The sequence below is a fragment of the Marmota monax genome, unplaced genomic scaffold, assembly GCF_021218885.2.
Source record: "Marmota monax isolate L192 unplaced genomic scaffold, Marmota_monax_Labrador192_F-V1.1 WCK01_AAM20220418_F8-fsc00076, whole genome shotgun sequence".
Taxonomy (NCBI): Eukaryota; Metazoa; Chordata; class Mammalia; order Rodentia; family Sciuridae; genus Marmota; species Marmota monax.
Window position 1 is genome coordinate 1,740,474 of NW_026692843.1, and position 142,157 is coordinate 1,882,630.

The 142,157-nt window shown below is 52.5% G+C and overlaps 1 protein-coding gene and 1 long non-coding RNA gene across 5 annotated transcripts; both read right to left on the minus strand.

The window, feature by feature from the left end:
• Positions 1-16,546: 16,546 nt before the first annotated feature.
• Chst15 (carbohydrate sulfotransferase 15) lies at positions 16,547-94,709 on the minus strand. 3 transcript variants are annotated; one of them, XM_046448724.1, is made up of 8 exons: positions 94,542-94,709; positions 45,662-46,674; positions 44,605-44,944; positions 42,646-42,792; positions 39,046-39,202; positions 25,513-25,669; positions 20,735-20,882; positions 16,547-19,015 (listed from the first exon to the last, which is right to left on the minus strand). In XM_046448724.1, the coding sequence occupies exons 2-8, from the start codon at positions 46,205-46,207 to the stop codon at positions 18,825-18,827; spliced, it is 1,686 nt and encodes a 561-aa protein (XP_046304680.1). In that variant the 5' UTR covers positions 46,208-46,674; positions 94,542-94,709; the 3' UTR covers positions 16,547-18,824. The 3 variants fall into 3 exon arrangements, with proteins under 3 accessions (XP_046304680.1, XP_046304681.1, XP_058436709.1); XM_046448725.2 differs by lacking the exon at positions 94,542-94,709 and adding an exon at positions 93,784-94,256; XM_058580726.1 differs by lacking the exon at positions 94,542-94,709 and adding an exon at positions 92,835-93,404.
• A 13,415-nt stretch (positions 94,710-108,124) lies between these two features.
• On the minus strand, positions 108,125-142,033 carry LOC124095617 (uncharacterized). Of its 2 annotated transcripts, XR_009227134.1 has the most exons (4): positions 141,575-142,033; positions 135,173-135,420; positions 112,686-112,808; positions 108,125-112,011 (listed from the first exon to the last, which is right to left on the minus strand). It is a non-coding gene; the product is annotated as an uncharacterized LOC124095617 (long non-coding RNA). The 2 variants fall into 2 exon arrangements; XR_006852535.2 differs by lacking the exons at positions 108,125-112,011; positions 112,686-112,808 and adding an exon at positions 131,541-135,074 and having other exon boundaries at positions 141,575-142,019.
• Between the last annotated feature and the right edge of the window lie 124 nt (positions 142,034-142,157).

Genomic DNA, 142,157 nt, shown 5'->3' on the forward strand with positions numbered 1-142,157 from the left:
AGGGAAAGCTTATTTTGGTTCACGGTTTCCGAGGTTCAGTCCGTGGTGGGTTGACTTCGCTGCTCTGGGCCCAAGATGAGGCAGAACATCATGGTGGAAGGGGGTGGAGGAGGAGCACTGCGCCACTCTGGGCATCCGGAAGCAGCAGCAGAAGGGGCCGCAGGGAGGATGAACCCTTTTAGGGCACACACCTAGTGACCTACCTCCTCCAGCCGTGCTCCAGCTGCCTAGAGTTACCTCCCAGCCCATTCAAATTAAGATGGGCTGATCAGGTGACAGCGTCATAGTCCAGTCATTTCACCTCCGAACATCCCTGCATTAACACGGGAGTTTTGGGGGAAAACCTCATATTCCAACCGGAACACGGGGACAAGCCATGTGCTACCCATTAACCAGGGCAGTTAACCAGGCTATCTGTTAATTGTGAACAACTGAGTCCAATCTATATCATCCAGCCTGTGGCTATCAGCAGACATGTGCACAATCCCAGACAAGACCAGGAGAACTTCCTGACAAAGCAGCTTGAGTCTGTGACCCACCTACTTGTGGTTCAGGGTCGTATTGCAATGCTGAGGTTTTACAGCTGTCTGATAGACAGCCTTACTGTGGCAACTGATCACCACCCAGCTGTCAGAGGGAGCTTCAGGTTCTCTTTTGTCCCAGGACCCAGCCCGGTGCTGGGTGCAGCTGGAAGCAAAAGATGCCAATGGAAAGAACCTGGTGTCAGATGGACCCAAATGGACCACGTCTGCTGCCCATAGCAATGTGTCCTTGGGCAAGCTGGCTAACTCCTCTTACCTCTGACATGGGTTTACAGAAACTTATTACTATAAGTGTAATAGTTGCCATTTATTGAGCAAGTGTGTCTAGAACAATGTTAAGAAAGTATATATCAATTATTAGATTGATACATACATAGCCCTGCAGAACCCGCATCTGTTTTATAGAGAAAACTGAGGTTCAGAGAGGTTAATAAAACACACAGTACATACTAAATTATTTTATTTTGTGTATGCTTTTCTTTGAATAGCGTATGGAACTGACCATATGACATGATCTCAATGAAGCCAAATTAGAAATGTAGAAACGAAACTGGGAAAAAAAGGATGATGTATGAATAGCACTTTCCTCTATGTACTGGATGTTGGAATTTTTTCTTTATTTTTATATTAACTTAAGTTTTTATAAATATGTATCATCTTTGCAATAAGATGCAGCTCTGTGGTGGAGATCTTGCCTAAAGGTCCAATGCCTTGGGTTCAATCTCCAGCATGGCAAAAAAAAAAAAAAAAGCAATAATGTTTTTTAAAATTCCTCTTGACCCGGAATCTGATGGAGCCCCTTGTCTGTGGGTGATGACAACGTCCTGCCTCCACCTTTGTAACTGTGGTCAGTGTAAGGCCTCCACAGCCTGGAGGGCTGGTCACAGTGTCCCTCCTAGAGGGACACTGAAGTGCTATGTGACAGTCAGTGAGGCCCCGCCAGGTTGAGGCAACAGACAGACCTGAAACCTATGTGGCTCAAACACAGAAAGGGGCTGCGTCTCCCAGGGCTTGCTGAGGACCACTCCTCTGACCCAGAACAGCCCCAAAGCATGTGTTTGACAGCACCAGAGAGCAGCTGAGGCCCCTGGCTGGGAAGACCAGGATTCCCAAGAGGGCTGAGGCAGGAGAAGTGCTCCTTTCCCCCAGGGAATCCTGGACGGGGCCCCTGAGCTGCCTGAGGGAGCAGGGAAACCAGCCAAGGCCTCGGGGGGCTTCTAGGTCTGGAAACACCAGATTCTTGGGAGTGGGGGAGCCAGAATCCTATAAGATGGGACCGAGACCGAGCCTCAACTCTCAGCCAGTTTTCAAGTTATTCAAAGATTTCTAGAGTTGCGCAAAAGGGAAGGTAGGAAGGTTAACACTGACCCCGAGTGAGGTTTTCTAGAGTTGTGCTGAGGGCACAAGAACCAGAGGTCAGAACGCATCATGGGACGAAGGCCCTCATGAACACCCCAGCCTCTCTCCCAGGGAACCCCTAAGCTATGTTCCTGGAGCAGTGTGAGTGGGGAGCAGAGACACCAGGGTGAGGTCTCACAGTCCTGACTGACCCCACAGCATGTCCATCTACCAGAGCAAAGGATGAACACCGTCCAGCAGGCAACGGGCATCTGCAGGCCTCCAGGAGACGGGACGAAACAGTCAAACACAGGGATGTCAGACAGCAGAAAGGGCCCCAGGCGCTTCCCACAGCTGACAAGGGCCTGGGAGAAGCAGACCACAGAGGAGGGCTGGTCACTGTGGACCCTCCTAGAGGGGGAAGAAACAGAGATTCATCTGAGACTGAAGAACTATGAAAGGAATTAAGTGGAAAATCTGAAAGCTAAAAAGTGAAAAAAAAACAGATCAAGAATTCAGTAGATTGAACGCTAATATGTTCTTATCAATGATCTACTATTGATAGATTGAAACTAGCAACAAAGAGGATTCGTGAAGAGGAAGTAAATCAATACAAAAAATGCAGACTGAAACACAGAGAAAAATAGGAAATCAGGAAGAGCATAAAGGACATGGTGAGGAACAAGGTGCAAAGACCTGATCTACATGTGACTCAGCCCAGAGAAGGGGAGATAGCAGGTAAAAAGATTCTCAAAGAACGAAGAGCTGACAGTTTTCCAAAACCAAGGAAAGACATCAATCCACAGATCAAAATCACTACATGCTTCCAGCAAGATAAATACAGAGTGAATCGTACCTCACTGTAGACGAACTGCCGAAAAACCAAAGACAAAAAGAAAATCTTGAAAACAGCCAGAGAGAAAAGAAGCATTTCCTTCCACAGAGCGAACAGACTAAATTTGGCTTTCTAATGGAAACGGCATGTATTAAGTGCTGGAGGAAGGGATGCCACTCTGGAACTCTGCACCCAGTGGAAACAGCCTTCAAAGATGAAGCCAAAATGCTGATATTTAAAAAAGGCAAAACAGACTTTGTCACTAGCAGACCCTGTCTAAAACAAAACAGAGGAAAGGAACCCAGAGGAAAACCTGAACCACATGAAGCAATTAAGAGCTGCAGAAAGAGGGAGTATGTAATTATAAATGAATATGTTGATACCATACACCAAGAATTACATCTTGGGACTGCGATTATGGCTCAGTGGTAGAGCACCTGCTTAGCACATGTGAGGCACAGGGTTTAATCCTCAGCACCACACAAAAATAAATAAATAGTTATTTTTAAATTATGTCTTGTGAGATTTAAAAATATGTGTAGAATTAAAATGCATGACAACCGTAAAAAGAAAAGAGTAGGGGCGATAAAGTGTTTTAAAACTTTGTATGGAAGAAATAATAACAGCCCTAAGTTATATTAGACAGTAGTAATCACGGTGCAGTAATATTCAAGGTAATTACAAAAATAAAAATAAAAGAATATACAAGTGCCAACTTTGCACAGGGAAACAGAAGAATAAAGCTGTCAGGAGGCTAAGAACCAAGTCACAGAAAAGCAACATGAAACAGGCGCAGCCTGTGGTAAAATGTCAGCTGTGAATCTAAATAGATTGATAATTATTCTAAGAAAATTGGACTGAATACTCCAAGACCCAGATTGTCAGACAGACTCTGGTTTCTTTTGTTTCTTTGTTGTTGTTGTTGCCAGGGCTCAAAACCAGGGCCTCATGATGAGTGCCAGGTGCTCTACCACTGGGCTGCACCCCAGCCCACACAGACTTTTTAAAAACCTAAATGATATGTAGGTTACAAGAGGCCTGCATTAAAAACAAGTTAAAAAAAAAGATGGAAGTAAAAGTTGGGGAAAAGAACTATCCCAGATAAAAGAAAACTAGATATGCTAGTATCAAAGTAGACTTTGGGCAAAAAAGCGTTTTTAGAGATAAAGGAGATGCTTTATCGTGAGAGCAGTGTCCATCCACCCAGGCTACAAAACAGAGTCAGTGACAGGTCCGCAGCAGTAGGAGCAGCATTCACGCTGCCTGTCCTCTCAAGGACGAGGAAGCAGGAAGGGCGCAGGTAGGCCAGGAATCAGCCTGACCTGCTGGGCACCCAATCCAGCCACGAGGGAACACACATTCTTCTCTTTTTATTATTATTATTCAAATTTATTTTTCAGTGTTGGGGATGGAATTCGGGGGCCCGGCGCCTTCCAGGCAAGCGCCCTACAAGGGAACTCACGTTCCTAACCACACACATAACAGGGAGTCAAAGGAGCCAGATGCTGACCATAAAGCAAGCCTTACATTCCAAGGGATTTAAATCATTCAGAGGTAAATCCTTGGGCCACCGTGAAATTAATCTAGGAATTAATAATGAGAAGTTAATTAGAAAATCTCCTTCCCACCCTTGCCAGCCAGCTCTGCCCCAAACACCTGCCGATCTCTCCGTGCTTTATGGGAGAGTTTGAAGGAAGGAAAGGTACAGGGACTGCAGCCAGGGGGGGAAGTAGGAAGCGGAGCCGGGGGTCACCAGCCAGCAACAGCCCGGGGGACAGGGAGCTGGGCCTTAGTGCCCAGAGGAGAAAGAAAACGGCTTTGGCCCACAGGGGGCAGAAGTGAGGGCTGGAGAAGGCTGGCCTCCTAGAGGAGCACCCCTGCTTAGAAGAAAGACCAGAGGAGCAAAGAGAAGTAGCCAGAACAAAGCCTGACCCAGAAAGTACAGGGAAAGTCTCCCATTAGAAACGGAGCCCCCAAATTCACCCCACCCTAACAGGAGGTAAGGTTTTAATTTTTACCCACAGCAAAGTAAGGAAATTCCAGACCCCCCCCCCAAAAAAAAAATTGTCTTTTATAGTAAAATCTTATTTTGTCAGGGAAAATCCTTAGCTGCATGGCTACAGCAAAGACGAGTCCTCTTTGAGGGATGCCACTGTCCTGGCCCCGTGGGACTCCTATGGCAAAATTGGCAAAACCACCAAAAGACATAAAGGAGTTTTACAGTCGTGTTTAAAGCCCCTCACCCCTAAGTGTGAGAAACTGAAGGGCAGAATCCTATGGAAGGCAATCTTACCTTAGTCCATCTCGTCACCCTTTGGGCCTCATCGTCGTTGACACATGTCATCCACTTTTGGGGAGACAGTAGAGCTCTAGCCTCCCCATCCTGCCCAGAATGGGCTGGCACCTCCCTTCCCGAATCCAGAGCTTATCATGGGTTAAGCCAATTTTGAGAGAGGAACCCTTGGCTGGACCAGTGGCGGGAATCCTGCTTCATGTTCTGAACATTAACGGAGCCCGTGCTCTGTTCAGGGCAAAGCAGCTGGGCACAGAAGAACAGGCCACAGCTGGGCAAGCATGTGACAGCAGTGACCCGCACCAACCTCCATCTACCCCACAGCACCCCTTCCCCTTAGGATCTTGTCCACTGTCCTCATGCCTCTCCCAGAGTGGAACCGTTTGCTGGAAAGATCCAGAGCCGGGGGAAAGCAGCGGTTTCCTGTGGATGCAGATTGTTTGAGACATGTTTCTTGGGACTAAAGGACTCCTGTGACAGCCTCGGCCTTAGCCTCATCAGGGGTCTTTAGAAAATAAGGTGTGTGGGGGCCAGGACCGTGGGCCAGGGCAAAGAGAGCTTGGGACTTGAGACCCACTGGCACCGGGAGGTGAAGAGGACCCAATGTGGACTGCCATGATTTCTATGACACCCTACATTCTGTCCAGCAGGACCTCAAACAACTCGGAGTGACCCAGGAGCACCAGAGGTGTGTCCTGGTTCAGCTGGTGTAGACTCCTGGGACTGAGGGCCAGACGTGGCACCTCCTGCCCTCCGTGCCACAAACTGAGGTGCCTGAATGTCCCGTGGGCTGTCGGCTGTGGCCAGTAACCCTGTGCTCACCTGGATTCACATCGTCTCATCCACTGGCCCCAAATGTCTTACCATATAAGAGGAAAAGGATGAAACAACCCTCTCCCCTCCCACAGCACCACCCAGCAGCAGCTGGAAGATCCAGGTGTGGTCTTCTTTTGCTCAGGATAGAGCAGGACCTTTAGCTAAGCTGCTAAGCTTCATAATAATCCCTCTGCATTATTGAGTCCTTTTATGTTTTATGCATTAGAGAGGATGTGCATTCTCTATTTTCATCAACATAACAACATATCAAGTGTCCCAAACATCATTAGTGCTAAATATCCTTTGGTTTTACGTGGTGAGAGATGAGTTTAGAAAATGCTAATAGTCTAAACAGTGATGTAAATGATAATTCTCCAAGAAAGGAATCCACGTGGTAGAATTTTCCAACCTTACTTAGTCATAAAGCAACTTGAGGGAGCTGGATATTTTAAGGATGGCAAAATTGAAGCTTGAGTGGATGGCATAGGATTGAATCAAGAGAAATATGGTGTCCTGTGAGGAGTGGTCTAAGAGGCATTTAGAAACAGGTCGAGTTTAAGCCATCATGGGGGTACTCGTGCCACTGTCCTTGAAAGCAGACACTCGTCATGTACTCAGGATGGCCACTGACTCCTTGGGGAAGCTCTGGTTTATCCTTAGAAGAGAGTCATCTCCTTTACCACTCTCCAGAGAAGGCTGCGATGATTTCCCAGGAGCATGGAGCTTCACCTGCATCTCACTCCAGGCACATGTGCAAGGTAAAAAGATGCTTTTCCCCAGGTTTAAGGCTTAGCTTTGTAACGCAAGGGGGCAGGTTTTATGCAGAATGCATTTGCATTTGGTTCTCTGCCCAAACCACACACACATGAAACAATGTGTATATTTTTTTCTATCTGAGTAAAACAGTATTTCATGGATAGGATTAAAATAGGTCAAATGAGTGGAAATATTTAGACACAGATGTTTCAGTATATAATAATAAGGTACTTATATGCTGTCAGACAACAGAAATATACGGTTACAATTTATTATGTTTCAGGCACTGCGCTAGGCACTTTAGATCCAGAAAGGAAACCTAAAATCTAGTGGCTGCTGAAATGGGGACACTTGCTGCTTCTCTTCTCTGCTGAGGCCTCTGTGGTTCTCTTTTGATAAAAGGGCTCAGAGGCCAGTGTTCCAGAGGGAGAAGGCAGGCAGAGGAGACTAGGGCTGCCCTGAGGGCAGGCGATGGGTCCTCAGCCTGGGGGGCTGGGACAGGGGGCTAAGAAACTGAGGGTCATACACAGCACTTTCCAAAAACGTCTTTCAGGAGTGACCAGTCTATTGGGGATTTTCTCTGACTGTGGGACAGTGTTTCTTTGAGACTGTTTTCGGTGCCTGGCACGGGGATTTATCTGGGGCAGCTCAGGGAGTCTGCAGACACTCCCGGGCCTCACTGTAAGCAGCGTCTCCAGGTCCTCTGTCCCTCATGGCTAGAGGGGAGAGCAGGCGGATGGGAGGGAAAAGGAGACACAGGTGAGCAAAGCAGCTCAAAGCTGCAGGGGACAGGGACATTGGGTCTGCCCTGTTAGACTAGCACCAAGCAGGCTGACTCCCAGGTGCGCAGGTGGCAGTCCTGCAGCAGGTCTGAAATAGGCTGGACGGGCGCTCAGGTGACACAGGCAGTATGGCAAAGGGTAGGCGTGGAGTCCCGCAGCCCTGGTGCCTGCTGAGTTCCTCCCTCCCACCAGGAGCAGCTGCATCTGGGCACTGAGGTAGACAGAGCCTGCCTCCACTGGACGAAGAGGCTGCACAAATAAGTCAAGGAAGTGGCCTGGAGACCACGGCCATTCTGCAGGAGGGAAAAGGAGAGGCCAGGGCAGAGAGGATGCTGGGAAGGCGCCTAGAGGGCGGAGCTTGGGCGGGAGGGAGAGGTAGATGCCTTTCTGGGCGGCAGTGGAACCAGGCCCTGGCCCAGGCCCTCCCGTCCTACCCACACAGGGTGGGTGACAGTTCCTTCAGCAACCCTCCTCAGCCATCCACAGTCCTGGGAGGGTGCCTGAAGCCACAGCATGACTGACCCAAGACTCAGTGTGCGGGGAGAGAGCGGGAAGGGGAGGGCCCGAGGGAGAGAAGGGGAGGCTGGAGGTCGGACCATTGCCAAGGACACCAAAGGGTCTCGCTCAGTCCATTTGTAGCTGTGCTTTGGGGCCTGAGATGGACAGTGCTGGACCTCAGAGTCACGCCAGTCTCCTGAAGACCCTCTCCCAGCCTCCCTTTGCTATGGGCACTGTGGTCGGTTTGCCTGGCCCATAGGCTGCTGGGCACTTCTGCTAAGAGGTCATGTGGAGCGGCTCAAGACCAAGATCCATGTGGGGCCGCGGCTGTGGGGTAGTCACAATAGCCCCTTCCCCTTCCCACATCTGGGCAGCTCAGAACCACACCCCTCATGAATGGAGACCTTAGTCCTTGCACCCTCAGACACCTTCTCGCTGAGGTTATTCTTAGCCCAGGTCAGAGGTGACTCAGAAATCAGTGGTGGCTCCTATGTGCAGTCCAGATGCCCGAAGAGCCTTGGTGCCCCATCCTGGCCCCAAACCAAGTACCAAAGGCTTCCTGTGTGCAGTTTCTGAATCTACCACAAGAGGACAGCACAGGGCTGCCTTTCCGTGCCTCCTAGTCACTGGGAGGTAGTTTGCAGAAGCCCAGATGGCAGGAGGGGGCTGCCACTGTAGACCCTCATGCTCCTTTCCACACTCTCTCTCTGAAAAACATGCTAGGAATTTAAGTGAACTGGGGAAATGGCTAGTTTTCAAAAGGCAGTAAAGAGGCAGGTCTGAAGGGGCCTCTTGAATACCTCCATATTTTCACTCCATCAGAAACTGGGGAAACTGAAGCTCAGAGAGGTTAAATCCCTTGCCTGAGGTCGTTCAGCCCTTTCCCTGGCCCCCAGCTTAGTTCTCGCTCTGAGCACCTGCTGTTCCCTCTTAGGAACAGTGTGCACTGCAGGGTGTCAGGGTGGGCATGGGGCAAACCCACACAGCCCACACAGAAGGCGGTGGCCTCGACCTTGGCCTTGGGGTGCAGCAGGAAGCTGACTCCCTTGAACAGGGTGGGGTGGGCGCTCCTGTGGAGTAACAGCTTGGGCACAGGCAGAGGCAGAGAGGGTGAGGGTGGATGAGACGTCTGGGTGTGCCGGATCCCTGCAGGCTGCCTGCTCTCTGCCTTCAGAACCATACTGGCTCACTTGCGAATTTTCCTGAATTCCATTTTATTGAAAGTGCAGAATATGGCAGGAGTCTCTGGATTATCTCATGTGGAGGTGGAAGTAAGCAAGTGGTCACCATGGCCACCGCGCAGGCCAACTGCCCCTTTGCAGGCTGGAGGCCAACTCTGGGGAGGAAAGCAGCCTCACCCCATTCCTGTGGCAGCCAGAGCCACTGACCTCAGGGACTAGTGCTGACCTCAGGACTGTCTGTCCTCTGGCCGCCTGGGATTCCTCCAAGATGGCCTCATCTGGAGGTATGGGGACCACAGAGCAGCCAGTCCCACACACTCAGGGGCTCCTACCCGGGTCAGCAGCACACAGCTCAGCCTCCTGATGTCTGGGTGGAAGTGGGACATGGGAGGGACTTGAAAGAGATGGTTGAGGACAGGGTGGACTTTCCCTGGCACACAGTGGGGCCAGGGATGAGCGAGGCCCCGCTGCTGCAGTCAGTTCTGAAGATGCCACCCAGCCTGACCTCAGTGTCCACTGCCTGCAAGGGCCTCGCTCACTCTGGCCAGCTCAGTCTGGAAGCCTCCACCTGTCTCCTTGAGAACTTTCCATAGACTCAGATCTGAGAAGCCAAGGTCGGGACTCCAGCCCTGGAGAACAACAAACCTACGCTCAAGGCCCAGCTCAGCCTCTCCCTAGCTCCGGCCTGGGCCACGGAGTCTCAGTTCTCCCACCTTTAACCTCATTCTGGGACCACAGTGAAGGTCAATGAAAGATGTACAAGTGTCCTTTGACGGCCACTTGGTTGACAATAGCTGGCACCGTAGTGACCATCTTCCTCCCTTTTATGGTAGACAGCCCCAGATCTGGCCTCCCAGAGTGACAGACACTTTCATGTCCCCTAAAAATTCTGGCTGATGCTTGGAGCATCCTCAGCTATCCTGGTTTGGGGCCATTCTGCAAAATGCCCTCCAGTTGATTTTGCATTTCCTGAAGTCAATTATGTCTGTCCCCAAGGCTTTCTTAATGCCCCTTGTTCTTAATATTACAAATGCACGATTTAATTAAACACCTCATAAATCAGCAGTTTTCAAACCGTTTAGCCCCAAGGCTCCTTTACACCCTGAGCCACACTGAAGATGCCAAGGAGTTTTTGTATACCAGTTCACATCTGTGGATAGTCACCGAATCAGGGCTGAAGCAGAGAGATTGTCAAGCAGAGCTGGACAATGCCCAGTAGTCATCAGAGCAGACCGGGGCTTCTGAAACACTTCGCTTGAACATTCATGGGAAATGTAAGGGCAATGACATCTTAGAACGATCTTGAAAATAATCTGAACTTGCAGATTCTCCTCAAGGGTCTCAAGGGTCCCCAGGACCTAGGAGAACCACTGGAGAACTCTCAGTGCAGAAGCTCGGGGAAGCCCCCGCACAGCTGGGGAGACAGCCACACAAACCAGGAAGGGCTCTGCCTCCAGATTTCTGAGCTGGGGCTTCCGGTTCAGATGCTCCTTTAGAGAAATGGAAACCGGAAACCAGTGCTGAGTCAATGTGATGTGGTTTCTGACAAAGTTCACCCAAAAATCCTGTCTGTAGACCCACGCTCAGAGAAAAGGCTTTGGCAATATACCAACAGACAGACAAAACAAATGTACTTTAAAGATTTTAAGTAAAAACGGAACAGGAAACGTGGCTGTGGTTAAGCAGGGTAGGCCCCCCGTTCAGTGCACTCGACTCAGGGCATCCCCAGATGCTGCAGGGTGACAGTCCATTCCACCCTGAGACTGGACACCAGCCGAATCCCTGTGTTTCATCATTTTAACTTTGACCTTGCCTTTGGCCTCCTTCGAGGCTTGCTGTATTCTTCACTTACTCGCGAGCATGGAACTGGAAGTTGGACTTGCTGGGTTCCCACACCGGTTTCTAGCTGTGTAATCTTAAAGGAGTCCCCCAACCTCTCTGAGCCCCAGCTTCTTTCCCTGTAAGATGGGAAACTACAGATAGGCACTCATGCGTCTTGGCTCTAAGGCCAGCCACCTGTGCAGTTGTGGCCAGTGATGAGGGTCTTTGCATTCTATCCTAAGTGAGTGGGAGTTTGGTCAGGGTTTCAGAGGAAAGAGTGACATGGTTGGGAGGATCCCAGGGGGAGAATGGCATTGGGGGCACGAGGGAGGCCCGGGGGGCTCTGGACCTGCGGCTGGGAGGGGTGTCGGGATATTCTGCGGGTGAGTGAGGCCAGCAGGGGGGGACTCTTGGCTCTGAGCAGCAGGTCTGTTACCCCCAATCCACCACAGCATGGGGCCTACTGCAGCACACGGGGCCACACAGGAAGCTCAGGGAGGGCCAGAGGCAGAGGCGGCGGTGGCCCCCAACAGGCTCCCGTTGTCATTCTGGGAGAAGCAACGGGCGAGCCCGGGGAGTCACTGAGGGTGGAGGACGGGCTGGTGCTCCATTTTACCAAGCTCCAGGGTTCAGGACCCAGTGGTCTGGCACCAGGCCCTGAGGGGCGAGGGAGGGCCCCACGAGCTACACAGAGATGGTGGGACCTGGCTTCATTCTGGCCGCCTTGTATGTGACCCGTTCACTGGGGTCCCAGCCAGCTCTGGGAGGGACATCCGTCAGGGGCCCACAGATCCCCAAGACATCAAAGTTCATCAATATGAACAAGAACCAGGGTTAACTTGGGGCGATGGTCGGGATCAGGGGGCAGAGCCAGCAGAATGGGGGTCTCTCAGGTGGGAGGAGAGGAGCCTGGGAGAGGGGTGGGGATAGTGTGGTCAGGCTGGGTGGACACTGGAGCACGAGGTGGGAGGGAGCCGGGTGGGCTGCGGCTCAGAGTGGGGGAGCAGTGCTGGGTGCAGCTCAGGACTTGGGCCGCACCTGTTGCCTGTGGGGGCTGAGGTGGGGCCGCGGGTGGCCAGGGGACAGGGACAGACACTGGTTCTGTCACTCCAGCTGGAGAAGCTGCCCCTCACTGCAGGGGGGGACAGCGTGGGGTCCCCAGCCAGAGGCAGCAGAGGCTTGGGAGTGCAGGAGACCCTCCATGGACAGGCGTTCCTGCAAGAAGGCCGGGGCCTGGACCACGGGCACCTTGACCTTGCAGATGCGGAAAGAAGAGGAGGCCACCACGGAGGCTGGAGGACAAGTCACGTCCTGAGAGGCTCAGATGTGGCGGGGGTGTCCACTGGAGTCCCCAGGGACAAGAGGCTGTGCTAGGCATGGCATCTGCAGTGACACTGCCATCTGACCCGGTGCACTACTGACCGAAGTGAAACCCCCTCAGGGGAATCCCTGTCTTCTTGGGAGCAGACCTGTAACCAACGACTGTGCTCCATTATCATACTTTGAATTTTCTCAGTGACTCTGAGGACATTTCTTGTCCCTGCTGTTAAATTAGTACCTAAGAGCTTCTAGTCTGACCCACCGTCTGGCCCTTCAGGGGAAACCCTTGACCATCTCAAGCCAGGAGAGGGTGATGGAGGCTGAGGGTGGATGAGGGGCCCTGAGGTCCAAGGACACAAAACAACAGTATGGTGACTTCCCTGAGGACCACAGCGTGGGGGACCCGGGGGGGCCTAAAGCTGGGGTCAGCCTTGCCCTGCCTGGGGATGGTTGGGCCACAAGCTGCAGCCCTGCCCCTCCTTGGCCTTGGTCCCTGAGGCAGACGGACAGGCAGACTCCAGTGCCTCGTGCGCAGTAGGTGTTCAGGAAATGTTTGATGAGAAAATAAACATTAGTTGTTCGTATGACTCCCAGCTGGTCTGTGTGCCCCGGTGCCTTTGAGGCTGCTGGGCAGGGCTGAGCCCAGAGGGTGGGGCAGTCTGCTTCTGCTGCGACTCCTCAGGTCTCAGGGGACTCAGAAGCAGCCTGCCTGCACAGGAGGCTGAGGCCACTTGCAGGCAGCCCAGGGAAGGGATGGCACCTCTGCCACCTGGATCCAGCGGGGAGCCTTGGAAGAGCAGAGTCATGTTCATTTCCACCTCGGCTGCCTCTAGAAGCCCTGGTCACACCTGGACCCCTGAACGGGCAGAAAGCTTTGGCCCAGTAGAGCACTGGGCGCTGCCTGGGGCAAGTCACATTGGGCATTGAAATGGGGGCTGGGGGGTGGGGAGGGAGTCTTGACATTCAAGATGCTGACAGGCTGCTGAGGATGGGGCCCCAGGGTGCAGAGGGAGCAAGGTGTATGGAACACCAAGGTTTAAAGCGTTGACTTTGAAATTATAAGTAAAAAGGTCTGAGCTGACATTCTGCTCTTTTATTCTGGACACTTGTGCTGTGGACCTCAGGGAGGTGTGCAACCTCTCTGACCCTCAGTGTTTACCTGTTACCTCTGACACCCCCTCATGAGCACTGTAGACCCATGGGTACAGAAAGGGCCAGTGGTGTGCCCTAGGTTATGGGAAGGCCATACCAGGCCCTGCACTGGGGAACCTGACTCAGCTCACCTGGTGCCAGACCCAGGTCTCCCCTTTCCCATGCCATCCTTCTCAGGGCAGAGTTCAGTGGGTACAAATTGCCTGGCCTTTTAGATGGAAGGGGAGGTGGTGGACACAGCCTACCTCTGCTCTGAGCTGCTGGGGGGTCTCCTTCCTCTGGTTGCCATCTCACCGCGCTGCCTGGGGCAAGTCACGTGTCTGGGGAGGCCCAGGTTCAGCGTTGACACCCACTTCTAAAACTGATGGGGACCTGCGTCTCAAGGGACCTTCTGGAGCACAAACAGCTGGGGGTGCATCCCAGAAGGTCCCCCAGAGCCCCAGAGCCTCTGCACTCACCAAGGGCCCTGTGGGAGCCTGGGGTCCTGGATGCTGCCCCAGCAAAGGGCTTTCTAACTGGGGAGAGCAGGCCCCTTTCACAGCCTTCTCTGTACCTCAGACACAGCACTGGGCACTCGGGGGCAGCTGGCACGTGCTGCCAGCATGAAATGGAGTCCTCCTCTGCTTCACAGGACCAGCAGCGAGGAGGAGCACAGGGGCAGCTCAGGGCAGGCCAGGCCAGTGGAGGACAGGGGGCACCACTGCTCTGCCACACTCAACTCCCTGGGTGCAGGAGTGCCTGCGGGTCTCTGCCTCTGCTCTCCTGCCCAGTCTACACCATGCAGACTCCCCAAGGATGGCGACTCACAGACCCAAGGGCCCAGGCTGCACATAGCTCCCACCCTGGTCTCTGCCAGGGACCTGCCCAACAGCAAGTCTGCTCAGGGAAGGACAGGGAGGAGCAAGGTGCTGGCCAGGCCAGCCTGGGACCATCAGCAGAACCGACGCCAATGAGCTTGGAGGTCAGCCTCGCAAAGCATGAGGCTGGGCCCAGGCGGTCGCAGGCCCCTGAAGTTCCTCTGGGGACAGGAGAACATTCTAACTATTCTTGTGACTTTCACAACTCAACAGCAGCTTGAGAAACTAGAGACCTCCTGGGAACTGTTGGAACTTCGCAGAAAGTGAGGAACAAGACTGAGCTGCAAGCGCTGGAAATCCTCCTTCCAGAGCTGGGGAGAGTGCCGGGCAGCGCGGGCATCTTGCTCACCGTGCAAACCAGGCAATCTTCTGGGGAGTGGCGTACACCGAAGGCTTATGATGTGAACTTGAGGCTCTCTGATGCCAGTCACGGGACAGAAGGACACACACCCAGGAGCACACCCCTCCAACCTCAGCCACGGCCCCTGGGCACCCCTCCCCACTTGCCCTGCGGCTCACTGTGCTGCCTCCTGCCGTGGGCTGCATGGTGGCCTCCGCAGACGTCTAAGCTCAACCCCCAGGGCCCCTAAACACCTCCCCTCACTTGGCAAAAGGGAGTCTGCAGGTTGGATCCTGAGGAGGGGGATGAGCCCAGATTATCCAGGTCCCAGTGTCATCAGCAGCGTCCTCTCAAGAAGCAGAGGGTGAGTCAGGGAGGACCGTGTGGTCCCGAAAGCAGAGGGAGGCAGAGGCGGAGGTGGAGACGGAGGGGGACACAGCAGGAAGACAGGGAAGGGGCAAGAGCCAGGCTGTGGCCTCCAGCGGCTTGGAGAGGCCAGGACACAGAGTCTTCTCAGAGAGGAAGCCCGACTGAGCCCAGGGAGGCTGAGCAGGGACTGTGGCCTCCAGAACCTCAGGTAAGAACCTGCGTGGCTTTAAGCCACTGAGATGGGGGTGACCTGTTACCACAGCCGCGGGCAGCTCTCCAGTTCCAGGCGCTGCTCTCCTGTCCGTGCAGGCAGTACCCACACACTGGCCCCCTGGTGCCCAGCAGGGGAGCTGGCTGAGGAGTTCTGGGAACTCCTCAGAGCCACGTTTTCCTGCCTGTCCACAGAAGTGCCAGCCACACAGCATCTCTCTCCACAGGAGGCCTGCAGCCCATTGCAGGGGAGGTGCATGGTCCTCCTGGGAGTCTTTCCTGAGCTGGTTGGGGGGAGGGGGAGGGGTGACCTCTGAGCACAGAGAGTTTCAGAAGAGCTCCAGTCGAGGAGTCACACACCAGCCCTCAGCCACACACCTGGCCTGCCCTGCTCCCGATTCCCACCGCCCTCCGTCTCATGCAGGTATACAGCAAGCAAAGCCTTCCTGGCCCATGTGGGGGCAGAGCGGGGGGCTTTTCCAGGCCCAACTGCCATTGGCACCCACCTTTAATGTACCACCATGGGATCAGTGCTGGAAACAGGTGACAATCCTGTTGTCTTCCCAGAACTGGAGAATCACCCAGAGTCCTTTTCGTGCCATGCATGGCCCAGGCTACTGGAGCCCCAAGTGTGGGGCACATTTGTGTCCCCTCCCCACATTCATGTGTTGAAGTCCCAACTGATAGCACCTCAGAATATGGCTGTTTGGAGATAAAGCCTTTGAAAAGGTGATTTAGTTAAAATGAGGACACTGAGGTGGCTCTTGATCCGATCTGTGTCCTGCCAAGAGGAGGAGGCCATGCACGGAGGGAGGACCATGTCCCGAGGCAGCAGGAGAGCAGCCTCACAACTACGGAGAGAAGCCCCCGGAAAAGCCACCTGCTGGCGTCTCCATCTTGAACTTCAGCCTCAGAATGCTGCTCAGGCCACCCAGCTGGCGGTACCTGTCACGCCAGCCCCAGTACACCCTGCCCTCCCTCAGGCCTGCCCACATCTCAGCAGAACACCAAGTGTCTAGTGATAATGACGTGCACCCAGAGACACCAAGGCTCTCAAATGCACAGCCCTCAAGGGCAAGGAGGGCTAAGGAGTGAGGCCTGTTGTCACCTAACGCAGATTCCAAAGTAGGAAGACAATGGGGGCCCACCCTGGATAGGGCCCACCTCTACCCTGACTTACCCACAGCTGGACCCTGGCAGGAGGACCTGGAAACACCCGAGTCCTGGTCTCTGCCCCTGAGCGTTCTTCTGATCCTGGGTGTGGCCATGGCCACCTCTCACCAGCCACCCTCCATAAGCCCCTTCACACAGTGAGCAGGCACCTCCGGCCAGTGAGATGCCAACCTTGTCCACCACTTGCTCACCCACACAGGACACTGTGGAAAGAACAGACGGTGTGCTGGAGACGGGGAGGACACGCACCCTGTAAGCACCAGTCATATGGGTCCATCTTTAATTATGTTAAATATTAATAGAAGCACAACACCACCGTGATTCACACGACACCTCACACAACTAGGGGCTGCGGTGGGCACACCCGTGTGCAGTGTCTTCAGTACCAGGTCGTGAAGAACCTTCCATTTCGCTTTGGTCTGGGGTGATGGGCTAGAAAGCCACTGCCCAAGGATGGCATCTGTGCTGTCAACAGGAGCCAGGCCTCGACGGAGAGAGCAAAGGCAACAGTGTGGCCCCTGGAGAAAGGCCTGGAGGGAAAAACCATGTCTGGATGGCACTGGGCGGCACAGAGAGGGGGTCTGCATATACAAAAGAGATCAGTAATGAACCAAATAATATTGGAAATAATACCTTCGTAATACTTCTGTAAGAAGCAGAGTTACACGACATGTTATTCACATGCATAGGAGTGCATAAGAAAAACCCCTTGTTGAAATCATGGCTGATGTTGAATAGCAAAATATGTATTGGAAATGACAAGTTAATTGGCAGAGAAATTAATCTGTAAAGGCATTGTGTCCAGAGAGGAGGCCTCGTCAGCAACAGGACTGAAGGGAACCCACTCAGCAAATGCGCCCACACACACGCGCACACACACTCTGTATTCCAAATAAATACACACACACACTCCGAAGTGATATCTCCCTAAAGCATCCTGTGCTCAGGCCAGACTTCCCCTCTGGCGGCTGCTGTGAGGGCCTTCTGCAAGAGAAAGGTGGGGATTGTCCCTGCAAGTGGTGATCAGGACACACAGCGCCTTCAGTAGCAGAAACAGCCCCGGCCGCAGCAGTGCTCAGAGCAAGCCGCACCCCAGGCAATGGGCGCAGGACAATGAGCTCAGCATCCCTTTTGCAGTGGCAGGAAGACGATAGCAATAGGGTCAGATAGCTGAGCACATCCTGGTGCCACCAAAGCCCAGCTATTTCACACACGAGCGCCAGTTGGGTATGTAGTGTTTGCACTTTCTGACTCAGAAGATGGGACCTCAATCCGAGAACACGGGTTCACAGGAAGCTTCCCTTGACCACAGGAGTGCAAAGCTTCCTTGTCCCACCTCGGGCTGAATGCCAAGCAGGCCCAAGCATTCTTTTCCCCGTGACTTCCAAGAAGTGACAAGACCTTCAGCCCATCCATTGTAAACCAAAGCTGCCTAGAGTACTGGAAAATTCCATTAAGAACATTGCTCCTGGCAATCTCATTCCAAATTCCAGCATACTACATTAAGCCCAAGTTTAGCCTGTGCATTGTTTCTGAATCAGGATACCAGAATCTTGCAGCTCCTTAATGAGAGAGGAGCTGGAGAACTTGGATAACGAACTCGTTCCAGAGAGGTTCCCCGAGGGGCAGAGCCTGCAGCCAGCAAGGACCCAGCACTTGAGCCCCTTGAGTTCTCTGAGGACCTGCATGCCTCAGGACTTCAGTCACTGAGACTCCACAAAGGGTTCAGCTCCTTGAGGATGCAGGATTCCGGCATTCAGCAAAAATTCCCCTTCCAAATATAAACAGAATTTCTTGAGAAAACATCTAAAGAGGCAGGCGGGAGAGCTAGGGCTAGTCCAATGCAGGAAGTGGTTTGTTAACGCATTCATTTTCTAGTTAAACATGAAGTCTACAAGGGCAGAACGCGAGGCTGGAGATGAACAGCTGCCAAAAACAATTTTTTTCTCTTGGAAACTGTGAACAGGGTTTATTTCTGATGTCACTGGAGAGCTGACTTGGGAGTAAGAAGAAAAGAAAAAGAGATTCCATTCTCAAAAGAGGTTCCATACTCCACCCAGATGGGGTGAGTGATCCAATCAAGAGTGTTGCAAAACTGCTCGTGAGCATGAGACGTGTACATTCCGGCCAGTCCAGCGCTGGTACTTCACAGGACCCCAGGACTGTCAAACCCTGGACTCAGGCTGTCCTGGAGGTGGCTGAGCAGAGTTGGGCTGTGGCCTCCCCAGGCCTCCTCTCTGCACTGCAAGCCCGTCCCTCCCCAGGGCTCCGGGTGCTCACAGAGCAGAACTCAATTCCTGCCCACCTGCAGCTTCCAGTGGCCTCTGGAGGGGCTCTGTGGGGTCAAGGGCTAAGCTATTGAACTTCACAAAGGAAATTCTGGAATGGTTCTAATTAACAGGTGCCTGGGGAGGAAAAGAAGATGGAGTCTCCCAGTTTTCTCCACACTGTGTGTAAAACAGTTCCCCACCGAGGGAGACGGTTCAAGTCATGGCAATGACAGGGTCGCTGAGCCCCATGCCTACAGCCAGGACTAAGGTCTCACTGTGTCTTCCACGCAAACGCTTCATCGGCGAGGATCTGCACCAGCCGAGCATTGAAAGGCCCATAGAAGTCCTGCAAGATCTTCTGTGTGACCGGCCACATGGGCCCCAGGTTCCGGTCCTCTGGACGCCGTGCATTGGACGCAGGGCTCTTGGTCATCAAGGCCTCTTGCTTCTCACTTAGGGGCCCTGGAATGAAAGGCAAAGAATCCCATGAGGCCAGAGGCAGGGCAAGCGGCAAACGGGACTGTGCAAAAATCCCAGCTCTGCTCTGTGCCGAGAAAGGGATTTCCTTCAAGAGGAATGTGTTTGGGGCTTCAAATTCCTTGGCTGGATCCATTTGGAGGAGATGGGGGAGGGAGGTGGAAATACCATTAAGAAACAGCAAAGGAATTCTGGGCAGTGTGTGAGGCCACCCTCGGGGAGTCCCGCTGGTGCTCAGGACGGGCTCACCTCGGGGACTTGCTCCAGCTCTGCTTAAAGGGCTGCTTTCCCGGGCAGCAGCCTGTTCTGAGCACTGAGAACCCTGCCAGGCACAGTCCAGGGGCTTAGTGTCCTGCTGGCTAGCTGCTGGGATTCTGCCACAGTCATTTCCACGTGGGTTCCTGATGCCAAGGGGTCCCTTTTCACCTGTGTGTCTGGCTGTGAGGTGGCCATGGTGGGGTGTAGGCCACCTGTGCCCAGAGTCCCCTCTGGCTGCACCTCCACCTACAGCAAGTACATCAGTGAGGAGACGCCTGTGATGAGCTGGCAGGGCTGCCAGCTGAGGCTGCCACATGAGCCCAGGCATGGGACACAGGCTGCTCACTGGCTTCAACCCACCCATCATTGGTCAGGCCTCTGGAGCCCGGGCTCTCGGGATCTGGACAAGGTCCTTAGCAAATCCCAGTGCCCTAAGGTTATGCAAGATAAAAAGTGGGCCTTACTGTCCCTCTTAAGGACAAGACACAAGCTCATTAAGGTGAGGGAGTCTTCAGGTGGCCAAATTTTTAAAAATGAATAATTGGTTCTAGTCCTTAGAAAGAAAAGTGACCACACTCCAACACATTACCAGCTCTCCCAAAAGGAGAAAGAAAATCAAAAGACCCAGTGAGGCAGATATATTTTAAGAAATATTCAATTAACAAAATTCCCAGGCAAGGTCCTTGGGGCCGCAGGAGGCACTCGGGGAAGGAGTCGGCCCGTTCTGACCCTGCCTCAGCTTTGGCCACTATCCTTGGGTGACACCTCCCCATGGACAGCATACCCCCACCTGTATGTGTCCCTGCCAGCTATCGCCATGGGAAGCAGTGTGGTCTGGGGCACAAAGTGCCCTAGGGACTTGGGCTGGTGTCCTCAAGCTCAGGGTAGGCTCACCCTCCCAGAGCTGTGGCCAGTGACCAACAGTCACCAACTACGGCTCCAGGGATCCCCAGCGACTCTGAGACGGTGCAATGGCCAGTTCCCTCCTCCACACCCCGTGCCTTCTGCAGGGATATTCCAGCCACCAACATTGCCCTGTTGGTCCTTCAAAGCTCCAACCACACACCCTTTCTTCCCACGAAGCTTCCACAATCCTTCAGCAGCTGGGGTCCCCAGTCGTCAGCACACACCTCCATGACAATAGTAACCTCCCCCCATGTCACGCCACCAGTTACTCAATGAGTACAGCAGTGGCCTTGTCCTCTCCTTCTGCTGGAAGGCCACCTCCTCCACCCCAGAGACTCCCTCACCATGCCAGGCACAGTGGCCAAGGGGCTGGTGCTCAATAAACAGACACTGACCTGGCCTCTTTGGAATTCCCTGGGCTTCCCAGCTAGCCCGTCCCTGCCCAGCTTGCTGTGACTGTGCTTGACCCAGAGAGTTCCCCAAGAGCCAGCCTCCATGGGGCTCACACTGGGCCCCATCAGTCAGAGCCATGTCACATACCCAGGTTCAGGAACTGAAAGACCCTGTGCATGGTGTACTTGACACTGGATGCGTGGTCTTCCAGGCGCAGAATGAGAAACTGATCCTTATTAAAAACAGTGAGCCAGTCCAGAAGGTACACGGCATACAGCCCCACCTGGAGCCTCACCTAGGACAGAGGAGGAGGGCATTATTTCAGGAGGCATGTTCCTGGCTCTCTAAGGCACTTTTCCAAAAGCATTACGGCCTTCATAATAAAGCAACCTGGGAGAATTAGCCTGGCCAACAGTCGCCTTCAACAGAGGTATCTGAACACAAGGTGCCCTAGAATTGCCACAAAGAGTCTGTACTATGTGGACAAAGAATTTCTACACTCTGGCTGCACTGAATCCTCACCCCAGCCCCACAGGAGCGCCATGTCTCCACGTGGCTGGTGAGCACTGGGGGTGGGGAAGAGGTCAAGGCTGCAGCAACCAAGGAAGCATGTGCTCTCTGCATGACATCCCAGCCCTCTCCCTGCTCCCTGAGCAACCTCTATGTCCAGCACACAACAGGCTGTGGAAATCCACCGCAGACGCTCTCAGACAACCCAGGCGCCACAGGGACATCCGTGGCCGTGAGCTGAGCACATGTGGACGTGACTGGTGCAGAAAGAAGCCCACAGGCCCCAGGCCCTTCTCCTGTCCACCTACTCACTTCCTGGTCCTCATCCTTCTGTTCCTTTCTCTTGTGCCAAACTGCAGCAGTGCAGTCAAGAGTTAACCCAGAGAAAGGTCTGGCCTCCGCCCTTGGCTGCTGGGAGGTGATCTCAGGCCCTGCAATGCGCTGCCCACCAGGAGTATCTTGGCTTGTCGGAGCCTTGCCATGGACAGGCTAACAAAGTGACTAACAACGGGGCTCTGGGCTACAGGTAGGTGTCACTCCTGACCTCTGGAGGGACTGGAGACCAACAGTCACAAGGCAGTGAGTAAGAGAGTCCCAGTAAGAACTCTGGGCACCAAGGCTTGGTGTGACAATAGTCCACAAGTGCGATCACGCATCCATCATGGCTGGGGGGCAGGAGCACTGCCCACGGCTCCCAGGGGAGAAGAGGACAGGGCTCTGCACTGGCGCCCCTGGCCCTGCCCATGCCCTTCTTCCCTTGGTTGACTTCAATCTGCACCTTTTCCCTGAAATAAATTGTGACCACAGAGATGGCCACCTTCAGTGTGCCCTGTGAGCTTTTCTAGAACATGAGTGAACTTGGTGGTTTGGGGATCTCCTCCAGCACTTGCAGTGGCATCAGAGCGAGGGCAGTGAGGGAAGCCTCCTCCCCACCTCCCTGTCTACACCCCTCTCCCTTTGTCCATGCCCGTTGCTGCCCTCCTGATACACAGCTCCTGTCTGGGCCTACACACACACACCCTTACCTGGCCACCAGCATGTGCTGGCCGAGCAGTGAGCTGGCCACCACCAGCCCTGCTCAGGCCTCCAGAGCCCTCCACACAGAAGGTTCTTGTCCAGTTTGACCTTCTGGCTCACCCCTCCACCTGGAGCACCTCCCAGCGCTGGCTCCTCCTAGAGCTTAAGGCTCACTTAGGCTTCTTGCCCTTGACCTTGAACCCCTTGAGTGCAGGGTCAGTGGCTTCAAGGAAGGCCATCAAGCCTTCCTCTGGAAGACCCTGTGTCAGTGCCCAATATGGTCCTCGGCAGAACTGCTGAGCTCAGTTAACAATCAGATGAAGAAACATTTGAAAAATATGTGCAGATGCTATCAAGTGTCATATCTTGCTATTCTTTTTCCATTTCATTATTTTTCTAACGATGTAGGAAGATGGGGAGGAAGGAAAGCAATTAGAGGGAATAGAGTGTTGTCTCCAAAATTCATTAGCTGCCTCCGGCCCACAATTCCTCGCTACCCATACACCAGCTCATAAAAAAGACCTCAAGCTGGGCCGGAGCTGCGAGGAATGAGCCTGTGTCAGCCTCAGAAATGAGACCGCGTGGCCTCCAATGCCAAGGAGCAGGCCTCTCGGAGCTTTTCAAGCCTCTCTCCCTGGCATCTCGCAGGCTTCTCCCTGGGGGGAGAACAGACTAATGAGGTTTATCGCTTCCAAAGAGCCTGGCTTTGCAACTAGAGAACCTTCTGGAAGGAAAGTGGTCAAGTGTTTGTGCAGCATGCTGCCCCTCAAGCGTAGCTGTAGCCTGTCCCTGCACCTGGCCACAGTGACAGGATATTCTCTGAAGGTTCATGCCCATCTCTTCAGAGTCCCTCCAGTGTCCTCAGCGGGCCAGAGTCCTGGGGCCGAGTCCTGCAGTGAGCCCTCCTGATGGACAGGGCTGTCCAGGCAGGGAGCATGCAGGCTTCCTGGGCACTCAGCTGCTCCCCAAGGGACAAGCTCCCCATCTGCCCAGCCCAGCACCCCTCTCCTCCCACTCCAGCCCTGTCCACTTACAGCCAGGGAGGGTTCTAGGCACCCTGGGGACATTTCTGTTCCTATAGCATCACCACTATGACTGGGAAGCACAAGGACACTCGAGACAGCCCCACTCAGAGTTCCAGCTCCCTTGCTTTGCCCAGGTAGGGTTCAAGTCTAAACCACACAGAGAGGGCCCCGGGGCAAGGGCACAGTGCATTTAAAGTGGAAAACACCAGAGCTGAGAGAAGCCTTGAAGTTAGGGGGCTGACTGACCCCAGGTCAGAAAGTCAGAGAACCAGAGGGGGAACAAGGTCAGCGGTCAGCACCCACCAGAGCCACTTCAAAGAGCAATACCTCATGCATGGGGCTTGTTCCACTACAGGGAGCCCCAGGAGCATAGCATGGCAGGAGGCCAAGTCAGGTTGAGCCTGGCCAGGCCCAGCTTCTGCCCAGATGCACTGAGCTCTGTGTCCCCCACTACGATTCAGATGGGACCTCGCACATTCTCTCCACATCTCTCCCAAACTCCCTGCACATTCATTCATTCATTTCTTCAGCTGGTGTCTAGGTAGCAAGTTCGCACCATGTGCCAGGGCCCTGCTGCAAGCAACGGAGATTGGATGCTGCTTCACAGATAGCCGTGGCCTTGTGGGGCTCCAGTCTAGTTTGAGGGACACAGCTAACCTGACCAAGGACTAACATTTGAAATCACCAATGGTGCTACAGGCTATGGAGAAAAATTACCAGTGGAGAAAGAACAGGAAGTCAGGCTGGCGAAACACCTGAAGGACAAGAAGCCTCAGCAGGCAGGGGAAGTGCACCCCAGGGAGGAGCAGCCACCAGGGATCCAGGGTCCAGGTGCAGGACACACCCGCAGGCAGGCCTGCTCCATAGATCAAGTCCCCTCGCAAAATTTCTGACTCAGGAGGTCTGAGGGGCGGAGTCTGCACATCTGGCAAGTTTGCAGGGACCATACCTGTGAGCCCTGCTCCAAGGCAGAAGCCCTAGCCAGTCTGCGGATCTAGAAGAAGAGAGTAGGCTGTGGCGGTAACAGAGAAGGAGGTGCCACAGGGAGGCGGTGAACTCACTAAGAGGTAACAGGGTCCCCACAGGTCCTAAAGATCTACCCCTGTCCTGTGGGGCTGTGCTGGGATTTGCAGCAGGAGGGGAATTCTCTTCTTATCCCAGAAGTGAGGCTTCCCCAAGATGAGCCAGACCCCCCTTCCAAGTTCTGGGCTCCTCCTCCTGTGTGCGGACTCTCCAGGGACAGAGAAGAAGGGAAAACGAACCCAGGACTTGCTACAGCCACATCCATCCTGTCCACTGTTCTGCACCTGCGAATGTCCCTTTGACCACTGGTGCCTGCTTAATTGTCACCCCAGCAAGACATAAAAGCACAAGGAAGGGGGGACCACCCTGAATTCCTAAGGCCACCAGACCTGGGGCTGAGTACTAACGTGAGGCTAGCTCTGGGTAGGAGGGAAACCATCCGTGAGCCTCAGGACGCCCATCTGTAAAATGGAGAGGAAGTGGACCTACACACCACCTGGCTCCCAAGCCCACCTCTGTCCTCTGGGTCTGGGGTCATCTGAACCAAGTCACATCTTCTTGCCATATTACAGAGCCCCTGTCAAGGCAGCTGGGGTTCAGGCCTGCTATCTCTGTGCCCCACCTTTGGATAAGGCAGCCTGGGTGACAAGGCAGAGGGCAGGAAGCCTCTCCGGTGAGTGCCACCGCCCTCCGCAGCAGTCTATGCCCCACGTGGCTGTGTCAGGCAGAGGCTGGCCCAGCCACACTCTGGGCAGACGGTGGACTGACCTCACCTGGGAAAGCCACCTGCTGAAAACTCCCTGCTGAGGAGCACCTGGCCTCCTGGGACCCAGCTGGAAGGTGCCCAGGTCGCCACCAACAACTGTTAGTGCAGGAGAAAGTCTGGGACCTCCAGGATGGCGCCTTGAGGGAAGGCAGGGAACAGACCAAGGACCAAGAGGAGACCCTGCAAAGAAGGTCGAAGTCACTGGCGGGGAATCCTAAAACCAGAGGGACAATGCACACTGCAGAGAGGCCCTTCAAAACACTCTCTCTGCTGAGTAATTGCTGCCTGTGCTGTCAGGGCCTCCCTAAATGACAATCCTATTCTCTCACACAGGGAGGGGACCGTAGGTGACGGGGTGATGGGCAGGGAGGAAGCAGGGAGCCTGCTGCAAGAGCCCTCATTGTTTATCCAGCCTCTGCATCCAGGATATGGCTCCGCAGCAGCCTCTGATCAGAGATGGCCAAGTGCATTTGCACATTATGACGTTTCTCTCTGGGTTTCTGTCCTAAAATCCTCTCCACAATGTGCCCCGCATAACCACAGCCAAGTGGGCGCTCTGCACGGGGTGGGCGGGGCGTACGCACAGGCATGGCGTTGTTGAGGGTGTTGTTGTAGACGCAGGCGCGCAGCGAGTAATCCAGCATGCAATTTTCGAACAGCTGCAGAGCTTCTGTCACTTTCTCATGGAAGTCGTCCGCAGATTTATTCGAACTTGCAAAGTAGAGATAGTCAGAGTACAACCTGTGAATACAATAAATGGATGATGTCACCATCCGCCCATGTGAAATCACGCCGTGCGGGTGACAAATAAAATCAATGTGCAATTACATTATCTGGTTTTGTTCATTAAGAAACAACCATTTCTCTGCTTTCCCTTGCAAAGGAGCCCCTCCCTGGTTCCCTTCTCGCTCCACCCCTCATGTGCCACCCCTCCTCCCCAACCAGACAGGTCTATGCTGGCCCCAAACCACCACCAGCAGGATTTGCAAGGCTTCCTGCCACCCCAAGCCCCCTCAGGCCAAGGCTCTGATTTTACAACACCCTATTACAGAAATGATCAGTAGCAAAAAGACACCATGAAAATGGTGACGCTCCTTCCCATCCTCTTCTCCTCTTGGAGGAACACAGGGTGCTTGCAGTATCACGGGCCCCTCTGAAACTCCTGGCTCTTCTCAAAGGCATTCGAAACAGTTTTCAAAAAGTATTAAATGTGTGCTCCTAGGTTCAAAGGAACCTGTTTTTAACCCAACTTCCAGGCACTTGCACATAGCAGGGGAACACCTGCAGGCTGGGTATCCACGCAGGCCTGCTCTCTCCAGGGACTCCACCCACACCCCTACCCACACTGGCCACCGGAGCTGGTGGTCTTCCTTGACCAGACTCAACTTCTGGCCACCCATCTCTGTCTGGTCACCCTATCTTAGTAAAACTCCTTCTGTGAAGGACAAGACAGGGGAGGCCATTGTTTTGGGCTAAGCTTCTGCCCTAGGCTCAACAAAGACCAAACCAGAATGCAGTCCTCCAGCCAGCTGCCTGGTGATCAAACTGGGCTAGAAAAGGCTGGTTTTCCAAAACAGAGTGGACTCCCAGCAACCAATCAAAAGCAAAAGGGGTTCGGTCAACCTGAGCCTGAGCAGAGTCCCCTCTGCTGTAACCATACTACAGAAAGTGACTTTGGAGTAACCGACCCACTTCCCACTTCTGCTGGACACTCTTCTGCCTGTCGTACCCACCCTGGGCTCAGCTTCTCGGGAGCCTGGCTATGACCAGAACAAACGCTGCTCCATCCATGAATTCCACTCACAGAGCTGATTGGATCCTTAAACCCAAGCTGCTGAAATTTGTTTCTCAGGCACTGCTGAGCTGTTTTAGCCAGAATCTCCCAAACCCCAAACTGAATCACCCTCTTCGTACGATCAGGGTCCTCGCTGCCCGGATGTCTGATCTCCTGGCCTGAGTTCAGCAAGATTCCAACCGGCTACTTCGGGCAGAACCCCGTTCCCTTAAGTTTCCCTAGTGACTTTCCACCCTCCACTCTCTGGCTGTAAAATCACCTTTTCTGCCTGCATTCCAGGTTGAACCCCATCTCTCTCTTCCCCTACAGACTTCCAGCCTGGCAGAAGCCCTGGTAGAGCCTCTCTTTCTCCCTTGCTGCAGACGGCCGAGGAGCTGCCTCCAAAGGAACTGCAGGTTGTGAGCTTCCTGATCCTTTTCTGTCTCTGGCTCGGCAGCAGCCTCTGCTCAGAGATGGCCGAGTGCAATTGCACATTAAGACGCTTCTCTCTGGGTTTCTGTCCTAAAATCCCCTCCACAGTGTGCCCCGCATAACCACAGCCAAGTGGCCGCTCTCCGGACGTCCCCTCTCCGGCCTTCACAATTCCTGCTGTTCGTTTCCCCAGGGGTTTACCCTCCTCTCTTCTGGCGCACACCTTCCAGTGCCCGGCAGCTCTTCCTGATGCCTTTGGCCCCCACTGTGGCTCCCACCTGGGACAAGTGGCTATCAGCTCCCTGCTTTCTATGCCCCAGCCCCTATCCTGGCTCTCCTCTTCCCAGGGCAGGCCAGCCAGCCAGTCTCGCCACGCACATGTATCTGGGGGTGACCTGCTGCACTGCCAGCCCCCTCTCCACCACTCCCACCTGGACTCACTCACCCCTGCAGAAGCAGAAGCCTCGCTGGCTGGCCACAGGGCTCCTTCTCACCGCCCTTACTTCTCCCCCACTGCCATGTCCTTCTTGGGGGCAGGAGCAGGTCTTTTTCACCTCTGAATCCCCTGAGAGCTCCTCCCCCTCCAGTGTCCACAGAGGAGGCCCCTTTGAGGCCTGGAGATGCTTGGCAGATGCCCACAGGTTGCCTAGAATCCAAGCACACCCTAGCGGCATCTTGTTGATCTCAGTCTGGTCAGACCCAAACCCCAACAGGATTTGTCTCAAAATGAGTCATTAAACATACTCAGGAACCGGTGAAAAGACTGGCCCACCAGATCCCACAGGCACTGTCCCATGACCAGTCCACTGCCACATCAGCTGTGCTACTGTCCTTCAAAATCATGACACGCAATACCCCTGAAATCCTGCCCAGGACCCTGCAGGGTGGGGCTCAGGTAGAGCCTACAGGCTGACTGACGGAGGCCAAAATCAGATTTGCAAAGACCCCAATCAGTCCTAACTGGGCGCAGCCCAAGCCACGATGTCAGTGAAAGTTCACAGACGCCTCTCAAACCGTTAATGAAACTCCAGGTACCAGCCTGAGCCTGGAGCTCTCACCAAGGATGCCACAGAGCTACCCGAATGGTTTGATGGAACTAGATTTCCATCACTTAAATCCCATCACAAAAATGCAATCACTGGCTCAAGGTTTCCATACTGAGAGGTTTTCCCCTTGTAGTAATAACATTTCTTGTGGACATTTGGCTCATAAATAAAACAAGAGTATGTAAACTGGCCTCAATTTTAGATACAAAATAAATTCATGAAAAAGCTTCTGATTGCATACAATTCCCCAGAGAAACCTGGGACGTGTCTAGCGTCCCAGGCGAGTGTACCCCCAGGTGGGACTGCAGGTTTTCATCTGCCTGGGGGGTGATGAGGTGAACTCATAACCCTGACCAGGCAGGGCCACTACCTCCTTGGCAGGGTGAGAAGCCCTCAGTCCCCTCCAGGTCTACCCACAGCTGGGCCGGGCTTCGAAAGTCCCTGGGCATCACTGCTAGGGCCCACGCTGGGGTCCTCTGCATCCAGCCCCATCGGCAGACACCCGAGCAGACGTGATTCCCCATAACAGATGGCCACCACCTCTCGACCCAGATTCTGTAGCGGGTTCAATATGACTACAGACTCGTCCATGTCCTAATCCGGGTACCTGGGTTTGTGAGCTTAATTGGAAACAGGGTCCTTGCTTGGGGTAACTAAGTTGAGGATCTTGAAATGAGATCATAGGGGTTCAGGGTGAAACAGAGAGGGAACACCATGGGGGACCTAGGCGGACAGCATGCTGCAGCCAGGAGCCAGGACATCGAGACCACTGGAAGTCACCGGCAGCAAGGGGCCTGGGGGAGATGCTCCCCAGAGCCGCCCCAGGGAACCAACCCTGCAGGCAACTTAATCTCAGACCTCCAGTCTCCTGAACTGGGAGGGGACAAATTTCTGTTGTTTTAAGCCACCAAGGTTGAGGCAATTTATTAAACAGCCCTAGGGAATGAATAGACTCTAAACCCAATCTCAAGGGAAACAAAGGATTGTTGATTCAACAGCACTCTCCCACCCAAGACCTGGGAACAGCGGCCCCAGGTGTGGAGAGGACTCTGGCCAAGTGGCCAGTCTTCCCACCAGGAACCCAAAAGGAGGCAAGCACAGCAAAGGGCCTTTCCTTCAGGGAGCACTCTAGGTCCTCCTGGAGAATTAGGCTAAAGAGCCAGGTGCGGGGTGGTGCGCACCTGTAATCCCAGAGGCTTGGGAGGCTGAGGCAGGAGGATGGTGAGTTCAAAGCCAGCCTCAACAAAAGTGAGGCACTAAGCAACACAGTGAGACCCTGGTTCTAAACAAAATACTAAATAGGGCTGGGATGTGGCTCAGTGGTCGAGTGCCCCTGAGTTCAGTCCCCAGTACATACCCTTCCCCACCAAAAAAAAGAAAGAAAATGTTGGGAAGGATGGCAAAAAGCTGGAGCAGGCACAGGCACAAACAACTAATACAAAGAGACAGATCCACACGTCCACAGTTCAGTCTTTAAAATCAACCGCACAACAATGAAGTAGGGGAAAGAGACCAATGTGGAAAATACATAGGGGTACAGCTGACTCAAGCTCCTGATGAACCACCACGGCATGGCAGGAGCACCCGTGCACTCTTGGGATGCATTAATAGAGACACAGGCGAGGAGAGTGTGGGAGGGTGGAGCCAAGTGACAGGCACGAAGGGGCCCAAAAGTATAGGCAAGAGCCTGTGGAGCTGGGTGCCAGATGGTGAAGGACAGAGTGGATTCCCCTGGGGAAGCAGAGACTCGGCAGGAAGGAGACCCCTTCTGTCCTCCTGAAGGTCTGACCAGTGGGTAGAAGATTCAGGAACAAAGATCCGTTTCATAAAAGGGAAAATTTCTTCAGGCAGGACAGTGGCCCTTGACGGTGGCAGCAGCAGCTGAGGTTGGAGGGGTGAGATCTCTGGGGCAGGGTGGGGCCCAGCGGAGCTGACGTCCGGGCAGCCCTGAGTTTGGGGACTGCCCAGCCCCCTCCTGCCAAGCCACCCCTTTTCCTTCCCCAAGCCACCGGAACAGATGGGTGTTACACTTGGCCAGGACTGTTTCCAACAGCGATTCCAAATATAAGCCCCAACCCATCCCCAGCCTTCTGCGCTGTGGTTATTTTAGAAGCTGTGGCAGGGGCCTGCGCTCAGGCCTGTGTGGCTTGGCCCATTCCTGTGCGGTGCAGGGGTCCTGGGGCCCAGAGGGTCTTGGGGAGGAGAAGCTCCCTTTAAAGGTAACTATGTCTCTCCCCATGGGGACAAAGGAGTGGCAGCAATGACCCCCGTCTCAAGGTCCCACCATAGAAAATCCAGGTGGGTGCCAAAGGCCACTGCTGAACTCACTCAGTGATGTTTGAGCTGAGAGGTCAGCTAGTGATGACCGTTAAAGCAAAGCCAGGGGCTCAGGGGGCAGCTCAGTGGTAAGCACTTTCCTGGATGCGGATGCCCCAGTCCGGTGTCCAGCAACTCCAGGGCTGAGAGCCGTCCAGCTGTGAAGTTGAGCGCCTGCAGCCCTGGGCTTCCAGCCAAGTGGATGCTAGTGGCCCAACATGATGCCCTAGGCCCGGCACTGGGCACCACGCATGTTCTCACAGCCACCCCAAGATCTGCCAGCCCATCTCTCGCAGGAGACGGACATCTGGAGAGGTTCAGGAGCCCCCGGAGCTCACATGGCCCAGGAGCAGCCCAGGCCGCCCAACCCCAATCCTGACCCTGCAGGCTGTGACCTCGGCCCTCGCTGTTTAGGGGAGAAGGCAATTCCATGGCTGAAGAGCTCAGGGCCTGTGGTTCTTGGGTTTCACTTGAGGCTTCTGTTGCTCCAGGTACACAATGACTCGGAGGCCAAAGTCGGTTTTCTCACAGAACTACTCAGAAAGTCCCAGGAAGCTGATAAACAATCACAATGGGTGACAGCGCAGCAAACAAGCATTCGGTGTGAACGTGAGGACCTCCGTTGCCACGGTCAGGAAAGGCAAATGTGTCTGTGGAACGTCACACTGCGCACCGGGAAAACTGGCAGCAGCCAACAGTGGGTGTTCTGGGGCCTCACAGGGGCCCCCAGCCGACCCTGCATCACTTGGGCAGGCCGGCGGGCACAGGTGACTGTGCAGCTCAGGAGACTCCAGCTCTCGCCCCAATGGATGACGGGTCCTGATGGGCCTTCCCTCTACATGGAGGCTTTGAGGGCCAGCTCGAGGTCACTGGAGCTGGTGAAACCTCTCTGCGGTCAGCCTCTCCCCTGCGGTGTCTCTGGGCACACCCTGCTGAGCTGGGACACACACAACACGCCCCCTCCCCGGGCCAGCAACTCATGACTCCCAGTGCATGGCGGAGCTGGGCAACCCTCGCCATCCAGTCCCCCCAGACAAGTGGCAGTGGTCTTCCCAGGCCACCCCAGAAGGCCCGTAACAAAGTCACTAAGGTCCCGCTTCAACTCAAAAAAGCACAGACTCCCCGTGGCCTTGGCCAGGACATGGCCTACAGTTGCCACCACGTGCTCCCTGGAGAACCACACTTGGACGAAGACTCCACAACGGCTGCTGCCCACCTGGGCTGGCTACCTGCTGTTCCCAGAGCACCCACCTGTGGCTTCTTGGTGACACTCATGGGACTGCCACATCTCCTCACCCATGAGCCCTGACAATAAGGACACACTCATGTCCCCACCTCCCCTCCTCCCACCCCACCGTCTGGAGCAACATGAGGGTCAAAATAAATGTGGTCCCAGGAACGAAAGCCAGAGTCCCTGGCCACACTCTTCCCCTTCTGCCCATCTCCCGCAGGAGACTGACACCTGGCGAGGAGAACTTCGTGACTCTGAGTCGGGGCCATCAATAATGACTATATATTCCTTTTCTACAAGGAAGAAAGGCCCTTTCACATGGCTGAGAAGGGAGCCTTCTGTCCCCTGAATCACAAACCGTGACTATCTCATCACAAGGCACAGTGAGGTAGGACTGGTCAGCCGACTCGCTGGTAGGAAATGTCTACAGCCACTTTGGGCCAAACACGCAGGTGACACTGCTGAGGCTCATTTTCTGCCAGCTAAGAACATCCGTGTTTGGGCCTAAAACACATGTAGACAGGTGCGGAGCTCCCGGGCCACTGGGGCCACGGCAGTGTCTTCTCTTCCCACAAGCCAAGGCTCCTACGCACAGCTAGGCTCCTCCCGCACCTTGCCTGCCATCACATCCAGTGGAGACGGAACCTCTCCGGCCATACCCAGCATCCCTGTACCTCTGAGCAGCTCGTGGGTTGCAAAGCACCCCTCAAGCTTCACCTGTGATGCTGACGATGTCTCTACAGGTGAGAAAACTAAGGTGCACGGAGGACTAGCATCTCCCCGGGACCCCAAGTCTGGCTGGGACCTCCCAGCCAAGCTGTGGCCACTGCACTGCAGGCACCCCAGGTCGCCCAACTCTCCCTGCTGCCCAGAGTCCCCTGCCCAGCCCTGGCCTGTGGGAACACCTCTCCCAGCTCCGCATCTTCTCAGGTAGAGGAACAGTGTGGCTCTATCCCGGTGTGGCGGGCCTCACACCTTCCCGCAGGGAACCGCCCTTTCCAAACAGTTCCTGTGGGAAGACACAGGGTGGCCCAGGGCTTTGCAAACACATCCCCAAAGGAGCAGTGTTGGACACTGGGGGGCTTCCAGCATGGTGGCTTCTCTCCCACCAATAACTAGGCAGGGCCCCTCACTAGGTGCCACCCACCCAGAGTGGTCTTCAGAGAAGAGCCTCCTCACAAGGGCCCCGGCTGTCTCTGTGGCCTGGCTGCTGCCACCCGTAACCCCTGCTCTGTGGACTGAGGCCATCCCCTGGCCCTTGGCAGCTGGACAGTTCAGCCCTATTAAAGTGATTTCAGGCCACTTCTAGGGCCTCTAGAGAGAAGTATTGGTGACACCCAAACAGGCAGTTCCCAGCAGCAAAACACCCGAGCTCACCAGGAACTCAATGGGCAGCGGCTAAGACAGTGCCACGCTCCTTCCAGACGGTGCCCGGCCGCGGCTGAGGCCCAGGGAGGGAGCACTGGAGGGAGGCAGGGAGGGAGGCCCAGAGTCCGTTGGCCTCCTGTCACCACCTTCCTCTCCCAGGCTGCCCGCCTAACCCTTTGGAGAGACCAGGAGTTAACCGGCAGCCCTGGGAAGAGCCTGCGTTTGAGTCCTCGGCAACTCTGCCACGAAGCGAGGGCTACAGGAGTCGGGGGCGGCTCCCTCTACCAGGACACATCTGCATACTCACTCGGCGTTTCCAGGCCCAGAGAGGCCCCGCTGCTGGAGGAGGGCTTCGGCACAGGCTGCACAGCCAGAGGGTCTTGCCTCAAGTCAGAAGTGTGAGCAGCTCAGAGGCACGTCTGCCCGGCTCCCTTCCGCCCATGCTCGTTCTTGTCCTGGGGCTGGCTGGCATCTTGCTCCCTGCCATGCGGAGCCCAGCAGATGAGGCTAGTCCTGGTCAGGCATCACAAAGACTGGGTCTTTGCTGCCCACCGAACTTTGCGAAACTGGAAGGTCATCCTGCTGTTGGCTCCCAGCCCAGTCCCCCAGGAACTGCCCTCAGCTGAAAAGACGTGGGGAGCGTCCCAGGCAGCCCGGTCCAGTGGCTGATGGAGAGGAGAAGCCTCAAATGGGGGCATCTCGGAACTCCATCCTAGCCCCACAGTGCCACGAGGGTTGACTGTGGTCTCCATTGTGACTGCATCAGAGCCCCACCCAGCTTCTTCTGTCCCCAATGCTGCTAACAGGGACTACCCCAAAAGTGCCCCCAGAAGCCCCCTGTACAGGAACAGTGGAATCAGAGTGTGCATCCTGGCCACCAACACGGCCCACAGTGAAATGCCTGGGTGATGGAATCCAGCCTCGCTGCACATTAACAGTGCGATTCTGGGGAGGTGACTTAACTCCACTGAGCCCAGGCACCTCACCTCTGGGCACATCGTGACTGCCCTCTTACCTGCTGGCACAGCCCAAATGAGGACATGTCCAAAAGGCAAAGCCAGGCCGCAGCCCAGCTAAATGGGTGCTGGGTCATTTATTTCACAGAGGACTGTCCTGCCCCTGACTGTCGCAGACGTCATGAAGGTGGTTGGTATGGATGGCACTGCCCAGGTACCTAAGGGCTCTGGCACATCAAGGGCGCTCAACAAAGACTCAGGGAGCATCCTGTTGGTTATTATTACTACTATTACTGATGCATAACAGTAGCTAATAATTATATAACATTTCCCATTGGTCAGCACTGTTTAAACACATCACTACATATACTAAGTCATTCCATTCTCAGTCCTAAAGGTAAAACTATGCCTCCCATTTTACTGAGGAGGAAATGAAGCTGGGGAGGTCAAGTAACTTGCCCAGGCCTCAAAGCCAGTGAGCAGGAGAGCCAGGGTTCCAGCGCAGCCCGCCCGGGGAACACGCCCCTCTCATCTGCCGACCCGCACACCTCCCACGCACGCAGGCTCTCTGCATCAGAAGCTGCTCCAGCACACGCCTACGGCTCTCTGCAGACCCCGTGAAATCAATGAAACTGGGATTCCTGTCTAAATACCAGCCCCGTCATTACCGTGTCCCCAAGAACAGTGGCCTATAAAGGGATGCACTTCATTAAACGCCGCCTTCCCCTCCTAGAGTCTTCTCATACGTCGATTAATCATTTAACCAGTCCAGGGAGCTGTCTAAATATCAGTGTTTGTAAGCAGACCAAGAAAAACAGCTACCCGGTTCCCAGGCTCGAGGGACTGGGTGGAAATCAAGTTCTACTTCCTAATGGAGCTGAGTTCTCCTTCCTGGTGGACCCATCACCACGGAACGCGAAGACCAGTCATTCCTGTGGTGGCCCTTGCTGGGCACTGTGCTGAGACTACATGTAGAAGCAAAATGTAGACACCAAAACCCCCCTAGTAGGTGGGGGTCTCTAGAATGCAAAGGTCTCTGGAATGGAGAGGAATGCACGGAGTTCAGGGGCGGGGTGGGGAGGCAGCATCTCCCAGCCATTTTTTCACATTGCATGGGCTGTACTCCTCCCCCCAGTTAAGCAAAATCTACCACCAGCTCACAAATAAAGAAGCAGGAGGCTAGGAGAGTGCATTTGAAAAGAGCCGTCTTTACCATTTAAGAGAAGAATTAAATGAAGAAAATCTGCTTGTAATTGGTGGCTTCTTTTTAATTAAGTGAGCCAATTTAGCATAGGAATGCATTTTTTTTTAGTTCTAAATTGCAGCAATCTCTTATGGAGAGAAGCTTGGAACAAGAAATTCTTGGCCGGCCTCTGCCACATGAACCATCCTACCCACTTCCTCCCATCATTCCTCTATTTTCCTGGGGTGGGGTGGGGGAAGGCCTTACCCTTTATATTCTTCTCCAGAAACTTAAATGTGATTCAGCCTGGCTCCCAAGTCCAACAATTTCAAACTCCCTTATCTTTGATCAATGACAGAAATAAAGGCTAAATGTGAATCTAAAACTAGACATAATCTCCTCCCCCACCAAACTGATTTGCAGAAGGAAAAGAGCAATCTGGACAGATCCAACTGCCGTCCAGCAGCCCAAGGAATCTCCTACTTGCAGAAGGACAAGGTCACGGGATGACTGAAGTGGGTCAATGGCCCAGGAGCCAGTTAGACTAATGGGAACTCGGCTCTGAGCGTTTGTTTCTTCAAGAGTGACCTAAGCACTGGTATTTATCATCCTTTCTGGCCGGGATGGGGACAGGGCCAGCCACTTCAGATAGCCCTTGGGTCACAGGCTCAAAGGAGAGATTCCTATTGTTGCACATTTTATAAATGTTTAAGAATCCAAGAGACAGCTGCTGCTGTCAGTAACTCACAGGGAAAACATGCACATGAACGTCCAGTCCTGCTGTGGCTGGAAGTCACTCTTCCCTGGGCTGCAAAGCCCTGCACCAGTGTCCTGAGCATTGGGTGGGGAATGCCGAGAGCCAGGTGAGAGGTGACTGACCCCGAGGCATGGAAGTGTGACAGGACAGTGACTTGCATCTGGCCAATGAGATACAGCTACCAGGATGGGCTGTCACACCGTGATCAGGTTGCAAATGACCACCACTTCTGACTGGCCACCTTGTTCCTTGCTTCTCTCATGAAGCCAATGGCCACATTGGAAAGCCTGGTGGCAAGGGCCTGGGAGCAGCCTCCAGTTAACAGCCGGCAAAGAGCAGGGGTTCCTCACACGGGGGCCAGCAAGGACCGCTGCGCATGACCGCTGCCCCATCGCCTGCCCTCCTGGCCTTGGCCCCGTTACAGTGGCCATGCCAGAGTCCATGCCACTCTTCTGCTCCCAGGGGGCAGGCACAGGACCACCATGCAATACTCAGCACCCAGCACAGCGCCCAGCATGAGGCAGGGTTCGATAAGTGCTTAAACTGACCAAGTATTTCTGTCAAGTTGAGGACTAAGGAGTGAGAAGCCTCTGCCTCCCGTTCCTAGAACAGGGTGATTGTTGTTGTTGGTGGTGGTGGTGGGTTTTTTTAAGGATTCTGGAAGGACAGTGTGGGCCCAAGCCTCCTCCAGAGGCCGACTTGGGGCTGGGGCTGGGAGCAAGTCGGTCAGGTCCTGCTTCTGCTGAGCCTGGACAGCATGGCTGCCCTCCCTGCCCAAGGCTCACCGTGTGCCCACTTCCCCCCTGGCTTCCCCGTGGCCCACCTTCCTTCCTGTTCCCATGACAAGCCCTTGCCCATCCTTGAAAGCCCAGCCTGACCTTGGCTCCGCCAGCTCCATGGCCCTCGCCACTCAGGGTTGCTCCTCTGTCCCCTCCAGCTCCTGTTGAGTCTGCCGGACCACGACAAGCCCTGGCCATGCCTGTCTGCAGGGCCAGCCCCGCCCAGGAGCGCCAATCTCCCCAGGCCAGAGCAGGGATGGCACACACTCAGGCCAGGCCAGACTATCCAGAGAGCTACCCACGCCTGCTGCTCTCACTCTGGGGCCACGAGGCTGGGCACAGTCTGACCGTCCCCAGAAGGAACCAGGAGAAGTGGCAGGAAGACATGTGGTGAGCAGAGGCACAGGCCTGAGAACGTCCCACCCTGTGAACTTGAGCAGGGGGCTGGGCCGGGTGGGGGCCAGAGAAGGAGCGGCTGTGAAAACACCTCAGGACCTGTCCTCTGAAGGCCCATGGTCAGGCAGCCCGACTGCAGGACAGCACCACCGCTTGTCAACCGTTCTGGGCCGGGGAGGCCAGCCTGCCCCCTGAGGAGAGGAGCCCAATTCCTGCCTCGGCAGCGTGGGAACTAGCAGGTGGGACATGGCCATCCCAGATCTGGGGCAGACGTGCTCCCAAGGCCGGGAGTTGTGCAGAGAGTGAACTGCCCCGTGGCACGGCCCAGCAGGCTCCCTCCTGCCCAGTGCCAAGGAATGGACAGCCCAGCTCTCCCCTGACAGCCCACTCAGAAGTGTTCTGAGACTCTGCAGGAGGGATGTGGAGGTCTAGAGGATGTGGACGTCCACTCAGCAGGGTGGACTTTCAAGCAAGCCCTCCAGTAGCACCCACGTGGCCTGCACAGGAAAGAAGTCGGGGCGAGAACACACCAGGATTTAGATGGTAGTTATCTTGGTGGGAGACTATAGGTGTTTTTAATGACAGTTTTTTCTTTAAAGTGCTTCAATGTATTTTCTAGTATTTTCCACAACAAACATGACTCCTGTTAGAATCGGGGCCAGGATGTGAGAACTCAGGTGTGCATGTTTCCAAGGGCCACTGAGCCAGAGCGCCACACACAGGGGCACCTAACAACAGGAATCTCCTCCATCATTCAAGGAGCTGGAGTCCGGGGCCAGGTGTTGGCACAGCTGGCTCCTCCTGGGGGTTCCCAGGGAGAATCAGCCGCGCCTGTCTCCCCGCCTGTCTCCCTGCCCCTGCCTTGCCAACCATCCTTGGCATTCCCTGCCTTGAGGCTACAAAACTCCCACCTCTTACCTGGCATGCACCCTGTGCCTTAGGGAGGGACAGCATCCCACCAACACAGTTCAGTATGACCTCATCTTAAGTACATCTGCAAAGACCTTATTTCCAAATAAGGCCACAGCTGTAAACACTGGGGCTCAGGACTTCAGAATGCCTTTTGGGGAGCCCGACTCAACCCATAACAAAATGTGGTTGGCCCAAAGGAAAACAAGACATGAAGGGCTGTGACCCCATCTCCAAACATCTGGCAGGTTCTCCCCATTTGGAAATAATAGGCCTGGACGATGTGGCTGTAAGGAGAAGAAAAGGGACCACAGTGTAGATGGCCCCAAGATGGACTCACAAAGCCAAAACGCTGAACGGCCTGATGTAGACTGCCATCCCAGGAGGGCAGGCCGGAGGCCCACCTTGTGCCTGATGTGGTGGCATTTAGAGGGAACGCTGGACTAAATACTAAGGTCCAGGCCTCCCAGCAGCAGCCAGGCCATCCCTGGACAGTCTGTCCACTATGGAGTGGGCTCTGCCTCGTCCCAGTGGCCGACCCCTGACTGCAAAGGCAAAGCTGATCTGCTCATCATTTTTCTTCCTTTTGGTGTCAAGGACAGCTGGAGAGCTCACAGTCAGGGCTATCAAGGAAAAGGGCATCAACGGAGTCAGAAGAAGCAAGACCACACAGAGGACACCAATATCTCTGATCCCAAGCTGTGCCCAAGCCCTGACAGCAGAAAGCACCCCATGTCCCCAGGTCAAAGTGTCAGGGGCCAAGGCCCACAGACCAGGGTCAGAACTGCTAAGAAAACAATCTATGGTTTGTTTAAAGGCAGGAGGCTCGCCCTGGGAATAACATTTACATAAGAAATAGCAGTGGCATTGCAAGTTAAGCTTGTTTATTTTTTTTAAGAAGCAAAGTCTTGTTTGTGCTGGGGAAATGCTGCTTTCCCAAGTGCCTTTTCACTTCACCCCAAATGCTCACCTCTCCACGGGGTCCCTGAGCATGACAATCAGTTTGGCTTGTGGCTGAAAGGCGTGAATGAAGTCCTGGGTCAGGAATGGCGGCTCCCCGTCTGTGCTGTTGTCGTAGAAGAAGGTCCAGGCATTGTTATCCCACATGGTGGAGGCGCTGGCCTCCCCTGGAAACAGAAAGCCCCGCAACTGAGCAGCTGCCGGCTGGGGGCTGGGGTGCTGGCTCCCACTGCGAGTGAGCCAGAGGCCCAGCCAGGCTCGCCTGCCTCTCTCTTCAATAGCCATGGCAGATGAGCCGGTCAGCCATGGCCAGCAGATGGACTCCAGGGAGAGGAGGGCCAGCGCTCCCCCCACCACATGGCTCCCGCCCCCACCCCAAGGACCTCTGTCTGGAGACTCAGGCCATCCACAGAACACCGAATGTCCTCCGCCCCCAGCCCATCTTCCAGGGTGAACAGAAATACAACCATCACCAGCACCCAGACCCTGCATTTCACGGTGTTTGGCCGCTGGCAGCGCACAGCTCTATGGCATTTGGAAAGCCCCTGAGAATGTACTAGACAGTTTCCTCTAAGACACATCAGGGAGCAAGGAATAGTCTGGGGACGCCAACCCTCTACAGGGAGTTGGGCACAGCTCGTCTGTCTTCCTGACTCCCCAGTGGCTGGTCGCGGGTACACTCTAGGACCCAGCAAGAGGAAGACCGCCAGAACCTCAGGGGCCTCAGCCTCGCATCTGTCTCTAAAAGACCATCTGTCCCTGCCCACCCCCTCCCCTGTCTGCACACAGCTGGCACTCACTCAGTGCTGGCTGGTGAACAGACCCCAGCCCGGTTATCACCGTCCACGTGACCAAAGGATGAAAGAGCTGAACGCCCCAGAGAACAGAGGTAAGGCCAAAGCAAGCACTGGACAAGGCTCCCGCCGACACTGAGCCAATCCCGCTTTCTGGTTTGCTTTTTCGTGTTTGTTAGGCCTGTCTTCGGAGATTGAGAAAGAAAGGCAATCAACGCTTCTACGCTCGCTTTCCTGAACGGTGCAGAGGCTTCTCTGACAACCTCCAAATCACCTCCTCGGGGAAATCCCAGTCAAGGCACATGGTCTCGGTTCTATTCTAGCCTTTCCCCTCCCTCTCTGGTTTTAAAGTCACAACACCCTCGGATACAGAAAAGACCAGTCCATCGGGAGGCCTCTGAGCATCTACTCACAATGAAAAAGAGAACGTAAAAGACAAGTGCAGCATCTGAATCTAGACTGGCACCAGTTATGTCAGCTCTCCAAGGGAACTGGTCCAGAGCCACAGAGGCATGTGTCCCTTGTGTCCCTCTGTCTGTCTGCCATCTGTCCGTCATCCATCCCTCACCCACCTGGGAACCATCATTTGATGTCTAATATGCACCCTGCTTCGTGTCAGGTGCTGGGACAGATGAGGGAAATGAGACAGGCATGGACCTCCCCTCTTGGCCCTCGTAGTCTAGGGAGACAATTCAAGAAGCCATCAGTATCACTTGAGGGTGCTAAGAAGAGTTAGGGCCAATGCCCCACAAACAGTCAGGGGCCTTCCAACATGCCAAAGCCCCCACCCCATGGAATCTATCCACCTGGGTCCTGAGCCCTGTGTGCCTCTCACTGCAGAGGAAAGAACCCCTCTGACCCGTAGCCATGGTGATGAGACCGTCCATCTCTGCTGAGGACCTAACAGGGGAGAAGGGCTAAGGCAGAACTGAATCCTGCATCAGAGTTGGGCAAAGCCTAGAACTGGCCTGGCCCCAACAATCCCATCTTACAGATGTGTCTACTGAGCCCAGGACAGAGGCCTGACTCTTCATGTGGCACAGAGTGGTGTCACGGGTGGTGACAGGCAGGACCAGATGTCCACTCTTCCTCTGCCTCTGCACCTGCTCATCATGCCACAGGCTGCCACGAAACCCACCCAACTCTGCTTGAAGTAAATATCAGTGTGGTACTTTTATTTCTTCTTCTTTCTTTCTTTTTTTTTAATCTGGCAATAACTAAAATTAGGAAACCAAACAAAGGCTTTCCTTTTCATTCATTATCTAAGTCTTTGTTTCCTGCCCCTGTGTGAATGTTTGTAGCTCTTTCATAGAACCTGAGACTTCTCCCAGAAGCACATGTCATATGCATTATGGCAAAATATTAATTAGACTTACCGTTTGGGGTGTTCGCCCCTGATTTTGCATTCATAAATAAGTAACGGCCAATTCATACTGCAGGTGGTGTGGGGGGAGGTGGGGGTGGGTAACAATCTCACTGGCTCCCAGTGACTTATTTCTGAGTTTGAAAAAAAATCGATCCTTCAGGTTTGGGGCACATATGCCTGCTCTCTGGACATGGGCATGCAGGGAGGAGTTCTCATTGAGCGGGTGATCTGAATTCATCCTGCTCATTCAGAGGCTCATTTAACCTGGGGAATCAAAATATAATAGATCTAGGAAGACAAAAAATTAGATCACTGCCTCAAGTAACCAGCTTGAGCAATATGTAAGATTAAATGTCCATCTTTCAGAATACATCAGTCTGCCTCATCCAGTTAGATATGTTAGAAAAATAAGTCCAGAGATAGAATGCGACCTGATGACCAGAGTTAATGACTTGTTTGGGATACTGGAAATTTGCCAAAAAAAAAACTAGGTGCTCTTACAATAAAAAACATACAGGCAACTATTCAAGGAGACAAACATGCTAATTTGCTGGCTATGGTGATCATATCAAAATATCATATATACACCTAAATATATGCAATAATTCTTAGCATAAACATATTGGTTTTTAATAAGACACACTTGCATTTAAAAAAAAAAAAGAAAAGAAAGAATTAATCAAACAACCTCATTTTGAATGCAAAGGGCCCAACTGTAAAAGACCAAGCAGGGTCTTTTAATCAGCAATTAGTTCAAAGATGCTACACAGAGTTCTGTCCATGTCAGGGAATTCATCCTCCAGCCTCATGCAGCCCCAGTGACCCAGTTATCAAAGCCCAGGTATTAAATCAATGACTAATTGGTTACATTTTATTTTGGGGGGGGGAGGGGGTTCCAGGGATTGACCTTAGGAACACTCAACCACTGAGCCACATCCCCAGCCCTATTTTGTATTTTACTTAGAGACAGGGTCTCACCGAGTTGCTTAGCACCTCACCGTTGCTGAGGCTGGCTTTGAACTTGTCATCATCCTGCCTCAGCCTCCCAAGCTGCTGGGATTACAGGCAGGCATGACTCTGCCTGGCTAAATGGTTGCATTTATGATCCCCCAAACTTAAATCAGTAGATTATACAAGAATCCATGTCACATACACCTACTTAATTTAAGTAAAAACAGACATGGAAACTTAAAAAAAAAAAATGTCATTTCAGCCATATTGAGTCTGCTTGGAGTTACAAAGTGGACTGAGCTTTTCTGCTTTGTAGTGATGTTTCAAATGAGGTGAACATTTTACACAGGCATAAGAGTGATAGCCCGTGGGGAGCTGGAGGCTCAATGGTCACCTGCAGCCATTGGCAAGGGCTCTGCAGGTGAGGCAGAGCTGAGCCAGGACCTCAGAGAAGTCCCCCCAACCCCGCCCAGCCCTCGGGGCCACGCAGACACCGTACCAATAATGATTTTGTTCATCTCGCTCGGCTCCCTTGCTGAGCCGGCCTGCAGGCCCTGATGGATCTGGTGTGCGGCCAAATCAAAGAGGTCCAGGTAATCTTCCACAGGGTAGCGGTCTCGCAGCCCATCTCGGAGGCGGACAATTCCTACAGGAGCCAAGAAGCCAAAGTTACTCAGGACAAACTGTCACTGCTAGGATGGTGGCTTCCTGGAGAATGACCTTAGACGGGATAAAGGCCCCCAGGGCCCAACTGCAGCAGCAAAAGGCTCAGTCCAGGTACGCATCAGAGGGGGACCTGGGTGGAGGGGGGGCTCAGCCAACTGGCTGCCCGGTTCCAAGGCACACATCCTTCATGGGGTGGAAGGCACCAAAGGATGGGGACCCACTGAAGAGCTACAATGTGTCTAGATGGTGGGCCAGAGTTCGGGACTGGCTGATGTGTGTACCAGCTGAGATCCTAACGTGTCCTGGCAGCTCCAACACCCAGGACACACACAGGGTAGCCAGTCAGGAGGTGACACCCTGTCCTCTTCCTTTTGGTCACCTACGTGTTCCAGTAGTGTGCCATCGGTCCAAATGTCAAGAGCCATTGATCTTCCCCTGGGTGGACACAGGTTCTGGGATCAGCCAACTTGGCCCTTGCTTTAAAAATGGGAAATTTCACTTGTGAACATTTAAAACACACCCCCAGACACCACAGCCGCCCGGGTTAGCATAAGTGGAAAGAGATGGGTCAAAACAACATGAGCTTCAAGGTGACCAAGCAGCACCAGCGTCCCAGGCATACCCTGTCCTTGCCTCTCCTGCCAGCGGCAAGCTGGTTTGCATTAAGGGGAACAGTGGCCCAGAGGGGAGTGTACCCAACAGCGGGGCGTGGGCTCAGCATGGTGAAGCCTTGGCTGCCACGCAGCACTGCGAAACCACAAAAGAAACACACCTTCACCCGCCCCAGGCTGACAGCCAAAGGGTGAGACCAAACATGGGTCAGGAAGCACTCAGAAGCTGGTCTAAGGAAGACTCTTGAGGTTCTCTCTAGGCAGCCTGGTCCTCATGCAGAGCACGCCCTGGGGCCTCCCAGACTCTGGCAGACAATGGGCCGGGTATCGCCCCTTAGCTCCAGTGACCAAACGTCTCCTGGCAGAAGGGAAAGGTCACCAAGAGGAAAGAGTGACCGCAGGGCCACAGGGTGCTTGGGGCTGGGTCCACAGTCAGCCCTGAGGCAAAGCAGGTAGAAAGCAGGGTCTCAGTTGTCTCAGTGGCACTTGATACTTGTGCGGCAGTCAGGGCAGGCCAGAGGAGCTGAGCCCAGGGCAGCTGCGTCTCCTCCACGTGTGGGGGCTCCAGGAAGCAGCCCAGAGCAGGTGCTGGCTACCACTGCCCAGAGGTCTGCTAGTCCCTGGCCCGGGCCCAGGCCCTCCCTGCTCAGTGCAGGGGTCACCTGCCAGGACTCTTCAGGTTGGGAAGAGCTACCCGATCTGCACTGTTCCCTTGCCCTACCCTCAGCTGGCACGTGGCTGGGGACGGGTTCCAGCCCTTGGTGTGGTGATGTTGGGTGACGGGGCCCTTCCGAGGTGCACAGGTCAGGGAGGCCCTTCCTGGAAGGGATTAGCGTGGGTCTCTCATGAGAGAGTGTTCTTTAGGAAGCCAGGCCATCCCATCGCTTGGCCTCTGCGGCACATGGCCAGTTCCCTTCTATTTCCAAGCTATGTCATCTGCAGCCAAGGGGCTCTCCTCAGCAGACCAGCGCCATGCTGTGTGGACCCTTCAACCCTTAGAATCCTGAGCCAAATAAATCTCTTTCCCTGTAAGCGACTCAGCCTCTGGTATTTTGCTACAGTAACACTAAACTGACTGAGGCAACTGTCTAATAAATGGCCCACCTCCTCAACAGCCGCGCCCTGCCCACTTCAGGGAAGGAATGAACCAGAGGGCGGCTGGAAGGAGCCACCAAACGCACCAAAGCGCTTCCGGGTCCACCAGTGCGGCTCCTTGATGGCCGAGAACTTCACCTCCGGGTGCAGCCGCAGGCGGTCGTAGAGGTCAGTGGTCCCGCACTTGGGCTGCCCGATGATGTAGAAGTGCGGCAGGCAGCGCAGGCGGAAGTGCTTGCCGTGCGCATGCGACAGGTGGCCCCAGAAAGCCTTGCGCAGCGCATCGAAAGTGGAGCGGAAGCGCTTGGAGTAGAGCACGTAGGAGTTGGTCAGGTAGGGGTCAGTGGTGTTCCTCCCCGAGAACTCCTCGTACCAGCAGGGGCTCTTGCTGTTGGGCAGGAACTTAGAGGGGATGACTGAGAACATCTGCAATGAGAAGGAGAAAAGGGAGAGCGGCCCCCAGGGAGGAAGAGTTAGCAGAAAGATTGCCACCACCATGCCATCACGCCCCAATCCCCGTGTGTGCTCCAATCTGAACTGTGTTTGACAGCGATTAACAGCTAAACTTGGTAGGCAGCCAATGACTATGTTTTCTTTTTCCCAAAATAAAAACCAAAAAAAAAAAAAAAGGAGAGAAAAGAAGATTAAATGAAGATAAATGAAGATAAAGATTTAGTTAAAATCCATCCTATCATGATGTATCTCTCCCACACACATAGCAATCTAAATTAAATAGTTGGGATCTTTCTTGTTGGTCGTACATTTAAATAGCATCAAAACATCCATAAGCATAGAATTATTGAAAGTGAAACTGAGCCTAACTTTAAAATTCCAAATGATGGCCACCTACAAAACCAACTGTGGCCACCCCGGCTCGGTTTCAAGCAAGAAGTCCTAGAACACAATCATGAGGGGGGCGGTCCTTAAATATTTCTAGCTGAGCTGTTCAGGACTTCAAACCCCCCTTCCTGATGTTCCAGACGTGAGCAGACAGTGCGCCCTGATCGGCAGCCTGTCAACTCATCCCCACTATCCTCAAGAAATGTTCAGACATTTTCCTTCTACGTTCTCCAAGATGGGGCTGGAAGAGGAAGCAACCCTCTTTTAAAGTCCACCAGTGGAGGTCAGCGAGAGGCTACTCACATGCAGCTCCTGCCTCCTGAGGTCTTGCAGGTCCGGGAGCTGCCTGGTGGTGAACTCGATCCTGGCGGTGATGCTGCTGATGACCAGCTGGATGCTGGGATAGTCCTTGACGTAGGACACGTTATTTACAGGGGGCTGGTGGTGATGCTCCTTCAGGTCGCTTGGGTTTTCACCGTCCAGCAAGCTGGGGTTGCTGGGGAAGCCCCCATAGTGGAAAGGAGACGAGATGAGAAGCTCCTGGTGAGCCCCAGAAAGGATGTAGGAAGCCATCACCAAGGTCATTATGACCAGTCCAAACACCAGGCTGCATCGCTTCCCCTTCTTAAAGCGCAGAAACCCGCCCCAGGCCTCGTTCCCTTCAGTCCTCACTTCGAGAACAGCCAGCAAGTTCATCTGCTGACTGTCCACGCGAAGCAGGATCTTGTTTTCTCCTTTGCATGCGGGGCACGCCTGGTGACTCTGGTGGGGGCCCCCTCGGCAGCTGACCTGCTGTTTGTGTGCGTCGTCGGCTAACAGCTGTAGGCAGCGGTTGATGCAGGGCCTCATGGTAGTGCCCTTGGACTGAGGCTTAGCCAGCCATGGGTGAGCCCCAGGGAGTACGGGAAGCCTTACGGATGTCCTGCGATTACATCAGATGGTGGGAAGGCAGCAGAGACAGACGGAGACACGGCAGGAACCAACGGGGGAGGAGGGGGAAGCACATGCTTTGGCTTGACTCTACAAGGCAGCAAGGGGAAGTGACCCCAATGGTCATGTTCTACAGGAGCCACGGCATCAGGAAGGCGGGGAGCGCTTCTGCCTGTCCCTCAGGTTTTCCCCATCACACCACGAGCAGTATCGCTGGGGAGTGTGGGGTCACGCCGCACATCAGGAGCGCTCATGATCTTCTCCTGCAGCCACGGACTGGCGCGCCATCCGCAGAGTTGCCCATGAGGGTTTCCACGGTCACATCCTGTGTTCCTTTGGGATGTTTCCTCTTCGTGGGGAGAAAGCTCTTAAAAATGTCCAATTACCTAAATATAAAGAAAGAAGACTGACTGGGTTACATGGTAAGAGCAAGAGCCCGGGACGCTCTTCCAGCCAGGAATAGCTGTACGTTTCTCTCTTCCTCTTCTCAATTCCAGCCAAGCCTGCTTGGTCTCAACCAAGTCGCAGAATCATACAGGAGAGAGGGAGAGGTTTCGAGTCCCCGCACTTGGCTTTGGAATTCAATCTCTGCCAACAACTGTGGCCCAGCCACCAACACCAGCAGCAGCACGTGGGACGCCTGGTTCTGGGCTGTCCCCCACCCTCCAGTGTCTCTGCCTTCCTACTTCGACTAAGTTAAGGCGTTTCCACCCCAGGGCTCTGGACTATGAACTGGAGGGACAAATTCAGATATTAGTGCCTCCAAGTCAGTGGAAAAAGCTGAAGAACAATCAGGAGAACCGTTAGGATAGGAACACAGAGAAATAGAGCCTTTCCCTCCCAACAGTATCCACGGTCTTTCGCTGGAGCTAACCTTTACTATCAGCTTCAGAAGCAAAAGTTAATGAAAATTTAAAACAATGAAATGATTCTCTCCTTCAGCGGAGTGTATCATATAAAAAACCATTTGGCTTTAAGTTATTAAGCAATTAAGTCCAACGTACAGTGTTCCCCTGAGCAGCGAAACACTTCAGGTCCTGAAATAATTTTCCACTTCCGTCATCCTAGGGAAGACATGATTCTTAAAGATCCATTAACACAGTCCTGTGGTTGTAAAATGTATTGTTGCCCAAAGACATTTCTTTGTAGATGTCTTAAAAGGAGCACCGAGCGAGCAAAACAAAGAGGCCTACTTGGTTTCTCACCATGGTAGATCCCCTTACTGGCTGCGTGGCCTTGAGCGAGACATCCCACCTCTCGGAGTCTTGGCCACTCTCTTATAAGTTTGTAACAAGTACTGAATTAGCTATTATATGTTTGCATAAAGTCTAACACATATTTAGCATAACATAAAAGGTATGTAACATTGATAACCATATCATCAATGATGATGATAACTATTATGATTTAAAATTGTGATGAACACCAAGGATATTTGAAATGCAATCCCAAAAGGAAGACCCTCTGCCACATGATCTTTCCTTAGTGATTGACAATCCTCTCCTCACACACCCCTCAAACAATCCTGTCCCCAGAGGCGGCATCAATCTTCCCTTCATTAGAGTCTCCTTGTCCTGGCTAGAGGTCGGACCAATCAGAACTTTCCAGAAGAAACCTTCCCTGTGTTCTGCGTGCCTGTGTTCTGCGTGCCATCAGTAAGTATTCACGCTCCCATTATTCGGAGAAAAGGTGAAATGGACAAAATGACATGGGATTCGTAAAGCGGGGCTTTACTATGCTAATAATGTCTGTGTCACAAGGAAGAGAATACACAAAATTTGCAAAACAGAATTAACCAAGGAATTTTCATAAAGTCTCAAGGAACCAGCATGAGAAGAGCTGGTGAGCACGGGCTGAGAGGCTGGGGCAGGCGCGTGGGCCGTGAGGTTGCACAGAGGGAAGGTGGGAGGAGCTGCTCCCAGAGCCAGGCCAGAAGGCCCGGGCTCTGGCCTCTTGTGTCCCCCAGGGCAGCTGGAGGGCATGTGGGGAGCCTCAAGCCCAGACCTCTGCTTGAGCTGGCTTAATCACCCCTGACCCATTACTTGGTACAAACAATTCTTCCAAACCAAAGAAACAAAAGGGCAAGATCCCCTACTCGGAAAGTCCATCACTAAAGCCAAGAAAACATTTTCTCACATGCCGAAGTCCAGGCCACAAGTGGGGTCAAAATGAGACTCAACCAGGAGCTCCGCGGGAGGGAGTCTGCACCCTGCAGCCTCTCTCTGCAGAAGGCCTAATTAGATTCTTTTTTAAACAAACAAACAAACATGGGCTTTGAAGCCTCAGAACAGGAATGTACATAATCTGGACCCCAAAGAATGGGCAAAACATTCTAACCAAGAGCAAAAGTATCTTATTCCAAGCAACATAAATAAACTTGGGAAGACAGGCAGGCAGATGAGGGACGAGGCCTGCTGTCTACTGGGCAGCTGCACCTTGCAGCCAGCGGAGCTCCTGCAAGGCTGGCCTCTGACCACAGAGAACGGCCACAACTGGAGGTGTGTGGAAGCCCTGGGAAAACACTCAGATACAATGTACTCTCTGCTCCTGTCATTCATTCATTCATTCATCCCTTCACTCCCTCCTGGAAAAGGTCCTTCTTCAGGCATGCTCAGGGGTGGGGCCTGAAGCCACTGTAGGATGCGGGTGTGTATACATAGAAATACACACTTGGCCTCCTCCCAGCCACAGTTTCTGAATCCTTGGAGTGCTGAGCGTCCAGGAAGCTGGAAGCATGGTTTGCCACTCACCAGCCTCTTCCAACAACACATGAACTTATGCTAATGAGGTGACCCTCAGTGAACATCTAGGTGTCTTCAGGGGAGGGACTGGTCACCAGAAAGACAAGCCTTGGTTAGAAGCTTGGAACTTTCGGCCCAGATCCCCAGGTTCCTGGTGGGAACCTGGGGATTGAGGTCATAGCAGCAGCCAGTGAGGTGATCGTCAACTAATGCTACGATAATGGGACCTCCACAGAAGCCCCTAAAGGACAGGGAGCCACGGGGTTGATCGGGGTCATGGACATGCAGAGGGACAGCAAGGAACCACCTCCTGTGTTGTGAGACAGTCCTCCTGGGCACGCCCTGGTATCTGTCCCACTGTCAGCTCCTGAGCTGCCACCTCTGTGATACACTGTGCTTGGCGGGAGGAGCCCTTTCCTGAGGACCCTCAGTCACTCAGGGGAGTTACAAATCCACACAGGCTGCTGTGGGAATCCCCCACCTTTCTGGCCATTTGGACATAAACATGTGCCCTGGGGACCCAGTACTCCTGGCTGGTGCCCAAAGTGGGGCGCACTTGAGCCCATGAACTCCAGGAAGTCGTGACCTCCAGCTGCAGTCAGGAGGTACATAATTTGATGGTGTTGGAAACACCCCTGGGTGTCCTCTTTGAGGATAAAAAAAAAATCTTAGATTTTACCAGAACACACAGCCACTGTGTAGCACATAAAATATGCCTCCGTGCAGGTGGGTGAACTCCCATCTCACAGCCAGGCCAGTACCTGGCTGGTGCCCGTGGGAGCGAGCGAGAGCCCTGAGTTCAGGCTTCCAGACAAGCCCTCCCGTGAGTGAGCTGGTGCAGAGGTGGCCGAGAGGGGCGCTTTTCCCTGGCTGAGCTCTGTCCCACCTGGGACACGTATAAAGAAGGTGCGTGTGAGGTAGCCTCGGGCACGATACAGGCTGTGAGGACAGACAGGAGGAACCCAGGAAGTCCACAGACCGGGTTCTCACTGCACCCTGCCTGGGCTAGCCGATTCCATGCCCAGGGCACTGTCCCCCGCACTGCAGGACATTGGACAGCATCCCTGACCTCTACTTATAGATGCCAGGAGCACCCCTCCCCTTAGATGTGACAACCAGAAACGTCTTCAGACGTGGTCACATGTCCCTTGGAGGGCATAGTCAACCCAGGCAAGAATTGCCACTGGAGGGGAAGGAATCCAAACACAGGGTGACCAGAGAACTAACATCAGGGGGGACACCCAAGCTAAAGCCTGAATGACAAGAAGGAGCCAGTCCCAGGGAGACCAGAGGAGGCGGAGCCTATGGAGAGAAGCCGGGGAGTCCAGGCCCCTGGGTACTCCTGGAGGGCAGACCTTTAGGGGCATGGGCTGGTGGGGCACAGGGACCCGATGGGTGAGGAGGCAGGGGCCAGAGCTCGGCTGCCCTGAGGGCCAGAATGTGGAAGGGAGGCACACTACATGTTCTTTCAAAGCAATCTGTACAATACGTGTAGCCATTTAATAACTCAGTAAAGAAAAATTAAATCATCAAATTACCACGACTATGCAGGAAGGAAAGCAGATTGCAATCATGATCCATAACTGGCCTCTTCCACATGCCATGGATTATCCCACGGGCCATTGTTCAGAAGCCTGGCACTCAAGGTGTTCTTCCTTCAAAAGTACGCAGTGCGTACCCCTGCACGCCACCTGTCTAGAATGTCCACGTTGGTGCCAGCGGACCCACAGTACACAGGGCACTCGGCATTCCCATGCCCACATCAGCCCCCATCCTCAGGTGTGCATTTCAGCTCGATGGCTGCCCAGCTGGGCTCCATTCTGTGCCCTATGGGTGCAGGCCCCTGCTGCAGGAGCCCGGCGCCACTGTGAGATCAGATAGCTACTCCCCAAATAGAAAGCCTCCAATTACTCACCTCTGCTTGGGTGCCCCTGTTAACCTGTGCACCCCAGGCATCATTAGCAAGCCATTTATAACAAACTTGTAATTGAGAGACCCAGAAATACCACTTCAGATGAAGTAATTGAATGCCCCCTCAGTGGAAGATCGATAAAGGGCGTCCAATTTCACCCCAGGAAAAACTTATTAAATTATTGTAGCTATAAGCTGATAAAGCAGAAGAAAGGTATATGAAACTTCAAAGGAAATCTGGACAGATTTAAATAAATAGTTTCATTTAGGTAGAACATTTAAATCCGCCCTCCGGGGAAAAGGAACAAAATAGCTAATTATATTGTTTTACTTTTATATTTTAAGGGGGAAAATCCGATGATTCTTAATTAACCTTTACTAAAACACAAAGCCTCCTTCAGATTGGGACGTCTGGATGCTGGCGTCTCTCTTTAGGCTATATATATGGAAACACATTTTTCTTTCAAGGAATATTAATCAAAAAGTAGAGCAAGAAATATTTTTTTACATTTAGCTCGAAGATATCAGAAGGTTGTTGCTGAGACCCAGAAGAAAGCTAACAAAACCAAGGTTCTGCACAAGAATCTCAGCAGTTTCAATCATACACCTGGAGTTTGACAATTTTGAGCATATCATGGTCATTAATCAGAACAAAGCCACACTCCCTGATTGACACTCACCAGCCTCTGCATGGTGGAAAGGACACAGAAATCACCCAGATCTGAATTCCAAACTCCCATCTACCTAGGGACCTCGACAAGTCACTTAAGCTATCTGGGACTTTGTACTCCCAGATGGCATCAGGGGTCAGCAACAAATCCCCCACAGTGTCTGAGTTAAGAGCCTGAAGTTTGGAGCCAAGGTGCCCACGTTTGACCTTGAGCAGGACGTTCGACCTCTCTCTCCCTGTCTCCTCAGATGTGATAGGAAATGATCACCAGATCTCTATTGTCTCATTAAATGAACTAATTCATATAAAGTGCTTTAAAAAGTGTCTAGCCCATAGTAAGTATTCAAAAACGTTAGCTAATATTACAGAAGCTTCGTCCTGGCCCACACGTATTTGATAAACAGTAGTTTATAGCTATTTGCATTACGGAGCCCCGTTTATTACTCCATATTGATTCAGGCCCTTTGCCACATGAATGGCTTTGTAGTTCCTTCAGCAAAAGGAGAGAAGTAGCCCTTCATCCTCTGGCTTGGCTTGGGCGACTTGCTTTGGCGAACAGAATGAGGTGTAGGAGGCCACGTTGCCAGTTGAAGCCCTTAACATGGGCCCTGTGTGTCCACTTTTGCCCTCTGGCCTCTGTGCTTGGTTGGGCCGAGAGGAGAGTGAGAGGTGAGTGGTGCAGGGCCACCTGGTTGAGCCCGACCAAGAGCTGCTGGCCCCCAGCCCACCCCAGCCCACCCCTATGGCCGAGGAGAGAAACTGAAGGACAGCTGTTCAGAGTCACTGAGCTCGGGGGGTGGCTTGTGACGCCATCAAAGCTACAAGATCTGCTCTCCTCCAGGTTATGGAGACTCTGCAAAGTTAACCTGCAATCACTGTAGGTTTATGAGTTCCAGAAAGTGTGTTTGTATGGGTGAAACACAGCAGGAGCAACCCAGGCCAAAGTGATTCACCCACGATGCAGGGACCGCATGGAGCCAGCTCTTGTTCCCTAAGGAAGCCCGCGTAACACAGAAGCTCGGGCGATGCTGGAAACCGAGATGGGAGCCAGTCCCAAATCAGGATGCAGCTGCCCAGACCCTCACACCACATTATCTCCTGACAAGTGTGTGTTTATGAAAACCGCAGCTGTTTTGTGTCAGTTATGGGGACAACTGACCCCACTCCCCACCTCCGCCTCTCTTCAGAGTTTCTGTCACTTCCTCCTTGCTCCCTCTCCCTGAGCAAGCCCCTCCCACAGTCCTCTCCATCAGTCACCTTGCCCTAGATCATTCTTCCTGACGCCTGGGACACCTTATCTGTGCTTCGTCGGCAGCAAGGATTCTCTAAGCATGGTTGGCGAGATCTTCCCCGCTGGCCCAAAATGAGTGCCAAAAAAAAACCACAAGCAGATTTTTAGTTATTTTTAAAGCACACTTAACTCTGTAATGAGTTCATCATCAACCTTATTTTTGTTAATAACAGCTTTCCTGCATGCCCTACAGCACAGGAAGCATGCTCCAGGTGACCATCCCATCCATCACCATTGCTATAAGAAAGAGCCATTCGGGCAGAGGAGATAACTGCATTGAAACCAGCGCGACAGGTGTGTAATCCCCTAGTCATCTCTCTCCACACAGCGGGGAAACCTTAAGGGCCCCTCCCAGCTCTCCTGTGAACACAGTAACCAGACCGAGGGAATCAGGAGTGGCGCTGGACTCGCGACGCGGAACTCCCGGCTACCGCTCCCACCAGTGCTGACAACTGAGGGCTCTTGCACCAGCTACCGGGGGCGTGGCTACAGGAGGGCAAGCAAATTCGCTGGGGGATCTCAGCCCCAAGCTCTACAAACTTAGGGTCTGAGGGAGGCAAACAGAGAGAGTGAGCCCAGGTGTTCATGAAAACAGGGCTCCCAGGAGCAGCAGACCTGGCGTGTAGCCAGTATTGTGGTGAGCGCCACAGGTGAGCACGGCCTGGCTTGAGGAAACACAAGACAAGGCCCTAGACACTCAGGATTGGAGACCCGCCCAGTCTAGGAGAAAGAGCTGCTGCACAGTGAATGGTTCCCACCTACTGAGAGGAGAAGCTTGGCCCAGTGGGCACAGCTCCACCTACTGGAAGAGAAATTAATAGAACTCTAGGACTGCATTTATTATTATTATTATTATTATTATTATTATTATTATTATCATCATTTTTTTCTTTTTCTTTTTTTTTCTTTTTTTCCTTCTTTTTCTTTCATTTTCAATTTTTATTTGTTGATGTTCTTTTACTTTTTTTCAATGTTTCTATTTTTTTTTAATTTTTTTATTTTATTATTATTTTTTTTTTAATTTTAATTTTCATTTTTTTATTATCATTATTATTTTTGTTAATTTTTTTTCTCGTCTTTTCTTTCTTTCTTTATTATCTAATCTTTGTTATTTTTGTTCCTTTTGTCTTTTCATTTCTTTTCAATTTTCTTATTCCCCCTTCCTTGAATTCTACCTGCCTACTCTCATTCTCTTTAGTGACTTCTTCCCTTCCCTTCTAATATCTTTCCTCTCAAGCATCAAATAAATCTATAAGAGTAAACAGTAACTCAGCAGTCAAACAGAACAAGAAGTAACATGAGCTGCATAAAAAAGCAAGGAAGAAAAGGGGTACAAACAATGAAGGACAGCCTAAATATTCGGGAGGACCTAGAGTCAGCAGAAAAATGGTCATATAAAGAACTCAAGGAATACCTTAGACAGATGGAATGGAACCTTAAAGAGGAGACGAGACAGCAAATCCAAACAGTGAAAGAACACTTTGAAAATGAATTACATAAACAGATAAAAGAAGAAGTTAAGCATCTTTATCAGGAGATAGAGATTATAAAAAAAAACCAAACAATAATTCTAGAAATGAAGGAAACGATAAACCAAATTAAAAACTCAATTGAGAGTATCACCAACAGAGTGGAGCAAGTAGAAGCCAGAACGTCAGATAATGAAGACAAAATATATCATCTTGAAAAGAGCCTAGCCAACTCAGAAAGGCTGGTTAAAAACCACGAGAAAAACATCCAAGAGATATGGGATAACATAAAAAAACCAAACCTACGAGTCATCGGGATAGAAGAAGGTACAGAGATTCAAACCAAGGGAATGAGTAGCCTGCTGAATGAAATAATTACAGAAAACTTTCCAGAAATAAAAAAGGAAACGGATATACAAATTGTAGATGCATACAGGACACAGAGCACACAAAATCACAGTAGACCAACGCCAAGACACATTGTTATGAAGATATCCAATATACAGAACAAAGAGAAAATATTAAAAGCTACAAGAGAAAGGAGGCAGATTACATTCAGGGGTAAACCAATAAGGTTAACAACGGATTTTTCATCACAGACGCTGAAAGCGAGAAGATCCTGGAACAACGTATTTCAAACACTGAAAGACAATGGATGCCAACCAAGAATTCTGTATCCAGCAAAATTAAGCTTCAGGTACGACAACGAAATAAAAATCTTTCATGATAAACAAAAGCTAAAAGAATTTGCAGCCAGAAAACCAGCATTGCAAAGCATCTTGAGCAAAACACTACACGAGGAAGAAATGAAAAACAATAACCAAAACCATCAGTGGGAAGTGCCTCTATAAAGACAGAGGGTGGGGGGAAAGCTAACCATGGAGAAACAAACTAAATTAAAAAAAAAAAAAAGAAGAAGATAAATAATCAAACATGGCTGGAAGTACAAGCCATATATCAATAGTAACTCTAAACGTTAATGGCTTAAACTCTCCAATAAAGCGACATAGGCTGGTAACATGGATTAAAAAAACAAATCCAACAATATGCTGCCTCCAGGAGACACATCTGATTGGAAAAGACATACACAGGCTGAAGGTGAAAGGTTGGGAAAAAATATACCATGCACACGGTCCTCGTAAGCAAGCAGGGGTGGCCATCCTCATATCAAATAAAATCGACTTCAAGACTAACTTAATCAAAAGGGATAAGGAAGGGCATTATATACTGTTAAAAGGAACCATTCACCAACAAGACATAACAATTATCAATATTTATGCACCAAATAATGGTGCTGCGACGTTCATAAAACAAATTCTCCTCAAGTTCAAGAATCAAATAGACCACAACACAATAATTATGGGTGACTTCAACACACCTCTCTCACAATTGGACAGATCCTCCAAACAAAAGCTGAATAAAGAAACTATAGAACTCAATATCACAATCAACAACCTAGACTTAACTGACATATATAGAATATATCAACCATCATCAAGTGGATATACTTTTTTCTCAGCAGCACATGGATCCTTCTCAAAAATAGACCATATATTATGCCATAGGGCAACCCTCAGTAAATATACAGGGGTGGAGATAATACCATGCATTTTATCTGATCATAATGGAATGAAACTGGAAATCAATGATAAAAGAAGGAAGGAAAAATCCTACATCACATGGAAAATGAACAATATGTTACTGAATGATCAATGGGTTACAGAAGACATAAAGGAGGAAATCAAAAAATTCTTAGAGATAAATGAAAATACAGACACAACATATCGGAATCTATGGGACACAATGAAAGCAGTTTTAAGAGGGAAATTCATCGCTTGGAGGTCATTCCTCAAAAAAAGGAAAAACCAACAAATAAATGAGCTCACACTTCATCTCAAAGCCCTAGAAAAGGAAGAGCAAAACAACAGCAAATGTAGCAGAAGGCAAGAAATAATTAAAATCAGAGCGGAAATCAACGAAATTGAAACAAAAGAAACTATTGAAAAAATTAAACAAAACTAAAAGTTGGTTCTTTGAAAAAATAAATAAGATCGACAGACCCTTAGCCATGCTAACGAAGAGAAGAAGAGAGAGAACTCAAATTACTAACATACGGGATGAAAAAGGCAATATCACAACAGACGCTACAGAAATACAGAAGACAATTAGAAATTATTTTGAAAACCTGTATTCCAATAAAATAGAAGATAGTGAAGACATCGATAAATTCCTTAAGTCATATGATTTGCCCAGACTGAGTCAGGAGGATACTCACAACTTAAACAGACCAATAACAATAGCTGAAATAGAAGAAGCAATCAAAAGACTTCCAACCAAGAAAAGCCCAGGACCGGATGGGTATACAGCGGAGTTTTACAAAACCTTTAAGGAAGAATTAATACCAATACTTTTCAAGTTATTTCAGGAAATAGAAAAAGAAGGAGCTCTGCCAAATTCATTCTATGAGGCCAACATCACCCTGATTCCGAAACCAGACAAAGACACCTCAAAGAAAGAAAACTACAGACCAATATCTCTGATGAACCTAGATGCAAAAATCCTCAATAAAATTCTGGCGAATCGGATACAAAGGCACATCAAAAAAATTGTGCACCATGATCAAGTAGGATTCATCCCTGGGATGCAAGGATGGTTCAATATACGGAAATCAATAAATGTTATTCGCCACATCAATAGACTTAAAAATAAGAACCATATGATCATCTCAATAGATGCAGAAAAAGCATTCGACAAAGTACAGCATCCCTTTATGTTCAAAACATTAGAAAAACTAGGGATAACAGTAACTTACCTCGACATTGTAAAAGCTATCTATGCTAAGCCTCAGGCTAGCATCATTCTCAATGGAGAAAAATTGAAGGCATTCCCCCTAAAATCTGGAACAAGACAGGGATGCCCTCTATCACCACTTCTATTCAATATAGTTCTCGAAACACTGGCCAGAGCAATTAGACAGACGAAAGAAATTAAAGGCATAAAAATAGGAAAGGAAGAACTTAAATTATCACTATTTGCAGATGACATGATTCTATACCTAGAAGACCCAAAAGGGTCTACAAAAAAACTACTAGAACTAATAAATGAATTCAGCAAAGTGGCAGGATATAAAATCAACACGCATAAATCAAAGGCATTTCTGTATATCAGCGACAAAACCTCTGAAACGGAAATGAGGAAAAACACTCCATTCACAATATCCTCAAAAAAAATAAAATACTTGGGAATCAACCTAACAAAAGAGGTGAAAGATTTATACAATGAAAACTACAAAACCCTAAAGAGAGAGATAGAAGAAGATCTTAGAAGGTGGAAAAATGTACCCTGTTCATGGATAGGCAGAACTAACATCATCAAAATGGCGATATTACCAAAAGTTCTCCATAGGTTTAATGCAATGCCAATCAAAATCCCAACGGCATTTCTTGTAGAAATGGATAAAGCAATCATGAAATTCATATGGAAAAATAAAAGACCCAGAATAGCAAAAGCAATTCTAAGCAGGAAGTGCGAATCAGGCGGTATAGCGATACCAGACTTCAAACTATATTACAGAGCAATAGTAACAAAAACAGCATGGTACTGGTACCAAAACAGGAGGGTAGACCAATGGTACAGAATAGAGGACACAGAGACTAATCCACAAAGCTACAACTATCTTATATTTGATAAAGGAGCTAAAAGCATGCAATGGAGGGAGGATAGCATCTTCAACAAATGGTGCTGGGAAAACTGGAAATCCATATGCAACAAAATGAAACTGAATCCCCTCCTCTCGCCATGCACAAAAGTTAACTCAAAATGGATCAAGGACCTAGATATCAAATCAGAGACTCTGCGTCTGATAGAAGAAAAAGTTGGCGCCGATCTACATATTGTAGGGTCGGGCTCCAAATTCCTTAATAGGACACCCATAGCACAAAAGTTGATAACAAGAATCAACAAATGGGACTTACTTAAACTGAAAAGTTTTCTCTCAGCAAGAGAAACAATAAAAGAGGTAAATAGGGAGCCTACATCATGGGAACAAATTTTTACTCCTCACACTTCAGATAGAGCCCTAATATCCAGAGTATACAAAGAACTCAAAAAATTAAACAATAAGAAAACAAATAACCCAATCAACAAATGGGCCAAAGACCTGAACAGACACTTCTCACAGGAGGACATACAATCAATCAACAAGTACATGAAAAAATGCTCACCATCTCTAGCAGTCAGAGAAATGCAAATCAAAACCACCCTAAGATACCATCTCACTCCAGTAAGATTGGCAGCCATTATGAAGTCAAACAACAACAAGTGCTGGAGAGGATGTGGGGAAAAGGGTACTCTTGTACATTGCTGGTGGGACTGCAAACAGGTGCGGCCAATCTGGAAAGCAGTATGGAGATTCCTGGGAAAGCTGGGAATGGAACCACCATTTGACCCAGCTATTGCCCTTCTTGGACTATTCCCTGAAGACCTTAAAAGAGCGTACTACAGGGATACTGCTACATCGATGTTCATAGCAGCACAATTCACAATTACTAGACTGTGGAACCAACCCAGATGCCCTTCAATAGATGAATGGATAAAAAAAATGTGGCATTTATACACCATGGAGTACTACGCAGCACTAAAAAATGACAAAATCATAGAATTTGCAGGGAAATGGATGGCACTAGAGCAGATCATGCTTAGTGAAGCTAGCCAATCCCTAAAAAACAAATACCAAATGTCTTCTTTGATATAATGAGAGCAACTAAGAACAGCAGGGAGGAAGAGCAGGAAGAAAAGATTAACATTAAACAGATACATGAGGTGGGATGGAAAGGGAGAGAAAGGGAAATTGCATGGTAATGGAGGGAGACCCTCATTGTTATACAAAATTACATATAAGAGGTTGTGAGGGGAATGGGAAAATAAACAAGGAGAGATATGAATTACAGTGGATGGGGTAGAGAGAGAAGATGGGAGGGGAGGGAGGGGGGATGGTAGAGGATAGGAAAGGTAGCAGAATACAACAGTTACTAATAGGGCATTATGTAAAAATGTGGATGTGTAACCGACGTGATTCTGCAATCTGTATTTGGGGTAAAATTGGGAGTTCATAACCAACTTGAATCTAATGTATGAAATATGATATGTCAAGAGCTTTGTAATGTTTTGAACAACGAATAAAAAAATAAATTAAAAAAAAATATATATACTGCTAAAAAAAAAAAAAAAGAAAAGAAAGAGCCATTCATGGAGTCCAAGTCGCCAGGATCTGCAGCCACCTCCTCCCTGGCTGCCTGCCTACGGAGCCCAGGGAGTCTCAACTGGGCAGAGAGGTGGGGCGCAGCAAAAATGCTTTCCCAGCAGTCAAAGGTCCCCCAGGCTTTGGACCTGCCCTTCAATCCAGCTCAACCTGCAGCTTCATGACCTCTGGCAATAGACTTAATGATCTGTGATCTGGTTTTTGTTTTGTTTTGTTTTTGGTTTTTTTTCATCTGTAAAATGGGAATTAAACTATCATGGCCTCCTGGCCTGAACATGAAGAATTAATACACACTCAAGCCGGCACTCAGCACACGGCCAGCCTGCATGGGGCAACGTGTGCTTTGAACAATTACTGGTGAGTCCGTCAGGCCCTGCTCCAAGGCTATGAGCTCTCAATGCATAATCCTGAGCAGAGCTGTCCCACTTTCCTGTCTGCAACTAATCTGAAGTAATGACAGGGAAGAGGCAGGTGGCGGCTCAAGGCAGGCACACACACGCAGGAAGGGGCCCCGAGCTTGGCAGGGGAGAGGAGCCAGTGAGGAGCAGAGGTGATCAAGATCATTTCGTAGCTCTGGAGAGCTCCCAACAGCCCTGGGGACAACTCTGGAAAAGTTCAGCCCTGCAGAGTGACTGTCCCATCCAGTTTCATTGCCAAACAGGAAGAATTTTCCAGAAATGTGACCATCCCCAAAGATCTGGGGTAAAGGCAGCCACTTATAAGATCGAGGAGAGAGGCCGCAGAGGGAAACTCCTGAGGGACCCTGGGATTTAACTGCAAAGCCATTTGCAATACGAAAGCTCTGGAACAGCGTGAAGATGGTGGTGGGAGCAGTCAGAGCCCAGGTCCAACCTGGGCAAGCTCCACAGAGTCATCCCCTGGCAGTATATGAGCCAGCCAGCACCCGCACCAGCCCTGCCTCTTACAGGGAGGAATCCAAGGCCCTGCGTGATTCTGCACGTCCCAGTGGCCAGCAGCTCACGGGGACAGAGGGGGCCTGGGTGCTGCGCAGCAACAGAAATGACCATCCTGACCTCTGATCTGACCTCAGGGTCTAGCAGCTCATCCAGGCCACTGCAATCCTCTCCCTTTGGGTCCAGGGTCTCCACAGGAATTCCTTTCTAAAAAAAGACCAGCTGTGTGGTCTCACAGAGAAGGGGAGGGGGGGAGGCCTGCAGAGGCAGAGGCTGGGCTGAAATGGGGCTGCCTCCTCTGGTCTCCTCAGGGACCCCTGTGGCCTGGGCCATGGGTTCCTAACCTGCCTGGATTTGACTCTGCATCACCCAAGCCTGTGTCCTTCAGCTCCCCACGGGGGGACGGGCGACAGGTCCAGCCGGGGTGGAGACCCCAGGACTGAGGCTGGCCTGCTGCCAGGCATGAGGAAAGGGAGAAGGAGGGACAGAAAGGACACAGGGGCTGAGGGCAGGGGAGGAGGAGGAAGGGCTGGCCCCAGAGGGGCAGAGAGTCGCTGCTGAGACCAAGGAGAGGACTAGAGTGCCTGGTGCAGAGCCAGTCCCAGGGCAGCCCCTGCCCCTGTTTAATTCCTGCACATCAAAGGGACAAGCCTGGGCGGGTCCTGTGCCACTGAACACACTCTGGGGAAGCAGCTGGGTGAGGCACCCTGTGTCAAAGGTGTCCCTGACCGTGTGCTGAAGCTTGAGAGCCTCAAAGGGGCACCTTCCTGGCAAGTCAGGGACCCCTGGGTGTGGCCCCGAGCCCAGCTTCCCCCATGTAGCGATCCAGACGGTATCAATCCTGGCTGGTCACCCTGGGTCAGTCACCTCCTCCCTGTGGGCCTTTTCCCATATGTAAGCAGCAGACTTCAAAGTAACCCTTTCAGCCCTAAGACATGCAGGTTTCTGATATGAAGTTGATGTCTCTTTGATAAAAAACCCTCTGTGTGTCTTCCAGGGCTGCTCAGCCACCTGTGGTTTTTAGTGAATGTTGAAAATCAGGTGCAGTACTTGCTTTATTAGCTTCCAAAGAAGCTGGCCAGTCCCTCCATGAGGCCGAGCACATTTCCTCCTGATGAGTGGCCCATGCCCTATGGCACACAGCTGTCAATCACGGGCGATCACTTGGTGCAGGGCCTGCCTTGGCGGGGGCTGTGAACATGAGGGACACAGTCCAGGTCTCAAGAGCATCCCAGCTAACTGCAGAGCAAAGGCTCCAGGGTCTCCAGGAAGGGGGCCACCCTCAGAGTCATACCCCCATCTCAAGGGTAGCCTCCATGCCCACCTGTCCCCGAGAATCTGCAGAAGAACTGTCCCTGCTGAGGGCCAGAGGCATCAGGAGAACAGCCTGCCCCTGCTCCCCGTGCCAGCAGACAGGCCACACAGCTAGACACGGCCTCTCTCAAGTGCACCTCATGACAAGGTTTCCTCTGCAAGGGGCAGGGTAGATAAGAGGCTTCACACATGTTCAGACTGCAGCTGTCACCTAGTGATTTCAATGTGCACAAAAGACTCTAAAGTTCCTTGTGACACAACCAATAATTTTCTTTTTCTGAAACCAATGGGGGAGAAAATGATTTCAGAGCACTCGTTTGATTATTTCCAATGGTCACTCAAAGTGGTGCAGGTACTGGATTTTCCACTCGAGCCTATCTGTCCACCAGCTAAGGTTTTCTGCTAAGGAGGAACTTCCTCAAGACGAGGGTCACAGTGTGCTGGGAAGCCTGCCTAGAAGTGGCCCTGGGTCACAAAGCAACCAAAGCCACACAGCCAGAAAGCATTTCAAGGTTCGTGGACTCAGCTCAGGCTTTTCAAGGACTCCAAAGGCAACAAGAGAGGGAGATGAATGCTAGCTCAGTGTCAGAGCCCAGCGGAGCTCCACGTGAGCAGCCTTCATGACAGCAGCTCCCCGAGGTCAGCATGGGGATCCCCCAGTTACATATGGGAAACTAAGGCCCAGCGGGGCTAAACACATGCCCAGAGCCACACAGCCAGCCAGACGTGAGGTCAAAGGCAACCACAGGTTGTTGACCACAAAGTCTGTGATCTTTCTCCTGTTCCACACAAATGAAGCTGTCACCGGCAGAAGCTGGCAGAGTGATGTGTGAGCCACCACCAAGCCCACTGCCACCTGCCTCCCAGGTGAGGAGCGAGGCTGGAGCAAGCTCAACAAGAGCACAGGCTGGTGACGGGCAGCCCGGAAGAGCACAGGGCCTCACTCAGGGCACACGCTCCAGAGATGGTGTCTAAATTAATGAGTGAAATAACATAACCAGAAAGCACAGAAGTTCCCAGAAACCATGCAGAGCAGGGCTCTGGGTAAGCCTTGCTGATCCTCATGGTTTTAAACACTGTTTTGTTTCTAAAGATAAGCAAAATAAGAGCCTGCTACTCGTAACAAGAATGACACCAGCTAACACTGACAAGGCTTCCTTGTATCCAGGCACCAGGCTGGATTTATAAGGACTATGCTATTTAAGTGTCACAGTAGCCCAAGGGAAAGTGCAATTGTTATCTCCAGTGTACAGAAGAGGAAACTGTGGTCCAGAGAATTTGATGGCATGCACCTTCTTCCCAGATTCCTTACAAATCAAGCAGAGTGCAGGCCTGGGACTGGGCTGGGGAGTCACCACCCTGGATTAAGTACTGGCCATGCCATTTAACTAGCCACATGACTATAGGCACACCCTTTCCACTGAGACCCTTATTTTCTTTTTCTCAAAGTGATCTGGAAAGTTCAACATCACCCCAGGAACCAAGGATTTCAGGAACCCAGGACCTTTGAAAAACTTTTTTTGCATGCTCTGGTCCAACGTTTCTACAACCTCAAACCTTAACTACCAGGAAAAAGTGACACATTTTCAGACCAGGAATCATATGCGCTCTCATGCAGCTGGACCACAAAGATAAGTGGCATATTCTATCACCTTCCAACAGTTCTTCTCTAACACAACAGGGAAATGAATGAGAAGAAGAAGCACACCGAGACCACATAGGAAACCCAAAGGAACAGGGCTGCTCTGTCCACCCTTGTGTCCCCAGACCCCTCTTGCCCACTGTGACCTGACTTCAGGGACAGTGAGAAGACCGCTGAGCAGCAGAAATGACCAGACGTCCTTCAGATGGGTGGAGACAAGGGCTCACATGTTCAAAACCAACTGCGAATAATGATTTTGCAGATGCACGGTGGAGTCCTAGGATGAATATATTCGAGGCAGCACAATTGAGGGGGGCAGCTGCGATCCCCACCAGATGGCCGCTGATGATCTGAATAGTTGGAAACATTGTTTCATTTCTAAAGATGAGCAAAAGAAGAGTCTGTTAACCCTTGAAGGAGAAGAACTGCCTGGAAATACTCGGTTGGACTTTCTTCATGACCCGCAGCCTGACTGGCTGTCCTCTGACCAAGGGCATGCAGGAGTGAGCACCCGAGGCAGCCCGGCCCATAGCAAGTGTGGCTAGGACAAGCAGATCACCTGAGCACCAGCCCTGGTGGGGGCTGGAGACCCCAAAAGCGAGCAGAGATGTCCCAGCCTCCCTCCGCAGGGTTGTAATGTCCCAGCAACTTCCCCCACAGGTGTGCAGGGGGCTGCAAGAACCGGCAGGACAAACCAGAGCTTCTGTGTTTCAGTGATTTAAATATTAATAGTGTCATTTTTAAATTGATACCCAGATTCATTACTAAATGATAGAAAATCTGCAGAGGTCCGGCTCACTCTGCTGGCCGCAGGAACGTCAGAACATACATCTCTTGCACTCAGAGAAGGAGAGCTGGAGAGGCCCGGAGACAGGGTAGGCGAGGCGCAAACACAATCTGAGAGCCTGTCCTGCCTTTACACTGGGGCCTACTGCTTCTCATCCACGCCTGACGGTTGACACCAAGGTAAGTGCAATGACTCCATTGTGCAGACAGGAAAACTGAGGCTCCGGGCAGGCAGCAGCTTGCAAGCAGGAGGCAGAGCTGGGTTGAACACACGCTGAAGCCCCAGCTCCCTGCACTCCCTCCAGGATGGGAACTGGTCGGTTCATAAACCCGTCAGTTTCCCAGTGCTGACTGTGGAGTAGAGCTGGTGGCTGTGCCTTCCGCTTACACCAGTCCATGTGACTTCCAGGCTTACTCACCCAGAGCAGGCATCGCTTTGTAACTATAAATATAATGAAGAAGAAACAGTAAATACTGAGCAACAGACATAGCATATACAAGTGGCCTGGGCCCAGAGCCCCACAACATGGACTCACACCTGTGCATTTGTCTCTGGGCCTAGTTTGCCACCTGTGGAAAAGGCTGGCCCTCCCTGCTCCCCGCCAGCCCAAGAGAACAGGAGACGTCAGGGAGGCTGCAGGGCTCCAGGATGACCAGGCGAAAGGCCTGTGAGAAGAGTGCAAATGGGAAGTTCAAGTGCAAATGGGAAGTTCCATCTAAGGCTCACTTTCCCCCCTTATTTCTCAAGTCACCTTTGAATTAATAACATCTTCCCACCCACCACACTCTAATGCACAGGGTCCTCGTCACCATCATCGTCATCATCATAATCATCATAACCCAATTCCATTTAACTCAAAATGATGTACCCAGGAGTAAGCCAAAAGGACACTGTCCCTTGCCTTCTCTGTCAGGATGATGGAGAGCCCAGAGCAGACCACAGAACTCCCCAGAGCGGGCATGCATCTTTATAAACGTGCACAGGCCGAAAAGTACCAAGTCCAAGGACAAAAGGGACAATGTGACTCTGGAGGACACAATTTTGTATTTGTTGATGCTCAAAGAGAATGTTTAAGAGAGACAGGAATCTGAGACCCAGAAGTATGCAAACACACACACGCACGCACACACACACGCATACACGCATGCACGCACCCACCGGGTGGCATCCACCTCTTCCCGGCTATATCCTCGGGCCCACTACTTTTCACGTTGGGCCTGTTTGCTCCCCTGATGCATGGAACCGTAGCACCCACTGCACAGAGCTGTGGGCATTGAACAGGACCAGCCATGCCAAATGCCTCTGTGGTGCCCACCAACTCCCAGTGCTCATAACCCCAACCACAGCCATCATCTCCGCCCTGGTATCCCCACGTACCCAGTCTCTGCAAACAGGACCTCAGCCAGCAGCACGGCCTTTGGCCTGGTGTCGAAGCCCCAGCCTAGCCTGCTTCTGCAGCAGAGGACTTCAGGCAGGACAAGGGCAGCGGGGTCTGAAAGAGATGGTGCAGAAGTGCCCCCTCCCCGACTGACTGGCCAGGGCTCCAACGACTGCCAGGACACCCGGAGGCAGGAGCTGCCTGGGGTGGAAAGAGGACCAGGAAGGAACTCTGCTTTTAGATTTCCTCTAGGGTTTGGAACATAGACCCAGTTTCCGAGAACCCCACTCAGATCTGGAATCTCGACTCCTGACCTCTGTAAACTAGGTCAAACACGCCTTCATTTAAAGACATGTTACCCGGGACGTGAAACTGAATATGCCTGGTCTATCGAAAAGGGATTCTGTTTTTCTCTTCTCTTCTTCATTAGTAAAAACAACCTAAATGTGTTTGGTGAGCTACAACTGTTTTAGAAAGATCTCTCAAAGCTTCAATATTTGAAGCAGGAGAGTTGAACATTCAATAAATATTATAACTAAAGAACATTCTCCAAGAATGCCATCGATGTCCATCCTGAGCACAGCTGACATACTGCTGGCACAGGGCTGTGTGTGCCCGTCTTGTCAGGGGCAGCGCTGGCTCTGCAGGGAAGCCCCCCCTCCAGCCAGGGTTAGCAGGGCAAGGAAATCGTCGCAGAGTCAGACGCCGAGCGCTGGGAGCCACTCGATGCTCGCAGTTCTATGTAAACAAGCTAATAAAAGAAAACTTGTTCAAAAATTAATAAATCGGTCTTGGCTCCAGCAAACCAACTCCCACGGAGCAAATGATCTATGATAGGAGAAATTTGTAACCTCTTCAAATTAACTACAGAGGAGTGGAATCTCTTTTGCAAAGATTTGGAAAGTTCAGGGATTCCTTACAAACTTGGGACTGATTCACAGAGAACAGATTCCCTCCTGGGCTAAAAGCAAGTCTCCAAATTAAAAAAAAAAAAAAAAAAGGCCTTGTAGCAGACTTCCTATCCAGAGTTGCTCTGATCTGTTTCAGAAAAATAAACATTTGGCCAACGCACACAGTTGTTCAGACCTCCAGTCGGCACAGGAGGAATTCCTGTTGACACCACCCGAGGGCCTATGGGACGCCACACCCATCCTTCCAAAGGCAGAGCAGAGGCCTCAGAGCAGACTGGAGTTGGAGGCCAGGGCAGCTTGGAGCAAGCAGAGCAGGACCATTCCTGGCTGTGGGGCCCTAAGGGCCACACAGGGTAGCACAGCAACCACACCTACTGTGTGACTTCCAGCAATTCGCTCAGCCCCTCCTCCAACCTGGGCTTATAAATGGGGAGGTCCATCTCTCCTTGCAGTACTGCAGGCGTCTGCCTCTGCCCCTCTGGCTGTGTGTCCGTCCCTCTGTCCCCCAGCCTCCTGGCTGTCACCATTTCCCCAGCACCTCTGGCCCTGCTGGACCCGTCACTGCTGTCCACCCTCTGGACTCAGCCAATATGCCTCACCCCAAAGCCCAGACCAAGTCAGGCCACGCTGTCCTCAGACCCCACAGCACCTTTGCGGGCGCCTGTCTGACAGCATCCGCCTGAACCACTAGGTGATGAGCCCCGTGAAGCCAGCAGAGCTCCACTCATGTAAAAAAAAAAAATGTACAGAAGGAAGATTCAAAAGGGAGGCAATGACACAAAAACACCGCACAGTCGTGGACAGAAAACTCCCAATAAATGGGAGGGGGAGGTTGTTGTGTATTTAAAATTCTGCAAGCGAAAGAATCCTGCCCCACTACAATCACTCTGCACTGAACACCCATTTCTTGCTGTCTCTGGGGCCAGAGGCCGTCTACCGTGGGACTGTTGGTGGGGGGTGCCTTCATTGGCCTGGGGAGCTGAGGCTCTTGGAGAGCCACCCCCTCAGCTGGTGCTGCTGGAGCCCTGACAAGGGGGTCGGAGGCCCCGGGGTGCGGGTCACTCACCCACCTCAGGCATGCCCCCCCCCTTTTCTAAATTAGCTTTCACACCCAAGAAAACACCAAAATGACATGTCTCCGTAAATTACATGACTGTGTCTGAGGGCAGAAGTTTTCTTGTCTCCGGTGAGTTTTGTTTTGCCCTTTGCAGTTCTTATAACCCTCTCAGGCCCATTTTCAAATGTACTGAGTCAATGCCAAATTTCACCACGTATTAGAAAAATCCCAGCATTGAGCTCAGGACAAAAGAAGGGAAAAAACGTTCCTCCCTCTGGACCGTGTTCATCTTTGCTGTAAAGGAAATTTGGAAGTGTTTCAAAATCGTCAAGGCATTCGGAGTCAACCCAAAGCCCAGTCACCTTCCTGCTTTGTGTCCTGTTCTGTTTCCCTCAGCTACAGGCCCCTTCTAGACGTCAGAAGGGATACAACACCACATCATTTAATGAGCTTCTCCAGGCAATGAATTGAGAGGTTTGCTGGGTATCTGGGTGGAAGGATTTGGGGTTCAATAATTGCTCACCTCTCACCAGCAGGAGAGAGGGAGGCCCCCTCCCTTTTAAAAAAATTAATTTTTTAAAATTTATTCTCAGTCTCTTTAGCTAGCGCAGTGGCTGGGCCTCGAGCCCAAGGCTGTCCTGTCCCTCTCCACCACCAGCTGGATGTGCTCTGTCACTGCCTCTGCTGCCGTTTCTGGGCCTACCCCTCTCCTCTTGTGAGGCTGGTAGAGAGAAACAAGTCCACGCTGTCACTAGACAATTTCTTTTTCCCCCATGTTCGTAAGCTAGGACTATCTGCACCTTCTGGTGATGATAAAATTGATGACATCACTGGATGCTATTTGTTGGAATCTTTTTCTGAGTTTCCACACCCAGACCTTGATCAAAAAAGAAAGATCATGAACAAATCCCAAACATGCTTTCCCCTGGGAATGGCCAAAAGTGTTCATTTTGTAACTTAGAAGAAATGAAGACATTTCATCTTGGGGAGGGGCACCTCCACCTGGGCTGCCAAGCACCTCGCTGCTGGGGGAGGGGGTCCAGCCCAGAGGGCGGCTTGTTCTCTGGGCTGCTGTCTCCTTGTCCCCATCAGCTGAGCCCTAACCCTGCCATAGCTTTCTGAGACGGTGCAGGGACACTTGATGACAGTAGGGCTGTGCTAACACCTACCCCAGGTTCAGCCTCCTCTTTTGTCCCCCCCCCCAATCCCATTTGCAATCTGACCTGTCCCCAAAGGGCTTTGCAGCTAGAACAGGGGAGCAGCTGCACATTCCAGAGTAGCTGGCTGGACTTTCAGAGCATCCTGGGGCAGGCAGCCCCCAGCCCAGGTGACGATCTCACCCATGGCTCCACTTCCTGCACGCATGTCACAGGATGTGATTATTAAAGCACGGCACCTCAAGCCCCCTTCTTAAAGTTTTCTTTGGGGATCATAAAGAGGAGATCAGGAACATTTTCCAGAGGCAACATGAAGCTTTTCCATATTTACCTCCTATGGATTTCTTCTGGCTAGTAATTTATATTCACATCATTCATTGAAATAGCTTGCATCTTTTGTACTTATTCAAGAATATTTGTTCAGTAATCAGTGCTAGTCCTTGAGGAGGGAAGCAGAGAAGGGCATGCTTCTGCCCTGCTTCCTGAGATGCACGAGCCAGGCAGGCATGGGAGTTGCATAGAAGTCCAGATCACACTGAGGCATCCGGGAGACCGTCTTATTGGAGCCCTCTTTTCCCAGTTAAGGACCAGGGTCAGGCAATCTGCCCAAAAGCAAAGCTGACTTTCTATTCCACTGAACAGGGCCGTTGGACACTTCTGTGGGTTGAGCAATTGAGCTTAAAACTCGAAGCCTAGCCATCCAGTATGTGGGGACAGAGTTAGAAACAGAAGGTGATATCATTTCCCCAAGTAGAGCTGGGTTTTCAAATTTCATTAAGAGCTGCGGCTAAGCATGCAAAGTGAAAGTGATGCACAGAGGCAATTATCCAGGTACTTAATGTCAAAACTCCCACAAACTTTGCCTCAATTAGTGAACTAACTGAAGCAAAAAATAAGCATATGGCTAATTCTGGGAATAGCTGGCCCAAGCCCTCTCCTTCTCAGGGACAGAGGCAGAGGCTGGTGATGGCAGAGCTGGTCTCCACCCTGGAGCGGTTCATGTATTGAGCGCTCGGGAGCAAAGTGAAGGTGACAAGGACATGGGTCCTCCAGACGCCTGGGGTTCTCATCCCTAAATGTGCCTCGGCGCCTCGCCCTGAAACAGGAGAGCACGATAACACCTGCCTGACAAAACTGCAGGGAGGCCTGCGCAGGAGCGTCTGCCCCATCATTGCCAGAACAGTTGGCAGCTGTCTCCATGATGACAATGTTCACTGTCACCCTCGTCCCCATAACCACCTGCTCAGGTCTGTGGCTAGTGAGGGGCAGGGTGAGTCTCTGGTCTGTTCTGTGTCATGCAGTTCGGTTTTATTCTGGCTGCTCTTCTGGAAGCCTGGCTTGCTGACAGGCACCAGAAACGAATTACTTTACTGTCTGTTGCAATAAGTGATTCCTCGGGTTCCAATCCAGAAAGAGGAGACCAAAACGCATGCATCTGAATATCTTCTAAGGCAGTTGTGAGAAGCATCGCTGTGCTCTTAGAAAACAATTCTTTCATCAGCTGTCTTAATATCCCTGCTCTCAAATACAAGAGAAAAAAAAATCAGAAAGACAGAGGAGACCGTTTCTTTTAGAGGGAGACCTTGTCTCGTGAATAACTGCAAAATGCTCAATTTTAGTAAGAGACACAGATTCAAATGATAAAGACAGGATCATTCTTATTAGAATGTTCAGTCTCACGGCGTTTGTGGCCATTCTTTCTTACACAAAGAAAGGGTAGCCAGGAGGTCATCCCAGCCATGAAGCCTGTGTCAGAGGCGCCTGAGCATGTTCTTCTGGGCTCACTGCGGCAGGCAAGGGTGGGAAAGGACCAGGGAGACGAGCCCTTGGCCTCTCAGCAGGGAAGAAGGTGGTTCCTCGTCACCACTCAGGCACCTATGGACTGAGCACCACCCCAGCGCCCTCCCCAAGGAGGCAGTGAGCCCGAGCTTCAGGATTCACTAGGCCAAGTTACCAACTCCCACAAACCAACATCTCATTGAGTTGCAGGTTCTGGAGCATTCCAGAATACGGAGAGCTGTGGTTCAGCTGAATGCTATGGGTTCCGCTCTAGTACAAATCAATACCACATGGCCAGGAAGCACGGGAACCTTCCAGAGCTCAGCTAGCCACTCTTTGGGGGGCTTCTCCCACCCACCCCCATCAGCAGTGTGGCATGAATGATAATGTGCAGAGGCATGGTGACAAAGTAACACTGCAGGGCTCATCAGGGCTGGTCCTGGGGCCTTGGGGAGAGGAAGTCTGGGGTCTCTGGCAAGTCTCAAGGTGTCCCCACCCCACGCTGTGCTGTCACATCAAGGTTACCGAGCATCACAGGTGGCCCAAAGTGGGCAGCATGAACGAGGAGAACACTGTGCCAGGTCTGGGCCAGAGGAAGGCCAAAGCAGGCTGCAGAGTCCAAGTTTAAGGTCGCAGAAATTTGAGTCATGAATTTAAACAGGGGAGATGGAGCAGAGGGTTCATATACAAGGCTCAGGGCATCTGTATGAGATCCTGATGAGGCACACTGGGAACAGAGGTCTGTCTGAGACCTGGCCTTCCCAGACAGGCAGCTTGTCCTTGCCAGAGCAGACCCTAGTCCTCCTGAGAAGGGACACAGACTCCTCTCTCACTGCCTGACCCCGGCATTTCCTGTCCCCAGGCCTGACCAACCAGGATTTTTATGTTAGGTTGCACTAAATGTGGAATGAAACAAGGGTAAAGAAGTCACCCTGAGAAGGGCGTGCTCCTGAGTCTAAGGCTCAGCTCTGTCCCCCACTAGCTGTAGGACTTTGGACTCGTGGCCCCTGCTCCTGACTGAAGCATGTGAAAACAGTGATGTGGCCCAGAATGTTTTAGTAGCAAGGGACACAGGACAGTCAGGGGAGTGGCTTGTAAAGAGAAAAGATTGCCACAAATGAGAAGATTTCTCTCTGGGGTGGGTACTGGCCACAGTGTGTCCAAGAAAGTCCCTGGACGAAAAAGAAAAACTTGCTCCAGGAGTTTCAGAATAAAGCACCCTGTAGACCCAAGATTCTCGGCCCATCCTAATGAGCTGGGATGTAGCTCAGTGGCAAAGCGTCTGCCTTGCATTCGCAAAGCCCTGGGTTCGACCCCCAGTTCCAAAAAAGACAAAAAAAAAAAAAAAGAACCCCACCATCCTAGGCCTCCATCTCTCCCAAGAGAAATGCTCAGTGGGGGTGTGACGTCAGGGAGGTCAGTGGCCCCACTCCTAGGGCCACTTTTGACCCTTAGGTTAAGACAGCATGCTCCGAGTTAACCCATCCCAGGCTGTATTCAGAAGCCAGTCGGGGGGGGCTGAAAGTTAGAGGACAGAGCCTGATGACACGCTGGCGTGCTCACTGGCAAGTCCCTGCCTGCCACAGCCTCTGCAGGATGCCCCTGCCCCTCCAGACACAGAAGGCAAAGGCAGTGGCAGAAATAAAACCCAATTCATTTCCCGGGGCCACATTTCTGCTGCTTAGTATTGGGGGCTGCTTTCTACCCCCTGGGGTGGAGAATTAAGTTAATTTGGATTTCAAGGCAGAGCTCTCCCCCTGACCCAGGCTGGTCATGGCCCACCCTGGGGTCCCACCCAATGTCTGGGCATAGCCCGGGTGAGACACGCCCCTTTCTCTCTTTTCTCTTCCTGGTTGTGAGCATTGGGCAACTGGGGTAAGTGGCAGAAGGACAGAGCTTGGACTTGGAGGATTAGTCCTTTTTGACCAAGTACCCCTGGGCCAGCCAGCGCCCAAGGGACCCAACATGGGCAGCCTGGAGTTCCTCTGCACAGCCAGGTGGGTAGTTGGCCTCCAACTATACTCCCAGGTGAGAGACTTGGTGGGAGGCAGAGGCTCTCCTGCACCTCCTCCAATTCCCTGGTGGAATTCCAGCAGAGAACACTCACAGCACAGCCAGAAACAATGTGAGCCATGCACCTGAGAGGAACATCCAGGAGAAGTCAACTTTCATGTGTTTATGCAGCCCAGTCTAGCCAAACATTACCACTTCAACATGTATCGACACAAAGGTTATCAATGAAAGTTTTACCTCTTTTCACATGAAGTTCTCAAAATCCAGTATCTTACACTTACAGGCATCTCAATCTGGATGCTAAACTTTCATCAGAAGTACCTAATCTGTATTTAGGTTTCATAAAACTTTGTCAGGAAAGGAGTTACACAACTCCTTTGTGCCCAAATTGCTCCAGTCTTAAATCTTCAAATAACTGAATTGAGAATGTGTGTGTGTGTGTGTATTTGTGTGTGTATTTTGTTTTAAGTTAAACACTAATATATATATATATATGTATATATATATATATATATATATATGTATATATATATATATATATATATATAGTGTGTGTGTATTAAGTTAAACAAAATATGAGACTCCACTTCCTTTGCTGTGCTCATCACATCTGAAGAGCTCCCCGGCCACATGTGGCTGGCGTCTCGGGGAGGATGGTGCAGGTACGTGGCTTTTCCAGCATCACACAAAGTTCTGCTGCTCAGGGGTGCGGGATACAAGAGCTCCTGCCGCCCTCCCAGCAGAAGGCACTGGAAAGTCAGCTCCCAAGCTGATGTAAGCATCCCCTGAAGCACTTGCCCAGGCCTGCTGCCCCTGCAAGCAGAGGAAGGGCAGGTGGCGACAGCCCCAGGTGGGACAGTGCAGAGTGCTTTCTCTCTCCATTTCCTGTCTGTAACCAGGTGCCCACGTGGCTGTGCTCAGAGCTGCTGTGGACTGCCAGACACTGAGTAAATGCCAACTACCTCTTCCCGCTCTGGACTGCTGGGCACACTGGACAGCCTTGGAGGCAGGAAAAGCACTGAGATGCACGAGCCAGGTAGGCATGGAAGTGGAAGGCCTGCTGGCCAAGCTGCTCAGAAGGGACTGTGCAGAAGAGGTCGCTTCTGACCTGGGATTGATCTGCAAATCAAAAGCTTTCTTGACGGAGCCGTGAAGCATGGTGACAGCTTCCTGCAACATCCTCTCAAGAGAAAGCTCCGCAGGCCGGCCGGCCACGGTCACCGCAAGGATTGGCCTGGAGAATTTTCTTCAATGCAAAAGAGCACAAGGACCAAAGTGCTGCTTCTGGGCTCTTCTCAGAGCCCCATCCAAGGGTGGGACACACTGGTTTTCAGGAAAATGTGACTAGGGTACCATGGGGACCTTCTGTCTACACACTCCCCAGTTTATCCACTCAGCAGCCAACCCTCGGGCTCTTCGCTTTGGCGAAGGATGAAGGGGAGTCCATCTCACCATTCATTTTCCCCATCTCTTATTTCATCTCTCGGGAGAGTTCTGGGCTGCTGCTGGGGACAGTGGCATGACCGCCGGGAAAGCTGGCAGTACCCGCTGAAGCTGGGCACTCCCACCGCAGACCATCCACTACTCCCGGGCCTGTGCCCAGCAGAAACACGTCCTGTGCGTATCAAAAGACGCAAGCTGGACGTCCCTTCAGACTGAATATAGAGCCCCCAAACTGGAATCACACAATATCTACCATGAATCTAGCCTAGTATCCACCATGAACTGGAGTCACACAGTGTCAGCTACGAGAACTGGCAACACCAGGGAGGAGTCTCACCAACGCGGGTTGAGCGAAGAAGCCACTGTGAAGGGACAGCCCACGGGGTTCCATGTCCATAAAGGCCGAAAAACAGAGGAACCCGCTAGACCAGGGCAGCCAGGAGAGGGGCATCCTGGGGCAGGGTGGGAAGTGCTTAGTAACCTGAACACACCGGGGCTCCTGGGTGCTGTTTACACGCCTGATCTAGGTGCCGGCTGCACAGGTGACTTTGCCGGTGAAAACCCATCAAGCTGTACACACAGGATGGACACTCTATGCATATTTTATTGAAATTTAAAAACAGTCCAAAAGCAAAGAAAGGTAGATAGTGGTATTAAGTTTCTGCCATATAAGAAACGGAGGGAGAGACGGAGGGCCCATGTCAAGTTCACCCCAGATGATGAGCCAACACAGACAATGCACTCAGCCCTGCACCTTGACCATAAGGTGAGTGTTCTTCCCTCGGACCAACGCCCATTTCCTTTCAGAGGTGCCAAACCAAAGCTTCCTCTGTCCACATACTATAAATCAGTTAGCAGAGCTCGTAACTACTTGGGGCTTATTTTACGACCCAGCTTGCATTCAGACAGCTAATGACCTCCAGTTGCCAGGCTTGATGGGTTTCCAGGGTTTCAATGGCTCCTCCATGGATTCCACCAGGAGGCCCCGCGCCGGCTCCACACGGTGGCTGCGGGAGAGGTCCCAGGTGAGGCTTTAAAGGGCTGTATTCTTTCGCACCTCTGTCCATAGGAGGCTTCCTCGGGATAGAGAGGGGTGCAGTCCACAGCCAGCCCAGGCAGGCCTGCTGCACCCCACAGAGGGCGTCTACCATCTCAATCCAGGATTCTCTGTCACTCTTCAGAGTCAGGGACCCCGGGGCCAGGAAGACACTGTTGCCATGGAAAGTTTCCAATCTGCAAGTTGCTTCCAGATAATTTCTTAAATCTCTCAAATTCTCCCCAAAGGAGAAAGAAAATGAGTCAATTCCTGGCGTCTAAATGTGGCTGAGGAGGCCCAGCTCCCGCGCACAGCAGTGGCAGGGGCACTAAAAGTGACATGCCCTCAACTGCTGGGGGCACAACTGTGAGGGCAGTGAAGGGCAGCGCAAGGGATCCGCCAGCTCTAGAAATCAATCCAATATCCAGGAACAAGGATTCTGGCACATTCTGAACCTCAACAAGAGAACCACAGGTCTGGGTGACTCCCCGGTCTGTGAAATCTCCCTGAGGTTCCCCTGATCCACCGCTTAGATCTCACAGTGTCTGTGGGCTCTGTCCCGGGAGGCCTTCCAGTACCCACCACCCACCCTGCCGCTCCCTGGGCTCAGAGCCGCCTAGGTGCCCTGCACTCCACCCACCACAGCACACCCTCCACATCAACAGGACAAGTTCGCTTGCAGACCTGGTCCACCCCATGCCGCTCCTTGGTGACATTCCTCACAACTGAAATGAGGCCATCTCTGAACACAGTGCTGCCACAGGGGCTCCCCCAGGCTCTGAGCTCCATGAGGGCGCGGCCAGGCAAAACGGCTCACCCTGCCTTCCACAGCCGCCGCTATCTAGATCCCTGTCTGCACCCTTATGTGAGTTAGGGCTCAGAGTGGGGGTGCCAAGGCATCCCAAACACCTAGCTGTCTGTCTGTTAGTCTCTCCCTCCCCAGTACCTCCCATAACATAGAAAGAACAGAGCGCAGCATTGGTGCAAATCCTCCAGCCAAACGTTGGTCTAGCCTCCACTCACTGGGTGACCTGCTACCAACCTCTCTGGGCCCCTATCTGCCCCTCTGTAAACAGGTATCATGCAGCCTACCACTCAGGTTTGGAGAGACTGGCGGAGATATGTAAAGCTCAGGACACTGCGTCAATAGGACAGTGTGCTTTTCTTCTGTCTTTACAGTGTCCTGCCATGTGAGGCCACTGTCCCAGAACGCCAACTCACAGGCCCTACTGGGAATCAGCCTCATTCGTTCATAACAGACCCACTGAGTGCTGGACACAGATCAAGTGCGAACAGGACAGATGGGATCCCTTCCCCTGTGTATTGCTGAAGTTTGGACCCTCCCCCCATAATACTCCTTACCCAATAGCCTTAAACTAGACTTATTATTCAACTTGTCTCAGACTCCTACATCAGACGGTAAAAGTATTATGGGGTTTCTGCCTCTTATTTTCTTTTTTTCGAATAAAAACAAGGATTATGAATGTCTCGACAGGGAAGATAAAAGGTAAATAAAACCAGTGTTCTCTTGAGAATCCAGGTGCTCTATTTGTTATATACAGAATAAGTGAAGGGCCGGCTGAGCACTTCATACTGATAAGGACTGTCCCCCACAACCAGGTACAGCACAGGTTTGCCTCCCCCTGCACCATGGGGCCAGGCGGCCCCAGTACCACTGCTTCCTGCCCGGCTCGGGGTCCTGCCCGGCTCTCTCTCCGAAGCCAGGAGGTATAAAGGATGGTTCCTTTTTTTCTTCCACTGTCACAGCCCCATTCAGACCCATCAACTTGTGACAATGAGGGCAGAGCACAGAGTCCTGGCTGCCTCGGAGCTCACATGTCCACTGGCCTCTGTACAAACTGAGGACAAAAGGAAGAAACCCTGGCGGCAGCTCACCAGTCCCCACGTGGCTGCTGTGGAGCAGCTGACCCAGGCAGCTCGACCTATGCGTTCCGAGTGAGTGTCCACCCCAGGTCCCACCCCCACCGCCCCAGCATAAAGGTAACTTTGACCTTCATCCAAGATCCCCAGTTCCTATTTAAAACCTGAAAAGTCTGGCTGTCCTTGGCTGGAAACGTCCCTCTCTGGCAGCCAGCCCTGGATGCTACTCTCGCCTTCTCCTGGCTTCCAAGAAGAAAAGGGCACCCACTGGGCTTGGGCAAGTCCGGGCTCCCCACACTGGGTGAGAACAAAGACTCAACACAAAGGAGTTCCTTCCAAGCTCTGCAGCCACTTGCCCCAGGGGAGAGATGCCCTGAGCTGGTCTTGCATCATCTCTAGATGCACTGTGCCCCTCTCCCTGCCTCCCCAGACTTTGCAAGTTGATTTCCATGATCAAGGAACAAGCAGGGTGACCTACGGTGGTTCCTGAAATCCTCAGCCCTCTCCAAGGGCTTCCCTCTCGGCAAAGAAGGGCGGAGGACCACGCAGAAGACATCAAAGAGATCAAGAGCTGAGCGGAGCCGGGCTTTCCCCTCTTGGGACTGAGACAGCTATGCTCAGCTCTGGATTGTCACTGACAGTCTTTTCTATTTTGCAGGGAAAAGTCTCACAGCCTTGAGAGTCAGTCTCTCTCTCTCTCTCTCTCTCTCTCTCTCTCTCTCTCTCACACACACACACACACACACACACATACACACACACACACACAGTCTGGAAGAGTTTTGTATTCAGGTTTTCTCTTCTCAAAGCAGAACTGTCGAGACAGCAAGTTTCAATAGAGAATTCTGATCCTGTCCATTCTGAACAGCCAGGAGGTCTCTCGCTCCAGATTCCTGAACCTGAGAGCCAAGAGAAGCCCCAGCAGAGACCAGCAGAAGCACTGTGTGGGTGGATTCAGCTCCACAAATATCTCCTGAGGGTGCACTTAGCCAGGTGTCCTGCCAGACTCCCAGGGCACGGAACAGGCAGGAGCAGCTGCCGCAGGCCCTGCCTTCAGAGGCTTCCAGTCCCTTCCCCAGGTGCTGTGCACCAAGTCACTCCAGGTCAGCATCAGGCAAGGTCCAGAGCCTGCTGCATGGGCATGGACCCTGCAGTCCCAAAGTGACAGCAGTCACACAGTAGGCCTCACACTCAGACCCTCCCTTACTTGGCTTAGTGCCCTGCTGTCCCCATTCTCAAAGTCTTACTTATTTTTAAATAAAGGACTCAACATTATCATGTTGCATTGGGTCCTGATAAGGTCATGGCCCGTCTCGGAGAGCCCAAAGGAGTGAAATAACCAAGCTTAAAGGGAGAGACAGAACACACCCAGGGTGTATGTTACAGCTGCAGAACAAATATTCTGAAACCGGGATCAGGCCTCGGGTTTCTGTCCCCCGTGGTGAGCAGGGACCTCCCCAGGAGCATTTCAGAATGAGAAACAGGAATCTCCACTCCCAGCAAGCCCAGAGGAGGTTAGCGAATGCTGCTTCTGGGAGCCTGTTTATCATAACTCTGATCTCGAACAGCATTTCCTCTAATGCAGCTCAGCCTGATGATCTAAAAACTGCGGGGCCTCCTTGGATTTATCACGCTAATGTGATTACACATTCATCCCCAGGGTCCGGGCCATCTCACAGCACTCAAGCAAGGCCGTCGTCGGGGAAATTTACGAGCCGAGGCTCTTTCGCAGCTCAGCCCCTATAAATGGGAAAACCTTTACCTTCGCAGAGTCCGCAACCTGAAGAGAAAATTAAGCCCTCCAGCCAGAGCCCTGCTCTGTTAGTTTTTACAACTCATCCCCAAGCCTGCGCAGTTTAAACGCCGTTTACAAACAAGCTTCCTCTTAACCTTCCTTGGTGAAGAATGCAATATCAATTAGGTGTACACAGATAAAGCCCTCAGTCCAATTCTGGGGGCCCCTCACAATCAATGCTGCCCGTGAGGCTGGCAGGGAGGGGCATGCACACGTCCTCTACTTGGGACCAGCACCCTGGGCTCTGGAGCTAAGCATGTGGGTGCAGGGTACAGCCTGCTACTCAAGGATTTTGCGACTTGAAGAGATCAGTTTGTAGTTGGTTTAATTAAAATACACCAGAGCACTATTCAATTGGAATTGAGGCTCCCATCAAATCTAATTAGGCTGCAAAAATCTCCCCAACCTTATAAACACCTACAAGGGGTGGGGTAGAAATTTTGCTTGCATCTTTGAGCATCTCCAGCTCCATAGGTGAAAGTGTTTCATCAGGAAATACGCACTGACAGGGAAGGGTTGTGGCAGATGTTCTCAGACAAGTCTCTTGCATCATAGGTGGGACAACAGAGGAGCAGAAAAGTCAGGCACGAATGCCCAGGACACACAGCAGTCATAAGAACTAGAGCCAGAAGGGTGCAGGCCTGACCCAAGGAGGGAGCCCCATAAGGAAAGCACTGGTGGTCTCTGACTTCAGGTTGCCTCGGCTCAAGCCCTGATTCCACCACCAAGCTGCAGGAACTTGGGCGGGGTGGACCCAGTTTTGCTTCTGTAAAACGGATGTCACGCCAGGCACACCTGTAATCCCAGCTGAGACGGAAGGATCATAAGTTCAAGGTCAGCCTGGCAACTTAGCAAGATCCTGTCTCACAAAAAAAAAGAAAAGAAAAAGGGCTGAAGATGTAGCTCAGAGATGGAGTGCTTGCCTAGCAGGCTCAGGGTCCGGAATTCAATCCCCAGTACAAAAAAAAAAGAATGTTAATTGTATCCACCTCAAATGTTGCTGAGAGCATTGAACAAAACAAAGTAGGTAAAGCCTAACTCACACTAAGTACTGGATACCCATTGGTTACTGTGATCAGAACCAAGTTGCCCAGGTCCTGTCCTATGTTCTACTACACCAAACTGCTGTCCTCTATCCCTCACCTCCAAGAATCTCTCACATCTAGGCAAGAAGGTTCTCGTGTGCACACCAAACACAACAAAGCACCATGCAGCCCCATGAAATGCACAGAGCCCTGCTCTCCCAGTATCTGCTGGTCTGATGGAAACTGCAGCCGACTGCCAACTGGAAAGGATCCAGACAGAATCTAAAAGATAAACAATGCAGAAATTTATGAAATTCTCAAATGCTTCCAAACAGCCATGGATCCCCAGATTTAATAAATTAGGAGACAACAGAGTATAGTCTGCAGCTTGGTTGATGGTACTGTGCCAGCATCAATTCCTGGCTGGGATGTCCTAGGAAGATGGCATTCCAGTGGCTGTCACTGATGACAAGGGCACGCAGGAGCTCTGCACTATTCTTGCAGAGCTGTGAGTCTGAAATTATTTCAAAATAAAAAGTCAAAACAAAATTATGAGGTGGTGTTTTGGAGTGCTAAAAGATTAAGGGGACTCCCAGAGAGGTTTCACATGGCAAAACGGTTTGGGGCAGTGGTACAGCCTCATGGACTTGGGAGGTTATGCTAGGTGAACATCTGGAATGATTCTAAATCAAACTATTAGGAAAAAATTATTTCCTTTTATCTCTTGATTCTAAAACACAGGAAGATTTATGTTTTGTCCACAGCTTAAAAATTTAATTATAAACCACATAAAACAGAGCTGTGTATTATTGCTATTGACTACAGATAAACATTCATCAGGAAAACTATGCAATGCTCCTGTACCCCCTAGGACGTCCAGGGAGGACTAGAGAGAGCTGTAGTGTATGGAAATAAGATAGGAACAATCTGTTAAGGATGTGCAGAACGTCAGCTTCCAGGATGCTCAAGGAGGGGGCCAAACTTCCATGGTTTCCTATGTGTAGTCCCCATCCAAAGGGTCTCCTCTCCTGGTGCCTAGGTGTGGCCTCCATGCTGGGAAGGCTAATGTGGCATTCATGCGGGCTCAGGGCATTCTGTCTGCAGTGTCCAGGTATGGACAGGGTCCAGAGCATCCCCCAGAGGTCCAGGAGGCCAGAGTGCTATCCCACGGAGACCACAGCTCCCAGGTGATTGAAGGACCTGGGCAGGGAGGGAGCCTGGGAGTCTGCTCCCAAGAAGGCAGGGGCTGACTGCAACATGGACCACCACCCGCAGGACCCTTGAGAGGTTGAGGTCCTTGATGAAGACACCCAGAGGCAGCAAGGAGAGGGAACAAGAATTTCCACCCGAGAAGGATCCAGGGCAGGTAAATGATGCTCAAGGACAGGACCCACCAGCCAGGAGTTTCCTAGGTCAAGTCTCTCTCCAAAGGGTCCTACCTCTGGGAACTGTGCTGCTTGAAACGGTCACCAAACTCAAGCTAGCAGCCTGTGCTCACCTCTGGGACCTCACGGCCTTTTTCAGTCCTATTTTGGGGAGTGTGGTTTCAGCTGCCCACCCCAAAATTTCCCCTTCAGGCTTGTGCCTTTGTAAAAATAGCTCCTGCTCACAAGTCAAACCCCACGAGAGAGGACAAGGGCGCCGGGGTTTCCTTTGTTTCTGGCTGTCCCTGTCTTCTGAAAGTGCAGCAGCTGTGGCCAGCCAGGCTCAGACAAGAGCCTTCACTCAGGGGGAACAGTGAGATGGCAGAACTGCAATGAAAATTCGGAGGGCATAGAACAGAAGAGAATTGACCCACGTGTGCCACAAGCTAGTCTCTCCCAAACACCAGCCATCAATGGGGAACCCCCTGGGGATCTCGGCTCTGCTGCTCCTCTGGCAGAGACTCAGTTGGTGGCACCTTTTCATCATACAAGCCCACTTAATCAGCTGAGATGTCACCTCTTTGACAAGGTTGTCCCCAGCCCCCCCAGTCACATGCTTCCTCTCGTGGCATGCAGGACTCTCCGGTATCTGTGACTTGTGCACCTTCTCTTCCCATGAGCACAGACAGTGTGATCCACCTCTGGGGATCCGAGGATGTGCAATTTGTTCCAAAGGGCTCCCTGGGAGTTCCAAAGCAGCCCTTGACTGACAGCCGCGCGCTTCCTTCTTATTACACTAGGTGTCAACCAGAACTGACACTGACCCCTGAGGATCTTCTTCGGAGACAGGCTTTGATCCACCTTCCTCTTCCTCTTCCACCTTTTCCCAGGTTACACTGGCTGGCCCCTTGAAATCGTCAAACTTCCTTTGACCCAGAGTCAGCCACATCTTCCTGGTGCCTCCCCTCAGCTCCGCAGCCTCCGGAGTGCACGCTGCTCCTCACCGTCACTCATGTGACTCCACGTCTCACCCAGCTGCTTTGTCACATCTCCATAGAGATGCCACAGTCTGTGGGTTGATGTCAGGGAGAATTCTGAACAGAGCAGGAAGCATCCACAGTGTGGCCTTTCGGGGGCAGCAGGGTCCTTCTTCCCTCCCTGAGCTGGTCCATTAAGCCTTCCTTCCTCAAATCAAGGAGTACTTTATTCACCTTTTCCATTTCATCAAAGTTAGGCTTTTCCTTCCCAGACACCATCTTCCACCTCTCAGAGCACTTCTTAGGAAATTCCGCAAGACTGGCAGGGACCGGGTCTCTCTGCTGTGCTCTTCTCTGCACATCTGCCCCTCTAAGGAGTGAGATGACACATCCTGCTTTCCGATTTCCTGTGGCCACGTCAGACTTGCTGTCTTGTTCAGTAGTCTTGGGCAGAGGGCACAATGTGTGGGCCAGCTCTCACCCCTCTCCTGCGAGCCACTTCCGAGAGGGCTGCACCTGAGCACGTCTCCTGAGCCCAGAGCATCCAGCTACCAACAGGTCACCTACTAGTGAGGGCCGAGTGAGACCTGGAAACAAAGCACTTGGAAGGCTGCTCTGGGGACACAGCCAAGCCCCCAGGACTGTACCCCCAGCTCCTGGAGGCATCCAGCGTGGTCCCCATAGAGTTCTTCCAGTGCTTTTAGCCCAGCACAATTTTTTGAAAAACAACTTCATAAGGTACCCTAGAGTCACCATCATAGCCCCTTGTTTATGGGCTTGGCCAGATCAGATAAAATTTCATTCTCTGAATTGGTTCCTGATTTAATTACTCCCCGGATAAGTGGTTGGCCTCCCATCGCTGCAGGGGATGAAGAACTAGAAGATGCTGGCGCCACAAGTTACAGTTCTTGTTGGCAGCTGGTGGCGGATGAGACATTCTCTGGCCTTTGTCAGGTCAGGGAAGGCTGACCAGTGGGCTGGGGCAGGGGGCCACCATCCGTCCCACCCTTGACCTGTGCTCTAGGTCCGTCAAGAAGCAGCCTGGGGGTTTTACTAAGAACTTGAGCAGAACCTTCAGAGTCACTCACTTGTGACTCTAAAAGCCTGGCTGCGTGTGGTCTCTCTGGGCCTCAGTTTCCCCATCCATAAAAGGCCTTGGAGCTATGTTCATCTGAGGTGCTCCCAACTCTAAAACTCCAACTACTCAGTGTCTCAGCCAAGATCTTGATTCCCAGGTGGGAATCAAGAGTTTTCTAGGATCAGGGAAAGAGAAAGAAATCAAAGAATCTTATTTTGAGGAAAAAGGAAAAACTTCTCAAAAATTATAACCCTGGAAACGCGAACATGTTCATACAAACAAAGCCTGAACCCAGATACTCCCCGCAGCCCTGTGGATAAGATCCAAAATGTGAAGACAAACACCAACGTCTACTGCTAATGGACAGCCAGAAAAAGGAAACTGCGGTCTAGCCATATTGTGGAATATCATTTACTCCTCTTACAGCCTCTGCCATAAAAAAGGAGTGGAGTACACCTGTGCCACATGGATAACCAAGTGAAGTAAAAGAAAGGGAGTCACAAAAGACCACATTCTACACGATTCTGTTCCCATGAAGGTCCAGCATGGAGCAACTGGAATTGGCAGAGGCTGTAAGGAGATCTGTGGTTGCCCAGGCCTGGGGAGCAGGGGTGGAGGAATGAGGATTTGGGAGGGTCTGAGCTAAACGATACAGGGTTTCTTTTTGAGAAGATGAAATGCTCTAAAATTGGCTGTGGTGATATAATGCACATCTCCATGAACATACAAAACCCATTGAATTGCAAGCTTTAAATGAGTCTATTGTCCGTCCCCGTGAATCATATCTCAATAAAGCTGCTTAAGGAAGAACAGGTTGAACGGGCTTAGAAAGTCTCTTGTGTGATTTTTAAAGCAAATCAGAGGACAGCCTTGCTTTTATACAGAAACTAGCCAGTTCCGCAGCTTCCTGGTGGATCCAAAGGTGGTTTTCAGGGGGCGGGTCTTCCTCCTATAAACCAAAAAATCACTGACTCAAAACTGGGCAGACTGGCATTTTTCTATTGATTTGTTTCAGTTTTAACAGCTGAGAGCAAATTTATTTTCTACCACTCAGATGGCAACTGGAGGTGGGTCTGCTTCGAATACATCATTTTTTATTCTGAGCTAAATGGTGCCCGAGGCAAAGGACCCATGGATGCCCACAGGCCCACACACGAGCAAATGATCTTCTTGGCCTGGAAGATGTTTCTGGTGGGGAGATCACAGCCACTCGCTCCTGCCCTCCTCCTCTGCATGGCCTCCCCCATCTCATTTCTCACCCAAACTGCTGTCGAGTGGGTATAAATAGCTTCTTAGAGTTAGGATGACACAAATGTCAGGCTGATGCCATTCTCATTAACGGGCACGTCCTTTTGTCCCTTCATTTATTCTTACTGATAAACAACCGAAGCAGATCTTCCCTCGGACTTTCAGTATAATGCACTTGGTTACTGGCCCAGGGTGACATGGGATGGGCCTTTCTGGAACATATGATCTTTATCAAAATCCGTGACAGACAATAAGGAGGGCCACACCATCGTACATCAGATTAAAGGTGACCACAGGAAAGAAAATGACGTGTTCCCACGGTGAGCAACACCCAGAACACTCGAGAAGGTGGCCCCTCCTCGGGCCCCATTTCCAGGCCTGTGTGATATGTCCTTCAGAGAAGGTGTGTCCACTGGACCAAACAGGAGCCGCTCCATGCTCGACAGAGGATGGCCCAAGGTGACCTCGAATTCAGATCTCATCATTCCTCTCCCCTTGGACCCTTACCCTGCTGCACTTCCTCTTCTGAGTGGAGCTCAGCATCCTGGGACTCCAGCGAGGGAAAGGTTTGCAAGACAAATGCTGGACACTTCTCTACTCAGGACACCATGATGGTCACAAGGTAGTGATGGGGAAGGAAAGATAGGATCCCTGGTCTTAAGTCACCAGCTTTCAGTGGGATGGAGAAGGAAATGTCCCCAACCAGGCAAAGGGACATGGGCAACTGGGAGGCAAGAACATTGGTGGCCCTTGATTCTAGCCTCTGCCAGGGGCCAGAGCTAGGAGCAGGGGTCCTGGGGATCCCTTGCCAGGATCCTGGCTCTCATTTGCCCTTCAGTCTATGATGAGAGGGAGGCTGCAGGTAGAGGGCCAGATCACCCCTCCCCCATCAAGCCAGCTGAACTCCAGTGCCCTCCTTTGAACCTGTGGGCCAGAGGGTTTGGCTTTTGTTTCTATTTTTGCCCAGGCTGGTCTCAAACTCCTAGGATCAAGTGACCCTCCTGCCTCAGCCTCCCAAGTGTCTGGGGCTAAAGGTGCACACCACCATGCCCTGATAGGACAGAGGGTTTTGAGGAATTCAGCAAATAGCACCCAAATATTCCACTTGGTCTGCTGATTCCTTTGAACTGAGGCCACTTGGGGAAGAAGATGCAGGCTGAGGCTTTCTCTAAGCCCTTTATCTGCCTAAAGAGTATCCTCCAACAGAAACTCAATGCCATGAGCCCCCTCCCTGGCTGTCACCAGCCAGGGAAGATTAACTGGGACCAGGAAAGCGGAGGCCAGAGGTTACACCGCACCCTGACACTCTAACCTATTCTCCTGAGGGCCTCTTGGGGACCACTTGGATGACCCGAGAGACTTCATCTGCATAACAAGACAACCATTGTTCACCCTCCCACGACCTGTGTGGCCAACCCCCCCCCTCCCCGCAGCCCTAGCCCCTCCTCCTGGCCGGCTCAGGACCCCCCTGTCACCCCCACTCTTCTTCCACTCTCCTATTCCGAGGGACTCCTGTGTGTGTGTGATTGAATATGTTCTTTCTCCTGTTCATCAGTCTTATGTCAATTTAATGTGTGTCCCAGTCAAGGAACCCAGAAGGATGGAGGGAAGCCATTTTTCACCCAGCTATGGTTTCCAGCCAGGGCCTCGCAGAGAGTCTCAGGAATCCCATCCCAGTACAGGGCAGAGGGCAGATCCGGTCTCCCACCCAGAGAGCGGGCAGGCGGGCAAGCCTTTGAGAGGTCTGGGCTATTCTTCACAGGACAATTCAAACTAACTGTCCCTGAGAATCTGACGAAGGAAGACGGCACACGGAGGGCCCCGAGATCAACACTAGCCCAGCAGGGAGAACACCTCCTGGCCACAGAAAGCGCCCTGACACCTTCTCCTCCGCTTCTTCCAAGAGCAGCAGCAGCAACTCTGAGAAGGAGCATCCGTCACAGGGCACAGAGGTCAGCAGCAGCAGCTAAGCCCCACCTAGATGTCTAAGAAACCGGGCAGAGGAGTCACCTGAGGACCCCCAATCCCCCGCACTGGCGTGACTTAACAGACAGAGGATCAGCATGGAGGCTGAGAAACACCCCCGCTCGCCCCGATTCCCGGGCACCCTGGAGACCCCTCATGTGCACAAAGCAAACATGGTTTGGTGTGTGTACATTTGGAAGTCTCTTTATATAAACAGGTTCACAAATCAGGAGAAAATAATCCTCTGTAGACCAATAGTCTGATTGGGGGTTTAGAAATTATGGTCACTAAAAATACACACCAGGACATACTTTGTATTTGTAATGCAAATATTTACATTCCAAACAAAGAAGCCTGGAGCATAAAGACAAGCTATTTATACCAGCTATAAGAAATGCGAAGAGCCCCACCTCTGGCCCAAGTAGATGGCTCCTGTTCCTATTCTTGAAACACGAACCAAATTTCCACAGTATTTTTCCCTTAGACTCTCAAGACACAAAAAAGCTGTGGTTACTGCCTTTTAATAGCCCCCAAACCTGACGCCAGGAAGTCCAAGGTCATTACACTAGGCTCTGGCCTCCTCTGGAAGTTTAATGGCAAGTGTTAACTCTCCGTGCAGCTCCCACACCCAGGGCTCCTGTCTTCTGGGTGCACTAGAGACTCTCCAGGAGAACCAGCCTTTGGAAGGACCATTTTTGATGGATGGGTCCAGTCAGTAAATGACACACTTGCACCTAGAAGTGGCCAGCTGTGCAAATACGTGGCGAGCCCGGACACCCTCCTTGGTGCAGGTCCACCAGGCCAGGCGAGCAGGCTGCACCCAGGAAACGGGAACACAGTACCCTGTGGGACAGGCTCAGGGTTGAAAGATATAGCAGAGTGGAACTGCAGAAACCCAGGGAGGAAGGTCACCCTCAGAGCAAGGCAGCGATGCTGGGGTTCACGATGAGGGGATGGGGGACCCAAATGCAGCCAGGTCCAGGCCCAGCTGATCAGAGAACTCATTGCCAACACGGCCCAGTCTAGCAGAAGTACAGGCCAGGTGGGGGGTGGGGGCAGGCCAAAGGGGCAGTAAAGGTTCCTGGGTGGCAGTCAGCCATTAGCTCCCTCCAGGTAAACTGTAATCAAGTTCGAATGCAGCCTTGAGGGCCACATAATCGGGATTGTTATCTGATTTGACTAATCCATCCAGTCTGCCAAGGATCGAGAAACAATCTTCTTTAATTTAAAGCCAGACAATTTCCCACAGCAGATGACGACACGGAGTTGACACACTGTGTACGCCCTGGCTGCCCTACCCACGGCACACCTGAGAGATGCCGTTGATCAACGGGCGCCAAGGACCAGGCACCGGGCTCAGCACTTCTTGGCTTCCCAGCAGCGGGAGGGGGCTGCACCTGCAAACTCTCCAGGTGTCTATGCCTGGTGGTGTCTTCACCTTCCCAGGTATGGTGAGGGAGTTCCCAGGCCTGAGCAATGAGCAAGTTCCCCACTACAAGCAAGCCCTTCCCCTGCCGGTTGCCCAGTGGAGAAAGGGGCCTACCCTGGAGAGACTGTGGGAATCCAGCTGCTCCCACGGCTTCCATCAGGAGCGAACATCACACTGGATCTATCTCTGCCTGCCTTCCTCCTCAGCTGGCTCTCTGCAGGTTCAGAACTGGGCCAACACAGTGGGAGGATTTGGAGAGCTCCCCTGAACCCTTAAGCATACCATGTCTAGTACTTAACCACCCCACAAAGTAGAGTTCATCCCATTTTATAAATGAGCAAACCAAAGCACAAGATGAAGCCACTTGTCCAGGATTAGACCCAAGCCCAAATCAGCAAGGAGCCCAGGGTCAGCCCATGACCTAGGCGGCCCCTCTGAGTGCACACAGGATCCAACCCTGGTTAGAAGGACATCTGCCCCAAACCTTGCTGAAGGGAAATGCAAAATGCTGGCTGAGCGTACTTCCCTCAGTGTGGGGAGGCTTGCAGGCAAGACGAAAGGGCAGACAGGCTGCCATTCCCCTTTCAAAGAGGGCGAGATTAACAGTACACCTACACTTCTCCATCTTTCCTTCTTTGAAATGCTGGTTCAGATCTCAGGGCAAAGGTGCCAGGGGCCCAGACCCACAGGACAGCTACATACAAGGACACAAAAACCAGGACAGAGCTCCGTGCTGGCCTGTCTTCCTTCCTGGCAGCCACTCCACTATCTTTTTGACCACAGGGAGCAAAATGGCCCAGCAGGCATACATTCCATTTCAAGAGAAAATGTTGGACCCCCAGGTTCCAACACAGTGTAGGAAAAGCATAATTGGGTCCACCTGCACCTAATTATTTGCCCATGTTGGGGTACTTTCCAGGCACCAGGAACGGGGCTGCCCGTTTCAATATTTTCACCACAAACACAATTCTGGAAAGTGTCCAAGTTTCCATTATAATGACACCTCTGCTTTTGAGGATCTGCCAGCCTTACTTTCCTCACAAACCTAAAAGGCCCAGCCCAGGATGAGATCTAGAAATGAAACACAGGTGTCAGGAGTGCCTGCCCTGGCCAGGAGGCCCCAACACCCCTGCTCAGGACCCTTTTAAGCTTAGAGAGGGACTCAAGATATGACACCCAAGTGAGCCACGCCAGCACATCACCACGAAAAGCTGACTGCTCTCCTGTGCATCAAACAGGAGCTTGGTCAGCCTGACCCCAGCCTCGGACAGCTTCTCATCTTTGTAGAGCTCCAAGGGATGTGGAGGAAAGGGGTGGTGCCCGTCTGTGCTTGCAGCAGCCATCTGCAAGGTGTGCATGTTTCCCTAGGCGCAGCCCTGGGCCAGGAGCACGGGGCGAGAGTCCCAGGTGAGGAAACAGCCCAGAAAGGTAAAGCGACCAGCCTGAGAACCCCAGCTGAATCCAAGGCAGCCAAAAAAAAGGCAACAAGCAAAATTCTATGCTGGCCCAAACCAACGTCTGGCCTCATGCTTCTTGAGATAGACTATCTCTTTACCTCTCCTCCTGGATGTTGAGACCTGCCAGCTCTCCATCCCCTACAAGAGTTAAATAGATAGATAATTTGGCATGACATTCTTCCATCTCTGGTTATGAGCTCCAGAGCTACAGAATACCACAAGAATCAATGTTTACTGAGCACTTATTGTATACCAGGTACTTTGTCAAGTACCTGGCAGGACTTCACTCTTTTATGGCACACAGGCATGAGAGCCAGAGGGTAGTGAAGCCGTCCCAGAGGACTCCAATCTCCAGGTTGCCAACTAGATCCCACTTTCCCGAGGCCCCTCCAAGGCGCCTGTGAGCAGCATTATATAATTCTGACTTGCACAAGTTCGGCCTCGCCCACTGAGCTGAGTGCTGTGCCACTGCGTGCTGAGTGCTGCCTCTCGGCCCCCATGCACCAGCCCAGGGCTGCACTGAGGGGGAACACATAACCCTGCAGGTCGCTGCTGCAAACAGCAGCCACCGTTGGGCTCCCTATCCTCCACATTCCTTGGAATCCTGCAAAGATGAGAAACGGCTTCCCACTCGCCACCTCTCCCCACCTCCCTGCTTGCTGATTCACGCCTGCCTTTTCCTTCTGGAGCCACGATCATTATTCTCCTCCCACCCATCCCCATTCCCACCTGCCTCTGCTGTCAGCCCTTGCTCCTTCCTCCTGCACCTCTGGAGGGCCACAGCAGCCTCACAGCCCTCTAAGCTTAGGAGGCAAGGAGATACACCCGTGGGACCTGTCCAGCACAAGGCCAGCTGTGAACTTGAAGGGACACAGTTAGTGACCGCTATTATTATCAACCACCTTCCTTCTCAAATTTCATATTAAAAAAAAAAAATTCTATGCTGGCCCGAACCCACACAAGCCCTTTACCTCTCCTCCTGGATGTTGAGACTGGACATGCCATGTAGGGAGCCACCACATTTCTGCCTCTTCGCGTCTGTGGGGACACAGGTCTACACATCCATTACTTTGTTCCTGGCACTTTGTTTTAAAAGGGAAGCCATCTCAGTAGCGAAATCAGACCCTAACACTTGAGAACAATAAAGAAATACATCACGCAAGTCCAAACCCTGTCTGGTACTTAGCCAGCTGCAGGAACATGATCTCTTTATTCACTGCCTGGGAACAAAGTTACCCTTTGAAGTAACAATATCCTACCTGAGCTCCCCAATTACAGAGCAGAGGGGAGAGGGGTTGCAAAGTTCTCACCATTGACTGAAAGAGTCACTTCTAAATCATAGTGCTAAAGACATGTCCCTTGGCTGATTGCTCAAAGGAATGACACTCTTCAAGCCAACTATGACTTTTAAAAGTAGTTTCTTTTAGAAATTTAAGACAACTCCTCTCTTCCACAAATGGCCTTCAGGAGGCACCTCTGCCATCCTGTGCCTGCTGAGGCCCTGAGGAAGGGGAGGGGTCAGGAAGTGTGGAGAAGAAGATGGTCAGCTCCCAACTACAGGGAGCATCAGTTCATCTGGGAGCAGTGTTGAGGGGGCAGGTCTAAGAGCGGGACCTGGGGCTGGGGCTGGGGCTGGCTTCTGTTATCAGCTGTGTGAACCTGGGCAAGTCGCTCTGTTGTTCTGAGCCTTCGCTCCTACGTGTGGCAAGAAGAGACCCCTCCACTCAACCCACCTTCTCCTGAACCTTGCTGTGCTTTGTCCTTATCCTTCTTCTCAGCTTTGTCCCTCCAGGTCTAACTGCAACTCAGGGGCCACTCATCTCTCTGATGCTGTCTGATGCTAAGTCCCCCATGGTGTTAAACATGAAAGGTGCATACCCCAGGTGATGGTCATCCCATGCTGAATGCTCCCATGAACACTGGGTCCCTTTTTATCTTACCCTCACAGTATCCTCCCCAGAAGTTTAACCATGGGTTCCATGTGATGGAATGAAATTATATGAGAGGTTTTGTGCAGAGTCTTGCTGACCACACAATGGGGTTCGTGGATTAGCTACTGAAGGCCCGACATGCAGGCTTGCCCATGAACCCAATGGGCACCTCCCATCCCACCAGCCACCAGCCACCAGCATGACAGGCAGCCTTCAATTCTCAGTCACCTGGCCCATGGGGGGTAATTCCTCTGTCCTCTAGTGCGTCCTGCCTCTATACCATATGACACCCTCCTGACATATACACAGGGCCCAATGTCAAGCTCTAGACTCTGGGAAGGGCTCTCGCCCCTGCCCTTCTCCCATACGTCTTGAATTTGAGACCATACCTCAATATGGAGGCCTGGGAATGGTATTGAAAATTGACAAGACCTGTAAACTCTGCTTTCTCCCAAATGGTTGGAGCTGAGTGGAGGGTGTCCCCTGTGAGTGGACATGCACTGGCCTGTTCAAGATACCTCCCTGCCAGCCTCCCCCAACCCCCTGAACTGTAGCTGCCTCAGCCCAATGATCTATAGATGCCCCTCATGCAGCCCCACTGTCCAGCTCTGGGGCTCAGTTGGGGTTATTTTCCTGTTTCTTCTCAAGTCACCAATAAGCAGAGTCTGCTCCCACCTGCCCGACCTTCCCTGAAACATCCCTTCTTCCCCAGGCAGGGCCTTCTCTCTCTCTCAGACATGGGGAAAGCCAAGAGGCTCTTCTGACACCTCACCTTTAGAGGAGAAAGGTGTGGACGGAAACAGCAGCCATGGTCACCATGCTAGATCTGGTCAGGACAGAGGTCCAGGGGTCACATGCTTTAACCATCAAAGAAGAACAAGGCAGACCAGCCTCCCTACCATGATATCCTGGATGCCACTCGCTGGCCCCATCAGTCACTGCCCACAGGGAGAAGGACACCATTCAGTTTGCCTTAAGAGACCCCTGAAACTTCTACCCCAGGAAGGGGGACGTTGGTTGGAGGAAAGACCAGCCCTACAGCTCCTCTTCATGCTCACCTGCAGCCTGATAGAGAAAACAGGCTCCGTTTTCTCATCCAGGAGGTAAGGGGGAAAAAAATTCCTCCCAGTTCTTCATCTGTTTGAGAGGAGAAAAACTTGTTTGGTAAAAAAAAAAAAAAAACTACCTAATTAAAAGGCATTTTTATTTCATGCTATTTTGAACAAAATCCGATCTGTGTGCCTTCACGTACCAATCAAGAGATCCTGGTTATGCTGCACTTGTGAACATCAGAAAGTGACCTATTCTGAGAGGAAGGGTGCCTTATTTTCCACTGCTGTGGTGGTAGAAGGGGGGTTAAGAAAGCTCTGGGTGGAGAATGGTAAGGGAGGGTCCAAGAGAAACTTTGAGCGAATCTCTAGGCCTGTTTCCTCCTGGGCAACCTCAGGGTGGGCCTTTTCAGGTGGCTACCCTAAGCCAGAGCAGAGGCCACACCATACAGGAATCACAGCTGATAAAGGGGCTGGGGGCAGCTGCCCCCCCCCCCGAAATGCTGTCCACATGCCTTAGCGAGATCTCTGGAGCCACAACTTCATTCTGGAAAACTCCATACCATTAACTTACCCACGGAGAACATGGCGATGAAGCCCAGCTGTCACGGGGGACTCGCACCCGGAGGGAGACAGGGAAGCCCCCCTCCCGCAGGCGCCGGTCCCAGCCCCCAGCCTGGCTACCTTCTTGGGGAACCGAGACGTCTGGGGCTGGCAGCCGGCAACCGAGCCTTGGGCATCTACACCCGCTGTTCCAGCAACGCCAGCCTCTCCCCGGTAAGCAACGTGGGCACCCAGACAGCGACCCGGCAGTCAAACTGCGGTGCCTGGACCCAGGCGGCTCCGAATCCCAAACACCACACTCTCTCGCGCGCGTCGGCCAGTAGGTTCTCCCAGAGTGGGAGTCGGAAGGCGCTTCCCAGCTTCCATTCATTCCCGGGGAGGCCGGGCTCCCTCCACCTCGGCGCCTCCCTCCGCGATCCCAGGAGCTCCGCCGGGTCAACTGCGCCACGACCCGCCACCAGGCACCCTCAGTCACCGCGTCCTCTCGCACTGGCAGACACAGCCCAACGGACTAGCTCTCCATCACAATTGCCAGCGTCGCCCCCGCGCCGGGGCCGCTGCCTTCCCGACTCGCCGCCTGCAGCCCGGGCTCCGAGCTGCCGCCCCACAGCGCGGCTCAGACCTCCTCGCTCGGTTCGCCGCGCCCAGACTGGCCGAGGACGGCGGAGAAGCGCCGGCAACTCCCGAGTCACGCCGCCTCCGGAGACGCTGCCGGGCGCGGGAAGAGAACCGGGGACGAAGGGCGGGGGCGGGGAGGAAAGGCGGGAGCAAAAGTTCAGGCCGCGCGGGGCTCAGATGCGCCCTCATCTTCTCAGGCCGGTCCTCGCGGTCCCCTCTCCCAAGAGCGTCGGCGCCAGACACCCTCCGCCTTCCCGCCCGGAGTGGCTGCAGGACGAGCTGAGATTCTGAAGGCGGCTCTGAGCCGGAGCTCCGAGAGAGAGTAGCCCATGCCTACCTACCTGCCCTGGGCCGCGCCGGGAAACTTCCCCGAAGTGTACTGGAAGCGGGATTGGGGGTGAGGAGCGCACGGCCGGGGGGAATTCAGTCCCCGACACTATCCAGTGCGCGCTTGCACCGTGAAATCACTCTTCTGTCGGTCCGTCCGTCCTCTGCAAGTCCCAGACGGTGGCAGCGCAGGGGCGCCCCGATTCCTGCTCCTGGGGAGGGTGGTTCAGCCGGCCAGCCGGCCAGTGCGTGCCCCGCAGCTTGCGCCCTCCACCAGCCTCCAGCTATACACAGCGCCACCACGCCACCGCCAGGTCCCCAGTCCCCTAGCTCCGGCCACATCTCTCGGGGGTAGGGAGGGGGCGTGTGAGCCCCGGCGCAGCCAACGGGCAGCCCTTCCCGCAGGGTCCCCAAGAGCACTGGGCTCCCGGAGCGCGGCCAACACCAGTGGCGAGGAGAAGCCTCCCGCTGGGGATCGCAGAAGCTTCGGGGAGGCCAGGCCAAGCGGAGCGGGGCCCAAATCTGCCTCGGCTCCGCGCGCTCGCAAGTTCATTGTCTGCCTGGGCCGCCGCCGCCTCCGCGCCGGGAGCGCCGAGGAGAGTGAGACTGCGCGCAGCCTCCGCCGCCCGGACTCCGAACGCCCAGCCCAGGCCTCCGCCGGCGCTGCCCAGCCCGAACCCGCAGAGGGGCGCCGGAGCCTTGAGCCCGAAGCCAGACCTTCGCCCGCCGCTCCTTGCCGCCCCCACCCCGGCACCTAGCTCCCAACTTGTACCTGAAAAGCCCGAGGTCCTCCCGGAAGCCTCCTCTGCAGCTCCAGCTCCGCGGGAGCGCGCCCAGCACCGCGCGTGGAGCCCCGCATCCAGGGAGCGTCAACCTGACTCCCAGAGCGCAGGGAGGAAAAGTTTGGGAGTGACGTGCAGATGGCGAATGAAACATCCGATAGAACCCTCCCCCCGCCCCATGTCGCGCTGACACACATCAGCTCGAGTCTGGAATGTGAGATCAAGGCGTGTGCGCCAAGCGGTGGGTTTGGTCTCCGCCCCCTCCCCTTCCAAGTAAACACTGTTGTGTGATGTGGTGGTTGCAAATAGCAAACCGAAAGTCTGGCAGGGACCCCCGCCAGAGACATTTTTAAGGAACTTGGCGGTCTGGAGCCAGCCCATACATTGATATTCAAGGCCATGGCGCTGGTGGGTTCGGCGCCCTCTGTTGTATTTTTGCATCCTGTGAAGGCTGGTCTGGCTCCTTGGCCCAGTGTATTTGCTTCTTGGTGGAGGTAAGGCTCTGCGGGACCTGGAGCGGCACTGCCTGCTGCAGTGACCCCAAGGCGGCTGCTCTAGGGAGCCACCTGGACGGCCCCGGGACAAAGGATGACTCCAATGGAGGATTTCTCCCAACTCTGGGGGGCAGATAGCATGGTAAATGGAAAGACACGAAACTGGAAGACTGGCTCGGGGCTCTTAGAACACCAAGCCTAGCCTCCCAGGGAACTGAGGTCGGAAGGACAGAAACGAATCTGCAGTCTTCGGCCTGCCCATGTTCCCATGGCGGGAGGCCAGCACTGTGTTCCTTAAAGCAATCAGAAAAGTGCTTCCTAAACTGTAGAGTGCTGGCCCAGGTGTGAAGGTTGGCTCTTGAGAATGTTTTTCCCCACTTTTCTGTTTACTGCGGAAGGTTTCATCCTTCCCCTCAGAAGCTATTACCACCCTGAGGTGGTAAACTTCTGTTCAGCACCCATGGCAACTAATTCAGAGATCACAGTCAGAGGATTATAACTGCAGATGGGAACCCTGGAGGAGAAGGGGTTCTTTAAAACCCTGTCTTGTTCTCCTACAAATAATGCCTCTTACATAAAATCTGTGAAGAAGGATTAATGCAGCAATGAGACCTGCCCTAGAATCTCAGACGAGATTGCTTTTTCCATATAGACTCCACTTGGTGATTTTTGTTCTTTATTATTATTTTTTTAAACAAAAAGCTTTTTCTGAAAATACAATGAGCTGTTTTTGCAGGGTTCACAATTCCCAATAGATGATGATGCCATTTTTCTAGGTCTTACACATGTTGTGGCTTTGGGGCTTATTTATTAGCTCCCAAGAAAAGCCTGCCTTTCAGTGAGGTTTATGTACTCGAGTAATTGCATCGGGGGGGACACAGTGCAGGTTGCTGTTAAAGAGGGTGAGTTGTGCAGGCGTCTGCCAGGAAGGCTCTGGGCCACGCATCTGTCAGACCAGAGCGTGCAGCAGGTTTAAGCAAACACAGGGAAGGTTCTATGGAAACAGCAAGGAGGAAATCCCCTCCTGTGAGTGCGTGTGGAACCTTGTTCTGTGGCCACACATACAGCCGTCTTTCCTCTGTTCTCTCCAAGCAAACACATGCCCTGTTATGGAGATGGCGTTGGGCCCACCCAGAGGACTTTCAAATTCAGGTGTCAGAAATCACGGCTGACGTGGAGCAAATTGTTTTTAAGTAAAATCTCGGTGCCGCTTTGATATGAGTTCCACCAGGGACTTTCCAAAGGTATTTATACATGTGGCTAAGATTAACTGGAGGGTGATTTTTTCCCCCCTCAACATTAATTTCAAAAGCTTATCCAAGAATTGCACTTGGACCTGTTATTCTGCAGAGCTGAGAGAAAAACCCAAATGCCAGGCATGTGTGAATGGGTTGAATAGATGGACAGATGGATATGTAACCATGAGAGGGACTGGTGCTGACAGAGCACTGGCAACTTGTGGGGGAAAAAAAAAAAACAGACAATTTAAGAAAATAAACATCATTTTCCCCGGGGTATGACTCGTAGGCCTCCATTATTATGGAGTTACATTGCCTTGGTTTAGTCCTATTTCTGTCACTTACTGAGTAACCTTGGGCAGGTCACTCTTTTCTGTGCTTCAGTTTAGGACTGACCAGTAGTACCAACCAGTGGCACATTGAATTATTGATCCTAGCTATTCATTCTCCCATGGTGGTTGCATTAGTCCATTTTGTTACTGTAACAAAATACCTGAAGCTGAGAGCCTCATATAGAAAAGAAGTTTATTTAGCTCACAATTCTAAAGACTCAAGAATCTGATCTGGTGATGGCCTTCTTGCTGGCTCAGGGTATCCAAAAGAGAGAGGGAGAGAGAGAGAGAGGTAATGTTTTGGTCTCTCTCCCTCTTTTTATAAAGTCACAAGTATTCAATCAGAGGGGCTCCACCCTAATGACCTTATCTAATTCTAACCACCTCCCAAAGGCCCTGCCTCTAAACATTATAGTAAGAATTAAATTTCTACCCTCTTACTACCTCACATGGGGATTAGATGTCACCACATGAACCTCTGAGGGACACCAGCAAACCGTACCCACACACGGCAGAGACACTATGCATTCACATCCTGTCACATCCCCGTGGCATGGACTGTGAGTCTCTGTCCCTTGACTTTTGTATTGTTTACATAATAAGATATTAAGGAAATATGTTTGAAATTTGCTTGCAAGGCTGGGCTTGCTGTCTCACATCCTGGTAGCACATCATGAGAAAAATGCATCCTGAATAACAGCCGTCCCTTCCAGCAAGGCTGTAGAATCAGCTCCCATGGAGCAGACCTGAACTCAACTGGTAGCTTGGAACCAAGTCACCCCACCTGGAGCTGGACTCAGAACCACTTCAGCTGGCCTGCAGGCACATAAACAAGGGTGGAAAAAAAATTCTTCTTGTTGTTAAGTCATTGAATGCCAGCATTTTGTTACACAGCAGTATTGTGGCAGTAGCTGACTGATGCATTACCTCAGTGGGCTGATGTGGAGAATAATGGTAGATATTTGAAAAATACCCCCAAGTGTAATTTTTGAGCCCTCATCAGAGCTTAAAATATTTGTTATTATTAGTAAAATATTAGTATTATGAGTAATCATCATTACTAAAAGTAGTTTTGCCCATAATAGTCACATATTAAATGTTTGTTAATCAGTTGAGTCAGGGAACAAGTATAATGTGAATGGAGATTTTATAAGGTAGTGCAGGGACATCAGAAAATCAGAGGATCCTCAAAACTCATGCTGACTGGTTCATTCCTTCAGCAGATTGTCCCTGAACACCTGCTATATGCCACATGTTGGAGCCACTGGGATGGCGAAGACTCGGTACCCCCGCAAGGAAAGAGCCCTGGGAAGCCCGCGTGTGCCCAGCAAGCTGTGAAGCTCTTTCCCAGGCTGCGCGTCATCACCTTCACAACAGCCTTCTCAAGTCAGTCTTGCTGGGCCCTATTTTTCAGGCCATGAGACTGAGACTCAGAAACCAAACACTTAGGAAAAGACCAAGGCCACTCCCGTGCCATGCAAGTGCTCTGATGCCAATGAATCCAAGCGAACATTGGGTAAACTGAACCGTCAGGGATGTGCGGTGGGGCAGAGGGAAGCATGGACCAGCAGGTCACCCTGCCTCCCAGGCACAGGGGCTCAGTAAACACTAAGGCTCATGAGACCTGGGCTTGCTTCTGCCACTGCATGACCTTGAGGTCATTGCATACGCTCTCAGATTCATTCTGACAGCCCTGGCTTCGGATTTCTGCCACCTCTGCCACCAGCAACGACCTGCCTCCCAGCCCTGTGACTTTGACAAATTTAGACTGCTCGGTAACCTGAAGTGCATTTCAATTTCATAAATTTAGAAATACTCTGGTTAGGCGGATCCCTCCTGCAGTAATGCATCCACTAAGTGCACTTTAAGCCAATTTTGGTATGCTAATCCATCACAAATTGACGTGAAATTTGGGTTCTCGTGAAAATTTCCTACACCCGATCCAAAACCTCTACAGGATCTAGGATAATAAGTAGCAGTCCCTTAAAGTGGTAGACTCGGTCTACTCTAGGTCACACATTCAGAGAGGACAGGATAGGCAGGTTTTAAAAACATCCACACTCATATATTCACAAGAGCTGTCTTCTCCAGTGGGGTGCCTGGGAAGGGCGGTTTGCTTATTTCAACGATGCTGCCAAAACTCTTGGGGGATGAAGGTCATGTTTGTCTCTGCATTCCCAGCCCCTAACTCAGAGCCTGGCGCTGTAGACACGCCCCGGGGTGTCTAGCAAATGTCCCCGTTGGAAGCAGCTAGTTGGATTAGCAACTTGTCCACCCGAGTCAGGTTCCCAGGATTTCCCTAGTTCCTAAAATTGAGTATTCTCCCCACCAGTGAAGACTGGGCGTCCTAACGCAGATGGGGACCTCCAGTGACAGCACAGTGTCTGGCGGGGCCCCTGTCCATCCTAGAGTCTCCGAGTGACGCGCGGCACTAATTGGCAACACAAAGAACCCACAGGTGATGAAAGAGACATAATGTCATTGTTATCACCACCCAGGACTCTGTTGTTACCAGTTGTTGAAGGGCAGCACCTATTAACTGATGTTTTTAGCTGGGTAATGGACATTTTCCCAATAAGATCAAGTTTACAGCCGGCAGCATTTCACTTGCCTGATTCTGTCGTGAGATCTACAACTCACCCAGCAACAAAAATGAGCTGTTGGCTTGATTAATTTAGAGCAGCATCGCCTGTGCTGGATGTGAAACACATGCCCCTTCTAAATAAATGTCACTTACCTGGTGAGGCTTTATGCAGTCAAATGCTACAAATTGGTGCTTAGGAGGACAATGGGAGCGAACACCACAGGCAGATGCTCCGAGTGGCCAGCTGAGATTTGCACTCCTCTCCCTGCCCAGCTCAGCCGCTGGCCGGATGCAGACCTGCTTCACCATGCTGTACCCCGCCCTGTAATGCCTGCACGTGAGACTGCCCGCTGCCTGTGAAGCATCAATCTTAGCTCCTGGTGCCCCTTTATCTCCACTCCAGCTTTACAATATCCTCTTCCCAAACCTGGCTTGTTGTTCCCTCCTCCTCCTCCTCCTCCTCCTCCTTTTTTGGTACCAGGCATTGAACCCAGGAGCCCTTAAGCACAGAACCACACCCCTAGCCCTTTTTAATTTTTTCATTCGAGTCAGGGTCTCAATAAGTTGCTTAGGGTCTTGCTAAGTTGCAAAGGCTGGCTTTGAATTTGCAATCCTCCTACCTCAGCCTCCTGAGCTCCTGGGATTACAGGTGTGCCTCCCTGCTCCTAGAAGCCTGGCTCGTCTTGGAAGCACCCGGGAGTGTTAGATGCAGGTTCCTGGGCCCCAGTACCAGAGATTCCACTTCTGACCTCTGGACTGGGACCAGGAATTTGAATGGGCCTCTCTGGGGTGGCACCGGGAGTGTGTCTATTTCAGAAGTGGCTCTGGAACCCACAGCTGGGGACAGCTGGTCTGGACCCATGTCCTCTGCCCCTTGGGACTGACCTGCACTCCCCTGCCTCCTTCCCTGGACCTTCACACTGGCTTCTTTCTGCAAACATAGCCAAGATCTTCCCCCAACACCCATGCAGCCCCTAGCACCTCCACAGCACCACCAAGAGGAGTCAGGTTGGGGCAGCTGGCAGGACCACAGCCCCATGGTGCCCTGCCTCTTCTGTGGGCCCATCTGTCCCTGGATCTCATGTTCCCCTTGGCCCCATCTTCTTGGCTTCCCAAGGTGCCTAGGGACAGCCACACCATAATTCTGGGAGGAGGAGCCTGTGGTGGCATCAGCAACTCCAGAGTTCATTTCCAGGGACTGTTGGCTCTTGGAAGGGCATTGACTAGAGAAAGTTTGGCTTCCTCAAATTTGCTTTGAAGAAAGTCAAACCCGGCATGGGTGCGACTGGCAGTGGGTGGATACTGCCTCCACCCCCCACCCCCCACCCCTGTGACCTCAATAGGGACCTTGGGAACGTGGGACTTGTCCCAAGGCCCCAGGTTCAGAGCTCAGCTCCCTCCTGTTTGCTGTGACCCCTCTCTGGGCCTCACGTCCCTCCTTGTGACCTGGAAGGTAGAATTCGAGCACCTCTTGGGACTGTCCTCTCTCCAAACATTGACATCCATCAGGACAAGTGGATGCAGGAGGATTTGCTTACTCTCCTGTATCAACCTGCTATTGCTGAATAATAAATAGCCCCAGATGGTTCCCAGACATGACACTGGGGACCAAATTCAAATAACACCCTTCACCAGGTCACAGCCTGTAGCTCAGAAGTCTGGTGGGTTCTCTGCTCTGAGTCTCACAAAGAATAAAGCCAAGGTGTGGGTCAGGCTGAGTGCTACTCTGCAGGTCCTGGGGAAGAACCCAAGTTCAGGTTGTTGGTGGAATTCTTTCTTTAAGGTCATGAGGCCTCTTTCTTTGCTGGGGTTCACACTCTGTGCTTAGAGGCCACCTTCATTTCTTCTCAAGGGTGCCCTCACCCTGCAAAGCAGCAGTGGCATTCCAAGTCCCCGTCCTTCTGCCTGCCTTCTCTGCCTGCTGGAAAGGCTCCTGGGATTCGGCCACCATGATCCGGGCAGAGGAGCCTCCCTTTCTGAAGGGCAACTGATGACTGGTCTTAGTGCCATGTAACCCAGTATATTCACAGACATGGCATCGGGGGCAAAGAAGATCCAGGTGACAGTGGCAAAGGTCAGAATCCTCCAGAGAAAGAGAAGCGGTAGGAGGTCACAATGTATTGTAGGCACAGAACCCGCTCCGAGAAATCAGACCCAGGAAGGTGGACGGTGCAAGTCTCAGCCAGGGTCCAGCTCAGAAGGCAGAGGACTGATGTCCCAGGTGGAAGACAGGCAGGGAGACCACTTTCCTCCTGAGCCTTCCATTCTAGCGAGGCCCAGTGGACTGGGTGGGGCCTCCCACATTGGGAGGGCCGTCTGCTTTCCTCCATTTGCACCTCTTCCCGAAACACCCTATAGACACCCCCAGAACAGCATCTGACTAAGCACCTAGGAATCTTGTGGTCCAGCCAACTCAGCAGATAAACTACACCATCGCAAGGGTCAGGGGTTGTCGGAAACCAGGCCTCCTTGCCTCCTGCGTTAGCAATCCGGCCAGCTAGCACACGTCTTCAGCGAGTATCTCCTGGGCAGCCTCCAGGAACACCACTCAGGTGCTCCAGGACCTGCCCTGCCCTCAGAAGGCCCACAGTCAGCTTGTGCCAGGGCAGGGCAGTTGGATGCCACCCTCGGATGCCGATTTCTTGAGCATTCAGAAAGAAACTGGCCTGAAGGAAGGTCCCCAGCCCCAAGCCCCCGGCTCCTCTCAGGAGCTTGCTGCACCCGTGGCCTCCCCATGCCAGGGCGTGGCTCTGCTCACACGCTTCACACCAGCACGGCCGTGAGCTTAATGGCATCTGGAGCTGCTGCGGTGGCAGGGTGTGGGGGACAGTCAGGGTGCAGAGAGAGACAAGACCAGCCGCAGGCGACCGGGGTGAAGCTGGGACCGCATGTCCCCGTCATCTCTATTTCACCTGTTTGGAAATATCCATGATGATTGGGGCTTTAAAAATATACTTAGAAACAATTATTTATGCTTTTCATCACAAATAGAAAGGCCACATTTTCTTTAAAATATTGATCACAAAGTACACAGAATTAAAAGAAATCGCAGTGATTATGTCCTGCCGGGTGGGGACGAGGGCCTCCTCCTTACTACAGGGAGCTGAGTGGAGTCAGGGCCTAAGGTCAGGCGCTGGGTTTTCTCTCCTTTTTGTTTTAAACGAGTGAGTTTCTAAGAAGACTTGGTTTTCATTGAATCCTGCTGATTTTAAGAAACCTGGTGCGGATGTCTTTCCAGGGCCTGGTTCCTCTGTCGTCCACAACAGGCTAGAGCACCCCCCGAAGCCCCAGGGTCTGAAGGCCCTGATGCCCCATCCAGCCCTCGGATGCCTCCCCCTGTGACTAGGCCCTGGGCCCGCAGGACAGAGGACCTGAAGGCCGCAGAGGGTGGGGGTGGAGGGCAATGGCTGGAGCAGCCAGGAGACTGCATCTGGGCAAGGACAGCCGGGGCTCAGGGTTAGCCTCGAGGGCCTCCTCGTCCTTGTCACCGACCCTCTCTCTGAGTCCCACTTTCAACCCGTACTCTGAGACAGTATTCACACTCCCCACCCTCCACCCGAGCCTGCCCTGGGAACGGGCCTAAGGGGCCTCCACACCTTGGCTGACCATTCAGCAAAAAGTCCTTCCCCAGATCCTCCCCTCTCACCTTCCCTAAGTCTAAGATGGCACCACAGGTGGCTTTATTGTCTGCTAAGTCCTAGATGTCCTGAGCATCAGAGGAGGCTGAGGTGGGTGTGCTCAGGGGCCTCTCATAGGACCCCGAGGACCCAGGAGGGGGCAGCTTCACAGCCGGTCCATCCTGGCAGGACTAGGCTGTGGTCTTCCAGGTGGTGGTGAGGTCAGACCTCCAGACCTCCCAGAGGTCTGGCCTCCCACCCACTCCCAGCCTCCAAGGAAGCGAACTAGGTGAGATAGCGACTAGCTGGCTGTGCCAAGACCATGGGAGGGGAGAAGAGGGGACAAGGGGCAGGAGCCAATCAGTCCCCCAGAGCACAAGGGGTGCGGGCCTCACTGCAGAGAAGGAGAAGAGATGCTTGCCCCACACCTGCCTGGGCTGGGCACTGTGCTGGGGGCCCTGCCCCTTACCTCCTGCCGAGATTCTGCCACTGCCCATAGCTCCTCTGGGAACACCCTCAGAAAGTGCGAACCACATTCCCAAAGTGCAGAGCACTTCAGGCCGGGGGGGGGGGGGGTGAAATGAATGGAAAGGACCAGAGGCAGCGGGGGGGGGGGGGCAGGTCTTTGGGGTGCCACAGAGCACACGTGCCTTTCCAGGCAGCAGCTGGTATCAGCTCCCTCTGAATGGAGCACGGGGGCAGATCAGAGTTTTATCATGAAATAGTCTGACTCTTGAAATAGTCTGACTCTTAAAAAAAAAAAAATCTTGGATTGGCAACTAAATCAGTGCTCTGTGCAGAGTACCACCCAACCCAGAATGGAGCAGCTGAGGGTCCCACCCAGTGGGTTAGAGCCAAACTGGCCAGGCACTCAGGGGTCTCCTGCAGGAGCCCAAGGACCCCAGACACCTCACTCCAGATTTGTGTCACCTGCTCAGTCCCATATGCCAACAAGGAATGTGAACATTTTCTAGATGACAACATTCTGGTTACAATCCATGGGAAGTTGTTATTTCTAGTTTTCTCCTTTCATCCTCTGACCAGGCCATGGTAGAAGCTAGAACAGAACAGAGGTGGTAAGGGGCCAGTGGGGGAGAGACTTGCAGCAGACGCCACCTTCGAATCCCACCGCAGGTGATCCCTGGACTCCAGCCTGTCATCAGGATGACTTCCAGCCCTGTTACACTTTTTGAAGAAGCTCCAGGGTTGGCATTGGAGTTTTTCCTCCGTTGGTCTTGTGGCCTCTCCCGGGCCCCTATCTATAACCCTCTCCATGCCTGATGGTGCTGCAGGGGAGGTGGACGTGGGTTTACCGTGTGCCTCTCCCTGGAAACTTCTTTACCCTGAGAGACATCGTGTGACTCTGGTCCTCCCTGTGTCCACTTCATTCCTAGGAAGACAGGCCTTTCCAGGAGGCCTGACAGGAAGTAGATCATGTTCAGTGTGCAGGCCAGTGAGACAGGGGGCAGGCGAAGCAACCAGCCCTGTGAAGTGACTGGAGGAGCTTCTGTAACGTCCAGATCCCAGAGGGAATATGGCAGCCACTCACAGAGCCAAAGAGAGGAGAGAAGCCACTGGGCACACAGGAGCTTGGACAGCACGGGGGCAGGAGGAGGGCAAGGTGTGCCTGGGGGCCTGAGGCCTTCTGAGCTCCAGAGCATCCCCCAAGCAGGCATCCCCCCCACCCCGGGGAGTTCCAACTGGTGGGTTCAGAGCAACCCAGGGCAAGTACCACGGGGCCATGCTGTGACTGACAGGTACCCCTGGGCCCATCGGCAGAGGGGTGTGGGTGTGAGGGCCAGTGGGTGAGTCTGGGAGGTGTGTCCCCCATCCCATGGGGAAGGGTAACCAGGAGGCCTCTGCGTGGACGGATCTCTGTATGAGGAACTGGAAGCTTGTCAGGAGGCTGAGCCCTGCTCCCGGCATGAGAAGTCAAACCTGTCTGCAAAACAGGTGCCAAGGCATCGGGATGTGACAAGAACTCACTAGGTGGGGATCTTGGCCACTGTTCCCCCTCTCTCTTCAGCACAGACCTGGCCCTGCCCTGGGGGGCAGATTTCTGGAGGTGGGAGTCCAGACTGTGATGTTGAGAAAAGATGTCCTGGGACCCAAAGGTCCCTGCACTCTGCAGCCCACTGGGGCTGGTCTCTCCTCCTAGAGCCAGGAGGACCCCCCATCTTTGTACCAAGATGAGGGCAATGCCTGGTCACCCCTGAGGTGGCTCTCGTCTGCCTTCCATAAGTGTTCCCAGGGTAAGGAGGGCACCGGAAATGACGCCCAGAGCTCTGGCTCCCCCATCTGCCCATCACTTCCCCCGGCCTCTGGCTGTCCTGGGTGCCAGTCACCCACCCCTTCCCACCAGGCCATGCACCTGGAACCAGCCTCTGAGCAGGACCCCTCCTGCCTCCCAGGGCTCACAACTCTCAGGTGAGTCCCCCGACCCTCGCCTGCGAAGGACCTGGTAGTGCTCCCCACCCTTCGGGACCCACCAGGGCCATGTGTGCCTCCTGTCCTTGCATCAGCCAAGCTGAGTCATGGCTTCTCAGCCTGGGACGAGGGGTCACAGCTGCCTCCCAGCAGGGGCGGTTGTAAAAACAATTTCTTCTTTGAATGTGGTCAGAGAATTCAGCAGACTGCTGAGCAGCAGAGGAATCAAATTTTCATAGAGTTGCACCCTTTGGGGGAAACATTATTTATGGGAAGGGACCCACCCATCCAGTCCTTTGCTATTAAATCCCAACGAAGGAGCTGCCCCCAGTCTTGTCTAAGGGCCTAAAAGAAATAAACAAATAGTGCTGCAGTAACAGAAGCACCAAAAATAATAGCGCCTTGAGTTTGTTTAGGGATTTACGCTTTCCAAACACTGCATATTCGTCTGGCCCTTTGGGCTGGGTACTTACTTCTAAAGATTCATGTAGGATAAAAATGAAACCATGGGATGAAGAAGTGGACACCTCTTGCCCAGGGACTTGCAGTGAGTCCTAACAGCAGCAGGAAGGATGATTCCAATCTAGCATGCACGGGGTCCGGGTTCCACCCCCAGCACTGAACGCCAACGAACAAACAAATCCAAGTCTCGTGTGCTCCTACGAAGCCCCCTGTACTTGGAAAACCTCAAGCTGTGGCAGCCTGAGGAGTGCACATTATCCAACCCATTTCACAAACGAGGAAAGGAGCTAGTGGAGTTTCACTTCAATCCCTTCCCAAGTCCCCTAGAATGTCTGCCCACAGCCCCTTCACCTCCGCGGGCTGTCAGTGCCCAGGGATATGGGACCATGAGGGTGGCAGGTCTGTGCGTGTCCATCAGTCCTCGGGCTCTTCAGCACTGTGTTTAAAAAACATCAACACACTGGAATCACGGAATGCAAGGTTTTCTGCACCTTGGCTGATTTCCTGCTGACTCAGCCAGGCTGGGAAGCAGCCAAGAGTGCTAACTTCCTGGCCCTGCACGAGGAGTACCCGTTGCTGAGCCGTCTTCTGTTTAATAAAAGGTACTTGGGCCTCGTCTGGAAGACACTCACCAGAGGCTGTGTCCCCAGCCTGCCACCTTCCAGTGGGCTTGTGCAGTGTGGCCTCCTCCTGCACAGGACCTGCAGGGCTTGTGCAACCAGATGCAACCAGGATACACCTCTGCAGAAACGGGGTATGTGGCTCCTCTTTTCACCCTAACGTGGCTTTGCTTGGAGAACCAGGCCCATGACCTAGCCCTGCACCTCCATTTACCCCTCTGTGAAACGGCTAGAGCAATATGTGGGTAAGGACTGATTCATAAAGAATGTTCCTCTGATTCATCATCTCCAAATAACCCTAATCTTCCCAGAGGAAGGTCAAGGGCTCCAGCTCAGGGCTGAGGGCCCTCTCCCCCAAGGCTGAGCAAGTACAGCTGAGGCGAAGTGCCAGAGTTCAGCAGAGGAAGGGCGAAGGTCTTTGGGACACACGAAATCTTCCTCTGCATTCAGTGATGCCCCAGGCATCGAGGACTGGGTTCTAAGTCCAGGCTTAAGCTGCACGGCTCACTCCACACACGCAAAGCATGATATTTATGTGACGTGCCAGGGCCCTCCGGGTTGAACATACTGCTTCTTGCTGCAGTGAGCGCCTAGGTGTCTACACCCAGCCCAGCCACTGCCCTGGGGTTGGGTGTGTCCACACTGGGAATGGTCATGGGCTTCAGAGCTGCAGTTGCGGGATAACACACGGGGCTTTCTGATTCATCTGTCTTGCCTTTGTTCCCTGGGGACTGCGGTGGGGACTGGCTGATTTCCAGGCTCCTCTAAGAGATGCCCAGCAGGGATCTCAGGGGAAAGTGGAGGACTGCAGCGTGCACAGGAGGCCGGTGTTCAGAGGCCGGCGACCCTGTAGCCCAGGTCTCTGTCCCAAGTCCTGGAAGGCTGTGCTGTGCCTGCTGCCTGCTGCTCCACGGCTGAGCCCCTCCCCTTCCCCCAAGTGCCCCAGCCTCTTTAATCCCCAGCTCAGGAACGACTGTCACCAGGTGTAGAGGCTAGGAATTGCCCCTGTCGCTGACTTGATCACACGGTTGACAGATCAAAGGCCTGTCTCACTGCTTTGGCCCCCGATGTCCAGACCCCGAGAACAGCCTCCTGAGGGGTCCTTGCCCAGGCTTGCCCCTCCAGTTCATGGCCTTCCCTGCAGTCCCTGTGCACTGGCCCACCGTCCAGCCCTGTGCTTCCTGGCTGTCTGCTCGGCAGGTCCCTCAGCTGCTCCCAGCTTCCCAAACACCCTCCAGAAGACCCCTGCCCTACCCTGTGTGGCCATGTCCACTGCTCAGAGTGCCCGCTCTTGTGTTCTCCCGCCTCTCCTGGCCACCCTTGCAGGGAGATGGGCCGTGGGTCGAGTCCTGGGCAACGGATGGCAGTAGGATGGCGGGTGTTTCTGGCCGACGCATGGAAGGGCAGAGGGAGCTGCTGCCCGGTAGTGCTGTCTCCCCTCTCATCATGGATGAGCTGACGGACCCCAGGACCCAAGGAGCCTCCATTACTAAGGCCCCGCAAGAAGGATGCCTAGATGTTGGGTCAACATGCACGACCTCTGCAGAGACAAGGAGTTTGTGCGTGACGCTGCTGAGAGGTGAGGGTGTTAGTGCCTGCAGCAGAGGCCCTGTCCACCCACATGGCACCCCGAGCACCCCTCCAGCAGCTCCCAGTTAACTCTGGCGCCAACCTGCACTTCTGTAGCACCCAACGGGGGAATGCCTGGTTTCTGTTCTCGCGACTAAAGGCTCAGGGGTCACTCCAGTTGAACTGGGCTAACTGGGCTGCATGAAATAACCACACAAGAGACACAAATACCTTTTTCTTTGGGGTCGCTGTGACGGCTCCTCTGACCTTAAGGGTCCGCAGAAAGAGAGAGAGCGAGAGTGAGAGCACGCGCTGACCCTTTTATTGAGGAGAAGCTATTCAAATGAGGCAGGGAGTCAGGTTTCAGGGGGCTCAGTATCTTCATGATGTCCACTGTCAGCAGGTTGACGGACACCTGGGTAGGCCACACCCAAGGGCACAGTAAGAGAAGGGGACACACACAAGGCACTTCCATGGAAGATTCTATCCTAAACAGGGCAAGGGGTTATATTAGGTTATATTACAAAGGAACAGGTGAGTGTAGCTCCACCCATGGGGCTGTAGCAAGACACACCCATGCACGAGACTCCGACCCTCAAACCTAAGAAGGGTGGGGAAAGCTCTGCCACATTTCTGCGACCAACTGGGGAGTGTAACCCAGTCACGTGTAAGGTTGGCCTCCCACAGGGGAACTTTTTCATCGTCGTCATGTGATCTGTCATTTCCTAACTACTGCTTAAACGCTTCACACAGACTTTATCTCTTCGGATCCTCGTGATCTGTGCTAGGTACTATTTATTGCTCCTGTCTCACAGACCAGAAACTGAGGCTCAGAGGGAACATACAGCTTGATGCGTCACTTGGTTGCTGAGGGGCAGCCTGTCCGAGCCCATGACTAATGTGCCTTCCCACCGCTAGACCCTCCCTCACCCAGTTCCCCATACCCAGCACCTAGCATAGTTTGCAGCACACAGTAGGTGCTCAGTGAAGTTTGTTGAGTGAACGCCTAACTGATGCTCTGCCCTCTGTCATTTTCCGAAACAGAGTTTGTAGGATGAGTGGGGCTGTGGGCCTGAGCAGGGCTTGCTCAAAATCGAGCAGTCCCCTGCTGCCCCAGCAGGGCCCTGGCTGCTCCCTCGACTTCACTTGTGGAAAACGTCTATGATGGAGCCTGTTTTCTACTTTTGAAATACAACTGAGGCAGGGTGGGTGGACATAAGCTGCTGCAATAGCCTCCGCTGGAGCTCGGGTCCTCTGGGCTCAGGTCCTGGTCAGCAGGGGCAGAGGAGGTATTCCGGGTGGGACCTGAGTCCGCCCAGTCCCAGGCCCCGGGAGTGAGAGTGGAGAGGGGAGCTTCTGGCAGCTCCGGCAGCCCCAGCTTTGGTGTCACGTGTGACACAAGGTTAGCCCTTATGCTGACTGTCTTCCTTCCCAGGGAAAAGGAAACGTGAACCCGGGGTAGCCAGGGAGAACACCACTGGGGGACCCGAGGAGGACAGCCTGGGAGGGGCTGCGGTGATGGGAGGAGGGCTGAGAGGTCAGCACATGGCTGAGGCCAAGCTCTGGGAGAAGGGCTACTCAGTGCTGTCCTTGTGGTGGGGGCCTGTTGGGCTGAGTGTGTCCCGCTGACTGCTCACTGGGCTCCAGGAACATGCTGAAAGTGGTTGTTTATCTTTTGCCACTGGCTGGGCCCAACCTGACAGCCGGGTGAGTTTGGAGTCGCATTTCATGATCAGCTCCTAGGACTAGAAAATGCACATCCCAAGCCCATGTGCCACCCCACTGTCACAGGAAGGAGGCAGAGGAAGAGAAGCTCCCTCTTCTTTGGGACAGTGTGTGTCTGTCTCTGGCCGTGGTGTCTCCAGCTTGAGGATGAAGCCCATGAGCAGGATCAGACAGAATGATGGGATGGGGGACAAGTGAAGCAGGAGCTCTGCCATCCTGGCTGGAGGTCCCTGCTCCACACTTCTGGACGGTGAGATGACAAACATCTTTATGGCCTAAACTCGAGTGATTTGAGGCCTCCTACTGCTGATAGCAGATCATCCTAAATGATCATACCAGAAGTCTGGACCTTACTCTGGAGGGAATGGAGAGTAGATAGTGAATGCTGGTGGGTAGGTGGATGGATGGACTGATGGATGGATGAACAGCCACTGCCCAGTCAGAAGCATGAGGCTTCTGTAGAGAAGATGGGCTCATCAGAAGACGACTGTGAGAGCCAGAGGCAAGAAGGACTAGCAGCAGGTAGGACCTGGGGACATCAGTCCATGCCACCCTGACCCTGGCTAAGAACATTCCCCAGGTACAGGGAGGCCACCCATAGAGCATCCTACCCACCTAGCCACAGAGACTGTGCTGTGACCTAGAAGTACATTGGACATCTGTGTACGTAACATGGCTCCCACCATGTTGTCGCGCTGACACAGGCAATAACTCCCCAGAGGCACAGCCCGCATTGTGTCTCCACCCTCGGGGACCAGCGCGTGCCTGCCTGGGTTGACTCACAGTCATGAGGGCGCATGGCTAATAAGGTCCGTCATCACCTCCTTATTCCCTCATCAGTAAACAAACCAGGAGATGTCAGACCTGGAGCCCAAGAAATGTCCGTGCAGGGACTTTGGAAAACAACAGGTGACAGAATTGGGGTATTTAGCCTCCTGCGTGCTGCCTGAGGTGGCCACCTAAGGTGTCTTGAGTGCTCACTCAGAAGTGTGGTAAAGGGACCACCGGATGCTCACTTGAAGAACTTCCAAAGTCTCTTGGGAAGCCTGTTTGGGAAGGACATGGAGCCACTTAGACCTTGGGCTGTCACTTGGGTGTCATCTCCTGGCTGGAGAAGGTTCAGGCCGTCCATTCACCTCTCTGCACCTCAGTTTCCCCAACCACAACAAGAGGGGGCCATGTTCATGAGGAATGAACGTTTTTTCACATGGTTTTTAGCTTCCTAAGATGTATCCTCTTTCATAGACGAGCTGTCACACCTTGGGTTCTCCTTAAGAGGTCGTTCCTCCATCATCTGCAGATGATACTCAATTGGAAAAGTCCAAGGAAACACTCAGGTTGGCCCAGGCTCAGTGGCACCCCAAAGAATCTGTTTTTATTTTAGCCCAAAATGATAGTCCTCGATGGCATCCCAGGCTTCCTCCAATGTCACCTGCTTCTCCTGGTCAGCTGGCCAACAGTATGCCCTGACCATCCACATCCTTCCTAAACTTCTGAGGCTCACAATTCCTCCCCCTTCACATGAGGGTTGGGTGAGGCTGGGAGGTGCTCCCTCAGAGAGTGCTCCCCCAGGGAAATGTCCCCTCAGAGGGGTGCCTGGCAGCACTTTCCCACCAGCTCTCAGGACTCCCAGGACATTCCCTACACAGCACTGATGTGGCCCACGGTATTGGGGGAACACTCGCTGTGGCGTTTCCACAGGGGATGGTAAAGCCTGAAAGTACAGACAGGATGTTGGCTCCAGGGGGTCCTCACATCCAAGAAGTCTGCAAATGGCATCTTTGTTCTGAACTTTCTCCGCATCTCCCACAACCCGACTGAAGGTGGGGTGGAAGGAGAGGAGAGGGGATTCAACAGAAACCCCTGTTCCACAGGCACCCCCCTAACTCCCACCCGGGAGGTGGCTGGCAGGAGCTGTCAGGACATCCGGGACCTTGCCAGACAGGGAGGAAGTGGTGGGATACTGAGACAAAGGCCAACCCTGGGGCTGGACCTGCAGAGCAGAGGGAAGGAAAGAGGCCACCAACAGTTCCGAGTGTCCATGGGAGGCTGCCAGGTGTGTTGGCTCTGGGGACTTCAGGATGTAAACCTGGTGGCAAGATGAAGGGTCTCCTATTCTAGGGTATCTTCACAGGTTCAGGGAGGCTCAGGGAAGGTAGGGACCAACATCCCTAAAATGTGACCACCACTCACCTCCATGCCCCTGGGCAGAGTTTTCTATGAGTGCTTCTGGGACCTGCAGCATGACCTGAAGATGGACAGTCTGAGAAAGTCACATGGATTGCTGTGTCTTCTGAAGGATTGTCTGCAAAGGATGCGGGCAGGGGCTTCTGATGAAGATGGAAATGGATGTTCTGCTCTGGTTTTGAAAGTTCCAGAAATGAATAGCCTGCTGGAGAGAGAGGAATGCTCTGCTGGGTGATATTGATCATCTTTGGGGCCAGAGATTGTGTTGGAGTTGTTGCTGATTGAAAGGTTTTCTATTAATTCCTACTGGCAGTCAGGAAGAGAAATATTGAATATCTAATTGCCTTTGAATTAATTACACCCCAAAATATAAGATCTTAACCAACCCATCATGCATGCCATCAGTGCTTTGCCCAGTGATGGTGGCTCAGGCAACGGAAGGTCAGCACCAGGGTGACGGGTTAATGCAGGTCACCGCCCACTTGAGTCTTTTATTATGTTGTAAATACGAAGTGTCCCCCAAATAAGCTCAAGTGATAGACAACTCGGGAATGTTGAGGTGAAATGATTGGATATGAAATCTGTGACCTCGTCAGTGGACTGACCCACTTGACGGATTCATAATTTGAATGGATTACTGGGTGGTATACCAGGTGGGGTGTGGCTGGAGAAAGGTCCCTGGGGGCCCTTGGGGAATATATATCTTGTCCGTGGCTCATCTCTCTCTCTTTGCCCCCAGTCTGCCAGGGGCTGAGCAGCTTCCCTCTGCCTCACCCTTCCTCCACGGTGCCCTGCCTCACCTCAGGCTCAGGGCCATGGAGTAGTCAACCAGGGGTTGAACCTCAAACTGTGACCTCAAAATACTTTTCCTGCTCTTACGTTGTTCTTGTAAGGTGTTTTGGTCACAGTGAAGACAAGCTGACTGACACATCTGGGTTCAGTTCTCAGCCATTCTTGATCCATAAACAAAGTTGGTGGCACAGAGTTCTTCCCGGCAGGGACCTAAAATGATAGAAAGGGGGCCCTTTGATGAGGCAGCTGTTGGGGGAAGGACAGGCGTCAGAGACCGAGTCAGAGATGGGATCCTCACTGTTCTGACTCAGTGATCCTGGGGACATTAATCATCTTCCTGTGCCTCCATCCTGTTGCCTGCAAAAGAAGATCATCCAAGACTCACTTCCATTGTGAAAGTCCAGTGAAATAACTTGCTGATGCACATGAGGGCATTTTGTAATCTATGAATGTTTGTTCATTTGTTTAAAAGATATTTATTTAGCCCCTATCTACATCAGCACTGGTCTAAGTACTGAAGTTAGGGCCGTGAATATACCAGATGGAATCCCAGCCCTCAAAGAGATTAGCTTCTAGAAGGGAGGCAGGTGAGAGTAAGATAAAGAAGTTCAGTCAGTCCCTCCATATCCACAGTACTTCATCCAAGGACTCAACCAACCACAAACCAAAAATATTTGGAAAAAATAATTGCGTCTGTGCTGCCATGTGCGGACTTATTTTCCCTGTCACTGTTCCCAAACATCGCTGTGGATCAACTGGTTACAGAGTTTACGCTGCATTTGTTACCATAAGTAATCTAGAGATGACTAAGAGCATGTGAGAGGATATGGGTAGGTTTATGGAGATACCACACAGCTTTATGTAAGGGACTTGAGTATCTGTGGCTTTGGTATATAAGGGGGTTCAGTGTCCTGTGGATACTGAGAACAACTGTAAAACGTGTCGCATACTAGTAACCAGTGTTCGGAAGAAAAATAAATCAGGGAAGGATGAAATAACAGTTGGGAGGAGAAAATGGAAGTCAGCGAGTGTAATAATGTCCTCAAGGAGTTCAGCTGTGATGGGAAGGAGCCGAGCAGGGTGTGGAGGGGAGGGACGCGGAGTCGGCAAGGGGTTTTGTTTGACAAGTAGAAAGCCCTGCATGTTTGGATATTGATGGGTGTGAACCTGTAGAGAAAGAATACCTTAATTCAGGAGAAGAGAGTGGGAACTGTTAGAATGGGGTCTTAGAGCAGGTGAGAGAAGATGGGGTCTGGTGCCTGAGGGATGATCTCAGCTGGATCAGAGAAGGCTAGGAGGGTCGTGATTTGCCAAGAAAGCCTGAAAGATAGAGGGCGGCTGGGTACGGGGAGAGGCTGCGTCTATCATGACAGTACAGGGAGTCCTCTCCCCGGGGAGGAAGGAGGCGGGCACAGTGAGAAGGTGCAGGACCCAAGCACAGAAACTTCTCATGGTCTAGGGTGGTCCAACTAACCAAGGGTGGCAGCCATTCAGATGCCAGCTTCACGCAGCTCTCTGAGTCTTTTTATAAAAAGCACCTTCATTTTGAGATTTTGCCATAGGTGCCATAAGTACCCCTGACAACTCAGAGAGGGTGGTTGGGCGGTCCCTAGGCTCCAGGTTCCGCGGTCCTCGGGAAAAGACACCTGGGCACTTTCCAAATCCACTCGCCTGTCAGGAGAGCATGGCAAGGCGGGCTGCAGGGATCACACCTGTTTACCCTTGCTGGCACTGTTTTAGGGTACAGTGGGAACCCCTTAATTCCAAGACTCAGAGAGAGAGAAAGCCATTGCCCTATTCCAGGGATTCTGCAGTAGTGCATGTGGCTTGGGCAGGGAGGTTTGGATTCGCTCTCAGCCACAAAAGGAAGTCTTAGCTGAACTTGTGCCCAGGCCACCTGGCGCCAGTGAGGGCTCTGAACTGCTGCCCAGAACTCCTTCCTCAAGGGGGATCCCCACCCCGCTCTGGCAGTGACCCTGCTTACAAACCTCTGGTGTGGCCACCCAACAGACCCATCTTACAGGTAGGAAAGATGAGGCCAGCAGAGGAAGGTTTCCCAGGAGAACATGCCCGAAGCATGGCGAAGGGAAGCCGAGCGGTGGAAAGTCACAAGTCTAGGTTCACGTCCGAGTCTCCCCTTCCCGGCAGCCCACTTGAGTCACTCCAGCTAACGGTCGCAATCTGCAACTTGACAGAGAAGTCGGCAGTCTGGTGCTCAGTCCATGCACCAGGCGGTGTGGGGCTTCTCCCAAGGACAGAGGTGGCTCGCTTCTCTGAGGGACGTCATGACTTCCTCCCCACCTACTGCCAGGGATGTGCCAATAGCGTCTCCGCACTGTTTCCTTGGAGCATCTCCGGCGCTCTCAGGCCGAGGGCACCTTCCTGCCTCTGTGATGCTTTGGTCCCGCCTGGCAGTCAGAGCACCCCCCAGCAAAGCGTCTTTGGGAATCCCACTGGAATGTATGATTCCATCCAAACCAGCCCATCACTTTCAGAGCAAGAACTGAGGGGGATTTTTTTGGGGGGAGCCAGTAGTGGGAATTGAACACAGGGGTGCTTCACCACTAAACTAAGTCCCCAGCCCTTTTTATTTATTTTTACGTTTTTGAGACAGGGTCCTCCTAACTTGCCACTGCTGGCCTGGAACTTTCGGTCCTCCTGCCCCAGTCTCCCAGGTTGCTGGAGTCACAGGTGTGTGCCACCACACCACTGCTGAGATGGAATTCTAAAGAGACTGCTGTAATGCAGGGGACTGGATCCACTCCCTGAATACGGAAGGAAAAAAACATCCTAATAGTCATAGAATTTGGAAAAAGAAAATGAAATTGGGCTGGGGATGTGGCTCAAGCGGTAGCGTGCGGCCCGGGTTCGATCCTCAGTACCACATACAAACAAAGATGTTGTGTCCACCGAGAAAAAAAAATAAAATAAAAAATAAATATTAAGAATTATCTAACGCTCTATCTCTCGCTCTCTTGTAAAAAAAAATGAAATCATACTTTTCTTCTTCTTTTTATAAAAAGCACCTTCATTTTGAGATTTTGTTTCGGCCTGAAGACAAGGAGGGCTGGGCCAGGCCTGTAGCCAGAGGAGGCTGCCCAGGGAGGATGTTTCCCAGGTGACCTGGGCTTCTGAGCAGCCCAGCCAGACCTCTCTGCAGATGACAGACTTGGCTCCGATCCACACTTGATAAAACCAGCCCTTTTGTAAAGACGCTTCAGAGCGCTCTGTGGCTGAGCACCGGGAACTGCGCAGGGAGATCCATCTTCCTCGGCGTCCCCCGGGGCACCTTCAGAAAGAGCCCCCAAGACTTCAGCCTCGGGTGGGGCTGACTCAGAGGCTCCTTCCCCTCCTGGGACCCCCAGCTCAACTGTGGCAGAGACTGAGTGAGGGGAAAGAGCCCTTCTGAGGACTGGCATGGTACTGCTATCCTCTGCTGAATGAGGACCCTGGGCATTGTGGTGCAAGTCCTTTGGGACACAGCTAGAACAGAGGCTCCAGAAGGACAGAAATGAAGGCCCGCTCTGGCCCAGGGTCTGATCAATCAGGACCATGACCCCACCAGCCCTCGGTCCTGAGGCCACGGAGGATGCCCAAGCCCCCATGCACTCCTGGTCCTGGTTTGCCCCTCGGCGGCAGCTGTTATACGGGGCCACCCTCTCTGCCTGGTCTGCCTCCTGCTGCTCCAGCCATTGCCTCTCCTCCTGCCCCGCCCCCCTGCTCTGTCCAGAGCCTCTCCCAGTCTCTCTTCCTTCTCCACACCCAGGCCCCGCAAGACCCCACCCAGCTTCCAGCTCCTCAGAGTCAACACATATTTAAGCACCTGCCACATGCTGGGTGCTGACAGAGGTGGCCAGACATTGAGTTTATGCTGAAGTTGGGGTGCAGACGGGGAGAAAGATAATGCACAGGTCTCCAAGTCCACACTCTTTTCCCAGCCCCTCCAAAGCGAGGATTCCAACAGGATTGCTAGGATTCTAAGCCACTAAGCTCTGAGGCCACAGAAGCCACTTAGCCTCTTTGGGCCTCTTTCCCCATCTGTAAAATGGCCTACAGTCCAGGTCAGCAGCATCCAGTGCTGCAGGGCTGTCCTGTCCTTGCACTGCAGTCAGTGGCCCTAGCCATGTGTTGGTATGGAACCCTTGAGGAGCTGGTTTTTTCCTTTGTTTACACTTGACTTTGAACAGTGACGCCTGGCTGGTGATCATGGTCCTAGGCAGCACACTCTAGCTGCCGTAGCCCTCCAGGTCAGGTGCCCCAGAATTCCACAAAAGCACCAGGTGACAGTTCAGTGAACTCACCTGCAAACTCTGAGTTGATCTACAAACTAAAGCAGCAGAGGAATAGCAGCCAGGCTGCCTTTTAAACAGCCGGCTGCCCTCCCCAAACCAAGGCCTCGCCCCTCATCTGAGCCCCTGAAGAGAACGGGAGCAGGAGCCCAGCCCTGGGACTCTCCACCTGGCTACAGTCAGAGAGGCTAGGACATTCGTAAGGGCTGGCTCCCACCCCAACAAAAGAAGTCAGAAGTCAGGCTGGAGTTGGGCCTGGCCATGTATTCCAAGCTCCCCGGGGACTCGAATGCGCAGCTGCTGTCTCAACCAAGGCTCTCTGAACCGGTGGGGAAGCTGAGAGCTTTCTCCAGAGGAGAAAGTGGTTTGTCCAGGTCTGGAGGCAAGTTCAGCTCAGAGCCTGTCCTGGGCCCCAGCTCCCAAAGTGCCTGGGCCAGCTGTTATGCAGAACTGGTTGGACCAGACAGGGAACTCTGAGGTGTCCTGCAGAGGACACCTCCAGACTCCTCTAAATCCAACAGTAGCCCCTGCCAGGGACCCATCTGCGTGTGTCCTTGAGCAGCCCGGCTTCTCCTTGGACGGCACTAAGACCAGCTTGACGGAGCTGACACAGGCGGCTCCCCTGGCCAGGTTGTGAATGAGTGGTCTTCCAAGGACATGGACTGGCACGTAAGTGCTTCCGGTCACTGCTGGACAGACCTGCCGCCTGCTGTCAGGGCCTCCTATTGTCCTTTGTTTTCTCCCAGGGGCACAGTGGGTGTTCTGCCATATCAGCTGAAGGTGCCCAGAAGAGAGGACCTCGGATCGCCTCCTTCTGTTTCCTACCCAGGAACTAGGATGTGAAGCCACCTTCCAGTCCCTGATAAACCTGGCAAGCACAGGCCACCCTGCAGCCTTCCCCCTTAGACACACAGGCTGCAAACACATCCCCTCGAACAATAGGAGGAAATGAGGGGAGCTGGGAACGCAGCCTGAAATTGCTGAATTGTTCTGAAGCCTGCGCTTGGGATGCTGGTGGCATCGAGAGGCGGAGATGGGGTGGGTGGCTCTGCACTGAAGGACAACAGGAAATGGTGCGGGGTGCTGGGGCGGGCGTGGGTATGTGGAGGTATGGGTGTGGTGTGCCTGCATGGGTGGTGTGTGCAGAGTGTGTGGTGTGTGCGTGTGAATGGCGTGTGAATGGCGTGTGTTCCGTGGTGTGGTGTGATGTGTTATATGGTATGGCTGTGTATGGTGTATGTGCAGATGTGTTAGTGTGTGTGAGTATTGTGAGGCACGGGAAGAATGTGGCATCATATTTGTGCGTGTGTTGTGGGGGGTATATGGTGTTGTGGAATGAGGTCCATCCGTCCATGGGGACAGACCCAGGCCATTGTGGCCAGGTGTTTCCCGATACCCAGGAGTCTTGCAGTGGAGCACGCAGCTTCCAGGTGGGAAGCGGTGTCACCCTGTGAGACACGGATGTTTGGGTCACCACAGAAGGCCCAGAAGCCCAGGATGGAGAACCCTTGCAGGAAAGAAGGTTTCCATGTCCAGCACGGGGGAGCCCAGGAGTTTGGATATGGCCTCTGACGGAGTAAACGAGGTGAAGGTTGACAACCACTGATTGGCAGAGCGAGCCCTGCGGCCGGGCTCTGGAGGCCTGGGCCCTGATCCTTGCCACACCACTGCCTTGGTCAGGCGAGCTCAGAAACAGGGGTTATGCTAAGTAAGGATCCGCAGAACTCAGGGGGAGGTGGGATGTCACTCGGACTCAATCTCTCTGTCTTTATCTCCGGATGCCTCTGCTTCTCTCTGTCCCTGTCTTGTCTCTGTCCATGTACCTCTGTCCCCATTCCTGTATATCTCCCTCTCTGTCTCTGTATCAGTCTCACTCTATCTCTCTTTGTCCCTGTCTCTGTCTCTGTGCATCGCTCCCTGTCTCTGTGTCTCCAGAGCACACACCCCTCTCTGGTTCTCTGATCCGCTGCAGCGCATCTGACCCTGCAGTGCTGATGTCCCCGAACTGCCTCTTCTCCCTGTCACCCTGGCCAGTCCTCCATTGGTTGAGCATCTATCAGGTATGGCTGTGAGAGCACAGCAGGCACAGGGGGAGGAAGCAGCTCGATCCTCATGTGCTGACTTAGTTCCCAATTCTCAAGGGAAAGAGAATGATTGGCCACTGGCCAGAGGGCTCTGTCAGCCCTGGTCCAACAGCTGCAGCAAGAGCTGTGTGACACCCAGTGACTCCGTTTGAACTTCAGTGGACTTGTAAGCAGATCAAACTGGACCTGCCACCCGCCTTTGTAAATGACTGAGAGGAGCAAGGCTATGGCCGCTCGTCACATGTCGTCTGTGTTTGCTGCCACATGAGACTGGCAGGGTTGTGTGGCATGACAGAGACTAAATGGTCTGCAAAGCCAAAACTATTTACTAAGGCCATTGAACCCCCAGGTGGGACAACAGATGTGAAAGTGCCACAAAGTACTGTAGAAGTGTAAAGAATCACAGTGACCATTATGTTGTCCCTCCTCCTGCAGGGACTTCAGGAGATTCTGCTGGACCCTTAGATAAAGCATCTAACATTCTAGGTACGGTTCTCCATGGTGCCAGAATCCAGGCCACTTGCAGAGACAATATGATTGGATCTGTCCTGGTCCCGCCGGTTGTGAACACAACCCCTGCCGGGGCTTTGTCAAGACGGTGGAGCCCGTGTGAAGATGGAGGGAGAGCCGACGGTTGGCCCAGATGCTGCACTCAGCACGTCACGGCTGTGGTCTCATTACTCCTTGCAGCAGCCTAACAAGGTGGGTTCTTGTTGCCCAGGCTTCCTGACACCAGGCCAGGGAGGGCTTCACAGTGTGAGCCGGACCAGGATGGGACCTGCGGCTGCAGACGTCAGGCCTCTGTCCTTCTCCCCCAGGAGTTTTATAAAGTCAGGTGTTTAAGCCATTCGCTCAGGCGGCATGTGAGTCCACAATCCGTGCAAATTCGTGGGCTGGGTGCTTTGGGAACAGGAAGTGTGTGAGTGGGACCGGCCCTTGCTCAGAGGCCCCATCTGGGCTGGAGCAGTGCTCGAAGGTGAGGTAGAAGAGCCAGCTCCACACAGTTGCTCCCACTGAGGGCTGTGGAGCCAAACGGGATGAACATTCAGGGTCTTTGCTGCTGGAGGGACTTAGAAGACATTGCATCCGAGCTGCAGCGGACTGCCAGCTGTCACCTGGCCTACCTCTGGTCGGCCTCCTGTGCACTGCCTTTCCCAGGACGCCTTGCAGGCCTCTCCCAGCCTGTTCTTGCCAGAGGACATGAGTGGGACAGAAGTGTGCTGCTCCTGCCTGGTCCATCAAAACCTTCCACTAGCATCTTCCCTGCCCTAGCTCCTCAGAACCCTAATGAGATCACAGAGATGGGTGACGATGGCCTCGAAGAGGACAGAAGAGAATAGGAGCCAGGGTGACCCAGTCATCACCTGGGGGGACATTTGCATTGGTGGTTAAAAGCATGAGAACAAACTTTGATCCCATTGAACCACTGGATTTGGGGGCATCATTTGTTAAAGGAGCTCGAATATCTGACATGACTTCTTCCCAGCTTTGGCTCGTGGCTGAAACCACACGGGGCACTTATTGGGCTGCCAGGTGCCCTGAGCTCATCCAGGATGATAAGACAGAGGGCCCTGGTCAGTTCCACAGCCACATTCCTGGAAACATTCTTAAACCTCCGAGGGCGCTGTTGGGACATCTGTGAAAGCATCTTTTGTTGATGGCACTCAAATGCATTCAAGTTGCACAGAAACATTTGGAGGAAAATTGTTATCTGACTTTGGGCTCGGAACAGAATGTCCGCTTGCTTATGTCTTTCCACTTACAACTTCACCTTTCCAGCTCAGTCCCATCCTCTGGCCCGGAGCTGAGGCTCCCCTGAGCTGGGCGGTCCTGGCCCCAGGCTGCAGGCCTGGCTGTGGGTCTCTCCCTGGCTCTTCTGTCTGCCGTCTGATGGTTCAGCCTGAGATGACGGCACAGCTGTTGAGGAAGGACCCAGGGCTGCTCTTCCCAAGCAGGTTCTGGGCTTCCCAGAGCCTTCCCTCATAGTCAGTCCCCAGGCCCCGATCTCCAGCCTGCTCCAGGTCCAGGCTTGCCAAAGTCTGGTTTCTGGATTGGTGAAGCAGTGGAGTGGGCCTGTGTCGCAGGCTGGCTTATCCTGGTGGTACGCTGCCCTCCCTGGTGTAGACTTGCCATGTGCACAGACTCATGCTCAGCACCCAGTGGCCTCCAGCGCGCAGTAGGTATTTTGTAATACCTGTGGGCTGCGCTCTCAGTTCCAGCCTGGGGCAAGCACTGTCAGGGCTTATGTGAGCTTTTTCTGAAAGAATCATTCAAGCTGCAAGTTGGGGAGCAGCCCAAGCACAGTAGTCACCGCTGGGAGCAAAGTCCTCTGTGCGCGATCGGAGATTCATTAGATTTCTGCATTTACCACAGAAGAAAATTTACCTAGGGGGCTCTGAAGAAAATTCCATTCCATATTTTAAAGTCACAGCTGAGATTTTTAATGTCCTAATGGATTTATAACAGGAGAAAAATTACCCCTCAGCATGATATTCTTGCCAGACACCAAATCTATTCTCATTATGAATTGAGCTGTGTGACCTCCAAGCTACAGAGCCCTTGTCTTCTTTTGGCCACGGAAATGAGCATGTCCGTGGGACCAGAGCTTGGAGTTGTGTTGCTGAAGAAACGGCCAGCAGCAGCTCCTTCCCAGGATGAGCTGTCCTTCTTGACAGGAACCCTGTGATGCCCACGGGCCAGACCTTCTAGCCAAGGTTCCCCAGGACACTCTCCAAGCACCCGTGTCTACACCAGCCCACACCTTCTGGGAGGGCAACAGATACCTCTCAGGAGGGTTAGAGCCTGTGAAAGGAGCCTATACGATAATCTTGCTGAACCATCTGGTGCAGGACAAGGAACTGGGGGCCCAAGGCAGACTTTGAGGATAGCAAAGCCAAGACTGGATTTGGAAGCTCTCCCACCACCACCTTTCCATCCATCCATCATTCACTGAGTACCTCCCTGGGTGTAGCAAACTGGTGGCCGTGAGCTCACAGGCTAGCCCTCTGCCTCCTGGCCACAGACCTCTTGTGGTGGTGGAGGAAGAAGGAGCAATGGACAGAGAAGAACAACTCTGCTAGTATTTGCTTGTGTTTGCCAAGGAACTTCTCTAGGGCAACATTGTGCCATAGAGAATCAGCTGTGTACCTGGAAAAGGCACTTCCCAAAGAAAGGGGGACAGTGCTCTGTTCTAAACAGAGGTGCCCGGTATTTTCCTTTCTAAAATAGGTCATCGAAGATTCTGAGATCAACAAAGGCCAGACATCTGGTATTTTTCTCGGCTTGGCCTGCAATAACTAAACATCAAAACTGAGTGGCTTAAACAGCAGACATTTATTTGTCACAGTTCTGGGGGCTGGAAATCCGAGATCAGGGTGGCAGCGTGGTGGATTCTGGTAAGAACTAATCCTGACTTGCAAATGTCCCCTTCTTGATGAGTCTTCATGTGCAGAGGAAAGACAGTAAACTCTCTGGTGTCTCTGGTTATGAGGGCACTAATCCCCCCATGGGGCCCCACCCTCACGACTTCATCTGAACCTAGTCACCTCCTCCCAGTGTCCCCATCTCCAAACATCACCACAAAGAGAGTCAGGGCTTCAGTATATGAATTTGGGGGACACACAAGCATTCAGTCCATACCCGCTGGCGGGGGGCAGACCTAGGACCAACTTCCCCTTCCTACAGCTCAGTGGTCCTACTAGGAAGGTCAAAGGCCACCCAGCTGCCCGAGGATGCCTTCCCTCACCCTCTGCAACTACCCCTGGAGGTCTGTTTCCAGAGATTTCCTTTTTCCTCCCATTCTGAGGCTTTTGGTACCAGACCTGGTCGTCTGGCCCTTGAGCTCTTGGACCTTCTATCTCACCGTGGGAGAACCACAGGCACCCAGCAGTGCCCGGGAGGCTGCGTGCTTTCTCTCCCTACACCTGCCAGGTGGCATTCATGTTGTGGCCAACCAGGGAGACAGCATTAAAACAGCTCACACGCCGGACGGAGACCCCGGCAGCTGGGGTAGGGGCAGGCGCAGCTCCTGCTGCCGTCCCTGCCTGGTGGTAAAGGGGTTAAGGAGGCTTTCTTTCTTCTTCTTCTTTTTTTTTAATTTAATGTTCATATTTGGCATTTCAAGTTTGGGTCGTTTTATGGGGACCTCCTCCCCTCCTCTGAGCTCTGCCAACAGAAGTCACCTCTGGATCCAAGTAGGCTGAGGCGGCTCCTCTCCTGAGCCCTGGGCCCTGGGGCCTGGTCTTTCACAGAGAGCCCTCCCTCCTGGCCTGGGGGCTGTGGCCTCTGGAACATGAAACCAAATCTGAAGGAAATTTACAGCCTGGACTTCCAAACACAGGGCCCATTTTTCTTACTGGTCACTCCCTCCTGAGAAGTTCCTCTTGCTGGCTGAAGGTAGATGGGCCTCCTGCTGCATCTCCAGCCCTCGATGAGAAGCCTAAGGCACCGTGGCCCTGGGGAACACAAGTGTCCTTGAATAAGCCCAGGCCACAAGGGCGCTCTCTGAAATAAGTGCGGCCCCGTGGTGGGCGGTAGGGCTGTGGCTTGCCTCCTCCAGCCTGCTTGCCACCAGGAGGCACACTCAGCAGCAGAGCTGGCCCTGGAGGAGGTGGCGTGGTGCCTGCAGACCAGATGTAAATGTCAAGCTTTGAATTATTTATCCAATCCGCAGTCTGTACCCCGCAGCCTCAGAGGGCACTGCATTTGGGCACACACCACCCCACCATCCCACCCCTGTCAGCCCACCACTGTGATGCCAGCTGCTCTAGCCCTGGAATGGCATCTGTCCTGGTGTCTCAGCACTGTGCACACTGGAAGATTCTACAGACAGCTGCTCAGCCCCCCCTCCTCTGAGAACTTACAGTCCCGGCCCCTCTGTGTCCCCGTCTTTGCCTGGGTATGGAAGATAACTTGGATGCCAGGGCTGCAGCCACTGCTCCTGCCCCCCCCCCCCCCCGGCAGGGCTCTGTTGCCTGGAGCCCTGGCTTCTACCTGGGCCAGCTGGGGGTTGGGGCATCCATGGCCTCCCTGACCCTCAGGATGCCGGCTAGACTGACCTCATGGAGGGCTGGGAGGAATGGCTCTGCAGAGCACCACAGGCGAGGGAGGGCTGGGAGTCTGTGGGCTCCTCCTCTGAATTGGGTGCTCCTTTATTGAGCTCTGTCCCCAACCCCAGAAAGCTAGAGTGTCAGGTGGGACTACAGAGGGATCGTGCAGGGCACGTCCAGCACAACTTGAGAGGTACTGGAAGGCCACAGATGGACAGGCCTGAAGGCCAGGAGGCGAGGGGTGAGGGCAGAAACGGGGCTCAGGCCAGGCAGCTCTGCAGGCAGCCCCAGGCCACACTGAGGAAAGCTCTGGTAGGTTTCAGGCAGGAGAGTAGCTTGTTCAAATGACCAGGTGACATATTCCTTCAGGAAGGTTGAGTCCTTTGGCCAGAGTAGCCCCAGTGCCCCACTTCCTCCCCACCATCTTCCTCTCCAAGGCAGCAAGAAGCCCGCTCAGGCCTTCCGAAGCCCTCACATACACAGGCCTCGTGGACCCCATGGCCATGCTTGCTGGAGTACAGCCGGCACCCTCACCCCTTGCATTCGGTGGGGCTGCAGAGTCTCTGGCCCCACAGTACCGGGTGGTTGGCAGGACTGAAGATCACTGTGGTGACAGAAGACCAAGGACAGCAAGAGTGTCCGGCCTCAGCCAAAGGCCCCCAGCTCAGCCTGGACTGGCTTTGAGCCCCAGCCCTGCCGCCCAGGTCCCTCTGACCGGCTGGTCACTGAAGTCTCCAGGCCTGGCTTTCCTCTTCTTGGGGGAAGAAGATGAGGAAGTGGGCCTCCTGAGTGGCTGTGAGATCCGGGTGCTATGGACAGGCCTGGCCTGGAGCCTGCCCAGGTCACCATCCTCCACGCCCCTCACTTCCCTGCAAGAGAACCTCAGCCTCCTCGCCACCCTGCCAGTGACACTGAGTAGGTCACCTTCCCTTTCTGCACATCCTCCTTGTAAGTCCAGGGTGTGAACTAGATGCTCTGCAAGGCTCTTCCACATGAGCCCTGTAAACACGCCCCCTCCAGGGTCCAGCACGGGTTCCAGAAACCCACAGAAACAGCTCTTCCTACGCCACATGCACCCCTCTAATCCATCTCCCCACTATAGTGCCCTTTCCCTTTCAACCTTCACACTCAGGTGACTTTCTGTCACTTCCACATAATGCCTGGGGAAGGCACAGCCAGCAGGGAGGCGACTGCCAAGTGGGGCGGCCTGAGAGGTGAGCCTCAGTCCCTCCCTCCCTCAGGGGCCCAAGGTCGGAGCCGCCTGTCAGTGCGGAGCCTCTCAGGGGCGCTGACTCGGCCACCCGCACGGCCATGTATAATTGACGAGCCTCGTTCTTCTCCAAGCAGAGCTGAGCCGGTCGGGCCATAATGCAGGATGTTAAAAGCTTCCTGGGAAGCCCCTCTCTGGCCTCTGACAGGGTGATTAATGAAACAAAGGGTTTCCCCATTATGATTCTTGCTGCAACTTAGATTCCCCCACAAATCCTCCTGAGAGGTTTCCAGAAGCACCCAGGCTTCTAGGATCTGTTTCCCCTACACTCACATCTGTTCCATTTATCAGTCAGAAACAGACCCTCATGGAGGGGTCCAGGCCTGTACAGTAGGGGCAAGAAGTAAAGGAGACAGACTTGCCCTGAACAAGTCCCCTGAGACATGGGCCACGTTTCTCGTTCCCTGTTCTTTTTATAACAAATTATTCTTGGTCTCCAAAGGGGAACCTAAGAGTTACCAGATGGCCAGGTTCTGAGGTTGGAGGAGCAGGGGTGCAGCTCTGCTGTTGGGGGGCACAGCAGGGATACAGAAGGTTCAGGGGACCCAGCTGCTCCCACCCATGGCTTCCCGCCCTCACAGCAGCCTGGAGTGATCAGCAGCATGGTGCAGGTGTGCACCTGAACCCCAGGAGGCTAGAATCTCACCCACATGCAGGAACAGCAGGGCCAGAGCTCAGAGCCAAGCGCTCCAATGCCATTCTCTTCTCGGAACCCCAAGAACCACAGAATCACTGTGAGAAACCCATCTGTCATTGCTGAGAGCCTGCCTCCCCGCTGAGGCCCTTCCAGAGAACAGAAGAGTGGCAGCTGTCCTCCCTGGCTGGGGAAGGCAGCGCTGCTCGCCCAGAGTAGGACAGATAGCTGGCGGGGGTGGAGGGACCAACAGCCCCGTGTGCACATGCCCACACCCCACACGCACAACAGGCTCCGAGGTGACATGCGCAGAAAACCCCGGACCCCAGACCAGCTTGCTGCAATCCAAGGGACTTTGGGAATTGACTGTGTTATGAGTGCTCCCAGCTTGGGCAGGAGGTACCTGGGCAGGAGAGAGGCCTGCGGAGTCGAGTTTCAGCCCAGGAGATGGCAGCTCAGGATGGGTCTCAGGGCCCAGTTGGGTCTGGTCTACTGAGCAAGGAAGCCAAAGCAGCTCCCCAGGAGTGCAGAGCACCCCACGCTGTGGGATGGTGTGACCGTCTGTGTGACGGTGCAGTCACCAGGACCCACGGCCAGCACAGAGAGACCAGGCTGGGAATGTGCTTCCAGTGCTGCTCCAACAGTGGGTTGGGCTGAGGCAGCAGGAGAGAGGGAAGTGACCTGGGAGGGCATGGGGTGGGCTGGCAGAGGACACCTCCTCCTGTCCCTCCTCTCACTTGCTCCCTATTCCTCCTTCACTCTCCTTCCAGGCTTCTTTTCTGTCCTCCAGGTTCCAGGTCACAGCCAGGAAAGTGGCCAATGCAGCTGAACCCCAAGGAGACTGAACTGAATCCAGGAAATAGGAAAATAATGAGGCTGAGAGGAGCCCGGGGTCCTGAGCCACAGGGTGGGAGGAGAAGGAAGGGGCAAAATATCCCTGGAAATGAGCTCAGGAGAAAAGCCAGCAGGGGGGCGGCTGCCAGTGGGGCATCCTGAAGCCATGTCATGGATGGCATTTACTCGGCATCTTGGGATTTCCCTGCAGACCCCCGGGCGGAAGCCATTCCTATGCTGTTCCTCCTGCCATGTTGCCAAAGCTCCCCAGAGTCACTAACCTTCCTAGTTAGCCTCGGGCTGAAACTCAGAGGTTCCTAGATATTAAAATTTAACATGGTCTTCTGTACTTTTCCTTAAAGGAAGAACAAGCTAAAATAGAGAATGTAAAAAGTCAGCTGCGGTGTGATCACTGTTCCTGACCCACAGTTAAGAATTGGACATTTTTGTTCACTCAGGGCACAGCTGTTTGCCGAGCTCCTACCAGGAGCCTCCTTGGTTTGGAAGGTGTCGGTTCCATTTAAACCTTCCCGGTACTTCTACATAATCCTACCATTTGTGCATTTCCCAAATCACGGGTTCATTGAACCCCATGATTTATTATTTCAAGAGAAAACGCAAAAGCATTGTCCCAGTAAGAAAAACCCAGACACAGGCAGCCTGGGCAGAAGGAGAGAATTACCTACAGTTAGCAACGCTGGACCCCTCGGCCACACGATACCGTGGGAGGAGGGTTTCGGACCCCACAGCAAGCAGTATGCAGCAGATGGAGGTTCCTTTTTAATTTTGTTTTGTTTTGTTTCAGTAGAGAAGAATTTTATTTTGAGTATGATCATGAACTTCATAATGGTAATCCAGTCACCGATAGGCCACGTAGACAACAGTGGCCTGGTGACGTCACAGCCATCTTGGTCTGTGTGAGCACCTCTGTAACACCCCCTGGGTGATGACACAATCACCCGATGATGCAGTTGTCGGGACGCCTCCCTGCTGTGAAGGGGCAGGGGACTGAAAACACAGTCCTTGATGAGCGTGTTATCTAGAAGAGATTAGCAGGTTCTGAGGTCTGAAAACGCCTACTGACAAGTGCACACAAATATCTAAACAAGACGTCATTACTGTTTAATGTCATTTAAAAGTTTGTTTTTCAGCCCACGCGAGGCCGGCCTCCCTCATGAAGCATTAGCCCCACGTGCAAACGCCCCAGTATGGAAACGCACTGTGACGTCAGAGGAAGGCTGTGTGAGCAAAGTGGCCGAGAACGTCACTGGGACGTGGCTAGGGAATGAGGAAACACGGACCTGCCCAGCCAACTTCAAATGCCATCACTGTTTTGATGACTCATCTCGGAGGACACCCTCCCTCTCAGGGTGTAGACCAGCCAGTTAGTGCTGTCAAAGGCTGTGAGCAGGAAGCAAGTGCTCATGCAATCTAAACGGCTTCAGGTGGAGGCCACCCCAGATCTGGAGGAGTTGGAGAGGGTTAGGATGCCCCCGACCTCTGTATGGCTCGGAGCATCGTTGGCTCCTGTCCTGCCCTCAACCCAGGAGCTGCCCTCCAGGGGATCTCAGTCCCTATTTGAATTCCTCTCCAAAGCCCTAGGCCAGGGAGGATCCACATCACCCACCTTTCCATCCCAAGGGCAAGGCACTCTGGGTTGGTGCCCTCCCGCACACCACCTCGGTGTGCCAGAGCTGCCTGGGGCCTGGACTCTGACTCCCCTCTGGACTGTAACACCTCAAGGGTGGGGTCGACCCAGCAAAGCCAATGCCAGGCACCCTTCGTATTTGCCGAATAGACCACCAATAATTGCATTATAAACGGATTCTTCCAGATAATTAATGGCAATTTTCAAGTGTTTTTCAACTCTTACTGTTGATTTTTTTCTACCTACCGGTGAAACACACATTTGGTGAACATCTGTGATGTGCCAGGCATGGTGCCCTGCTGGGGACACAGGTGTATTCAAGGGATCTTTCTTCAGGGAGCTCAGAGCTTCCTGGAAAAGCCAAGAGGTGAACACCTCACTTCAAAATGGCGCCCTGATCCAATGGCTTCCTCCTGGATTCCAGCTCCAGCTTCAAGGCCACCCTTTCCAGGATCTTCCCCAAACAGCCTATTTAATCCCAGCTTCCCTGCTATCTCTGTCAAAGCACCTACTGATTTCCTTTATCTGTGGCTATCCTATTTGTTTATTTGATCATATACTTATGTGTCCCTTGTCTCCCCACTAGAATACAAACTCCATAAAAGAAAAAAAATTGTCTATTTAGTTCTTCCTTGTAATCCTAGTATCTAGCACCTGGTAAGTATTAATAAATATTTCTTAAATTAAGGGATGTAGACAGTGACCTTTTTGAATATTGTATTAAGATTTGCAGCCCTGGCAATCTTACATAAATTTTTCTGGAGAATAGAAAAGACAAGACCATTTTGTGAAGCTTGATAATAAAACCAGGTAAAGACAGTACAGAAAAGAGAAACCAGGGGCCAGCATCTCCTACAGGAATGCATACAAAAATCCTAACAGGACATCAACAATACATGTCTCTCAATGCCTGTAACTAATAATACCTCATTATCAAATTGGGTTATCCTAGAAATATGATGGTGGTTGGTTAGTAATAAATCATTGATAATTTCACTATTTTAAGAGTTTAGAGAAAAATATAAACAACTCAATAATGGCAAAAAAAAAAGACATTTTCGTTCATGATAAAAAATGCATAGCTCTCTAGAACTAGATAGTAATTTACTTAATCTGATAGAAAAAATAAATTTAAAAATCTACATAAACATCAATTTGATGTTAAGAAGCATTTTTTAAAGCATTCTTTTTAAAATCGTGAGTGAAGCAAAGATGTCTAAGGTCACGTTTCACTCAGCAGAGAAAGTTGACTAACTCTAAGGAAAGGATTGATTACTAACGTGCTGGGAAATTTGGCTTCCGTATGGAACATAAGTTGGATCCCTTCCTCAGATTATTGCAGCAAGTGGGGATGAAAAATTAGCCATAAAAGAAAAACTAGAACCCTTTAAGTAATTAAAAAAATATCTGTCAATCAAAGATACCATGACCAGACCAAGGCGAAGCTGGACGGGGAGATTGGAGTGGGAAGGAGCAGAGGCTCCTGGGAGCTGGGGAGGGGTCAAGACCAGAAGCCAGGGGTGCTGAGCCGAAGGGTGGCGAGGGGTGTGAGGAGCTGCCTAAATATCAAGCGTCCACAGGGAGACGACCACGCAGCATGTGGCTGCCTTAAGGTCCAAAACGAAAGGTCCCATCCTTCCCTATGTTTGCCAGGGGCTACTCAGACCAGCAGGTCCCAGTGAACTCGGCTGAGTCCCTTGGCTGCCTTGGCCTTGGTGACGAGTGTGTTGGTATTTGAAGGGACGTGCAGGCCCCGGTTGTCAGGTCACTGCTGACCATGAGTGATGGCACCTCTGTTCCCTTTCTTCCTAACCAGCACAGGCACTTGAGCACTTAGTACATGGCCTTCCAGGAGCATGGACACTTGGAGGAGTTGATGATTTCTGACCTTTCCTAGCTGAACTGGCAACTCTGAGCAAGGAAATTAGAAATTTTGAGTTATTTCCAATTGGCTGAATCATAATAGTAATTGCAAAGCGGAGTCCCAGAATCCCAGACGTTTGGCTCTCGGTGTTTGACAAGCCCCATTCTTTTTGACCATGAAAATGTAAGATCTTGGGACAAAAACCAACTGATTTCCTAAGGTCACACATTAGATCAGTGACATCCAATGGCAGTTCCCAAACATTCACGGGACACCAACTCTGCGAAGCACTCAGTTGGTTGCTGGGGACACGGTGGTGAATGAGACAACACGCTTGCCCTGAGGAGTCGGCTTTCACATTGTGAGAAAAAGGTGACAAGTGTGTAAGCAGTTATGTGAAAGCCATCATCCCAGGCAGATTCTCGGCCAGATTTCCCCCTTCCTTGTATGTTCGCCTCCTGTGTCCCCACAGCCAGGTGCAGAGCTGCCCTTGGAGAGCTGGGGACTTGATGAAGGGCGGTTGCAGGGCAGGCAGCCCACACTGCAGTGGCTGAGCCAATTCAGGGCTCATGATCTCACCTCCTCCACTGATGCAGCCAGGAACTGCATGAGAGTTAGGTGACAGTCACCTCGTTTGCTTCTGATGTTACCCTGGGAGAGAAGGTTTGTTCTCCCCACTTGTCAGATTAGGAAAGTGAGGCTCAGATTAATTAAATACCAGGTCAAAGGGACATGGTAAGTGGCAGGACTAGAATTCCTTCCACTCATTCAATCTGTGAATATTTAATAAGTCCTTTTTCAGGACTGGGCTATAGGGATAAAATGGAGGAAAAAAACCAAGCACGAAATATAGCCTTATATGGAAGACAACTGTTAAACAATGATTATGTTTGTGATGCATCTACTAAAAATCATTTATGTCAATAAAAACTTTTATAAAGTCCAGAATGCTGTTCATAGATTTCTCAGGTCTACAGTGATTTTGTTTTCTATTTTATCACTCTCAACTTGTATTTATCATTGGGTGGGGGTACTTTCCTAGATGCTTGACTTCAAGCCTTATCTCATAGCTGAGGCTATGCATTGTCCTCTGAGTGCTGCTTTTGCTGTGTCTCACAAGTTTCACTAGACTCTTCTTTTATTCTTGTCTCATTCTAGACACTTCGTAATTCCCATAGTGATTTCCTTTCTTTAACGCAATACGTTATTCAGCAATACTTAAAAGCTTCTATTTCAGTCTGTCTTGACTGCTATCACAAATATCATCTGGGTGATTTATAAACGAGAAATTTATTTTTCACAGTCATGGAGGCTGGGATGTTCAAAAGCATGGTGCAGGTCAATTCAGTGTCTGGGGAGGGCCGCTTTCTGAGTTCCAGATAGCATCTTCTTGCTGTGTGCTCACATTGGTAGAAGGGACAAGGCCACATGAGGACTCCTCTCTCAGGCCTGGTCCCATTCCTGAGGACTTTACCTCCATAAGCCAATCACCTCTCAAAGGTCCTGCCCCTTAAAACCATCACCCTGCAAGCTAAGGTGTCAACATCCTGAATCTGGGGAGACACCAACCATAGCAAACCTCCAAACATACTTTTATCTTTTTACTGTTGATTCTTTTTTTTTACAGATGCACATAAATACATTTACTCACTTAAAACAACATTTTGAAATAATTATTCAGAAAATAAAAGCAAAAAACACTTTAGTGACAATTATCTGGATTTTTTCAGGAAAAAAAATTATTTCAGTGAAATGTCCTACCTATGATAATGAACCCCCTACAGGTATAAAATATCTTAGATTTGCATGGTACATCTTACTTTTCAAAGAAAATTCACAAATGTACGTGACTAAAACTTCACAGGGATTTTTAGTTTTGTTTCATTTTGTTTTACTTTTTCTGGTTATTGTTTTGGCTCCTTTTCTTTTTCTTTCTTTCTTTTGTTTTTTTTTTTTTAATTTCCGAATGCATTTTGTGGTAGACACTATCTGTTAGCTCCCAGAACTCTCCCAGTCCTTCTAAGGTCTCACATGACCAGGAGCCAGAAATAAATAAAAGATTGTATTTTTCAGATTCCCCTTTCAGAATTCTGTTTGGAGTCCACCAATAAGAGACATTCTCATGAGATGTGGAAGGCTGAAGAGTTTACTGTTGATTTTTAATGTAATTGCTTGTGCTCAGAGACAGTTAGTATGATCTTAATGCTCTGGTATTTATTGAGATTTACTTGAATAAAATGAATTTGTTCCCTTAATAAATTATTTACACTGTAGATTTTACATCCATACGCCCTTAAACTTTTGTAAATACATCTTGGCTACAGTTTGCATATTCCTGTATAAATCAAACTTACTCAATACCTGTGCTGTTTTGCTTGCTGCCTGATTAATAGAGATGTGTTCAACTTGGATTTCTCAAGTTCTGCTTATATTTCTGGGTTTGTCTTAGATGTTTTGAGATCGTTTTAAATTGGCTCTACAGTTCAAGACGCATATTGTACAAAGCCCCTTGTTTAATGATTATGAAGACCTTCAAGACAACTGAACATTAAATCAAACCAGAGGCTCTTGGGCCCTCTGTCCACCCAAGAAGCTGGCCCTGCTTGGGCCACTCGGGTCGGTGTGGCTGATGGAAAGGACCTCCACCCACTTTGTGACCCTTGGAGAAACGTTCCAAGTTCACGTCTGATTGGCAGGTGTCTAACCAGCATCAGATCAGTCAAGGGTTGGGAGGGGGGAGCCCATCACAGTAACACATCATAAATCTCCAGGCATGCTCTTTGCATTTTAAAACGTACGTTCCTGGAAGTGTTTATGTTTCCATTTACTTTGGGCCGTTGGTAGATCCCCCCTCCCTTGGAACAGCAGGCTCTGGGGATATCTGTTTAGACGCCAGTCCACGTTTGCAGCAGACAGTGGGGTGGCCAGCATGGAGGTTTACCCAGGAGGGTGGAGAGAAAGATCCCAGTTCTGGTGCAGCCGTCCTTGCTCAGCTCATACCATCCTTGGAAAGAAACCGCTGGGGACTGTGAAGTAAGTGGTTTTTGCCTCTGGGGTTTTGTTCTGAAACCCCAAAGGAATAAATAGCCTCACTGAAAAAACATTCCTGCCTGACCATTTGATCTTGGGCTGGCACCTACGGCAGGGCGTGTCCGCCCACCCACCCTCGGTGGGCACAGTGAGTCCAGGGTCACTTGTAGCCCTCAGGGCTGGGATGGCCATGAAATCAGAAAGCACAACTCCAGCAGAGGCCCAGAGAGGCAAAGTGACCTGCCTCGGAGTGCTGGACTCAGCACCCGGAGCAAACTAGCAGCAGAGCCAGGGCCTGCTGTCCTCCGTCTTTCCTGACCCCTCTAGCCCTTGGCCCCCCACCTGCAGCCATCACCTGCTGAAACAGATGATTTTGGTCAAGGAAAGGGTTCCCTGGGCTGCTGGGCCACTCACTCTTTATTCCCGGTCACTGGTACTAGAGGTGTGCTCCGAGGAGACCACCTGAGAAAGGGGGAGGAGGGGTGGGAGACAAAGAGACGGTCCAGTGCAGCACAGTGGCCGGAGTCATGCTGCTGGGTCTTGCTTGGCATCTCCTCCCAGCCTCCTCCTGGGTCTTGGAGCCCCTTGCCCATGTGCCCGTGCCCTGGCTGCTCGACCCCACCTGGCACACTGGTGACCAGCGGCTCATTCCCATGTGGGCTCAGATGGCCACCTGGACTCTGCCCCACAGCCTGCCACCTCTCTGAGCCCCTGATTCACTGGTCTGGCCTCCCCTGAAGACCAGGCCTCGGCTCCGTCCTCCTCACGCCTCACCCTGGCCCAGCTCCATATGAACTTGACTAATAGTCCTTTATGAGCCCAAATCCGCCCCTCTAAGATGGCCCCGTGTCCAGGCCTCCTTGCAGTTGCTCTGGGCCCCACAGAAAGCTCACGGAGGCCCTGAGTGGTCTCTTCTCTTGAGGGTCACCCTCATCCTGTGGTTTTCCAGGACACTCGGGCCCCCAGTCTTCTGGGCGGTTCTCCGTCTGGGCTTGTCCTCCCTGTGGCAAGGCCCGGAGCCAGCCCAGCACTGCAGCTCAAGCACGGGCTCACAACAGTGGGCTCCAATGCTGTGTGTGTCTGCGTGAGTGTGTGTCTGCGTGCTTGTGTGTGTGAGTGTGAAGGGGAGAGTGAGCCCGCGTGAGTTTTTAAATCATGTGTATACGTGTGGGTGTGTATCGTGTCTCGGTGTCACTGTATGTAGAGTGTGCATGTGAGTTAGTGTGTGAGCCTGCACACGTGTGTCCGTGTGAATGTGTGAGAATGAACTCGCATGACTGTTAGTGGCGTGTGTGTGTGTATCTGTGTGTGTGCGTGTCTCTGTGTCTCTGTGTTTTCTGAGTGTGAGTGTGGTTGTGTGTCCATGTGAGTGTGTGTGGTGTGTGTGTTTGTGTGAGTGTGTTGAGTGTGCACATGGCTGTGTGGACCTGAGTCCCCTCAGGGAGCCCCCAGGGGAGAGTGGTGTGGCAGCTGCAGAACAGCCGGGTGGTGTGGCGCTTGTGCACTGCGGCGCTGAGCGCGGGGCTTGGCACCCGGGAGGGAAAGCTCCGCGGCCATGGCCTCGCCATCACCAGGCCAGTTTCTGATTTGGGCTTATTTAGTCACAAATTCCCTGTCGCATTTCCATTTCCTGTAAGAAGGGCAAGGGCAAAGGGGGCCTGGAAGGTCCCTTCCTGTGCTCTGCAGCCAGCGGGGATTCCTGCCAAGGGCATGACCCAGAGTTCTGTGCGGAGAACCCACAAGCCCCGGACGCGGTGGCCACATTCCATTCAGCGCTGTGGGAAAACAAGGCTGGGTTACAGATCGGGAGAGGAAATGGAGCCCTGCACGGAGGGAGGGAGAAACGGAGATTTGCTGTGCACACAGTTCATACCTCGGGGGTCCGAGGGGGGTCCTGGCCCTGGGTGGCACCCTCTCGCCTGCCAAGGTGGCGTCTTCTTGGAGGGCAAGCTGGAAAGCCCATTTTTCAGGCACAGGAAGCTCCGGAGGGCCGAACGACAACTCAGGGTCACACGGACTCAGTCAATGCGGATCCCAGACTCACACCCAGGTCTGTGCCACTCCAAAACCAGCATTCTGGGCCCCAGAGGCCTCGGAGCGGGACTTCCTGTACTCGCCACCCTGCAGAATGAAAATATCCCAGCTGTCCTCACGCGTGAGGCAGTTCTCATTCTGCTGCCAAGCGTTGCCACCAAATCACTCTAAATTGGGCAATTAGCAGCGTGGTTTGCGAAATGAGGAACAGGATATGCTCTGACCCCTTGAACTTCCTCCCCACTGAACTCTCCAGTTTCAGCCAAGCTTCAATTTTAAAAAGTGGGAGTGGGGGGGAGACAGTGCCTTAGACCAAAGTTTCAGCCACGTGTGGCTTCCTGGGAGCATCGTGCTAGATGCCACTAGTGTAAACGCAGAACCACAGAAGCCGGCTGAGTGTGAGCGCAAACAGCTGATAGCTTGGCACAGGAGAAGCAGCTTTGAGTGGGACAACCAGGGACATGTGGGCAAAGATCATATGCGGGCGAACCACCCAGGAAGACGAATGATCCTCAATCCCAGGAAACCCGCTCAGCCTCACCCTTGTCAAGTGGGATCTAAGAGCTGCCATTGTTAGAGGCTGAGCTCCCGCACTGAGCCCCCAGGACCAGGCCAGAATGGAGTCACTCCTGCTGCAGCCCCACGTCACCAAACGGAAACTAAGTGAAGTCTCCAACCTTCTGAGAAACCAGGAGAGAGAAGATGGCCAGATCCTGAAGAGGCCATCCCAGCCGGCATGATGAGCAAGTCCCCTCTGCTAACCTTCTAAAGTAACTTTGAAATGACCGACCCACTTGTTGTTCCCTGATTCTGCTTATTTGGTCCTTTGTCTGCCTAGTAAGCACACCTTCTCTGCTCGGGTCCCTGGACACCTTTTCTAAATTTTTAGGTGAGATGATTTCCCTTCGTGGATCACTAACGAAGGCCAATAGATCTTTAGACTGAATTTGTTGAGACTTTTAATACCATTAAACAAATAAAGGAAAATTAGAATACTGGGATGTTACTTTTCTCCAAGTAGATTAGCAAAGATGATGCCCTATCCAGAAAGCAAAGGGGCAGACCCCGCCCCCCACAAGCCTGGGGTTTAAATCTTCACGATAAGCAATCTGGCAGCCATGGAGAAAGCCTTTAAGAGATGGGTGAACTTGGCTCAGTAATTATTTTAAGGCTTTATCTCAAAGGAATCAGTCAAGATGTAGGCAGAACTGAAGATAATCATTGCCCTTGTTATTTGTATTATTGGAAAATGTGGAATAAATAGCCTAAAAGACAAACAGGAAGTTGCTGATCCTGAAAATGAGAGTGACTCCAGATAGGGAAGACGTATGGTCCACTGGACATTCCACAGCAGCACAGTGTCCGTCTCCAACCCAGGGTCCTCCCAGGGGCTCAGGATGCCTCTCCAGTCTGCCCGGGAGGCGCCCCCCTGGCTATGAAGAACTGGGGATATAGCTGCTGCTGACACCCAGGGCACCCACTCAGGGCAGTGCGGGGTCCAGGACTGGGAAGAAGAGCAGGACACACGGGCCCTGGCATCCAATTTGAAGCCACGTGTTTTCTAATATGGGGCTGATTAAATAATTCCACCAAGTCCTTGCATATTTCAACCTCATTTATTCCACCATCAACTGCACCCTGCCACTTTGAGGAGCGCTTGGGGCCCATATGGGGAATGATACAGAGAGAAGGCCAGGAGTGCTGATCTTCTGACACCCATCAACTGTGTGGCCTTGGACCTCTCGGAACACCAGGCTACTCCTCTGAGAGCCCCTGGCTTGGGCCTTGGCCTACTCAGATGCTCAACCCTTGACTGACATTGCTGGTGTGATCTTCCCCTGCAGCCACAGGACTCCTGGGGACTCCCATGATTCTCAGCAGCAACAGCATACCAGAAAACAGAAGGAGAGAAAGTTCAAAAGCCCAAATCATGCTTAAGAGAAGGGGAAAGAACCCTTGCCTGTTACACGTACCTCTCAACCATTCTTAGCAAGCTCTGAATGAAACAGACTCAGGGACATGGTGGCCAAGTTGACCTGCCACTTCACTGCCCACCTCCAACCAGGGGGAAAAGCCCTGCCAACCAGGCAGGTTGCTAAAGCCAGGCTGCTCTTCCCCCAGGCTGCAGGGTCCTGCCCTGCTGGGGTCTGCAGCTCCTGCGCAGCATCCGTGTGGTAGTGGGGGACATTGCTGTCTCGGCCAGCTCCCCTCTCTCTGCAGGCGTAGCCCACTCCAGATGCTGCGAGGCTTGGCTGGTGGCTGCTCTCAGCCTCACCTGTCTCCAGAGGGTTGAATCAGACTTTGTCCCAAGCCCTTGTATGTTCTCCAAGCCCATTGAGCTCCCCTAAAAATGATCTAGTGTTCCCATCTTGCCCTCCCCGACACATGTAGGTTTCTGAGTTGTGTTAGGTCAGGGGCAGTGATTTCCCCTGCGCACGTGATAAGTTTGCAAACGGTCTCCCCGGTTTCCGGTGTCTGTCAGTGTATCCCAGCAAACCTTCAGAGGGCAGAACGGAAATTACCTTCACCCCTCGAGACCTCCCTGCTAAACAGCTTCCCACAGTGGTGGGGGCACAGTGAGGAAACGGGAGAGGCACCCGCAGGACTGAGCTGCAGCCTCGGAGCCGCCCTGAGCCTCCTTGGAGCTGACCAGGGGGATGGAGTGTCCTCTGTCTTGATCCATCCTGCTCTTGACCTTCGGGGGCCGTGGCAGCCACACCAAGCCTCAAGCACACACCTGTCAATCTGTGTTTCAGCAGAGAGAAGCCTCCCACGGGTTTTCAAAGATGAGGAAGCTTGAACTCCAGTCCCAGGGGCAGAGAACTCCTTAGTTTATTCAATCCGGCCTCCCTCACCTCTTGCTGGATTCTGAAAATTGTCCTGTGTTTTCCCACCTCCTCGTCCAAGACTGCTCGTTTCAAAAACAGTCGGATTTTCCTCAACCTACCTTGGAAATTAAGTCCCAGGAAAAGCCAGCGTCTAATTCATTTTGCATGCTAAATTATTACAATCGAAAGGCAAAGTCTCTACTGCGCAGCTTTAAAAACATCTGTGTTTTTCTTTTGACTTTTGGGGATAATTATCCCAGCTCATATTGTGATTGCTAATTACTAAGCTAAACTAACCTGCTGAAGGCTGGCGGAGGGGGGCCTCTTCTCAAAGCATTTTCCCCAGAGCATGAAATTGTCTGAAAATGGAAACAGAAAATGTGCCTGTCCGGGTCTCTCCCCCGCCTGCTCCTGGGCTGGGCTCCTGCAGGCCCCATGGGAACCTGGGCTGTAGATCCCAGATCCAGAGTCCAGGCAGAGGAAAGCAGGGACTTAATTTTGCCAAACTGCTGGATGTCGATGTGTGTGTGTGTGTGTGTGTGTGAACAAATAATTGATCTGACTGAAAAACTCAACACACCATATGCTATGTTGAAGAAAGAACCCAGTAAGCAAGGTGCTTATCATTTTCAAAATTTTCTTCAAAGCCAGAGGTGACATCATTGAGAAGAGGAATACGTAATGCATCCTCTTGAACCAGAACTGAAACTTCTTTGCTAAAACACGGAACAAAACAAGAACACCCACTTCCTCGTTTGCTTGAGCCCTTTGTGGGTCCCGAATGCTGCCGGTACTGGGACAGGCACAGTCCTGCCCTCCTAGAGCTCAGAGATGGGAGGGTACTCCTAAGAGGACATGGTGATCCTGAGCCAGGCCAGCAGGGTGCTGGCGGGAGGGAGGGGTTCCATGAGACCAGCAGTAGCCTCCTGCTCTAGAGTAGAGCTGGAGGAGGCTGGGGGTGACCAAACCTACAGTGAGAGGTGAATTGGGGCCATCCCAGGGAGACATGGTAAGAGTACTGAAGACGGCAAAAACAGCATACCCAAATGTGACCATTCAGGGACAGCTAAGAAGCCAGCAGAGCCCAGAACACCAAGGTGCTGAATGCTGTCCTATAGAGCAGTGCTGGGGAGCCAGTGAAGGTTCTAGGCAGAAGCATCACTAGCTGTGTCCTCACTTGACATCAACATGTCCTCTTTAAAGACCTTGAATAGAGACCTGTAACGACGTATAATGAGCCCCGACTTCGTGCTGGGCTATTTGAGCACAAGGAAAACCCTGTCCTGGAATGAATCTGTGGGTCAGGTGCACAAACAAACTGTAGAACCCGGGAATCTTCATCAGCCAAGGGCAACTGGGACCTGAAAGCCCATGTTTTCTATGACGATGATGGTGACAATACAAACCACTCTCGACCCGACAGTCTCCAGGGGCCCCCACCAGGTAGGGACGCCATCTGTGTGACAGCAAAGAAAGAAAACCATGCCTGCCTCCAGGCGCCCCTTCCCCCCCCAGCGAGGAAAAGGGATCTCCGTGGCTCAGAAATCTGAGGAAATGCGGAGGCCCGGAGCTCACTGGGCAGGTAGCGGGGCTGGGAAGCTAGGAGAGAGGAGGCAGCCCCAGCAGGGACCAGCAGAGAGCGAGGAGGCCAGGCCCGAGCGAGGGGCTTTCTCCTGGACAGAAGGGAACTGGGGGGCTGTGTCCCTGGATGAGCTTTCTCTTGGGCTTCCAAGGACCCCAGCACGCACACCCTCGGCTCCTCCCGGTCCAGCTGGTGTCCTGTTTCCCGCGGCCAGTGTGCAGACGTGGGGCTCAGCCGGGGGAGTTACAGGGGCAGTCCTCACGGTAAGTCCGTAAAATAAGGGTCATCCAACCTCACAGCTGGGACAGGCTCAGGTTGGAAAACGGCTGCCACACCAGCTGGTGCCAGAGGAGGCCGACCTCCCACCCACGGGAGGCCATTGGCAGCAGGAGGCTGACTGGATAATTGGGCTGAGGCAGGCCGGGCTTACTGGCCAGACAGAGAAATGCAGGCACCAGGAACAAGCCCTGCGTGTCGTCTGTACAAGAGGATACCACAGGGACCTCCTCCCAGCAGGACGAGGTTGGGCGGGGGGCGGGGGTGAGATTCCCCCTCCTGCCCTGTAGAGTCTTGGGGGCCTCAGAGCTGGGAAGAGCCTCTCAGGAAACCAGCCCTGCAGAGCTGCCACCTCGCCCTGTCGCATGAGGGGCCTCCACCTCAGGTCAGCAGCCCGGGGACACGTGCAGTGGCAGCCGTCTTAGTGGAGCAGGTTGGAACCTACCTTCCACCTGCTAGTTGGCCTCAACCTGAGGACACCAGATGCCACAAGAAGGCCACCTCCGGCCTTGTGTTCCCGGAAGGTGAGGGTCCTGGAGGGCTATGACTTGCCTGACCAGCAGCCACCCCCATTTTTCCTACAGACTGACTTGGGGAACTTGGCCTCCACATTAGACCTTGCCTTGGTGGGATTGTTGTTAAGGGTGGCCCCTGGCCGGGTGGCCCAGGCTAGGCCTCTTGGAAGCTCTTCTAGATCTGGGAGCCTGGGCAGAGCCCAGCCAGCCCATCCCTGAGCTTCCCCGCAGGACTGTGAAGGCCTGAATCCCCCCGCATGCTCCCTGGGCTGGTCTGCAGGTGTCAGAGAAGCTCTGCTGCTTGGGTCAGGGAAGTCTGGCTGGCTGCTAGAGACACCCAGAAGCCTTGACAGTGACCCACTCGCCTGCCTGCCATTCACCTGCTCATCATGCAGGGACGCAGGGCACCAGCCCCTCACAGGCCTCTGCCCCATCCAGAGGAAGCAGGAGTGGGGTAGATGTGAGGGATGGCAGGAGTCCTGTTCAGTCTGGGCTTAGCACAGGTGTTGCCTCGACCTTGGGGTTGGCATGGCTGTCCCCTGAGAGGGGCACCCACGTCCCCATCTGGTCCCTGGTAGACCCACCCTTCAGCCCAATTCATCCCTGGGTTGCCCATTCCCCTGTGTCCCCAGCACCCACAAGGCTCTCAAGGGCAGTTCAGCTCTGCATACCCCACCAGCCCCGCACAGGCCAGGCCCTGGGCAGGTGCCAGGGCACAGAGAGGAGCACCAGCTCTTGTGGTCAGAAACAGCAGGGAGCCAGCAGCCACCGCCCTCCCCTAGTGCTGTGGGAATGCTCCCAACTGACCCTCCCACAAAGCTCAGGGCATCAGAGGACTCTGCCCCAGTCCCCCAGCAGGTGCGAGCCCAGGGAAGGATGGAGGTGCTGGACGGCAGGCCCTCCGCGGCAGAGAGGGCCCGCTGTGCCCGCAATGCTCACACTCCCACCCACGCATGCACAGACACACAGTCACACACACGGTCACACACACGTCCTGCTGCTCACAGACCCGCGGGCACCACCCCCACACCCACACCTACCAGGACACGCGGGTCCTCACGTCTGTCTACAGCCACTGCCACACACAGGGCCGGCTCCCGGGAACACAGAGGAAGCCCCTTGTCAGGGGCCTGTCGACACCACCATTCCTGCCAAGACACCCAGGCCCGTCCAGGAGGAGCCAGGCCAGCCCCTGCCCGGAAGGCCAGCCCAGCCCCATGGGGGCCTGTGGACTGCAGCGCGCCCAGAGCCCTGTGGCCGCTCAGCGGTGACCAGCGTGGGGCTCCTTCCCTCTCTCCTCAGTTCTCACTGTTCAGGGAGCCAGTTCCTCCGCCTGCTTCCAGGGTGGGGCAAACAGCAGGCCAGCTCTGGGAGACAAGGGCGGTGTCCCTGTCCCTAGGGTGCACAGTCCCCAAAGCTCTTTGGTGCCTCCCCTGGGCAGTCAGTGGGGGCCACCCTGGAAACCAGCAGCCCAGAGCCAGGCTCCTCACCCCCAGCCCTGTCACCTTTGCCCCAAGCTCCTCCTCTCTCAAACGTGGGCCTGTGGAGGCAGAGCCTCTCACCCCAACCGCCCCCTCCCTCGCTCGGGCCTCATTTGTTCCTGTGGGATTTTTGATATGGGTT

Excerpts from the sequence above, each read along its gene's own strand:
- Chst15 (XM_046448724.1), bottom strand. The coding sequence starts at position 46,207 with ATGAGGCCCTGCATCAACCGCTGCCTACAGCTGTTAGCCGACGACGCA. Across the intron at positions 39,203-42,645 it reads GATGAACAAAATCATTATTG|GGGAGGCCAGCGCCTCCACC; the intron begins GTACGGTGTCTG and ends TTCTGTTTCCAG. Across the intron at positions 20,883-25,512 it reads CCCTCAACAACGCCATGCCT|GTGAGGCTCCAGGTGGGGCT; the intron begins GTGCGTACGCCC and ends CCTCTGTCCTAG.